At 34.6% G+C, this 144,179-nt stretch overlaps 5 protein-coding genes, 1 long non-coding RNA gene and 3 pseudogenes across 9 annotated transcripts; 3 read left to right on the forward strand and 6 right to left on the reverse strand.

The window, feature by feature from the left end:
• The first annotated feature begins 10,653 nt into the window (after positions 1–10,653).
• LOC146944524 (putative aspartic proteinase GIP2) lies at positions 10,654–12,310 on the forward strand. Its single transcript, XM_085742891.1, has one exon. The coding sequence runs from the start codon at positions 10,725–10,727 to the stop codon at positions 11,565–11,567; it is 843 nt and encodes a 280-aa protein (XP_085599017.1). The 5' UTR covers positions 10,654–10,724; the 3' UTR covers positions 11,568–12,310.
• Positions 12,310–14,412, reverse strand: LOC146944525 (putative aspartic proteinase GIP2 pseudogene; annotated as a pseudogene). The gene has a single exon (XR_015025956.1). The product of XR_015025956.1 is annotated as a putative aspartic proteinase GIP2 pseudogene (transcript).
• A 6,450-nt stretch (positions 14,413–20,862) lies between these two features.
• Positions 20,863–22,372, forward strand: LOC146944526 (putative aspartic proteinase GIP2). The gene has a single exon (XM_085742892.1). It carries the CDS (start codon positions 20,880–20,882, stop codon positions 22,179–22,181), a length of 1,302 nt encoding a protein of 433 aa, XP_085599018.1. The 5' UTR covers positions 20,863–20,879; the 3' UTR covers positions 22,182–22,372.
• Positions 22,373–30,063: 7,691 nt separating this feature from the next.
• LOC146944527 (elongation factor G-2, mitochondrial-like) lies at positions 30,064–74,252 on the reverse strand. Its single transcript, XM_085742893.1, has 13 exons — positions 73,697–74,252; positions 71,019–71,246; positions 65,447–65,559; positions 65,208–65,358; positions 63,878–63,946; positions 63,233–63,328; positions 35,602–35,693; positions 35,449–35,515; positions 34,477–34,506; positions 32,828–32,875; positions 32,278–32,347; positions 31,044–31,132; positions 30,064–30,441 (listed from the first exon to the last, which is right to left on the reverse strand). Exons 1-12 carry the CDS (start codon positions 74,102–74,104, stop codon positions 31,056–31,058), a joined length of 1,449 nt encoding a protein of 482 aa, XP_085599019.1. The 5' UTR covers positions 74,105–74,252; the 3' UTR covers positions 30,064–30,441; positions 31,044–31,055.
• Positions 74,253–81,977: 7,725 nt separating this feature from the next.
• LOC146944528 (putative aspartic proteinase GIP2 pseudogene) lies at positions 81,978–83,542 on the reverse strand (annotated as a pseudogene). Its single transcript, XR_015025958.1, has one exon. The product of XR_015025958.1 is annotated as a putative aspartic proteinase GIP2 pseudogene (transcript).
• Positions 83,543–98,614: 15,072 nt separating this feature from the next.
• On the reverse strand, positions 98,615–106,025 carry LOC146944529 (putative aspartic proteinase GIP2). Its single transcript, XM_085742894.1, has 2 exons — positions 105,433–106,025; positions 98,615–99,954 (listed from the first exon to the last, which is right to left on the reverse strand). The coding sequence occupies exons 1-2, from the start codon at positions 105,582–105,584 to the stop codon at positions 98,826–98,828; spliced, it is 1,281 nt and encodes a 426-aa protein (XP_085599020.1). The 5' UTR covers positions 105,585–106,025; the 3' UTR covers positions 98,615–98,825.
• A 3,103-nt stretch (positions 106,026–109,128) lies between these two features.
• LOC146944530 (putative aspartic proteinase GIP2 pseudogene) lies at positions 109,129–110,599 on the reverse strand (annotated as a pseudogene). Its single transcript, XR_015025959.1, has one exon. The product of XR_015025959.1 is annotated as a putative aspartic proteinase GIP2 pseudogene (transcript).
• A 17,460-nt stretch (positions 110,600–128,059) lies between these two features.
• LOC146944531 (uncharacterized) lies at positions 128,060–130,837 on the forward strand. The gene is made up of 2 exons (XM_085747966.1): positions 128,060–129,475; positions 129,788–130,837. Exons 1-2 carry the CDS (start codon positions 128,060–128,062, stop codon positions 130,835–130,837), a joined length of 2,466 nt encoding a protein of 821 aa, XP_085604092.1.
• A 4,709-nt stretch (positions 130,838–135,546) lies between these two features.
• LOC146944532 (uncharacterized) lies at positions 135,547–136,109 on the reverse strand. Its single transcript, XR_015025961.1, has 2 exons — positions 135,752–136,109; positions 135,547–135,659 (listed from the first exon to the last, which is right to left on the reverse strand). It is a non-coding gene; the product is annotated as an uncharacterized LOC146944532 (long non-coding RNA).
• Positions 136,110–144,179: the final 8,070 nt, after the last annotated feature.

Below are 144,179 nucleotides of genomic sequence, written 5' to 3' on the forward strand. Positions count from 1 at the left end.
GTCACACCAAATTTTTCCTAAAAATAAACTTACATGTGAAAGATGTCTACAAGATAACAGTAGAATTGCAAGTTTAAAAAAATTGGTCAAACCATTTGTGATTATATATACTTGGTGTTGTTATACATGCTTTTGCATCGACACCTACATGTGTTCACATGATGGGTCACTTTTCATTGTAATCTATTACCCGATGCAATGAAGTTTCGTTAGGTTGGATCAACAAATCATTACATATAACTTTTTTTAAAAAAATATTTAAATATATAATTAAATGACATTCTATATTATAAAAACTTCAAGACTTAGACTAGATTCTATTGTTTAAAATTTGAACACTTGAATACAATTGAAACACTTTGAATCTCTATGACATGAACCGAGTATTAATAGTGTGAACACTAGGTTAGTTCTTAGAGGAAACACGTTGTATAAGTCAAGTACAATGTTAAATGAGCAAGGGTCGATACATCGCCGCCTGGATGCGGTAAAAAATAAGCAAGAGTCTCAACATCTTTGTGAATGAGTGTGAGTAAATAAGTTAGTTCACGAGGTATGACCCATTTTAGAACATGGAATAAAAGCACCCTTGAAAATATGTGGAAATAGTTGACTCTATGGCTAGGAGGAAGGTTAATTTTATGTGCCAACAAGAAACTAAGTGGGTGGGTGAAAAGGCGAAAGAATTAGATAGTTCAAGATTTAAGCATTGATACACTGAAAAAGTTGGATCAAGAAATGGTGTAGGCATTATTGTGAATAAATAAGGGAAAAAGGATATTATGGATGTAAAGAGGATAGGAGACCCACAAATTTGTAGCTGAATTAGACATCTTTAATTATTATTTTTTGAAAGGAAATAAGACAACTTTAATGTTATTAGTGTTTATGCATCTTAGGTATGGTTCAAAGAATGTTTTAAAGTAAAATTTTGAAAGGATTTGAAAGGCTTAATTCAAGATATACCACAAGAAGAAAATATTTTTCTAGGAGGGGGTCTAAATGGGCATGTTAGGAGTGTTTGATAAGTTTTGAAGGTGTGAATTAGGGTATAGCCTCGGGGAGATAAATGCACAGGGTAAATTTATCCCAGATTTTTTGTTGTCTTATAATCTTACTTTAGGAAAACAAAAGGGAGTCTTATTACATACAAGAGTGAGATGTCATGTTTTCAGAGAGATGTATTTCTTATTAGTAATTATGACAATAAGATTTGATGAACTTAAGGTTTTACCTGGAGAGAGTTTGACTATCCAACATATAGTATTGGTTATAGATGCAAGGGTTAAGAGAAGAGAGAAGAGGAGATGCCACAGTTGGGATACAAGGATCAAATGGTGGCATTTAAAGGATGAAAAACAAAGTGTTTTCCAACAAAAGATTTTAAAGGAAGGTTGCGTCAAGCTACATAGAAGCGAAAATGATAAGTGGAACAAGATGACATATGAGATTAGAAAAGTAGCAAAAAAGACAATAGAAAAACTAATAGGTTTTGGACCTATCTAGGAGTAAAGAATCATGGTGGCACTAACATTTTTAAATTAAAATGAGAATCAAAAGGGATGTTTTAAAGTGTGGTATAGGTGTACACGTACAAATATTTAGGAAAATTATAAGAGAGCTAAGAAAGGGGCAAAGAAGGCATTAAACGCAACAAGAACACAAGCTTTTGATGGGTTATACCAATCCTTACACACCAATGAGGGAGAAAAGTTTATATATATTCTTGCTAAAGGACAAGAAAGAAAGAAAAAATAGATATTAGAGAGGCAGATATAAACTATAACTACTATCATCGTATTATAGAACACGAGGTAAAAGAAGTGTTGAAACGGATGAGACAATAAGATAGTTGAGCTTGAAAATAAATCTATTGAAGTGCAAAAAAGTTGTGGAGAAATTTCATCCTCAAACCTGAACCCGTCCCCAACCTAAACATTTTCCCAAACCCGAACCTACTACTAGAAATTCATATCCACCATTTTTTATTAATCTAATCCATTTGAGGTAGGAAAACACACAACACCATATTTTATATCAAACGAACCTCTTCACAAAGTAATTAGTCAATTTTAAATTAGGGTAATGATTACAGTGATTAAAAGTTCAAAAATATCTCAAAAGTAGAGATAATATTTAGAGATTTGCATGTTACATATTAATATATTTCTACATTCGGTATAGGTTCGAAATGGGTATCTATATCTTTAAATACTTGCCAATCATAATAGGAACATATGCTACTATAGATCTTATAAAAAAATCCATTTTCAAAAGATGAATTTGACAATAGTAAATATTTTTTTTTTAAATGTCAATGTAATATATTCTTGGGGCAAATATCATCATGTTGGAGAGATCAAAACAATTGCCCTTTTTTTAATGACAAATGTTAGTAATTAGTTGTTAAATTAATATTACTCCTTCGTTTGAGTTTGACCCAGTACCTCTAACTCCTTAATCCTTAACTCAAATCATTTGAACTACTCAACCCCAAAAACAATTTATTAGTTAGGATAAAAATACCAATTTAAAATAAAATATAGTTGTAAACTATATATATACTTTATATTTGTAAAAGAAAATATTCCCACAAAAAAAAATTGTAAAAGAAAAGATCTTGATACAACTATATAATATTATATTTTTTTACAAAAACTATTAATATTAAGTTATATTTTTTGTCAAAAAAACTATATAATTTATTTAAAGTTACTTTAAATTTATATTGATTTATATATCAAATAACTTAAATACTCACAAACTTTATGTAAATTAATTTTCAATTTTAAATAATATTTTATTAAACATTAACGTTAATTCCTTGAGTAAAAAAATATAAAAAAGTATGTTAATTTCCCGTGCTTAGCACGAGTATTCCGATTTGAATGATAATCTTGGTGACCCGTTATTTTTCCAAGAAAGGGGAATACTCGCACCAACGTTTGATTCAGTTGAGCATGTTAATGAATATATGATGTCACTGATTCCAGGTGAAGAGAAAGAGTATTTAAGCTCTGATTTTGTTTGTCGATCGGGTGAAAATTCTGATGTCCAAAGCGAGTGGTTAACAACGGAATTTCTTAATGGTATCAAGAGCTCTGGAGAGAAACATCGATCAGGCCAATGGATTGTGTAATGGTGCGAGGCTGACAGTTACACATTTAGGGAAGAGCACGATAACTGCTACCCTAATTACAGGAAAAGGGACGATACTAGGGTATTCATTCCCATGATGAATCTTATTCCGAGTGATCCAGGACTACCCTTCGAATTCAGGCGCATGCAATTTCCATTAACGCTTTGTTTTGCAATGACAATAAATAAAAGTCAGGGTCAATCTTTATCTTGGGTGGGAGTTTATCTTCTTAAGTTCGTGTTCACGCATGGACCACTCTATGCCGCTGTCTCTCGAGTTACTTCTAGAAAAGGTTTGAAGCTGCTCATCTTGGATGAAGATAATAATGTTTGCAAGGAGACCACAAATGTTGTGTATCGTTAAGTTTTTCAAAAAGTATGATCATTGGTTATGTTTTAGAATTGTTGTTGCTATAATTTAGAAAACTAAAGTTGCGTATTGTTTGGAAGTTGTTTTTTTTTTTTTTAAATTTCTTTGTAAGGCGTACTGGTCATTACAGGCCATGCAATTTCTATATAAGCAGATCCTCCTGCCATTGACTTTTAATTGATGCACTTTTCAGGTATAACAATACATGGAACTTTTTTTTATATCGTTGTTACCCTAAAATACAATATTTACATTAGACCATTGGTTTTGTAAAAAATAAAAACAAATAACAATCGGCGTTTCTGTAGCCCAAACTATATTTATACACACCCGTAAAAAATTTAACGTTTGCATTCACAGACTAGGTGTATACATCTGACACTAGGCATGGCAATGGGGGGGGACGGTTTTTACCTTCCCCGTCCCCATACCCAATTCTCATATACTTACCTGTTATTCTACCCATACCCAACGGGGATGAGAAATTGAATCTCATCCCCGTCCCCGACGAGTTCGGGTATCCCCGCCCCATCCCTGTCCCCGCATTGAATAATTTTTTTAAATAAAAAAGAGAAGTTTTTTTGCATCCCTAAGAGAAATGTTGTAATACATTATCGAACAACATGCTCACATTAACATTTGTTAGATGAAATGATTTAGTTGATCCTTTAAATATCAATTGTAGTTTTTATTAACATGACAATTATCAAACAAAATAACATGGCATATCAACATAAAGTAATTTTTTACATTTGGGACGGGTATGGGTTTGGGTTTGGGGTGGGTACCTATATACCCGTTACCCGTCCCATACCCGTGTTTTGAAATCGGGAAAAACCCATACCCATATTCAAACCCAGTAAAAACGGGGAAGACCCGTCAAATTGAGTTTGGTTCGGGCGGGTAACCGCGGGTATGGATTTTCTTGCCATGCCTATCTGACACTGACTATTATATAAAAAAAATACAAATTTTGTAGTTTTTATGATTAATAAAATACATTATGTCAACAAATAATAATATATAGTACGTCGGCATATTTTTGCAAAAATATTACATATGTTAAGTTTAACAATGAGTACATCTTATACTACAAATAATTAGTATAAATATAAATCCAAATACTTTAATCGTTATGTGCAATGTTTAGATATTTCAAAATATATACAAAATTAACAAAATTAAGATGATATTTTTTTACATATCAAATTTAAATTATAACCACACTTATAACTTTAAGATAACATAATATAAAATCTATACATTTGATTAAAAAAGTTTTTTATTTCCCGTGCTTGGCACGGGTCACTATACTAGTTTTACCATATAATTAAGAGATTTTTTTGTTTGTTTGAGGGAACCAATTTAAGAGACTTGTTAGTATTGTGTAAGTTCAAAAAATTGAATGCGGAAGTATGGAATAGAACACATATTAGTAATGTTTATTTTTAAATAGCCAATAATTATAAAAAAAATTAAATTTTTTTTTTCGATTCTTGCATATCACTTCTCATAATTTTACCATATTTGGTTGTGATAGGATTGAGAATCCAACTGAGTTTCTTATTTTTTCTCCATTCGTATCCGATTAGTCTGTTTCCTTTACTTTGTGGTTAGTTTCTTTATTATCTTATCTACAAGAGTCCTTGAACTGATCAAATTGTTGCCGCAATTTTAGCTTAATCCAGTTATGAAATCTCTATATAAATAAAGGACTCGAGTTACTTCAAAAGACACACAAAAAAGTTCTATTGAATTACCAAGAACTCTTTCTCTCTTCTCCCTCTTTATGCTCGATGCATTTTTGAACAAATTCTCCCCTCTTATTTTCTGTCCTTTATAAATTAGGAGTGTTCTTAATACCATAGTACCTTTTGAGGTATATCGTCCCTTCATAATTAAGAATGGTCATAAGAGCATAGTCGCTTTGATAATTTGTGTTACTTCAAAATAAAGAGTATTTTCAAGATCAATAGTCCCTTTTGAGGAATAATGTCATTTTGAAGTTAATAATAATCGTAAGAGTATAGTCCCTTTAGATATTTTCTACCCTTGGAGATGTTAAAGGTTATATTGGTGGTAACACCATATTTGAGTGGTCGAAAATCACAATACCATATTTGGAGAAGTTAGAGGTTAGAAAGATGGTAGCACCATATTTGAGTAGTCACAATATCATAGAAGAGTGGTCATAGTACCTCATTTAAGTGGTTTCAATATTAAATTTAAGTGGTTTTAGTACCATATTGGAGGAGTAATTCTAGAGCGGACCCAACAATTTTGTAAGACTTTGAGACAGTTGTAGTTGGACTATTTTATTCTAGAGGCGATGTGGTAGATATATATAGTCTGTTTGCATAATCTTTAGGCAATACCATGACACGTTTTTAAGAGATCAACTAGTTGTGACTCAACCCAATAATAATTTCGGTGGCTGGAAAAATATTTTTCAAAATAGACTTAGAAATCCAAGTATAACAACTTGGAAATATAAAAACCCATAAGGATAAAAGACTATAGAAATACATCTTTAGTTACTGAATCTGCATTCATTGCTGAGATTATTTCTGCATTAACTGCTATTGAGATTACGGTTGGAAACTGATTCCAAGCTAACTAGGTTGGCTTTCAAAAATGATGCTTTGATTCCTTGGACTTTAAGAAACAGATGGATGAACATTCAAGAAAGGATCAAAGACACGAACTTCATGGTTACTCACATTAGGTAGGGTAATACTTGTGCAGATATGGTTTATCCAACTTAGGTCTTAATGTTTCAAGTTTTGTTTGGTGGCAGAATGCACCTAAAAATATTAGAAGAGATGTAAATACAAATATGTTGGATATGCCCAATTTATGGTTTGTTACCTTCTCAAAATGTTAGGGTTATATCCCACTTTTCTCTTTTGTATGTCTTTCTTTGGTTTTAATGATATTGGGTAGTGTGCTTTGCATTACTCTTACTTAAAAATAGAAAAAGAGTAGAAGTTAGTTTTATTAATTTTTTGTGAAAAAAATTAATCCATCCCTCCTTAAATATAATTAAGGTCGTCTTAAAAAAAAGGCAAAAAATTAAATCGGAGGTCCTTTATCTTATTTAATTGTAACATATAGGTCTTCATTCATTTTTCTATTTAGTGTTTTTTAGGGAACCTTTTTCTTCTATTTAGTTATTTATGTATCGATATACCTTCAATTATTTTCCATTCTTTATCTCTCAAAAAAAATAATTTATTTTCCATTCTTTTTGGTATAGCCTTCGTCATGCATCAAAATATGTTTGCCGCCAGCAGTATAATGTCACGGTGTTACGTCTTCTTTGACGTCATTAATATATGCATAAAAAACACCACAAATAAAAAATATATGCATAAAAAAAGGCATTTCCTTCGATAAAGACAGACAGCTATGAAAAATGATGCACATGTTAAAGACATAACAAAATATAATTTAAAGTGGAATAAAAAAAATTAAGGCTTAAATGCACTTTTGACCCCCTATGTTTCAAATAGTTGCGATTTTAGCCCCCTAAGAAAAAAAATGGATATTTTGACCCCCTATGTTTTGACCCTCTTTTGATTTGCTGATTTTGACCAGTCAACGCCCTTGTGTCAAGTCCCTTTGCTGAGGTGGCATACATGTGTGTAATTATTATTTAAAAATTAAAGGAAAATTATTTTTGCAATTTAAAAAAATAAAAAAAGGATGGAATAAAACCCTCTGCATCATTCAAATCACCATTCAAAGCACCATTCAAATCACCTTCTTCAATAAAACCATGCATCAACGTGGTGAAAGTTTTCTCATCAGGCTTCAATTCGTGATTTGCCATTTCCTCAAGCATCAAAATTGCAGGCCTTAATTGATGTGCTTTACACAAAGCCTTGATCAAAACATTAAAAGTTGAAACATCAAGAACAACACCCTCATTAACCATCTTCGAATGAAGCATTTCAACTAGTTTAAGTTTATTATCCTCAACCAAAGCATTGAGGGCAATATTGTAAAAATGGGTATCTAGTATAATCCCTAATTCATTTTCCAATATCTTAAGCAATTTTTCAATTTCATGGAAATTGGTAAAACTTTGGATAAGGGTAACGAAAGTGGTGGCGTTTGGGACGGAACCAGAGGATTTGAGTTGTTTGAGAAGGGTTGTGATGGAATCGAAGGAAGAGGATTGGGTGAGTTGAAGAAGGGTTTCATTGGGAGGGAGAGGGTGGTGTGTTGTGGAAGAAGGGGTGGTGCAAAGAGTAGGGAATTTGAAGGTTGAATAGGAAGAGAAAGATAAGGGGGGTGTTGGTGTTGAATGGAGGTGTGGGTTTAAGGTGCGAGGAAAAGGGTGAGGGAGAGAGTGAAGTGGAGAGAGTAGTGTCATTGAGACAATATTACAAACATCAAACATGCGTGAGGAGAAGGCTGGATAGTAATTTGCTGGTGAAGTTGGAGGCAGGGAGACTGTGGCAGTGGTGCGGCTTGAGGATGAGGCAGGGAATATATTCCATCCTTTTTTTATTTTTTTAATTGCAAAAATAATTTTCTTTTAATTTTTAAATAATAATTACACACATGTATGCCACCTCAGCAAAGTGACTTGACACATGGGCGTTGACTGGTCAAAATCAGCAAATCAAAAGAGGGCCAAAACATAGGGGGTCAAAATATCCATTTTTTTCTTAGGGGGCTAAAATCGCAACTATTTGAAACATAGGGGGCCAAAAGTGCATTTAAGCCAAAAATTAAAGCAAGAATGCCCAATAAATAACATATCATTAGGCTGTTTTCCAACAAAAAGAAAATATATAGTACAAGACCAGTGTCTATTATTGTGTTTTTTTTTTTTTTAAATAATCCATATTGAAAACTTTAATTCCAAACTAGCCTACATAAAATAAAGAGAAATGATATTTGTACGTCCATTTTGTGACAACTTTTGGACAAACCTTTATCTCTCATACTCACATGATGTTCTTTTCCTCTCTCCCTTTTTCTCTCTCCATTGTTTTTGACCAATAAGAAGTGAGAAAAACAAGGTTGTCATCAAAGTTGTCTTCAAATGGATGCACATATATCACTGCTCTAAAATAAAATTGCCAAAATACTCTACTTTTCGGTTTGCATATTGGACCTTGCAAGTTAGGGTACCTCGCAAGCCAAATAATGCATATGCTTTCTACTATTCAACTGAGTGTCCTTTCGCATGTTTTAGATTTAATTTGGTATAAGGAGCTCCTTTTAAGATATCTTTATTTGTTTGGCGTTTTTTACGTAATCGGCTTCTTATCAAGGATAGCCTGTTTAGACGAGGTATCATCAATCATGATCGCAGTTTTGTGTAAGTGGTTGTAGTGCCTTTGAATCGGCAAATCATTTGTTTTTTTAATGTAATGTTTTTAGTGCTATTTGGCACCTTATACGTTGTTGGATTGGGATATTTTTTCTGTCAACCCTTTATGTATTTCAGACCATTTTGTTTTGTTTGGTCATTTAGCATACATTTCTAAAGTTCAATGATCTATCTCGCACGTCATTTGGTTCTTTTGTGTTTTTGTAATTTGGAAAGAGAGTAACAACAAAATTTTCAATTCAGCAGCTCTTGGGCAAAATTAAGTTACTCTCTTATTGGTGGCAAAATATGCTAATATTGTTTTTGGGTATCATAGCCGATGACTTGCCCCTTTCTCTTGTTTGGACATTGTTTAATTGCTCTCTGTTAGTTTTCTCTCTTATCATTTTTTACTTGTTCCTTTTATAAACTCTGATGTTCTTCTCTAATATATCTTGTGCTACATAGAGTGTTTTCTTGTTGGTAACATATTCCATTCTGATTCGCTAAAAAAACATTTTTTTAGTTAAAAATTGAAAGTCGGAAAATGAGCTCTACGTGAGATTGAAAGGGTATCTACTCTTATGGATATAGAGGCTCTGAGAGTAAAATGTTGCAGAACTGACTTTTTGGAAACAATAAATAAAAAAATGGGGCAACCAATTGACCTTAACGAAAATAAAAAACTAACATTTTATATTGCTCTTGATTTGGCCCAATCTACTCTTACATACGAAGATGCTATATATGGTACAAAGAAAATAAAAAACTAACCTCTCAGCCAAATCTTCTTTAATGAATTTATGCCCTTCTTATGTGTTAATTTTAATAAACAAATGCATAAGTAAAACACTACAACATATATGAGATTTAGTAACACTTGAAAAATGTTAGTAAATACAAAAAACTGTTACTATTTAGATTTAGTAATACTTGAAAAATGTTAGTAAATACAAAAAAAATGTTACTATTTAGATTTAGTAATATTTGATAAATGTTAGGTGAAACCCATATTACTAAATGATTCAAGTAGTAGAAGATTTAAGTTTTTTAAACAAGTGATTAGCATATAGAGAGAATACAAAATAAAAAACGAGTAGCATCAATATATTATGCACCCAGTTGATAAAGCATCCAAGTTTTATAATATTGACCGTAATGATGGTCATTGTATATAATTGTTTTCTTGACAGCATTGTATATACCAAAGATGAGCACATTCCGTGAAGATATAAACAATTACAAACCAAAATTATTTTATTAAAGTAATAATACTATAAGCAACAATTGTCCATTCCAGATCATACCAACTACAAAGAAGATTAAAGAGGAGTATTATATATACCAGTACAAATGTAGTCAATTAAAAAAGATTAAATAATGTATCAGATTATACATTTTCTGGCTTAAATGCTCAATTAGTCCCTTAACTTTCAAGTATCGATTTGGTCTCATAAGTAATAAAAGGTCCATTTAGGTCTCTTAACTTTATTTCAAGTATCGGTTTGGTCCCTTCTGTTAATTTAATGCAAAAAAACGTTAAATTTTGGTCCCTTAACTTATTTAATTAGTATTAGTTTAATCCCTTAGCTTATTTAATTAGTATTAGTTTGGTCCCTAACCTTAATGTTTAATTAGTATTAGTTTGGACCCTAAACTTAACGTTTTTTTGATTTAAATTAACAGAAAAGACCAAACTGATACTTTAAATAAAGTTAAGGGACCTAAACGGACCTTTTATTACTTATGGGACCAAACCGATACTTGAAATCAAGTTAAGGGACCAATTGAGCATTTAAGCCTACTTTTTCTTCACATATTCATTTCTATAAAAAGGAACCCTTCACGTACATTAATCACTCATCCATTAGCCATATCATTGAACTCACAATGGCTTCTTTTGCTACACTTTTCTCCTCCCTAATTCTCACAATAGCACTTCTTTCATTTTCTTGCTCATCACAACAGTTCTTCTCACCAGTTGAAAAAGACCCAGCAACCAATCTATTCTCCACTTTACTTTGGGTAGGAACAGAACCTACACATGAATTCAATTTTGTGATTGATATTGGAGGACCAATCCTATGGTATGACTGCAACAAAACCTACAACTCTTCAACCTACAATCCCATCTCTTGTGAATCCAAAATTTGCACTAATGATGCTGGATGCACTAGCTGCAATGGCCCTTTCAAACCAGGTTGCTCAAACAATACTTGTGGTGCTAATATAATTAATCCATTAGTTGATGCTATTTTTTCAGGTGACACTGGCAGTGATGCTTTGTTCATACCAAAATCTAAAATCAAAGTCTCTGACTTTATCTCTGGTTGCACTGACTCTAATGCATTTGCTGATTCTGCTGATTCTGATTTCCCCCTCAAAAACTTGCCAAAAACTAGTAAAGGTATATTAGGCCTTGCAAGAACACCACTTTCATTACCAAAACAGCTTTCATTAGCTCCTTTTAAACTTCTTAACAAGTTTGCTCTTTGTTTACCATCTTCAAACCAACTTGGTAGTCTTTTCATTGTTGGGGTAGGATCTTCTCTTTCCAGGTTTCAACTCACTACTATTCCTCTTATTATTAACCCCTTTAGCACTGCTCCAATATTTACCGAAGGTGATGCTTCTTATGAATACTTTATTGATGTGAAATCAATTAAAGTTGGTGGCGAAGTTCTGAGCTTCAAGTCTTCCCTTTTGTCCATTGACAATAAGGGAAATGGTTGAACAAAACTTAGCACAATGAAGTCCTTCACTGTGTTGCATAGTTCCATATTGAAACCACTTGTTAGAGATTTTAATAAGAAGGCTTCTGATAAAAAAATTAAGAAAGTGGCATCAGTGGCACCATTTGAAACATGTTTTGATTTGAGCACTATTGGTAGGACTAATACTGGATTGGATGTGCCTACTATTGGTTTGGTTTTGCAAGGGGGTGTAGAGTGGACATTTTTTGGTGGAAATTCAATTAGCTAGCCATATCATAACATTAAGCAGCTCATAATGGCTTCTTTTGCTATCCTTTTCTCCTCCCTCCTCACAAGAGTCCTTTCATTTCCCTGCTCATCATCACAATCAAACACTAGTTCCTTTATCTTACCGGTTGGAAAAGACCCTATAACCAAATCTCTTCTATACTTCACTTGGTATAGGAACACCTCGACATAATTTTGATATATTTATAGACCTTGGAGAAGCAATGTTATGGTATGAATGCAACAATTACTACATTTCTTCAACCTACATTCCTCTCCCTTGTAAGTCCAAATTTTGCACTAGTCAAAGCCAAAGTACATTCAGTGAATGCAATGGCCCTTTGAAAGTACCAGGTTGCTCAAACAACACATGTGGTAGCGTGGTAAGCAATCCATTAAACAATAATCTTTTTCCAGTGAAATCCGCAATGATGTGTTGTTCGTATCAAATTCAAAAGTCATAGGACTATTTTCTGGATGCACTAACTCAGATGAATTTCCTGGTGATTTCCCACTTAAAGGCTTTCCAAAAGCTAAAGGGATGGGCTTTCCAAGAATTCCCTCTATTTGTTGTGTATTTGGCTGATGGGAAACAATTTGAATAACTTAAAATGAATGTATAGAGAGCATCACAGTAAATTGCTCCGTTTAATTATCAAAGGTCGCCAACAACAAGAACCCAATACAATATATATCAATTGGTCAAATACTATAATCAAATAACAGTTCTCATATTTGATCAATTATTAAAAAAAATCTAAACATTGATTAATGTATATTAATTCATATATGATACAAGGAAAGTGAAGATAATATAGAACATCTCAATCCAAATATGTTATCTTGTACCATACATATACCAGCACAGATTTAGAACGTAATGAGCAAACATTAGTTGACATTAATGGAAATGTTCCTACCTTGATTCAGCGCATTCGTGACCTAAAAAACATGAGTTGGCATGTTCATATCAACCATACATGGCGTGTAGGAAACAGATCAGCAGATTGGCTAGCTAATTTTAGTCTATCTTTGGACACCTTTGATTTACATATGATTCCTCCTAGAGAGCTTCAACGTCTCCTTTTTGATGACATTTCTGGCGCTTGCATGCCTCGGAATGTTAGATTAATCACTTAGTTTTCTTTTTCTTGGGCTCTGCCCTCTTTTTTGTACCAAAAAAAAAAAATGAGCCAACAATATTTATGCAACACAAAAAAATAATGAGAAAGAACAATAAAAAAAACTTCCCACGATTAAGTACTAGAGGTAAAGTTGAAGTTTGCACAAGTAGTTTGTCTGGACAATAGGGATGAGCTGAATCCAAGTCTTAAATTATGCAAATCAAATTGCAAAAAATTGTCTTCTAACTGATGCCCACCAATAACAATGGAAGTTGTTACTTCTACACCTCCATCTACAAATGCAAGACAATAAACTCCATAACTCACTTGGACCATAGAATTTGCCCCAAACATCCTCCAAAAAACATCCTTATTTTGAAACACAAAGTCAATTGTTGGCACTGCAGGTCCAACCCTTGTAACACCTAAATCCTGCAAGTTAAAACATAGCTTAAAAGGCTTTACTGGCTTAACTTTTGGAACATCTTCAAATTCTTTTTCAAATGCATCAACAAAAGCATTATATATAGATGTTTCCATGATTGTGTAAGGATTTAATGTGCTGATTTTTGTTCCACCCTCACCTTCATCACGAATGGACAACAATGATGTGTTTAATGAAATATGTTTTTCATTGATTCTAATAGCTTTCACTCCAATGAAATATTCAGCTGCAGGTCTTCCATGGAAAATTGGCCCGGCCGAGTTATCTGGATTTTCGATAAGTGGGGTAAAGATAAGAAATTTGGAAACATCAATCCCAGGAAGGAAAACATAAGGGCCATCACCAAAGAACAAAACACCACTAGATGTTTTTGAAGAACTCAAACATATTGCAAACTTTGTTTGGAAGTTGAAAGCAGAAGCAAAAAGTGAAGGTAATGAAATATTACTCCTTCCAAAACCTGCCATGCCTTTGACTCCACTAGCAAGACCTTTCAAGAGATCTGTTCTACCACATGTGAATAGAAAGTTATTTATAGTAACTAATTTACCAAGATTTGATCCATCAGTTGAATGGATTGCAACAACATCTAATGCAACCTCGCCAATTTGATTGGTGCGAGTAAGAATGTTATTTGGAAACAGATTACATGTGTTCATGTTGCATCCTGGTTCAGATAGAAAGCAGTTTCTACAAGACTTTGATCCGGTTAACGAGCATTGTTTGGTGTTGCAATGAACAGGGTGGTAACTTGATGAGACATAACCCTCATCACAATTTATCCAAAGGAATTGACCACTTAGATCTAAAGTTAGTTTGATAGGAACAAGAGGTGTTCTTTGGTGAATTAGTGTAACATATTGGCTAGTGGCATAGTCTCGAGTCACTGGAAGAACAAGTGCATTGGGTTGAATATGTGTAGAGGCTATTAAGGGAGAAATGAAGGTGAAGAAAGTATAGAAGAGAAGGAAATTAGAAGCAATTCTTGTCATGTCTGAGATTAAGAGGTTTGTTTCTGACTTTCTGTATGAAATGAACAATTCAGGTATAATAATGTCATGAATCAGAGTTCATAATACTTTTTCTAAGGAAAGTTCATAGTACTTTCTATAAATATATTCTATTGCATGATTTCATCAGTTTCAGTACGTTGACCTACAACATGTGAGTTTTCATTTATAAATGTTTTGACCACTGAATCAAAGAGATCCACCAAATGTTATGGTACATTGTCCACACTAAAATCCTTCACAAGTCACTTTCAAAACACAAACTGAAACTTGTGCTAGAAGTTTGGGCTCAGAGAGCCTTATGCTAGAAAAAACGTGCAAATCATATCAAAGAACAAAGCAAACTTCATACACATCAAGCATCGTGTTCAATTTTCTGGTGTTTTTTACATACAAAAAGTAGTGATAATTAACAGCTTCCTGAATTTGGAAAGCAATCAAGACAAGCAACCAACCAACCTAAAGACCGGCTTGGAATTAATGGCGATAATTAAAAAAAAAAAAAAAAGAAGCTATTTTCAGCTCATTTTTATACGCACTCCAAGCTTATAAAAACAACTTATAACATATACAAAAACTATTTAATTTTATCTTTTGTTATACATAAGTGCTTAAAGTGAATTTAGTTTTCATTAGAATTAATATAAGTAAAATTTGATAGAGTAAGAGACCTTTTTAAAATAGGGTTAAATATGTTTTTGGTCCCTATAAAATGGCGACCTTCTAAGTTTAGTCCTTACTTAATTTTAATAGCTTTTTTAATCCCTACAAAAAAAAATTTACTTATAATTTTAGTCCCTGCTAAAATAAATTTTGTTTAATTATCCTTAAACTCTTAAATTTTTTAACGATTCTTTTTATACAAGTTTAGAACACTATGAAAGGTTCATTTACTAAAATCTATAATTTTTTAACATGAAATAAATTAAATATGAATTTTTTAAAACGACAAAAGTTTAAGATATAAGTAACAAAAATATGGACGTAGAAATCAAATTTTTGCGAGATTTTTTTCGGAGGACCTTTTAATAACGTTCTTAACACGCCTGTAAAAAATTGTTGAAAAACTTAAGAGTTTAAGCATAAATTAAACAAATTTGGATTGAGTAAGGACTAATATTGAGTACATAAATTTTTTGTAGGGATTAAAAATGCTATTAAAATTAAGTAAGGACTAAACTTACAAGGTCACAATTTTGTAGGGACCAAAAACATAATTAACCCTTTAAAATATTCATAAGAAAATAGACTTATTCAGTTATTTGAAAGTGTTTTACAATGGCTGAAACTAATTTGATCATCATTTACTCGATTAAAATATACCCTTTTACTCATATCTTTATTTTATGAGTATTGTTTCCTCTCTCTCTCAAATAATTAAGGGGTGTCCCTAATATGGACCCTTTTAAATAGGTCCAACCATGGACCTCTTTCCTACAACCGGTTATACCAGGTCATTTTGTTATCCAGTAATTTTTAAATCTTTTGAAATGAGTTTTTTCGGTAGGCTTTCTTTCCTTTCCCATATGACTCCACCACTACTGCTATATTAAACAAAATTACCAACAATAATAATTTCAATCAAATTCAGTTTTAGCATCTTTTTAGGGTATGCATTTGGAGCAATTGTTGGAGTAAATGGTTTATTAATTTCAGTCATTAATGTAAATATTTCTTTATTAGTCAACAAACTGAAGGTGATTCCTGGGTTTGTGAAAATCAAATATCAGTCAACAGTGTTAGAACTTTTTTTTACTTCAGATTGAATGAAGTCCTGGTTACATGGACACGTTCTAAAGTTAAATTTTCATTCCATGGCTACTTAAAAGTTAAATTCCACTTTCTAAAGGCTAACATTTCCTATTCAAACTTCATTTTTCCTCTTTCGAAACATTCATCACTAGATCTTTTAAGGGTGTGAGTTATTAAATCAAGTTATGGATCAAACCATCTTACCTCCAACAACATGTAATCCTTTTTGAGCTCTCCCTTGTCTTAACAAAATGCAATTCTCTAAGAAAAAAAGTTAGAGAGAGATTCTAAAAAAAACAAGTTAGGGAGAGTGTGAAAGTGACACAAAAAAGCAAAGAAAAAAGATATGAAATGACCTGCTGTATCCTGTTAAACTAAAGAGGAGCATGGTTGGATCTATTTAAAAGGGTCCATATTAGGGGCACCCATAATTAAGGGTAAACTAAAAAATGTAATTTATTTTGTATTTTGTTTATGAAATAAAAAAAATACACTTAACTACTATATTTTTAAAGTGTTTTTTTTTTTTTTTTACAAAGCTAATCAAAACACCAAAGGAAAAGAAAGAAAACAAAAAGCCAACTCTAGGAAAGAAAGTTCCTATGACGTCATTCCTAATCAAATCAAGAATGTCGCGAGGAGGTGATGAATGGATTAAACACTCATCATTAGAAGAAGCTTTTAATTTGGCCATGAAATCTGCGCATATTTCCTTCTCTGAGACAGTGCTGGACAGAGATTTTTATGCTACTAGGGTGAGTGACCAGTACTTCATGATGTATTTGAGCCTCTCAGTATAGTCTCCCTTGGCCCAACTTCTTGTGCAAGATCCTTGCTGCCGCTTAAACTCATTTCGGCACAAAAAATCTGCTGATATACCCCTCAGTAGCTTAAGATATTTTTTTTTCAAAACTATCAACAATGAACTAACGTACGTAGAAGAGCATAACCTAATGCTTTGAACCTGTAACTCTCGAGTTTGGACAAAATAATCAAAGCAAGTAGACACAATAAAATATCATTAGGTTGTTTTCCACCAAAAAGGAAATAGTACAGGCCTGTTGGTATCACACAAAAGTAGAGGACAAATATGATTGTGTGGTGGTAACTGGTAAGTGGAAGATAATTAGGTTCTTTATATTTTGGTTCTAGATAATTAGGTTCTTTAAATTTATGATTATTGGTCGATTCCTACTTGGATTTTTTTTTTTGTGTACAAAAAAGGATAATCAGGTCTTAATTTTTTTTTCTTTATTCAAAAGATAATTTCGTCCATAAACAATAAAATTAATATAGTTTGTTTTTTTTTTAGGTTATTAGAACATATATGAAGGTGATATTTTTTTTTTTGGGTACAAAAAGAGGGACTACGAAGGTGAATTTGAATCAAGATATATAAATAAACCGCATTTAAGGATGGAAAATTAGAACAATCCACTCCATATACATGCCGGCCCCTAGGTGGGTTGGCCCGTAAAATACTTCATCTGTGTTTTGTCCTCAATCGCATGTAACGTCTGAGGTTGACGATGCAAGGAGTGGTCTGGCTCATGACAACTTCTATGCAACCGAATCACATTAGAATGAGAGGGATCATGAGATTGTGCAGGTATGAGAATGCACGGTTGAAGGAAGACTTATAGAATTGTTTGGTACTACCTATACCAACAAGATACGTCTTCTTTTCGATAACACATTAACAGTTAAGCGTGCTTGACTTGGAGTAGTCTTTGGATGACTGACATTTTGGGGAGTTTTTCGAAAAACGTGTGAATGAGGACAAAACACGCTGAAAAGACTCGTGTTGATTTGTGGGGTCAGTCGACAATCCTGAAAACAGACTGAGATGTTACACCGTGCGGTTGAGTCGAAAATAGTCCAATATATCCAAACAAAATACGTTTTCGGATTGAATTGGTTCGATCTTAAACACATCTAATTGACGTTAACTCAATATGAATAAGTTATGAATGTCGTGTTAGTTTATTTCACAATAAAAAAAAACCTAATTGACGATCACACTATATCACACTCAATATATAGTGTCTCTTGTCCCTCTTTTAAAGAGTAAAGTGTTCAAGTTGAAAAAAAAAACCATAAGGAAATATTTGTTCTTCATCTGTCTCTTTCTTTGTGTTTTTTAGTACCACCCACATTGCTGAAGCTAGCAATAATTTTTTTTTGGTGGTGGCCAGGGTTCGAACCCCGAACCTTGCATATTTTATGCATTGTCCATAGCAACTGAGCTAAGCTCACAATGTCAGCTAGCAATAAATTTACAAGAGGGTCAAATACATTGAAGAAAAAAACATTTTAAAAATTGACGTATTAAATAAACTTATAAGCAAAACAAAACACTAGTTTTACTTATATAAATGTAAATCTTTAAAAAAAAAACTTATATAAATGTAAATTAAAACAGCACCGAAAAAAAATGAGAATAACTATTTAAAAAATATTGAGTTCAACGATGCTTCAAAGAGTCGAATTTATCTATGATAGATTTTGTATTAAACACATAAGTAATGTCTTTCCACCACAAAATATTAAGTCATTTGCAAGAAACTTATTGCTAATAAAGTTCTTTTTTGTAGTTGTTGAAGAGTCTCAAAATGTTAAAATAAGACCAAATAAATTTATCAATTATGTAATATTCTTTTAACTTTTATTTTTGACAAAATTCTTTTAAATTTTATGTTTCTATCAATTTCAGACAAATAAATTTATTTGGAGCATCTCAAAAAGTTAGGAAAAAAGATCAAACTAAACTAACTAAGTAGCTGCAGTTAAACAATAAATAGGATTCTACCTCCATAAATAGTACTCAAAATCGAATAAAAACATATTTTGACTTAAACCACCAATATGACTGAAACTTCACCCTTTCACAGAGAGCATGGAGATTAAATATATATTATTCGTGTTACAACATATAAAACATATACTTCCCCTAAAACAAAATTTAAGAACATCGGATACCCATAACTAGGGGTGTTCAAATCCAAACCGATCAAAAATAAAACCGTAACTGATCCAAAAAACCAAGAACCGTAAGAAGAACTGAATACGTTTGGCTGCATTTGCATATTGTTTTGCAAAAATCGCTAGGATCGGATCGAGTTTCATATAACTTTTTCAAAACCAAACCAAACAAAATTGTACTGCAAAAGTAAATTTTATTATTTATTTTTTATTAGTATTATATATTGCATAAATATATTTCTTGTTGTATTTTTATTTTATATATTGTATTAATTTGACCTATATTATCACTAATTCATATGTTTCAAATATAAACGATCATTTTCATTCTATAATATTAATTTTTTAATATATATATATATATATATATATATATATATATATATATATATATATATATATATGCGTTATATTTTACATCGAACCTATTATTTTACTGTATATGTATAATACTAATATTAATAAAAAAATTCATATTGCAATTTGGATGTCAAAAAACCAATCCAAAATAAACTGCATCTATAATTTGGATATAATTTTTATTTTAGATCGGATGATTTTTTACCTCATAATTGATTCAAACCGCATTGGGAACACCCTTGTTCATAGCTACCTCATGCAGGCCCGACCCTGAGGGGGTGCAAACAGCTCAACAGAGCTGGGCCTCCCTCAGCCATGAGCCTAAAAAAAAAAAATTAATACCCACTAGTACTACTGCCCTTCAATTTTTTTTAACACCCCCAGCCATTTTATGTCCCATTGTTTTAGCCTTTTAGGCCTATTAGAATTAGGTCCTCTTGCTTTTGGTGTTAGGTGGGGGTTCCTTATGTATACGGTAGTCATTTTCACCTTTGGGTATACCGCATATATACGACATCTTATATTTATCTTTTAAAAAATATAAATAGAACATTGCTCTTTTAAAAAAAAAAATACGTTTTGATTTTATCACTGACCTCTTGTCATTCCCAGAGCCGAGCCTCCGAATTCTTAGGGACGGCCTAGACCTCATATTCCTATTAGCATCGTCTCCTGAATACCGAAAGGCTACCATCAATAATTCATTCATCCATCTAAATTCCTCACACACAAAAATCATCCATCTAAACATTTCTAATATCTTTCATAAATCAACATATGGTCCATCTTAGATTCATCAAAATTTTATGTTTGTTTTCCATGTTTATAGCATCATTTCTAATATCTTTCATAAATCAACATATGGTCCATCTTAGATTCATCAAAATTTTATGTTTGTTTTCCATGTTTATAGCATGTTTAGGAGAGATGTAGGTAACCTTAGTAAGAAGGTATACACGTGGCAACTCAACTCCAATTGAGAAAAAATCAAAGAAAAGCAAAGATAAGATAAGCACGTTTGCATCACAGAGTGTGATCGAGTCAGCAAACCAAAACTACACACTAAACAACAAACAAAAAACAACTTATAATTATTCACATTTCCTCAAACCCTTATCCATTCCCAACCCATAATAGCTTATTTCAACTAAACCGCGGCGAACCACAGCCGACACCTTCCTTCTTCAACTTCCATTCTCATTTTCCAACCAACAAAACCAAAAAAATGAGAAATGATATTTTGACAACCACTTTTTGACAACTTTTGGACAACTTTCTCTCTCATACTCACATGATGTTGTTATTCTCTCTCTTCCTTTTTCTCTCTCCATTGTTTTTGACCAATAAGAAGTGAGAAAAACAAGGTTGTCAACAAAGTTGTCATCAAATGGATGTCAAAATATCATTACTCCAAAAAAATTTCCACTCTCTTTCCTTCTTCTTCAATGGCTTCTTTTCCTTTCTCTATTTTCCTTCCCCTCTTATTCTCTCTTCTCACCATAGTTTCTTCCTCTTCAAATTCCAATTTTCTTCTTCCAATCACAAAAGACAAGACAACACATCAATATATAACAACTTTTTCTATTGGCACCCGCTTTGTTCAAACAAACCTTGTTGTTGACCTTAGTGGTTCACACTTTTGGGTTGATTGTTCTTCAACAAAAACCTCATCATCTTTGACTACAATCCCTCACCGTTCTGTTCAATGTCTCACTGCAAAAAGTCACACACAAACATGGCTTTCAAGCCTTGAAAATCAAAATCCTATAGATCAAGATAGCCCATGTGAAATTGTTGCTAAAAACACCATCACAGGTAAAGTAGCAAGTGAGGGAAAGCTTGTTGAAGATGTTTTAGCAATGAAAAATTCAATTTTTGAACCAGCCCATGAATTTTCCTTCACTTGTTCAAATACCCTTTTGTTGAATGGGTTATCTAATGATGCTAAAGGCATTGTTGGGTTTGGTAGATCTAGAACTTCTTTTTCATCACAGTTTTTCAATTCAATTGATTCAGAAAGAAAAATCACTTTTTGTTTATCTTCTTCATCTGGGTTTGTTTCACTTGGAAGAAGAAACAAGGTTTCTGAATCTGAAATTTTCAGATCTCTAACATTCACACCACTTATCACCAACCAAAACATGGAATATTTTATCAACGTTAATTCTATCAAAATTGGTGGCAAAAAAGTTTCTTTTAACACCCCATCTTTGTCTCAAGAAGGTAATAGTGGAACTTTGTTAAGTTCTATTGTGCCTTACACAACCATGCAAAGTTCAATCTATGATAATTTCAAAAGTGCTTTTTTGAAAGCTGCTTTATCTATGAACATCTCTAGAGTAGATTCTGTGACACCCTTTGAGATTTGTTTTGGTTCTAATGGAATTGGTGAGTCAAAAACTGGGCCTAATGTGCCAGTTATTGATTTTGTTCTGCAAAGTGAGATGGTGAAATGGAGAATTCATGGAAGAAATTCAATGGTTAGAGTAAGTGATGATGTTATGTGTTTGGGAATTTTGGATGGTGGTGATGAACAAAAGAATCCTATTGTGATTGGAGGGTATCAATTGGAAGATGTTTTGGTTCAATTTGATTTTGATAGTTCTATGGTTGGATTTAGTTCTTCACTTTTGATTAGGGATACCAGTTGTTCTAATTTTAGATTTGGTTCCATGGATGTACAATCTAGTTGATGATAATCACTATGGTAATTACTATGGTTGTAACTTATAATAGAGGAGGCATAACACACAGTTTTTTGTTAGGTTATGGTGGTGAATTGTGAGAAATTTTTGTGAGTTTTGTAATCACCTTTTTTCTTTGGTCATTTGGTGTATGTAATGTATATGGTGATGAATAACATTTTTGGTTTAGTGCTTTTTGATATTGCAATGGACTTCTATCTATTTCGTTTTCTAAAATAAAAATGAAATAAAATAAAATTCAACTCAGATAAAGTAAAATCGAGTTACCTTATTTCATATGGGTGGATTGATGTTGATAACATCTTATTATTTTTAGGTCAAATAATAATAATAACATCAATCACCAAAATAGTAATACAAATAGTAATATTGATTGAATTTCCTTAAAACAATAATATGGATTGAATTGATAAGAAATGTGGTAACCAAAAAAACTGATAAGAAATGTTTCTCATTCTTTACCCCCAAGGTCCCATCAACAAAATAATATAGATTGTATTGATAAGAAATGCATCTGAAAGGGAATATTGGTTATGTGAAAAGCATATTTTATTTATCAATGTGTGAAAAGCATATACCACAGAATATCTTGTTTGTATTCCTTCGTGTCCTGTCCGTGTCTCGCAGTTCGCACAGCAGTAGACAAAGAAAAAATATTGCACATGAACAGTTTTCTACAAAATATGACTCATAAAGATAATACCTTCTTTTTTTTTTGTGGTCCACAAAATACTGCTATACTGTGGGTCCACAAAATACTGCTATTATTCAAAATACTGCTATACTGTGGGTGAGGTGGGACATAATTTTAATAAGGTTCCTGTCCTAAGTCCCCTATTATTCAAATTCAAAGGAGTTTAACTAAATACGATTTTTTGTGTTAAAAAATAAAAAAAATTTGTCAAAAAGAATTAAACATTAAAAAAAAAAATGTCAGGCTTGGCTTATTAACAATGTCAAAACATAAAATATCAATGAAACATTTCTTAAAATAATATAACTATGAAACATTAGCATTTTTCTCCATAAAATCTCATTTACTATGTATTACTCTTATTTTTCAATTCTTTTAATTTTTATTTTCCATTCTAACAATGAAGGATAATTTTATAAACCAACTCGTAATTTCTCTTTGCATAAAAAATGAACAATATTTTTAATTTGCATAAAAAATTTCAAAGGTGTTTATAATTTGGGAAGAAGGGAGTAATTGATCTTTGCATTGATGCATAATCATCTTTGAACTTTGGACTGGTATAGAGGACCACACCACATAGACTTTACTATACATTGACTATTCATCACGTCCAGCTCAACTTGAGTGTTCGGGTCACGAGAGTTCCACCTTCAACGTGATTAGCTTAGCATGATCATTCAAGTTGAGCTCTACCCTTCAATATGCCTAACTCAGCTCCACCCATCATCATGCCCAACTCAGCTATACTCTTCAGCATGCCCAACTCAGATCGACCCTTCAGCATGTCCAGCTCAGCTCTACCCTTCAACATACCCAACTCAGCTCAACCTTTCAACATGCCTAGCTCAACTCAACTCTTCAGCATGCTCAGCTCAACTCGACCCTTCAGCATGCCCAGTTCAGCTCGACCCTTCAGCATGCTCAGTTCAGCTTGACCCTTCAACATGTCAAGCTCAACTTGACCCTTCAACATGCCTAGCCCAACTCTACTCTTCAGGTTAACTAGAGCTCCACTTCTTCCTCACGTTATTGTCCAAGTGAAAGTTGTGGTCCTCATAAGAAGTGTTTGACGGTGTGCCATGCGCCCTGCACGGACAAGTGACGTAAGCTTCACGTACTCCAGCTCCACGTGTCATGTATGGAGGAGATGCACAAAGAAGGAGTAGTTGATTTTGTTAATGGGTCTGTACATTCAAAGAGAGGCCTATTAGGTCAAGAAAGTGATGACTATAAAAGATGGCACTTAGAAAGCAAGAGGGATCCATTCATTTCTAGCCTAAAACATTGTATTCTTTACCTTATTCATTTTAGAGTATTCTTGGAGCTTCTCCTAGGAAGCTCCACTGAGTTGCTCATCTATTGTAATTTGTAACACCCCATTTTCCCAATTTAAAATTTTCATAAATAAAATCAGAGTTTTTCATCATAAAACGGAATGTCACATTTCTTAAAAATCATAAATGGAATAAATAATAATTTATCCTTCAAAACGTTCAACAACATAATATTTAAAACTTCGCAGCGGAATAGTTTGACAACTTAAATAATCTTTGGCACAAGGGCCTCAATACAAAATCTCATAAAACTTAGTTCAACATCAATTCTTGAAAGATTCATAAAGTAATACGTAAGGAACAAAAAGTAAAGACATAATCCCATCCCGTTACGTATCAGAGCACCTAAGACACACACACTTGTGAGGAGTCCACTCACGACCGCAACTAATCTTGGTTACCTGCAAGTTACCCATACGAAGAGCAACATTTTCAAGCAGAAGGGGTGAGATTTCACAAAACAATAATATTAGGCATATAATTCAACAATTATATCTAACATCTTAAACTTCATTAACTAGCATCATTAATCTTCCTACATTAGACATAAACTTCATCATACATCATCAAAAATACAATCATAAACATCATCATATATCTTCATAAATATAATCATAAGACATCATCTTATAGCATCATAAGTACAAACATAAACGTCATCATATATCATTATAAATATATTCATAAAAGCATCATCACATATCATCAAATACTAATCGCAAACAATCATCACATATCATCAAATAATAAACATAACATCGTCACATATCATCAACTAATAATCATAACATCGCCACATATCATCATCTAATAGACATAGACATCATATCATAAATCATATAGCATTATATCATAAATCATATAGCATCAACATAACATCATCATCATAAACCACTTCATAATCAATCATCATAAACAACTTCATAACCATTCATCATAAACAACTTCATAATCATTCATCATAAACATCTTCATAATCATTCATCTATAGTCACTTCGTTAAAACATCACAACTTAACATCTTGACTCGACAATGCATCTAAACTCGACTATGCAACTCTTAACGTCTTAAACCATCTCGAATCATCATGAAATGCAAATGCATGTGGTACCATTCTAGGGCATCAACCCTCATCGTCATGGGTTGAGCAAAAGCTCATAGGGCATAAGCCCTCATCATCGTGGGTTGAGCAAAAGCTCCAGGGCATGAGCCCTCATCTATAAATGAGTATGCATGGACTCGACATCTTACGTCTTAGAAACTTCATGAACATCTATGACATCTTAACAACTTGACGACTTCATAACGACTCGACGACTTAACAACTTCATATCATCTTAACGTCTTAACATCTTAACATCTTAGCATCTTAAAACATCATATATAATTCACATTAATACTCATATAACAATATCACTTTGATAATATTAACAGCAACATGACAGCACACAATTAATTCATCATATATCATCGTATTCAAGTATCAACAATTCAACATGCATCTTTGTAAGAACATAAATAATCATGCACAACATATTTTCATGTCAAACCAAGGCTACTGGAAAGATATCACAATTATCAACAACTTTCATGTTTACAACAAATATCAATTCAAAACAGAAACATATGAACAAAACGCAAAAACATGAAACAGAGAATGCTGTCACCGTACAATTTTGCTAAGACCTCCTTGGAGTATTTTCATCATAACTCAAAAACTAAAAATCATATTCACGTCAAACCAAAGCCATTGGAAAGCTATCAAAATTACCTAAAACTTTCATGTTTACGCCTAAGACCAATTATGTACTGATCAATACCAGTTTTCATTTTAAATTCGGAAAAGTTGTGCTGAAAGTCCATAAAAATTCACTGTGACCTACGTGCAGTAATTTGACCATAACTTAAGTTTTATAAATCCTTTTGAAGTCAAACCAACGACATTAGAAAGGTAACATCCATACCTACAACTTTCGTGTTTACACCTAATGCCAATTCAAAACTGAAATGTGTGAAAAAGATGCAAAAACATGAAACAGAGAATGCTGTCAGAGATAGCTCTCGGGAAAACTCCATTTTTCATCCCAAAATCCCAATTTTGAATCCCCTAAGCCCAAATTTGGTCCCAAAGTTTGTTTAAACGTTTCTAAACATGAAAAGACACCCAAATCCATATAAAACTTGAACTAAAACACCCTTTCAACAAAAATCACCATTTGACCCATTTTTCATGAAAACCTTAAAAAACAACATAAATTCACTTCAAATTCTATGATTATGATTACCCATTGCATCAATCATTAACAAAAACATATCATAACAATAACAGCAACAAGCAGTCATGAATTCATCAACAACAACATTATATTTCATCAATTTTGAGTGAAACCTAATTTCTCTAATCATCAAAATCAAACAACAACAACCATTAATTCTCAATTCTTCACTTAAACCCTAATTCTCGATCTCTCAAAAACTCTTCCTACAAGTCGTTAAATCTAATCGTTAGAATCATACACATAATAAGATTGAATGCTAGTCTCACCCTTACCTTAGAATTATCGATGCAGCCTCTTCTGTCTTCTCTTTGTCTTCTCTTCTCTTCTATTCTCTTCTCTCTAAACCTTGTTTTTTCCAAAAACTGATCGTACGTTATATGTCTTTCTAAACCTAACTTCTCTTATTTATAACCCCTCATCTAATTTCTCTTACACCTCAAAATTACTCTTTTCCTCATAATCTTATTTATTTCTAAATTAAATATATATCTCTCCCACTTAATAATATTAATGCACCAAATAACACATAATAGCATAGTTCATCAAAATATATATGTATATAATATTTTAACACCAAATAACAAATATACCTCTTCACTGAATAACAAATATATTTCTACACCAGATAACATATATATTTCCACACAAAATAACAAATATATTTCTACACTAAATAACATATATATTTCTACACAAAATAACAAATATATTTCTACACCAAATAACATATATATTTCTACACAAAATAACCCCACAATTTAATATTTATTTTATTTTCGAATCTTATTTTATTAAACAATAAAATAAGTCACAATGTCTCATAAATTTCTCTAAAATCATATAAATCACATAAATCTTATAAATCACACTAATCATATAAATATATTCTAAAACTCATTAAAATAATTAAATAATCGAAACGGGCGTTACATAATTCATGTTTACATACGTGAACAATCTTATAATTTTATTCCACTTACGCTTTGGGTCACGATATTGTCCCACTTGTACTCAATCTTATTATGTTTTGGGTTACGACATGACTTTGTTAGAGATGTCTTTTTTGATATATTCTGGCAAGCGGAAGTATCTATGAAGAAGGAGACGCCATTTAACTTCTTGTCTGATCCACTATATGGAAAATTGACACTTAGACCAGCATATATTACGGTGTACAAGTGAGTAGGAGGAAAACATACATCTGTGAACTTGACCACTTTGAGGTGATTAGGAACCAAGGCTTTTATGGTGGGTCATGCATCCCTCAAAGTCGCGTCAAACAAAGTGGCCAATCATGAGAAAACGTGTTTTAACAATCAACATATTTTCTTACAATTTGCGTTAGACACTTTTGGTTTTCTATCACCAGAGGTTGTTGACATTCTACATAGAGCTCAAAAGATCTTGCTTAGCAATGTAATGTCTCATAGGTTTTTGATTGATGTGGTTTTGACATCCAAAAAGACTTAGCGGCGCAGCTTCTTGTCAGCTTGCTTTCCATTTTTGGTTAATGAAGAAGCAACGGTTGTTGGCGTGTTGTCAAAGTTAGAGAATATTTTCATGACGAAAACTCTAACAAATCGAATTTACTTGAAGTTCAAATTGTATACATGCAAAATTTTGGAAGTCACCTCAATACATGAATATGTCAATAAGTTTGATAGGATAATATCAAGCTTAAAGGATATAAATATGAAGATTGAGGAGAAGACCAAACACTCAATAGCCATTTTGCATGTATACAATTTGGATCTCAAGTAGATTCGATTTGTTAGAGTTTTCGTCATGAAACTATTCTCCTTCTTTGAGAACACGCCAACAACTGTTGCTTCTTCGTTAACCAAAAATGCAATTATGGCTGACCGTGCTTCAAGATCTAGCTCTTTCCAATCCTCATCCTTCACATCCTCGGGTTTTGGTTCTTTCCCTACCAAGAATACTTAATGTAACTTTTCTGAAATAAGCAAATTTTTCATTTGCATCCTCCAATAGGGAAAATATATACTAACAACTATATATTGCATATGCTTTTGGGATAAAACAGATAATCACTAATGAAGAAAACTTTTTGTGTTCTTATAATTTTCTATGTTACACTGTATTACAATTTCTACATTACGCTATTACTTTTATAATACACTGTATGCTAATTTAATGAATCGTAAATATTACCCTAGCCAAAAAAACAATGATTCACATTGTTTCTGAAAGCTACGCCGTTCATTCTTGCATTTTCACCTCATTGAATTCCCTTATTCTCCTCCTTACTTTTCTCTTCTCCACATAAGGAGGAGTTTATTGCGTTTGAATTTCATATTGATGATGCAACTATTGTCTTGGTTTACCTTTCTTGCTACTTCATACATTTATTAGAGATACATACACTAAACCGTAAACAACTCAATTCACGTCAACCTCTAAATTCGAAGAACAAATACGAGTTTATATAAACTGATCAATTTACATAAGTCATGTAAACTAAGTTTGCGGTTTGTACGAATCTAAGAAATAATTTGAGACAGAAAAGAAATAATATTATAATTTGAGACATAGGAAAGAAATAATATTATATGCATCACTTTTGAATAATATTATTTGGAGTTATTTGAGCCTGTGACTGAACAATTTAACAAGTTGAATTCTTGAGGTAACAAGTATATATGTTAGTCTTAGTGGTCGGAGTGTTTTGCTATATTAGATTTTGAATTTGATTCCTATGTGCATCCAAAGGGAGTTATTATGGGGAGGTGGCCGTAAAATTTGTTGGATGAAATGAGTATAATTAGTTTTCCAACCTAGAGAGAACTGGGGTCTTGGAGTGAGAAATGTGAGTTTGGTTAATTTCATTCAGTTGTTTTGGCAAAATAGACATGGAGGTTAATTTAAAATGAGAGGTCACTTTAGAAGGAAGTGCTAGTTTGAAAATATGGCAACTAGGTTTTGAACGTTGATTTGGAAAGTGTTCCTTGGACTCGTTATTCTTCAAGGCGGTGGAAAGATATTTTCTTGATAGAGGCATCAGGAGGGAACAATTGGTTCAATGTGGAAGTTGTTCATGTTGTGGAAAACGGAAGCTCGACGTGTTTTTGGAAGGATGTTTGGCTGTTAAATTTGCCTCTTTACAAATGATGAGGAGTGATATTTTGACAACCAAAATCAAACAACTTTAATGACAACCTTTTTTTCTCTCTTCTTATTGGACAATAACAATAGAGAGAGAAAAAAGAAGAGAGAGAATAAAAGTATAATGTGAGGATGAGAGAGAAAGTTGTCACAAAAGTTGTTTAAAAGTGGTTGTTCAAATATCATTTCTCTAATAAATATTGTAATTTAATTTTATATGTTTGAAACATTATGAATTATTTTACAAATCCTCCTTAACAGGGAGGAAATTAATGAAACATTGGTGCGTTTTGTGTGGTTAAGTCAAAAAATGGTTCGAAAATATCCGAATCAAACGCAGTCTTTTGCGGTTTCGATTTAGGTTGGTTCGATTTACTGTTTGTCCTATTGAGTTGGTTTGGTTTTGAAGCAATAGAGAAAACATATATAGATATCATTTGGAAAGATTATTATGTGTGTCCTTCTATACTAGTCCTTATATTTATACAAAAGAATACTATACTTGCCCTTCTATGGTCCTTCAAAACAAACCCTTCTATGAAATTAATTCGTGATAATTTTTTTCTTTGAATAAAAATGCAAAGTTTATTAATAATCTCTTAAGCATAAAATATGCATAGGCTGAAAGAAGTGTTACAGATGAAAAGCCAACACTATGGTCAAACGACAAAATTGGAGACAACCCTTCCAAAGAAATCAGAAGGCTGCAGAAGGTCAATGAAAGAGCAGCCAAATGCTTCATATCTATCGTCAAGACAAAACCTGATTATGCCGCAATGTTCTTAGCGAGTGTCGTCATAAAATTCCTATGTTCCTGCAGTTATTTAAGAACCAATGGACTAAGTTCATGATAGGAACATCAAATTTGACACAAATGAGAAACTTAAAGAGAATGAAAGAAAAACTACTCAAATCTTTGGAGTTCAATTAACCAATACACAAAACACGACAATTATATGAGAAAAAAACTACTGTCCGGTTCAATTATGGTTCAGTTTTGTTAAAAGAACAATAGAATTTATTTTATTTTGTTTTTAAATTTGTTGAAGATAAGTAAGGCTACTTTGGTAAAAAAGAAGTAAGGATAAAATCACTAATTGCATTTTCTTTAGTTCTTGGAATTACTTTTAAATGATATTTTGTGAAATTGCGACAAAACTGTGAATAGTGATATAGTGTAACATAATACTTTTTTTTTTTGAAGGAGTGTAACATAATACATATAAGTTTCCAAAAAAAATTGTATTCAATATCTTAAAAACTATTTAAGTAAAGAAGTTTGACAAAAAAGTTTAAACTTTTTATGATAAAGCACTGAACCACAACTGAACCGTGTAGACAACCAATTACATGATATATTTTTCGGCTAAAGCCAAGTAAAGGGAGTTAAAGTGTCACATAAAAGCAAATACTCACTTCTTCTTAGAATTATTTTGTGACAGGAGCAGGAAGATTCGCAGGAGTAGGCATTAAATATCTAACTGATCCATCAGTAATAGTCTCTCCTGATTAAATAATGAACACAGCAAAAAAAGACCGTCAAAATAACACATTTCTACCCTATCGGCGAACACAAATAGCACAAAAGAAAGACTGCATATGATTTGTTGGATGTTTGGTTGGTGCGGGAAAGTAGTACGGGTGATGTGGAGGACAGAGTTTTTGAGGTGTTGAGAAAAGTCAGGCTCCTTTAAAGGTCTTTGCTTTTTTTTGAAAACTTCTTTTAAATCATATTCCGACTTGTTGGAACTTAACGGCATGTCTTGTTACATCTCAAGAGGATTCGAGAAATTGTGTTCATTCTCATGGGTGGGAGGAAACGTCCAATCATCTTTTCCTTCATTGTCCTACTGCTTTTAGGGTGCAGTCTATGGTCTTTAGTTGGATTGGCGTCGGTAATATTACCCCACCGAACTTATTTGTGCAGTTGGAGTGTGTTATCGAGGTGGCGAGAAACAAGAGATTAAAAAAGGGATATTGGTTAATTTGCCACTCTATCATTTGGGTGCTTTGGAAAGCAGGAAATGAGAAGATTTTTAAACGTGTTTCTAGAGATTACGGGGAAATTATGGATCAGATTAAAGTGATGTTGTGGAAATGGAGTCTTAGCCGGCTAAAGGGATATCTTTGGTTATTTTACGAATGGGGTTGGTATCCCGGAGATTACTTAAATAGACAGAGGTGATGTGTTTAATAGTAGAGGAAGTGCCGCTTTCACTCCGTGTGTTCGGGCTGCATAAGGCGTGGTTTTTTGGTCTGATAGGTTATGCTACACCGGTGCTGCTTTTCTATTTGGTGTTGATGTTGTGCGGTGGTTGATTGGCAGTGAGGGGCCCCTCTCGTTTAGGAGGCCGATTTCACAGGGGTGGTACGTTTCAGTGTAGGATATCATTTTGATTTTGATTGTTGGCTCTAGGCTTTTCGAGTCCAATAGGCCTCTGGAGTTTCTTATGGGGTGTTTACCTTTTAAGTTTTGTGACTTTTCTGCTATATAGCAATATCCATGTATCTATTTTCTCCTCTCCGGTAACTTCTTGGGATTGATATTGGGGTTTATCAATAAATTTGGCAGTTTTTGAAAGAGAAGAAAAAAGAGCAATGTAGAATTCAAGAAAGGAAGCATAAGCTTGACAGAAGAAAAAAGAGGAACCTGATGCATAACCATCATAATCATCATAAAATACAGCAACTATTTGACCAGCATGAGCCTCTTGAATTTCCTACAAATTTGACACAAGATATTGAGATTTGGAATGATGTATGTATAAATTTAATGGTACAATTGAAAAAAGATAATTAATCTCACCTTAAAGTTGAAAGTAGCAATCATTTTAAGACAAATCATTTTTGCAAATAGGTCAATTACTATGGGATAGAGGGAGTACAAAAGTTGATTTGTTGTCTCTGAAAGCATATTTACTAAAATTAAGTTTAAGTTATATATTTCATTCCATTAAAGTCGTAACAAATATTGTTTTTTCTTTCAATGAAACCATCTCCACGTACTATTCACATAGAGCGAAAGATGGAATAGAAAATTGTGTTATAATAACTGTATTTTGTTTTACTTTAAATAAATACCAATGAACTAAGAAAACGCATCTCAGAATCTACAAGCATAAATTTCAACAGTATATGTCACAAGTTCCATTTCCTTTAAAGAACGTTTGGCTTCATGAGCAACAAGTAAAGGCACTTACAGATTCATAATACAGCCAAACTTCACGATTTTCGTAATTCAATGAATCCTGAAATTGCAATTGCAAACATGGAATAGGAAATTAATGATGCATTACAGGACATTCACAACAAAAACAAAAGAAATTAAGGTAGAAGAGATTGCATAAGATATATCAAGAGATGTAATGAGAACAATATTTGTCTAGTAAGACATGTCCACATACTATAAACGCTAATCAATAGAGACTACTCAACGCACCCCCTCAAGATGAAACATATGATATTCAAAGCATGTTATATATATATATATATATATATATATATATATATATATATATATATATATATATATATATATATATATATATATATATATATATATATATATATATATTCAATTTGAGGTCTCCAATTTTTTGAAGATATATCGACTAACTGGTTATTTAGGCTTGGTGAAGAGGTTTTAATGATTCAAGAAAATATCTTATCTTGATAAAGTGGAAATAAATTTCTCTGTTTTTAATCCTCTCTGATAAAGTGGCAATTACCAATGTCGACTGAATTTCAACTCTTGTAACAAGTGCATCAACCTTTGTGCTTGACCTTTCAACAACAGTTTGCTTTTTACTTCTCCATGAATTTAGGTTTTTTCCAATAGAAACACGATAACCTAAAGTAGAGCTTCTACTATTCACCTCACCCGCTAAATATGAATTTGAGTATCGAACAATATTGGCACAACCTCTATCCTAATAAACAAGTCTTTTCCCAGATGATTCTTTAATATACCTCAAGATGCAAACAACAACATTCCAATGGCTATCACTAGGTGAGTTTAGACATTGTCTCACAACACGTAAAAAGCATTGCAAACAACAACATTCTTGTCATAGTGAGTGAACTCATATTCCCAGCTAACCTCTTGTATTTGCCTGAGTCAAGATATGGAACCCCTTGATTGTATAGAAGCTTCACATTGGATTATATAGGATTATCAACTGGTTTACAATCAAGCGTTGTTATTTACTTGATATAGCTCGAAGTTTATTTACCAATTCATGTACACATTTTAAATTTTGAGGCGATGTTATTCTCACTGCCTGCAATTTGGTAAACTGCATTCTATCCTCAGTATTGGATAATGAGATACCACGTTCACTCTTGTTTTCTTTTGTACATTGTCTCTCTTCACGCGTTCGACTCTAAATGTTTTGTTCATGATCTCTCTTCTTGTCGTGATTAACTGTCAGCATGAGTTTTTTTTTTTTTTTTGAAGAAGCTAAATAGCCCACCTAAATTGGCACTGGAGAAAATCGACTGTCAGCATGAGTTTTTAAATGTGTTTTTTAGGCTATTCTAGCGTCCAAAAGAGTTATCAATGTTATTCTCTATCCACACGTCTCTTTTAAGTTTAATTAAGGAGAAAATGTTGCTTTGTTTAAGGATACATCCCTCTTACTGTAACAATTTTACACCGTAGTGGATGTTCAATTTTTTGCAAATATTGCTCCTTAAATATTATTGTTCCCTGCATCAAAGAGGTCCAACATCTAGCTAGAATTTAAAACGAGACGACAGATATAAAAATTATACCATAGTTCTCAAAACTCGAAAAGCATTCAATTTATTGGAAAGTTCCACTAATCATGGTGAAAGTTTAAAAACTAACCTTACCATCAGGTAAAAACAAACTACGAACCTGCATTTCAATAAGACAGGCTTCAGCCACAAAATCACCGAAGTCTCAAAATGTAATGAACGAAATTAAGCACATACATGAAAATGATCTTGTGAGTGCATACCAATGCATAATGTTTTCAATCATGTTCCATGCATCATTAAGCTGATACAGGTTGTAGTCTTTGTTCTAACAATATTCTTAGAAAAAAGTACAAAATGAAACAAGACCAAAATATGCAGGAAGCAAACAATATGAAGCACATGCATGAATGAGATTGTCCAACATGTATCAGTGTCTGAGACAACACGAGTGTCTAAAAACTCTGACAAACGTTCCAAATATAATTTTTTTTGCTTGGACGCATCTGAGAGAGTTAAAGATGTGTCAAGTTAATGATGGCAAATGACATTGATTACATCATTTGTTTTGTTTTTCGGTAGTAGATGGATTAACAAAGGTGAAAGACTATTATAATATTTTGTTTGAATTTTTTTTTTTTTTTGTAATGAAACAAATTGCTCAAGGTAGATATGCAAATATATATTTTGATTATCAATTTAAATATTTTATAAATAATATTCATATTGTACTTAATTATTATATATATCCACACACATATACACACACATCAATGTTGGTGTGTTTGTGTCATATTAGGTGTCCGTGTCACAGATCATGCTTTATAGGAAAACATTAAGTATTGTTGAATAGACACCTTTTTCTTTGGAATATGTTTTTGGAAAGGAAAAAAAATGTTGATACTGCTAGTAGGAAACAGGAAGCAAGAATTTGAATGCATAGACTAGTAAGAATTTGATAATCTGAGGGTACATATGCAAGATCGCATAATTTTGTGTAATTATAAAATTCAGTTACAACAGCAATAACTGTTGATTTAAAGTTTTTAAAAAAAAATCATGAATGCAATCAAACAATAAAAATGAGGAGCCTTAAACTTACCTTGTTCTTCTTGCCAGTGCTAACATTTAAAATAAGATCACCCTTCCGAAGGACACCCTCGTAGATTCTTCACCCCAAAAAAAATATCAATGTAAATAAAAAACAAAACAAACAGTTGAAATATGATTTAACCACATTTAAAGGTTCTTCTACCTTAGAAATGTATATCCAAATTCAAACATTTCGCCCTGCGGTTTGAAAGCCAATGCCACAAGTGGTCCGTTAGGGCCTCCAGACAACTCAACCTATATAGACAAGTATACAATGTTAATATGCTTTTTTTTTGAAGGAAATGATAATATGCTTTTGTGAGTAGAATAAAAAATAGCAGAACATGTTAAACTCAGAGAAATTAGGGTCAAAACTATGATCCCTTTTGCTGGAATGTTTTCATTTAAATAGTGCTGATACAATATGTAACTGTTATCTACAGCTAGGCTATTTAATAAATACATAATTACACAATTATGACTGTACAATATGTTGGTTTGACTTGCAATCAAGTCTGTACACATCTGCTGGTTTAATGACCAACAGATCAGCACCAAATCAGCACTAATGAATAATTTTGCTTTCAATTCTATTGACATCCCCCCTCAAATTGATGCTGGTAAGTCTACAAGCATCAATTTGCTGATTAAGAAATTATGACGCTGACGTGTCATGGATTTTGTGAGTATGTCAGCAAGTTGAACTGATGTAGACACGTGAGGCAGAGTGATAATTTTGCGGTCATAGGCCTCCCTGATTGAATGACAATCAACCTCTATGTGCTTCGTTCGCTCATGGTATACAGGATTTGCAGCAATCTGTATGGCACTTGTATTATCAGCATGCAGTGGAGTTGGATGTGGTTGTGAATAACCAAGTTCTGAAAGAAGTCCTCGCAACCAAATAATCTCAGAGCACGCTGCAGACATGGAGCGGTATTCTGCTTCAGTTGAAGATTTAGAGACTGATTCTTGTTTCTTGCATTTCCATGAGATAAGAGCATCTCCTAAAAACATACACCATCCAGTCGTAGACTTCCTTGTGTCTGGACATCCAGCCCAATCAGCATCGCTGTATGCTTGAAGTTGTATTGCGGCACCTGTCGGAAAGAAAAGACCCCGCTTGGAAGTGGCTAGCAAGTATCTAATGATTCGTTGCACTGCAGAAAGATGCAAGTGTCTCGGATTTTGCATGAATTTACTGACTGTGTGGACAGCAAAAGAGATATCGGGTCTAGTGATGGTTAGGTAGATGAGACTTCCAACCAATTTTCGATAAAAAGTTGGGTCTTGCAGGAGTTCACCCTCATCTCGTCGTAGCTTTACATTAACCTCCATGGGAGTGTCAACTGGAGCTGCATTGGTGAGACCAGCCATGTGAATAAGATCCTGAGTATATTTGTGCTGAGTGACAAAGATGCCTTTATGTTGGAATTGCACTTCTAATCCCAAGAAATAAGTGAGTTGTCCAAGATCTTTCATGTGGAAAGTTGTATGCAACAATTGTTTGATTGTTGTAACAGCCTCTTGATCTGAGCCGGTAATGACAATGTCGTCCACATAAACAAGAAGTATCACAATTCCTTTTGAGGTTCTTTGTAGAAAGAGAGATGGATCATAGCTGCTTTGGAGAAAGGAAAAACCAAGCAGTGTTGTTCTAAACTTTTCAAACCACACTCTAGGTGCCTGTTTTAATCCATACAAAGAACGCTTTAGTTTGCAAACAGTATTAGGTAATGAGGGCATACCAGTTGGAAGTTTGATGTAAACTTCTTCTTTGAGGTCACCATGGAGAAAGGCATTTTTCACATCTAGCTGGTGAATTTGCCAAGATTCAGATGCAGCAATAGCAAGAATAGTTCTGACAGTAGTCATTTTGGCCACAGGTGCAAAGGTCTCCTCATAGTCCAGACCAAATTCTTGCTTATTCCCAAGAACAACCAATCTAGCCTTGTAGCGCTCTATTGATCCATCTGAACGAATCTTTATATTGAACACAAATTTACTACCAAGAGGCTTAACAGATGGAGGACATGGCACAACGTCCCATGTCTGATTTTCCTCTAGTGCCAGAAGTTCAGCTTCTATAGCTTCCTGCCAACATTTATTCTCCATAGCCTGTTTATATGAAGAAGGAATAGGAGCATGTCGCGTCATTTTTCGGTCGGTCAAGGGCCATTTGATTGGCGTTTGACCCGCTTTTGATTTCACGACTAAACATTTAATTCTTTTCAAAAGAAAGTGGAAAAAGGTTCAAATACCACATTTTTAGGGATTAAGGGTTCGGGGGTTGGTTATATTTAGGGAAGGTGTTAAGCACCCTAAATATTCGTAGTACTCTACGAGAACCTCTTGATTTTATTTAAGTTTTGTGCTATAAACTTGCTTGCTTTAAAAAATGGAATTTGAAATGATAAAAGAAAAGAGAGACCTAATTATCTATATTTTATTGATTTGGAAGGACGCATGTCCCTTGCCTACGTACCCGTGAAGGATCAAAACCTCGTAGTTCGGGGTAGAAATTGACGTTTGATTGGTTGAGTGTTTTTTAATAGTTTTTGAAAAAAGGTTTTAAAATGAAAAGCCAAATGGCAAGTTGGAATTTGTTTGTATTTTTGTATATTGAAAGAAAGATGACTCAAAGTAGAATTAAATTGATTGATGATTTGATTAAGAAAATAAAATGAAAAGACGATCGCTTGATTTAGGATCAAGGTTTGTTTATAAAAATATTTTTGTGATTTTGATATATTTGAATGTTTTTGTTATTTTGAATAATGATATGCAAATTATATAAGCAGAATGAGAAAAATAATGTTAAGCTGAAATATAAGGTTATTATAACACGGACCAGAGTACTCTGGAGAATGATTATATAAGCAGAAATATTTAACAATTGATTTAGGACCAGAGCACTCTGGATTAATTTAATTAACAAGGACCAGATTGTTCTGGAGAATAATATAATATTAACAGTTAATTTAGGACCAGAGCGTTCTGGAGAATAATATAATATTAATAGTTAATTTAGGACCAGAGCACTCTGGATTGAAGTGTGTATTTAATGGCAAAATTTAAATATGCATATGATAATAGTAGATAATGGAATGTAATGCGAAAATAAACTAAATATGCATGAGAAGAAAAATAAAAGATATTAAACGAATTAAAAATGCATGAGAAGAAAATAAAAGAGATTAGACGAATAAACGAATGCATGAGCAAGAAAAAATAAAACGATAAACGGAATTGAAGTGCATGAACAAGAAAAATAAGACGATAAACAGAATTGAAATGCGACGAATAAAATAAAATGCGATGCAGGGGGTGCAGATAATTGAAAAGGAGTGCAGAATAGAAGAAAACTGAATTGGGCTTGCAAAAAGGGAGAAGGGCGCTGGGCTTGGGTTGGAAAACCCAATGGGTCGGTTTAATGGGTCGGACCATGGGTCGACCCAAAAGGAGCATCTATATAAAGGACATGGGTCATAAAAAAAAATCATTTTTCACTTCTCCTTTCTCTTTCTTCTCTTCTTTACTTACCGTCCTCTCTCTTCTCTCTCTCTTTTTCTTCTTCTTCTCAAATGGAGAAGGTAGCGGTCGGAAAGGATTCCGACGCGGTGGCCGGCGAGTTTTCGCGGCGGCGCCACCGCGTCGGAGTTAAAACTCTTTTTTTTTGAAAAAAGTTTTATACCAACATAACGCCCTCTTCCTCCTCTATTCGTTTTCAAACTTAAAAGTACCAAAATCCACTCTCACAGCCCTAGATCTAGAAGAAAAATTACTACCTTTTTATTTTTGTTTTGAATTGGTTTGATGTGTTGATGTGTGATTATGGATCGGTACGGTTTGAACGTTGTTTGGGACGTTTTTGATGAGTTTGTTTGGGTTTTGTGAATAATGAGCTACGGCTGTTGTTGTTGTGTTGATTGTGAGGGTTTGATTTGGTATTGGTGTTGGTGGATCGAAAATAGGCTTCTGTTATTGCTGTTTTTTTGTTTGTGTTTGTTACTGGAAAACTTCTGTGTTAGCGTGTTCCTTTCTGCAGGTTTATGCGCGAGAAAATGGTGGAATTGTGTCTGTGATTATGTGTTGGCTGAAAAAAAATTGTTGTGATGAATTTGTTTTGTTGTTCTTGCTGGAAAATGGTGCCGAAAAATTCTCCCCCTTTTGCTTGTGATTACAGGTTTATTTATAGAATGGACTTGAGACATGGAGTCTGTGAAGCAGACAGAACCTGCTTTGGCTTGGTTCAACGGGGACAAGACAGGCTGGATTTGGATATTTTCTTTGGACAAAAAATAAATAATAATAATACTATTAATAATAATAATAATAATGATAAAAATAATAAAAAGAACTAAAAGTAATAATAAATAAAAATTGAGCGAAGAGGGCCCGACTCGGAACCAAAATATGAGGTATTTTAAAATACCTCTCTGCCGAATTTTTCGCTGAAAAGTCTAAGACTGATCATGGTTCGAGGACACGTGTCTGTAATATCTTGGGTCAAAAATTGGGGTATGACAGATGCCCCTATTTAAGTTTTCTTCGTCCGGCGATTTGAAGATGAAATATTTGATTTGACGGGCCGAAGAGACTTAAATACCGAAAGTGCACCAATTTTGACCTAAGATGTTACGAATGCAATGCTTATGAATATCATGGTATGTATGTATGCGATGCAATTATGAATGCAACAAAGATGAACATATGCCGACTGAGGGACAAACGGGTAATGATTGTTGGGGAGGAGAGAATGCCAATTACCTTTGAAGTGGTAATAATGAACATTACGAGGAAGGAAACCGTCTATTACTTTTGATGTAGTAAATACGAAGTATGTTACCTTTGAACTGGTAAAAATGGACATGGTAGAATTTGTCAATTACTTTTGAATTAGTAAAGACGTGCAAGAAGTAAACTTGTCAATTACTTTTGAATTAGTAAAGACGTGCAAGAAGTAGATTTGTCAATTACTTTTGAATTAGTAAAGGACAATGTATGTTACTTTTGAAGTAGTAATGACGTGCAAGAAGTAGATTTGTCAATTACTTTTGAATTAGTAAAGGACAATGTCTGTTACTTTTGAATTAGTAAAGACGTGCAAGAAGTAGATTTGTCAATTACTTTTGAATTAGTAAAGGACAATGTCTGTTACTTTTGAATTAGTAAAGACGTGCAAGAAGTAGATTTGTCAATTACTTTTGAATTAGTAAAGGACAATGTCTGTTACTTTTGAATTAGTAAAGACGTGCAAGAAGTAGATTTGTCAATTACTTTTGAATTAGTAAAGGACAATGTCTGTTACTTTTGAATTAGTAAAGACGTGCAAGAAGTAGATTTGTCAATTACTTTTGAATTAGTAAAGGACAATGTCTGTTACTTTTGAATTAGTAAAGACGTGCAAGAAGTAGATTTGTCAATTACTTTTGAATTAGTAAAGGACAATGTCTGTTACTTTTGAATTAGTAAAGACGTGCAAGAAGTAGATTTGTCAATTACTTTTGAATTAGTAAAGGACAATGTCTGTTACTTTTGAATTAGTAAAGACGTGTCTATTACCTTTGAAATGGCAAAGATGAACATAATGAGAAATGAAACCGTCTATTACTTTTGAATTAGTAAAGACGTGTGTGTTTAACAAAAGACACTTGAGATAAGGTTTGAACAATTACTGGGGAGATTTGGATAGACATTGGTAAAGATGAATATTTGGTGGGACCTGCCACTTGAAACAAATTTGATTGGTGACGCTCTTTGAATCAGTCCTATTGGGGATGACACTATTGAAATTGAATTGTGATTCCAAACTGTTCATTAGTTGGAACTGGCCGTTTGAATCATGATGAAAGTAAACCTGATCGGTCCGTTGGTGGATTTGGTGACTTGAAACAAGATAAAAAGGTAAACCCAAGCGTCCGTTGGTGAACTTTGTGATTTGAAACAAAAAGTAAACTCAAGCGTTCGTTGGTGAACTGACAGCTTGACGTGATTGATATGTGAAGTGTTAATCTTTGTTCATTACCATGAGGTGATTTATCTGTGTGTACCGTTCGAGCCTTCCAGCGTCTAAATAAACGGTTATATTCCCCCTATTAACGGTCATGAATAGTGAAAAGTAACCCCTTTTTCTTTCCCCCTAACGGCTACATTCCTCCCTCCTTCTATAAATACTTCACATTCATCTCTTATTTTTTCACAACCTCCATCCTCATTCTTTCTTAAAATGACTATATTCCTTCTCATTGTCATCACTCTCCTTGCATTCGTTCTTCTACTCATCGACATCTTCCATTATGAAGAAATAGATGAAGAAATGGCGTTTCTAAGAGAGATTGAAGTCGCAATAGCGGTATTGCTTGGTTTACCGTTACTGATCCTGGCTTGGACTATGGAGATTTGTTCTCGTAGAAATCGCGGTTAGAATAATAATCTCTGCTATGAAATGTATTTTTTTTTTTTTTTTTTTTTGGTGTGGCTGCTGGAATTTGCGAGAATCCACCCGGCTTGGTAAGAGTTCGCCGGAATCCAACGGGCTCATAACGAGTGACATCTCTGGACCAGACACACTGGGGATGACACTTTTGATGACAAGAAGGTAAATGCAAGATGTTCATTTATAGAAACTTGCGGCTTGACACCATGATAAGTAAAGACCGGACTGAGGAGACACGACCGAAATGAGATTCTAGGTGACTGATGTAGTTATGTATGAATGATGTTGTATACGTGTTATGTATGCATGAATAAATGAAATGTGAAAATATTAATGTATGAATATATGATTGTTATGAATGTAGGAATGTATGCATGTATGAACTGTATATGACAGGTGACTCGGTGAAACGAGACAAGACAAGTAAGATGGGAGGTGGACTGACGACGCAGTACAAACACTCGGCAAACTTCTTTGAAGATGATACTATTGTGAGCAAATAGAGCCGTTGACGGTGTAAAATCTGGCACAAAGTAGCAACTGATGCCTTTTGGGGATAAAGCCCATTGCTGACGAGAAGTCTGGAAGAAGTTGTCATTTGTAGACCAACGCAGAGTGTTCCTTCATTGGCATGCTTCAGCAGTCATGCTTTTTGCTTTGAAAATCCCTAATTTTTGCCTGGATCGCCCTTTCAGGTTTTCAATCCACCGGGATGCTCATTTTTGCCTAAGTCACCTTTTCAGGTTTTCGACTCAGCGAGCTCTTTCTTTTTTTTGATTCTTTTTTTTTCTTTTTTTTTTTTTTGACAGAGGCATCATCCAACATTTGGTCAGACTTGCAGAGTTTAAATGTCCTTGAGATGGATGTTGATGTATGTTTCCTCTACTCATAAGTTCAAAGAAATCGTACAAGTTGCTTATGCATTCCAAAAGACATGAAAAAGTTTAAAAAAAATTTTGCTTTAAGTATTCATATCAAAAAATAGAAGAAAACTTTTGCACACCAAATAAACGAGAATTTCAAATAAATAGGCATAGACTCAAATTAATGTAATGGAGTGGTAGCATGCCAAAGGCGTGGCTCCACAGATTTTTTAAAAAAATTTGGAAAATGGTAATTATAAAGGGAAAGGTACGTTGAACACAATAACCGTTATACTCCCTGACAACTTTGAATTCCACTGTTCCGAGTCATTGATTTGCAGATGCTTCATAGCGGAGACCCTTTTGACAGTTGAAAATGCCCCAGATGAACCATGTCTGATTTGATGCAGTTACCTTGCCATAAATTGGAGGACTTTTTACGACTGAAATGCCCCAAGCTTCGAATTGGATGTTCTTTGATAGCAGGCATGCCCCAAGCGGATTGTTATTGATTGGATGTAGTTACTTTGTCATTTGATCCTTAATTTTTGCATAGATCGCCTTTTTAGGTTTTCAATCTATCAGGATAATCATTTTTGTTTATGTCTCTAATTTTTGCCTGGACCGCCCTTTCAGGTTTTCAATCCACCGAGACGCTCATTTTTGCCTGAGTCGCTTTATCATGTTTGTGACTCATCGAGCTTTCATTTTTTGACAAAGTATTTCTTGACTGCATCGGCGTTCGCAGGACGTGTGTGTTAGTCACTATCCATAGTCACAAGAGTCATTGTACACAAGCCTTCCAAGTTAGGCATCCACTTGCCCCTAGAGTCTGGTTGGAAAGTAGTACACAGTTCCCTTCTTGAAATTCATGGGGACGAACCTTTTTGTTAGAAGCTTGTTTTAAACCTCTTTTGATATAGTTGTATAAGGTTGTCATGCATTTTAAGTTTGATTAAGCTTGGACTGTAGTAGAACTCCTATTGACGGGACTTCAAACCTCCATGGGAGGTACCACCTCCATGTTGCATACTGAGGGAAGGAGGGGGGGTTGCCCCTGTTAAAAGGTGTAATGAAGCACGATACTCATGTAAAGTAATGGTAACATCTCACACTAGTTTTTGTAAGTGAAGGCCATCTTCTGGGCAATCTTCTTTTTTGTTCGTAGTTTCGACGACTAAGATGCCCCAATATGCGAGAGATCTCCTTGAGAGACCCTTCACTTTCCTCTTCTTCATCTTCGGACACAGAGAACTCAAAGTTGGAAGAGAGTACATGGTTATTGTATTCAACGAGTTTATTAATGCATGATTTGATTATTGATTTTGACAAGTATAAGTTATGATTATGCAGATATTTGAAATTTTTTTTTTTTTTTGGTTTTTTTGTATTACCATTTTTCCAGAAAAAGCACAAAATAAAAGCAAGGTCGGGATCGAAGCGACTTTTTATTAATGATGGAAAATACATGAAGCAAAAGCTCTACACAAGCTCGCTTTCGTCTTGGGCGGGACGAAAAGATTTTTTTTTTTTGAAAAAACATAAAGCAACAAACAAACATATTATTTTGAACAAATGAGTAGTGGAAATAAACATCAGCAAAGACCCAATTGCAGCTAAACATTCCATGTACCACCCGAAGCTTATGGACCTCTTGCTGAAGTTGATCCATCTTTTGTGTTTGTACGAGTGTTTGCATATGCGAGCCGAACTCGGATAAAGACATCAGACCACTTTATTGATGGATTGACCGTTTGTAGATAGAAACAAAGTATGAGACACGAACTAGAAACTATGGATGCACATGATGTATGAAATGTTTATGCAAAAATTTTTTTGTTATCGAAGGATTTGTCAAGGTGAATTGTAAACATCGTAGATGAACATAATTTCATTTGAAAATTTGTAAAGATATTTGCAATCGGTTCAATTTTCAAAAGGTAAGAACGAAACCAAGGAAGAAGTTCTTAACAAAAGCCAAAAGCTTAATTAAGATTTTTAAAGTTTGTATTTCTTGGTGTTCCTCTTTTCAAGGTGGAATATCACTGATGTTTACAAAAAATTATCTAAGTCCTCCGATGTTTTGTTGAGAAAAGTTTTTATGAATGAATGCATGTATGCATGATTATGCAACAAGACAGTGAAAACATGGTGAGGTTAGGTCCATAATGTTGGAGTCAAGGGTGACAACGCCATTTGGTAAGGACTATGGTTTTCATTTGCACTTGTATCACGGGTTCTACCAAGGTCCCAAAGTCCAACCACGTCCGAACATTTGTTAGGTGACGAGAGTACTCTTGTTCCAACAATATTCATCGGTTAATCTCGTTTGGGTGTAGTATCGCGTGACGACCAATACGAGAGTACTCTCGACTAGCCACCGCACTACGTCTTAAAAAGCCAAGATGGGTTAAAGGTGACTAATGGTTCTCAACTTCGACGGTCACTTGAAAGTAACATGCCATACGCGAGTACTCACGTTGACAAAAGTATACCTCCAAGATCCCTCCATTGAGTGGGTTATCACAAGTACCAATACCGAAGAGTACTCTTGGCAAGGATACTATGATTATACCCGGTCCTATCTTAATTTCCCTCAAGCCCGGGTGTAGGACTTATCTCACCACTCACGTTAAAAGAAAAGGGAAGAACAAACATACACGTAATTTCCATCTTTTATTTAATTTTTATTTTTTTTTTGCAAGTTTAGCACAAAATTTAAATAATGCCAAGTTAGGCTCAACCCTCTTACTTTTCATCCCCAGTGAAGTCGCCATTTCTGTCGCGCCATTTTTCGGTCGGTCAAGGGCCATTTGATTGGCGTTTGACCCGCTTTTGATTTCACGACTAAACATTTAATTCTTTTCAAAAGAAAGTGGAAAAAGGTTCAAATACCACATTTTTAGGGATTAAGGGTTCGGGGGTTGGTTATATTTAGGGAAGGTGTTAAGCACCCTAAATATTCGTAGTACTCTACGAGAACCTCTTGATTTTATTTAAGTTTTGTGCTATAAACTTGCTTGCTTTAAAAAATGGAATTTGAAATGATAAAAGAAAAGAGAGACCTAATTATCTATATTTTATTGATTTGGAAGGACGCATGTCCCTTGCCTACGTACCCGTGAAGGATCAAAACCTCGTAGTTCGGGGTAGAAATTGACGTTTGATTTGTTTTGTGTTTTTTAATAGTTTTTGAAAGGGGTTTAAAATGCAAAGCCAAGTGGCAAATTGGAATTTGTTTGTGTTTTTTTTATTTAAATGAAAGATGACTCAAAATAGAATTAGAATTGGTTGATGATTTGATTAAGAAAGTAAAAATAAAAAGACGATCGCTTGATTTAGGATCAAGGTTTGTTATGAAAATATTTTTTTGATATATTTGCATGTTTTTGTTATTTTGAATAATGATATGAAAATTATATAAGCAGAATGAGAAAAATAATGTTAAGCTGAAATATAAGGTGATTTTAACACGGACCAGAATACTCTGGAGAACGATTATATAAGCAGAAATATAATATTAACAGTTGATATAGGACCAGAGCACTCTGGAGTAATTTAATTAACAAGGACCAGATTGTTCTGGAGAAATAATTAAACAAAAATATAATATTACCAGTTAATTAGGACCAGAGCACTCTGGACTAATTTAATTAAATAAGGACCAGATTGTTCTGGAGAATAATATAATATTAACAATTAATTTGGGACCAGAGCACTCTGGATTGAGGTGTGTATTTAATGACAAAATTTAAATATGCATATGATAATAGTAGATAATGGAATGCAATGCGAAAATAAAATAAAAATGCATGAGATAATTTATAAGTCCAAAAATTAGATGCAAGCAATAAGATAAAAATGCATGAGAATGAAATTAAAACACTAAAAGAACTTAACATGTATGAAAACGATAAAATGATATGTTGGGGATGCAGGAAGTAAAGATGGGGGTGCAGGAATAGAAAACGAAGAACTGGGCTTCAGAGAGGAAAAGGGCGCTGCTGGGCTTAGGATGAACCGGTTTTGGTTCGGTTCGGTTCAGCAATTGGACCGGTTCAGTCTAATAATATATATAGTTTTGGAATGGTTTTTTTACTCATTTTTTCATTCCTTTCTCTTTCCTCTCTTTCTTTCTCTCGGCTTCCTCTCTTTCTTTTCCTATCTATCTTCTTCTTCTCCAATTTTCCGGTGCGGTGGTTGGCCGGCCAGGGAGGCGGCGCCACCGCGTCGGACACCTAAACCCACCTTTTTATATTATTTTTTTGCTCTTTTTCTTTGTTCTCTTCTCTTCTATGCTATTCTCAACTTAAAATTTTTAAAACACTTACCCACAGACCTAGATCTAAGGGAGAATCAAACTACCTTTTGTTGTGCGTGTGTGTGTAGTTTGGTTAGGAAATGCTTCTGGTTGTATTAGAAACTGATGTTGGTTGGGTTTTGATTAACGTCCCTGTTTGTGTGTTGGGACAGATTCGTTGTGTTGGCTGTTTTTGTTTGCAGGTTCTGTTTGGTGTTTGAGATTGATGAATTGTGGATTGTTGGAAGAATTTTGTGTTTATGCGTGAGTTTTTGTGTGTGGGATCGAGTTTTTCCTCCCCTTTCTTGCTGGTTGTGGATGCTATATTTATAGAGGGATTTGAGACATGTAGTCTGTTAAAGTGGCGACACAAACTGCCTTGCTTGGATGAAGGGGGCAGCACAGGCTGTCGTGAGTTGGCTTGATATTTTTTTTGGACAAAGTTTTGGACTAAAAATAAATAATAAATAATAATAATAATAATAATAATAATAATAATAATAATAATAATAATAATAATAATAATAATAATAATAATAATAATAGTACTAATGGTAAATAAATAAACCAAAAGTAATAATAAATAAAAATTGAGAGAAGAGGGCCCGACTCGGAACCAGATATGAGGTATTTTAAAATACCTCTCTGTCGAAATTTTTTGCTGAAAAATGCGGAGATTGATCGGGTTCAAAAGACACGTGTCGGTGTATGAATGCATGATTTTTGGTCAAAATTTGGGGTATGACAGATGCCCCTATTTAAGTTTCTTCGTCCGGAGACTTGAAGATAGAATCTTTGATTTGACGGGTCGAAGAGACTTAAATATCAAGTACACCAATTTTGACCAGTTGAAATGTTGAGAATGCAATACTTATGAATATAATGATATGAATGCATGCAGATGTAATTATGAACGCAACAACGGCAAACATATGCCGACTGGGGGGACACACTGATAATGATTGCTGGGGAGGAAAGAATGCTAATTACCTTTGAAGTGGTAATAGTGAACATTACGAGAAAAGAAACCGTCTATTACTTTTGATGTAGTAAAGACGAAGTATGTTACCTTTGAACTGGTAAAAATGGACATGGTAGAATTTGTCAATTACTTTTGAATTAGTAAAGACGTGCAAGAAGTAAACTTTGTCAATTACTTTTGAATTAGTAAAGGACGATGTCTGTTACTTTTGAATTAGTAAAGACGTGCAAGAAGTAGATTTGTCAATTACTTTTGAATTAGTAAAGGACAATGTCTGTTACTTTTGAATTAGTAAAGACGTGCAAGAAGTAGATTTGTCAATTACTTTTGAATTAGTAAAGGACAATGTCTGTTACCTTTGAAATGGTAAAGACGAACAAGAAGTAGATTTGTCAATTACTTTTGAATTAGTAAAGGACAATGTCTGTTACTTTTGAATTAGTAAAGACGTGCAAGAAGTAGATTTGTCAATTACTTTTGAATTAGTAAAGGACAATGTCTGTTACTTTTGAATTAGTAAAGACGTGCAAGAAGTAGATTTGTCAATTACTTTTGAATTAGTAAAGGACAATGTCTGTTACTTTTGAATTAGTAAAGACGTGCAAGAAGTAGATTTGTCAATTACTTTTGAATTAGTAAAGGACAATGTCTGTTACTTTTGAATTAGTAAAGACGTGCAAGAAGTAGATTTGTCAATTACTTTTGAATTAGTAAAGGACAATGTCTGTTACCTTTGAAATGGTAAAGACGAACAAGAAATAAATTTGTCAATTACTTTTGAATTAGTAAAGGACAATGTCTGTTACTTTTGAATTAGTAAAGACGTGCAAGAAGTAGATTTGTCAATTACTTTTGAATTAGTAAAGGACAATGTCTGTTACTTTTGAATTAGTAAAGACGTGCAAGAAGTAACAGACATTGTCCTTTACTAATTCAAAAGTAACAGACATTGTCCTTTACTAATTCAAAAGTAATTGACAAATTTATTTCTTGTTCGTCTTTACCATTTCAAAGGTAACAGACATTGTCCTTTACTAATTCAAAAGTAATTGACAAATCTACTTCTTGCACGTCTTTACTAATTCAAAAGTAACAGACATTGTCCTTTACTAATTCAAAAGTAATTGACAAATCTACTTCTTGCACGTCTTTACTAATTCAAAAGTAACAGACATTGTCCTTTACTAATTCAAAAGTAATTGACAAATCTACTTCTTGCACGTCTTTACTAATTCAAAAGTAACAGACATTGTCCTTTACTAATTCAAAAGTAATTGACAAATCTACTTCTTGCACGTCTTTACTAATTCAAAAGTAACAGACATTGTCCTTTACTAATTCAAAAGTAATTGACAAATCTACTTCTTGTTCGTCTTTACCATTTCAAAGGTAACAGACATTGTCCTTTACTAATTCAAAAGTAATTGACAAATCTACTTCTTGCACGTCTTTACTAATTCAAAAGTAACAGACATTGTCCTTTACTAATTCAAAAGTAATTGACAAATCTACTTCTTGCACGTCTTTACTAATTCAAAAGTAACAGACATCGTCCTTTACTAATTCAAAAGTAATTGACAAAGTTTACTTCTTGCACGTCTTTACTAATTCAAAAGTAATTGACAAATTCTACCATGTCCATTTTTACCAGTTCAAAGGTAACATACTTCGTCTTTACTACATCAAAAGTAATAGACGGTTTCTTTTCTCGTAATGTTCACTATTACCACTTCAAAGGTAATTAGCATTCTTTCCTCCCCAGCAATCATTATCAGTGTGTCCCCCCAGTCGGCATATGTTTGCCGTTGTTGCGTTCATAATTACATCTGCATGCATTCATATCATTATATTCATAAGTATTGCATTCTCAACATTTCAACTGGTCAAAATTGGTGTACTTGATATTTAAGTCTCTTCGACCCGTCAAATCAAAGATTCTATCTTCAAGTCTCCGGACGAAGAAACTTAAATAGGGGCATCTGTCATACCCCAAATTTTGACCAAAAATCATGCATTCATACACCGACACGTGTCTTTTGAACCCGATCAATCTCCGCATTTTTCAGCAAAAAATTTCGACAGAGAGGTATTTTAAAATACCTCATATCTGGTTCCGAGTCGGGCCCTCTTCTCTCAATTTTTATTTATTATTACTTTTGGTTTATTTATTTACCATTAGTACTATTATTATTATTATTATTATTATTATTATTATTATTATTATTATTATTATTATTATTATTATTATTATTATTATTATTTATTATTTATTTTTAGTCCAAAACTTTGTCCAAAAAAAATATCAAGCCAACTCACGACAGCCTGTGCTGCCCCCTTCATCCAAGCAAGGCAGTTTGTGTCGCCACTTTAACAGACTACATGTCTCAAATCCCTCTATAAATATAGCATCCACAACCAGCAAGAAAGGGGAGGAAAAACTCGATCCCACACACAAAAACTCACGCATAAACACAAAATTCTTCCAACAATCCACAATTCATCAATCTCAAACACCAAACAGAACCTGCAAACAAAAACAGCCAACACAACGAATCTGTCCCAACACACAAACAGGGACGTTAATCAAAACCCAACCAACATCAGTTTCTAATACAACCAGAAGCATTTCCTAACCAAACTACACACACACGCACAACAAAAGGTAGTTTGATTCTCCCTTAGATCTAGGTCTGTGGGTAAGTGTTTTAAAAATTTTAAGTTGAGAATAGCATAGAAGAGAAGAGAACAAAGAAAAAGAGCAAAAAAATAATATAAAAAGGTGGGTTTAGGTGTCCGACGCGGTGGCGCCGCCTCCCTGGCCGGCCAACCACCGCACCGGAAAATTGGAGAAGAAGAAGATAGATAGGAAAAGAAAGAGAGGAAGCCGAGAGAAAGAAAGAGAGGAAAGAGAAAGGAATGAAAAAATGAGTAAAAAAACCATTCCAAAACTATATATATTATTAGACTGAACCGGTCCAATTGCTGAACCGAACCGAACCAAAACCGGTTCATCCTAAGCCCAGCAGCGCCCTTTTCCTCTCTGAAGCCCAGTTCTTCGTTTTCTATTCCTGCACCCCCATCTTTACTTCCTGCATCCCCAACATATCATTTTATCGTTTTCATACATGTTAAGTTCTTTTAGTGTTTTAATTTCATTCTCATGCATTTTTATCTTATTGCTTGCATCTAATTTTTGGACTTATAAATTATCTCATGCATTTTTATTTTATTTTCGCATTGCATTCCATTATCTACTATTATCATATGCATATTTAAATTTTGTCATTAAATACACACCTCAATCCAGAGTGCTCTGGTCCCAAATTAATTGTTAATATTATATTATTCTCCAGAACAATCTGGTCCTTATTTAATTAAATTAGTCCAGAGTGCTCTGGTCCTAATTAACTGGTAATATTATATTTTTGTTTAATTATTTCTCCAGAACAATCTGGTCCTTGTTAATTAAATTACTCCAGAGTGCTCTGGTCCTATATCAACTGTTAATATTATATTTCTGCTTATATAATCGTTCTCCAGAGTATTCTGGTCCGTGTTAAAATCACCTTATATTTCAGCTTAACATTATTTTTCTCATTCTGCTTATATAATTTTCATATCATTATTCAAAATAACAAAAACATGCAAATATATCAAAAAAATATTTTCATAACAAACCTTGATCCTAAATCAAGCGATCGTCTTTTTATTTTTACTTTCTTAATCAAATCATCAACCAATTCTAATTCTATTTTGAGTCATCTTTCATTTAAATAAAAAAAACACAAACAAATTCCAATTTGCCACTTGGCTTTGCATTTTAAACCCCTTTCAAAAACTATTAAAAAACACAAAACAAATCAAACGTCAATTTCTACCCCGAACTACGAGGTTTTGATCCTTCACGGGTACGTAGGCAGAGGACACTCGTCCTTTCAAATCAATAAAACGTAGATAATTTAGGTCTCTAATTTTCTTTTATCATTGCTAATTCCATTTTTTTTTTTAAAAGCAAGCAAGTTTATAGCATAAAAGTTAAATAAAATCAAGAGGCTCTCGTAGAGTACTACGAATATTTAGGGTGCCTAACACCTTCCCTAAATATAACCGACCCCCGAACCCTTAATCCCTTAAAATGTGGTATTTGAACCTTTTTCCACTTTCTCTTGAAAAGAATTAAATGTTCAGTCGTGAAACCAAAAGTGGGTCGAACGCCAATCAAATGGCCTTTTGACCGACCGAAAAATGACGCGACAGAAATGGCGACTTCACTGGGGATGAATCAAACATTGTCGGGGTAAAGCCCTTTGAACAAACACTGGTAGAAGTCGTCATTTTTGGGATGAAACCCATCCTACAGTCGTCGTTAATCGAGCGAGCATAAAGTGCATTATTCCATTTGGCCCACTTGAAATGTGATGCCTCTGTCTTTTTGTTCATTTTTTTCATTTTTTTTTTTTTTTTTTTTGTATTGTTTTTCTTTTGAATCCCTAATTCTTGCCTGGATCGCCCTTTCAGGTTTTCAATCCACCGGGATGCTCATTTTTGCCTAAGCCGCCTTTTCAGGTTTTCGACTTAGCGAGCTCTTTATTACTATATTTTTTTTTTTGACAGAGGCATCTCACAACTTTTGGTCATACTTGCAGAGTTTAAATGTCCTTGAGACGGATGTTGATGTATGTTTCCTCTACGCATAAGTTCAAAGAAAATGTACATGTTGTTTATGCTTTTCAAAAGATATGAAAAAGGTTTTAAAAATAAAATTTTTGCTTTAAATATTAACATCAAAAATAGAAGAAAATTTTTACGAACCGAATAAACGAGAATTTCAAATAAATAGGCATAGGCTCAAATTAATGTAAAGGAGTGGTAGCATGCCAAAGGCGTGACTCCATGGATTTAGAAAGTTTTGCAAAAATGGTAATTATAAAGGGAAAGATACATTGAACACAATAACCATTATACTCCCTCACAACTTTGAATTTCATTGTACCAAGTCATTGATTCGCAGATGCTTCATATCGGAGATTCTTTTGACAGTTGAAATGCCCCAGATGAATCATAACTGATTTGCTGCAGTTACCTTGATATAGATAGGAGGTCTTTTTATGACTGAAATGCCCCAAGCTTTGAATTGGATGTTCTTTGATAGCAGGTATGCCCCAAGCGGATTGTTACTGGCTGGATGCAGTTACTTTGTCATTTGATCCTTAATTTTTGCATAGATCGCCTTTTTAGGTTTTCAAACTATCAGGATAATCATTTTTTTGTGTCTCTAATTTTTGCCTGGACCGCCCTTTCGAGTTTTCAGTCCACCGAGACGCTCATTTTTGCCTAAGTCGCTTTTTTCAGGTTTGCGACTCATCGAGCTTTCATTTTTTTGACAAAGTGTTTCTTGACCGCATCAGTATTCACATGACATACAAGTTTGCTATCATTCATCGTAATTGGCATCCATTTGCCCCTGGAATCGGGTAATATATTTGTGAGCACAAAACCACTTTCTTGACATTCGCGGGGACACGTTTGATCCTTTTGATATAACTGTCTACGTCGTACGACAGTAACACTTTTTAAATCTTTCATTGGAACTCCCGTTGACGCGACTTTGACCTCCACGATAAGCACTGCCTTTATGTTGTATACTGAGGGATGAAGGGGGATTGCCCCCGTTGAAGTGTGTACTGAAGTACAATACCCGTGCAAGGTAAATCGTGCCGTCTTTGTAATTGAAAGTTCTCTCCAGGACAATCTTTCTTGATATTTGCAGCTTCGACGACCGAAATGCCCCAGTAAGCGAGAAATCCCATTGGAAAATTTCTTCATCATCCTCCTCTTTATCCTTGGATATAAGGAACTCAAAGCCGAGAGAGAGTACACGGTTAAAGTGTTCAACAGGTTTTAAAAATGCATGATTTGATTGTTGATATAACCATTATGATTATGCAGACATGTAGAAATGATTAAAGGAAAATAATATTATTTTTTTTTTTGGGTTTTTTTTTTTTTTGGATTTTTTTTTTTTTTTTTTTGTATTACCATTTTTCCAGAAAAAGTACAAAAATAAAAACAAAGCCGGGATCAAAGCGACTTTTCATTAATGATGAAAATACATAAAGCAAAAAGCCCTAAACAAATTCACTTCCATTTCGGGTGGGACGAAAGGATGATTTTTTTTTTTTGAAGAAAAACATAAAACAACAAGCAAACATTTTAATTGCACAAATGAGTAGTAGAAATCAGCAAAAACTCAATTGCAGTGTATGCATTCCATTAATTTGCACATCCAAATGCAAACTCTTCGAAAGGTATGAGATCGACTTCAATCAACTTTCGGACCTCTTCCTTCAAAGGATAGCACTGCTCAGTGTCGTGACCTAGTCCCCCTTGATGAAAGGCACAACAGAGGTCAGGTCTCCATCGAGCTGGCAATTTCTTCGGTTTTAGAGGAAGTGGCCTTGTCCGAACAAGGTTCCTCTCAAGCAAATACGGAAGCAACTTGGCGTACTTCATAGGGATCGGGTCATACTACGGAGCTTTCTGAGCCTGTTGTCGAGGCTGTTGTTGATGTCGTTTAAACTGGGGTTGATGACCCTGATTTTGAACAGCATTCATGGTGGGCCTAACAACGGCAATAGAGTGAGGAGCCATATGATATGGTTGAAGTAGTACTTTTATATCTGGGTCCTCAAAGGACCATGATTTATCTTTGATCAACTTCTGCACTTCATCCCTCAAAGCATAACACTGCTCCGTGTCATGACCTGGCGCCCCCTGATGGAAAACACATGTGCGGTCAACGCGGTACCACGGTGGTAAGGGATTTGGCACCCGAGGCGGTAGCTTTGTTTGAACAAGTTTCTTCTTAAGCAAGATGGGAAGCAAAGTCGCATACTTGATAGGAATTGGGTCGAATTGCGATGCTCTCTGAGCCTGATTCTGAGAAGTAACCGACTGAGGGGCCGAACTCGGAGGAGTGCGCTGATGCAGAGCCTGTTGTCGAGGCTGTTGTATGCACATTGGTTGATAGGGTGGCTGAAGCCTTTGTTTGACAAACGGTGATTGCTTTGTAGCCATCAATGAAGATACTAGGCTAGTTAATTTCTCCACCTCAACCCGAAGTGTTGTTACCTTTCCACGAAGTTCATGGACTTCTTGCTCCAGCTGACCAAGTTGATGTGTTTGCACGAGCGTTTGCATATGCGAGCCGAATTTGGATGAAGACATCAGACCACTTTTGACCTTTTGGACAAGAAAATTTGGTGAGACTCGAGTTTTGAATTTATGAAATGCAAGATGATGCATGATATGTTTATGCAAAAACAGATATGTTATTTTTTTTGTTTTGTTTATCGAAGGACTTATAACAGCAATTTCCGTAAACATCATGATTCAAAAATTTCATTGAAATAAACACAAGGTAATTTCCTTTTAACAAAACCGAGCCAAGGATAGACTCCACAGTATATAACAGAAAACATAAAAAAAACAAAACAACTGGGAAACTCTTGAGCTCCTGAAGCAGACTACTCTCCAAAGTCTGGGTGTGTCCCTGCGAAGAAATCCATGCATTCTTTCTTGCTGATAAATTGTGCAAGCATCACACTTTGAGCTTGAATCTGAGCGTTTTTCTCGATCAATTGTCGCTCTTTGTTAAGGAGCTCATGCTTGGTCTGTAGTATTTCCACATCTTTATCCCCCACTATGGACATAGCTCCCTCGTACTTCCTCTTCCAAACTACACACACACGGTTTAAATCAGCCACTTTCTTCTGATACTTTTCTTGGGTACAAAGGGGTAGGGGTGAATGTATCGTTGGAGTGGTTGAGGATAGGCACCTCGGTAGAGTGTAGGGCATCCCATTTTGAACGGCTTTGGCAATGACCCATTGAGTGTAGGTTTCATAAGTGAGGTCTGATTTATCCCCCAATTGATTGCTATTTTTCTTATGGATGGTATGCCAAGCTTTCACAAATTGTTCTCTCATACCTTTGATGTCGGCATGCTTGTGATAGAATATGCCTTCGATCGCAATGTTGAGAGGTTTTTCTTTAAGGGGATACCCGAACTGGCGCCTGGCAAGGATAGGGTTATAGCTAATTCCTCCATGAATACCGAGGAGGGGTACATTACTGAATTCCCCACATTTGTCAATGATGGTTCCAGTGTCGTAAGCCGGGTTATACCAAACAACATTATCTGGGGCAAGGGACATGATTTTTTTTGAGTATGGATCTTTGTCTTTAGAGAGGTAGAATTGGGGTAAGTGTAAAACGTACCACTTATATAGTAAAGGTGCACAGCAAAGGATGGTTCCATCACCTTTCTCTGTCCTATGATGGATGGAGTGGTAAGTTTCGGCTGAATATTGTTGGAACAAGAGTACTCTCGACTAGCCACCGCACTACGTCTTAAAAAGCCAAGATGGGTTAAAGGTGACTAATGGTTCTCAACTTCGACGGTCACTTGAAAGTAACATGCCATACGCGAGTACTCACGTTGACAAAAGTATACCTCCAAGATCCCTCCATTGAGTGGGTTATCACAAGTACCAATACCGAAGAGTACTCTTGGCAAGGATACTATGATTATACCCGGTCCTATCTTAATTTCCCTCAAGCCCGGGTGTAGGACTTATCTCACCACTCACGTTAAAAGAAAAGGGAAGAACAAACATACACGTAATTTCCATCTTTTATTTAATTTTTATTTTTTTTTTGCAAGTTTAGCACAAAATTTAAATAATGCCAAGTTAGGCTCAACCCTCTTACTTTTCATCCCCAGTGAAGTCGCCATTTCTGTCGCGTCATTTTTCGGTCGGTCAAGGGCCATTTGATTGGCGTTTGACCCGCTTTTGATTTCACGACTAAACATTTAATTCTTTTCAAAAGAAAGTGGAAAAAGGTTCAAATACCACATTTTTAGGGATTAAGGGTTCGGGGGTTGGTTATATTTAGGGAAGGTGTTAAGCACCCTAAATATTCGTAGTACTCTACGAGAACCTCTTGATTTTATTTAAGTTTTGTGCTATAAACTTGCTTGCTTTAAAAAATGGAATTTGAAATGATAAAAGAAAAGAGAGACCTAATTATCTATATTTTATTGATTTGGAAGGACGCATGTCCCTTGCCTACGTACCCGTGAAGGATCAAAACCTCGTAGTTCGGGGTAGAAATTGACGTTTGATTGGTTGAGTGTTTTTTAATAGTTTTTGAAAAAAGGTTTTAAAATGAAAAGCCAAATGGCAAGTTGGAATTTGTTTGTATTTTTGTATATTGAAAGAAAGATGACTCAAAGTAGAATTAAATTGATTGATGATTTGATTAAGAAAATAAAATGAAAAGACGATCGCTTGATTTAGGATCAAGGTTTGTTTATAAAAATATTTTTGTGATTTTGATATATTTGAATGTTTTTGTTATTTTGAATAATGATATGCAAATTATATAAGCAGAATGAGAAAAATAATGTTAAGCTGAAATATAAGGTTATTATAACACGGACCAGAGTACTCTGGAGAATGATTATATAAGCAGAAATATTTAACAATTGATTTAGGACCAGAGCACTCTGGATTAATTTAATTAACAAGGACCAGATTGTTCTGGAGAATAATATAATATTAACAGTTAATTTAGGACCAGAGCGTTCTGGAGAATAATATAATATTAATAGTTAATTTAGGACCAGAGCACTCTGGATTGAAGTGTGTATTTAATGGCAAAATTTAAATATGCATATGATAATAGTAGATAATGGAATGTAATGCGAAAATAAACTAAATATGCATGAGAAGAAAAATAAAAGATATTAAACGAATTAAAAATGCATGAGAAGAAAATAAAAGAGATTAGACGAATAAACGAATGCATGAGCAAGAAAAAATAAAACGATAAACGGAATTGAAGTGCATGAACAAGAAAAATAAGACGATAAACAGAATTGAAATGCGACGAATAAAATAAAATGCGATGCAGGGGGTGCAGATAATTGAAAAGGAGTGCAGAATAGAAGAAAACTGAATTGGGCTTGCAAAAAGGGAGAAGGGCGCTGGGCTTGGGTTGGAAAACCCAATGGGTCGGTTTAATGGGTCGGACCATGGGTCGACCCAAAAGGAGCATCTATATAAAGGACATGGGTCATAAAAAAAAATCATTTTTCACTTCTCCTTTCTCTTTCTTCTCTTCTTTACTTACCGTCCTCTCTCTTCTCTCTCTCTTTTTCTTCTTCTTCTCAAATGGAGAAGGTAGCGGTCGGAAAGGATTCCGACGCGGTGGCCGGCGAGTTTTCGCGGCGGCGCCACCGCGTCGGAGTTAAAACTCTTTTTTTTGAAAAAAGTTTTATACCAACATAACGCCCTCTTCCTCCTCTATTCGTTTTCAAACTTAAAAGTACCAAAATCCACTCTCACAGCCCTAGATCTAGAAGAAAAATTACTACCTTTTTATTTTTGTTTTGAATTGGTTTGATGTGTTGATGTGTGATTATGGATCGGTACGGTTTGAACGTTGTTTGGGACGTTTTTGATGAGTTTGTTTGGGTTTTGTGAATAATGAGCTACGGCTGTTGTTGTTGTGTTGATTGTGAGGGTTTGATTTGGTATTGGTGTTGGTGGATCGAAAATAGGCTTCTGTTATTGCTGTTTTTTTGTTTGTGTTTGTTACTGGAAAACTTCTGTGTTAGCGTGTTCCTTTCTGCAGGTTTATGCGCGAGAAAATGGTGGAATTGTGTCTGTGATTATGTGTTGGCTGAAAAAAAATTGTTGTGATGAATTTGTTTTGTTATTCTTGCTGGAAAATGGTGCCGAAAAATTCTCCCCCTTTTGCTTGTGATTACAGGTTTATTTATAGAATGGACTTGAGACATGGAGTCTGTGAAGCAGACAGAACCTGCTTTGGCTTGGTTCAACGGGGACAAGACAGGCTGGATTTGGATATTTTCTTTGGACAAAAAATAAATAATAATAATACTATTAATAATAATAATAATAATGATAAAAATAATAAAAAGAACTAAAAGTAATAATAAATAAAAATTGAGCGAAGAGGGCCCGACTCGGAACCAAAATATGAGGTATTTTAAAATACCTCTCTGCCGAATTTTTCGCTGAAAAGTCTAAGACTGATCATGGTTCGAGGACACGTGTCTGTAATATCTTGGGTCAAAAATTGGGGTATGACAGAGCATATGCTAAAGTTGCAGTCAAAGATAAAGGTTTAGAATAACCATACTTCTCTGGGGCTTTACGATCGCGAGTACTACGACGTAAGGGGGCTGGTTCTGGTTGAAATGTCGGATCAGCATCCAGGGATTGATCGGGAGGGAGTGGTGGCACAGTTGGACGTCTTTGATAGACCAAGAGAGGTTGACGCGTTTGTTCACCTTCAGAACTATTAGGAAATAATGGCAAAACAGATTTTCATATAGAAGGATGATTATCTTGGTTAGTAGCAAAAAAATATTCATTTTCTTGAAAGATGACATTTCTTGAAACACGAATCCTATGGAGATTAGGATCATAGCATAAAAAACCTTTTTGATGGGCTGAATAGCCAAGAAAAGCACATTTAACAGATTGAGCTGTGAGTTTGGTGCGTTCGTGTGGCGGAAGATGAACAAAACAAACACAGCCAAAGGTGCGAAGAGTAGAATAGTTTGGTGGCTTACCAAATAACCTCAGGAAGGGAGAATCATTGTTTAAAACATGAGAAGGCAAGCGGTTAATTAGGTGTACAGCAGTGGAGAGTGCTTCACACCAAAACCGAGAGGGTACAAATGAATCTAACATTAAAGTACGGACCACATCAAGAAGATGGCGATTTTTTCTTTCCGCTACCCCGTTTTGTTGGGGAGTGGAAGGACATGACCTTTGAGATAATATGCCATTTTCCTGCAAGAATTCTTGAAATAAATGTGATGTGTATTCCCCCCCATTGTCAGAACGTAAAATTTTAATTTTAGATGAAAACTGAGTCTGAACAAAGGCATGAAAAAATTTAAATGCAGTGAAGGCTTCAGCTTTAGAACGCAAAAAATAGACCCATGTGAAACGACTATAGTCGTCAATAAAAGTTATAAAATATTTGTATTGTGCATGAGATATAACAGGTGCTATTCCCCACAAATCACTATGAATCATATCAAAAGGCTGATTTATATTTGATTGATGAATTGGAAAGGGTAGAATTTTACTTTTACCAAGTTTACAAGAATTGCAATCAAATTGAACAGCACTAAGAGACGGGAAATGTTTATTGCCAAGAACTCCTGACTTTATTAAATCATGAAGTACATTTGAGTTTGGGTGACCAAGACGCTTATGCCATAATTGGAAACTAACAGTTGCGGAATTACAAGAAATAAAAGGCAGTAATGAACACGAAGACAACAATGAATTAAGAGGAAAAAGACGTCCAACTTTAGGCCCCTTCGCAATCATCTTCCCTGATTGTTGATCCTGCACATAACAACCAGAATTTGAGAATTCAACTTTGCAACCATTCTCAACTAATTGGCCAACTGAAATAAGGTTACTGGTTAGACCGGGAGAAACATAAGCATCAGTGAGAGATGGGGAAATATCACCTATTGCTGTGATAGGTAAACTATTTCCATCTGCAGTATGTATTTTCAAATCACCACAATAATTTGTGACATTTTTAAGAGCAGCAGCATTATTGGTCATATGATTAGATGCCCCAGAGTCAAAATACCAAGGAGAACTAGGTGAAAAAGCTTTACCTGAAAGACCTAAAGCAGAAAAGGCTGAAACAATCATTTGTTGAACCATTTCAGGTGTCAACGTTGGCACAGGATTAGGCAAATTTTTATCCACAGAAACAACTGAAGTAGAAGAACCGGCAGAGGCAGTGAAAGCTGTTGCATTTCTCCTTGGTGGCCTGATTGGACATTCTTTAATAATGTGACCTTCTTGTTTGCAGTAGATGCAAACCTTTTTAGGACAATGGGAAGCAAAATGTCCAAGACCTTTGCAGCAGAAACATTGGACATTACTCATGTCACGCCCTCTAGGTTTTCCTTGTGCTGCATACGCCATAGGTTTTCCTTGTGCTGCATACGCCACAGAAAGGGAAGCAGATTTCTGTTGATCCATGGTTGTCTGAGTGAGGAGACGTTGTTCTTCTCGAAGCAATTCATTAAGACATTCATCCAAGGAGGGGACAGTAGCTCTGTTCATGAGATTAGTTCGAATGCCCTCAAAATCAGATCTCAATTTCATAAGAAATTGGTCTCGTTTTGTGGTCTCATGAACTGTTTGGACTGCAGTTTGTCCCTCAGCTGACAAATCTTTATAAACAATACCAGTATATTCAGCCCAAAGATTCATGAAATGAGAATAGAATTCAGAAATTGAAAGACTTTCCTGTTGATAAACTGAAATTTCATGTTCAAGTTGGAACCTGCGAGCACTATTGTTCTGGCTATAAATTTTTTTCAGATATTCCCACATCTTAGCTGTTGTGGCGAAGGGTCTGAGATTGAGGACAATATTAGGATCAACAGATCCTATGATCCACGCCATAACTTGTGCATCTTTGGCCTCCCATTTGGCATATGCATCCTTGTGAGTTGTTTTGTTAGGAGCGGGGTCAGTACCGTCAACATGACCCCAAAGCTCCTTGCCTTTGACAAAGATCTCTAACTGGAATGCCCATGTGGAATAGTTCTTTCCATTTAGGCGAACAAAAAGGACATCAAACTTATCTGTAGACATGGTGCTAGACATGATGCTGGAAAAAAAAAATCACAGCAGGGAAAAAAAACAAACAAGAAACTTGAGAAATTGCTACGAGACTTGGCAAGAGATTGAGGGACTGAGAGAACAAGAAAACTCAGAAAGACACTAAACTGGGAACAAAAAGAAAACACTCTGATGGATCGAAACCTAGATTGATACCATGTTAAACTCAGAGAAATTAGGGTCAAAACTATGATCCCTTTTGCTGGAATGTTTTCATTTAAATAGTGCTGATACAATATGTAACTGTTATCTACAGCTAGGCTATTTAATAAATACATAATTACACAATTATGACTGTACAATATGTTGGTTTGACTTGCAATCAAGTCTGTACACATCTGCTGGTTTAATGACCAACAGATCAGCACCAAATCAGCACTAATGAATAATTTTGCTTTCAATTCTATTGACAGAACATTGTACCAAGAAAAATAGCAGAACAAACGCATTTATCATAATTCGTTTTTGAATGTAGAACTGTGCTGTCTCTTCTACTTAGAACCTCGAGTTTTTCTGAGAGTACAAAACTAAACCATGGGCAACGACTGTGAGAATGTGGAAATCTCAGTTTGAGCAGGAACATTAGTTACAATGAGAAAGTTTAACTCTCGATAAAAGAACGAATCTAGTTCCATATGTTTGGTTCTAGAAGACAGAACTGGATTATGACTTATTAATATAAACATCTAAACATTAATTCTCTGTTTTAATGCTTAGGCTCACACTATTTACCATAGATGTAGTTATCATGTTTGGCTCAACTATAACCTATGCCTGGGGGAGAGTGATTTCTCCGATCCACTATCATTGAGTTTCTTGCAAAGAAATAAAAATGGATTACAAGAAATTAACTTCAACAATCTCTCCAAAAACAACCTAATTTTTACCCATTTCCTAATCTCTTCTCATGAACAAGAGACTCAAATATTCACTCTCCCAAGATGTTTTCAATGTTTCACAACCCAAGAGTCTCACCCAATGGCCTTCAACTCTTAAAATGATGAAAGAATGCTTCTATGAATCTGTGTAGTTTCAACAAGCATATTAATAAGTTGGTTGACTGGTTCTCTTCGGCATCACAATATCCCAGAAACATATTATGACAATTGAAGCTTGTACCTAAAGTATACAAGGACAGTTATTCGCAACAAATTATCGCAACAACCGGTCAGTTTCTCGGTTTTTCGGTAGAGCGGTTTTTATACTTTATTATTATATCGGATGCAAGTTCGGTTCCCGGATTAATCTGTTGAACCAGTCGAGTTTTTTTATTTTATTACCTTGCATAGAACTTATTCTACGCAATTTTCACAATCTTAGTAGTGAATCTTACAATTCAAGATTCAAGAAATTGGCCACCAAATTCAAAACTTAATTTGCAATTTCTGACATCATTTAACAACATACTATTAATCAAAACATGATGAAGTTTATTTGAATCAAATACCTTCTCCCCATTCTTATCTTGGTCGAGAGCATACTTACTAACTTCAACCGGACATGGCAAATAACTAAGTACACCATCTAGTAGTGGTTGTGGTCCCTGTACTCAATAAATTGTAAAAATAAAAGCCCGGTAAATACAGAGTTAAGATCAAGTTTGCATATATTATTTTTCAAGCCAAAATCAGCATATTCAAATTACAGCCATTTCAGATAGAAGTGTAGCTTTTATTTGCAAACTTCTATGACCAATTTGTGAAGGATGGCCATTAGGCTCAGTATAATTAATAATAAAAAGAAGGGCAGTCGATGCGCTAAAGCTCCTGCAGACGCAGAATCCGAAAAAGGGTTCCACCATTTCTTTATTAATTATTGCTTAAGCCTATAAAGTACCTTGTATTAAATAATGGGCTGGGACATAAGACTTGACCAAACCCAAAAAGTTTAGAGTGACTAAACAACTATGATTGGTCATGCGTGCACCACGTAGCCATCATAGTACTAAGAATGCTAACAAGTGAATTCATTTTCTAAAGTGAAGTCTCTCAATTACCCATAATGCACACATTATCTGATAAAGGTAAGGAATGAAGGTCAACACTATATTGAACATAATGCACACATGAATTTAAAGTAATTAAGTGTTTACCCTTTTGAATGCACTGCCCATGAATACTGGTATAAATTTTCGTGCTATGGTGGCCCTCCGGACTGCTTCCTACATACACACAAAAATAACAAGAAAATTGTTAAAAGAAAATAAATTTGGAGAGGGGCAGGGCAACCAATAGAATACAACCAATAGCCATGCTCAGCCAAAAAAAGGTGACAGCTGCTACCTGCTAGAAGGTTAATGGAAAATGCATCTAACTTCATAGATGCATCAACAAGAAGTGGATTTTCCAGAGGATCTAACCCTAAAATGTAGTGTATAAAATGGATTTGAGTCGGGAATTTGTCCTTCAACTTCATCTCAGAACCCGAGGACTAATTATGGGCAACATTAGAGTATATGCATGTTGAATAAAGGAGAAAAGGAGAGACATATTCATAAACCATGTGTTTCAACTACACCAGGGAGGTTTCATTATATACGCCCTAAGGCATTAATTACATAAGAATAGGCTAGAACATAAGAGAATATCATATTCCTATATTTACAAAATATACTATATTATTTAAATATCAACAATCCCCCTCAAGTTGGAGCATATAAATCAAATGCAGCAAGCTTGCTACATGTATAACTGATTCTAGAACCACGTAGAGATTTTGTAAAAACTTGTAATGATGTCACCTGATTCATTTTTTTTCCTCTGAGAGAATGAAAGTCTATCTCAATATGATTGGTCCTCTCGCGAAAAATAGGATTTGAGGAAATACCAAAGCGGCTTGATTATCATAAATTAGTGTCATTGGTCATGCTTGTTCAAATTCAAGCTCTTTGGGTAGTCGTCTCAAGTTCACATGTTACTAATGCCGTGTGGTTCTATACACTTCCTCGGCATTAGATCTCGCAACTACATTTTGTTTCTAACTCTTCTAAGATATCATGTTTCCTCCAACAAGTACACAATAAATCATAAATGGATCACCTATCAGTGGGTGAGCCTATCCAATGTTCAACAATAACCATAGATATTTCCTTTGTGAATTTAAATGACCACCCTAGTACTAGGCTACCTCAATTGCCAAAAAGTAATTAATGAGATTTACCAAGTTCTTTAGTCTGAAACTAATTACAAAGATGCAGTTTTAACTGAAATTACAACGTCTGAATAAACTAATTACAAAGTTTGTGCTTTATTTAACTGATACACAACTACAATGCGTCTTAAGATCCTCAACAATTTCAGAAAATAGACCGATAAAATATTTGTCAGAAATATATAGAACACATAAGACAAATCTTCGCTAAATGTAAATCAAATAATGGTTGACAAAACTCCGAAGAAAAAAAGACTTTGTTACCCACACACCTCAAGTTCCACAGATGATATGGGCATGTCACTGTGAAAAGCCTCAGCAAGTTTATCATCAACCTCTGAGACAGTTTTTATGAGTTCGTGCCTTTTATCTAACACCAAGGCTTCCATTTCTGCTGGAATTTCTTCAACAACAACATTTTCACTGCAATATGCAACAATTGAGTACTTTAAAGAATAATGCCAAGGAGACTTCACGGGAATAACCAATGGAAAAGTTTCAAAAAACATACTCTTGAAAACAGTAGGCTTTTAACTGCACAAGATCCACAAGTCCCTTAAAATCACCTTCCAATCCTATTGGAACTTGGATTGCAGCACTATGGTGCCCAAGCTTAGATCTTGCCTGAAAAATAAAATCGAATGGTCTAAAAATGAAAACAACTCTATTTGAGTTATAAAAATGCACAAGGTTAATAATCATTAAATATTATAGGCGTTTAATAAATATAAATTAAATTAGGATCTATATGTATAAAAAATAGAGACAAACTCAAGAAGTTTTAATAAACAGTTGTTTATTTATTATAAAAAAAAAAAGCAACTTTGAAAGAGCCCTACAATCAAATTTAGTTTTTGACAGGTCCATGCATTCAATTAGGTTTACACCCCTAGTGTTTGTTGGATAATAAACTTGATTTGGTCCATTGGACTAATCAAGTGTTAGGCCCAATTAACTAATAAGTGATGTAGCCCATAGAAAGTTCTAGAGTCATGTAGAACTAGATTGGTAGAAATATCATTAAGTGTAGTTGAGAGAAGAGTGTAGAACTCTCATGAGAGAAGTGTGTAGAACACTCTCTTGAAGTGTGTAGAAAGTTATCCTAGGATGTGTCTAGAACTCTCCCTTGGAGCCTATAAAAAGAGGAGAGCTTGTCATTTGTAAATCAAGCAAGCAAACAAGAATCAAAGTATCCTTTCAAGTAATAGAAATTGTTCCTCTCTCAAATACTCTCCTCCTAAATTCCTCACAAAGTTCTCACTATAATCTTCTCCTATTTTCCAACAAAGTGGTATCAGAGCTTAGGTTCTGAGAATAAATTATTCCATAGTTATGGCGGTCAATGGAGCGGCATCCTTCCAAGTTCCACTTCTCAAAGGGAGTACCTATGATAATTGGTGCATCAAAATGATGGCTCTTCTTGGAGCACATGATGTTTGGGAGGTTGTTGAAAAAGGCTATCAGGAATCACAAGATGAGGATTCTTTAACTAAAGCACAAAGAGACACTTTGAAGGATTCAAGAAAGAGAGACAAAAAAGCTCTCTTCCTCATCTACCAAGCATTGGATGAAGATGAGTTCGAGAAAATCTCAAATGCAACATCCGCTAAGGAGGCATGGGAGAAGCTTAAAACCTCTTGCCAAGGAGAAGACAAGGTAAAGAAGGTACGTCTCCAAACTTTAAGAGGCGAATTTGAATCCTTGCATATGAAAGAGTCAGAGTCTATTTCACAATATTTTTCTAGAGTTATCGTTATATCAAATCAATTAAAAAGAAACGGTGAAAAGTTAGAAGATGTGAGAATTATGGAGAAGATACTTCGATCATTAGACCCCAAATTCGAGCATATTGTTGTGACAATTGAAGAAACCAAAGATTTAGAGACTATGACAATAGAGCAACTTCAAGGATCTTTGCAAGCTTATGAAGAGAAGCACAAGAAGAAGAAAGAGATCACCGAGAAACTCTTCAAGATGCAACTAAAAGAGAAAGATGAAGGTCAACGAAATGAGAGGAGCCAACAAAGTCAAGGTAGAGGCCGAGGACGAGGTCGCGGTCGAGGACAATTTGGACGTGGCTACGGTGCGCGTGGTTCAATTTTTACCGGAAGCAGTTACGAGAAAGGCGAGACCTCAATTAGAGGACGTGGGAGAGGATACCCAAAATCAAGGTATGACAAATCTCAAACTCAATGCTACAATTGTCACAAGTTTGGGCACTACGCTTTAGAGTGTAGATTCTCCAAGAATCTAGTAGAGGAGAAGACCAACTACGTGGAAGAAAAAGATGAGAAATTTGAAACAGTGCTGCTAGCACGTGGAAGTAATGAAGGCATCCATGAAAATTCATGGTGCCTTGACACTGGTGCAAGCAATCATATGTGTGGAAAAAGGAACATGTTCGTGGAGCTTGATGAATCGGTGCATGGAAATGTCTCATTTGGCGATGATTCCAAGATTCCAGTGAAAGGCAAAGGTAATATCTTAATTCGCTTGAAAGATGGAAGACATCAATTTATTTCAAATGTCTACTATGTCCCTAATATGAAGAGCAATATTTTGAGTCTGGGCCAACTGTTAGAAAAGGGTTATGATATTCGCATAAAAGATTCAAGTCTCTCCATCAAAGATGAAAAAAATAATCTCATCACCGAGGTACCAATGTCAAGAAATAGGATGTTCTTCTTGAATATCCAAAATGATGTTGCAAAGTGTCTCAAATCTTGCTACAATGATGCTTCATGGCTTTAGCATCTCCGATTTGGGCACTTAAATTTTGGGAGTTTAAGCTTGATGGCAAAACAAAATATGGTGAGAGGTCTTCCATCTATCAACCATCCAGACCAATTGTGTGAAGGATGTTTACTTGGGAAGCAATTCCGGATGAGTTTTCCAAAGGAGTCAAACTCAAGAGCCAAGAAGCCACTCGAGCTTATACATGCTGACGTATGTGGACCAATCAAGCCATGCTCACTAGGTAAAAACAATTATTTTCTCCTTTTCATTGATGATTTTTCAAGAAAAACATGGGTCTATTTCTTGAAGCAGAAATCAGAAGTCTTCGTAACCTTCAATAAGTTTAAAGCTCTTGTGGAGAAAGAAAGTGGTCGGCATATAAAAGCTATGCGGACTGACCGAGGAGGAGAATTCACTTCTAAAGAGTTTCAAGAGTTTTGTGAAGAGAATGGAATCAGACGTCCATTGACAGTTCCAAGATCCCCCCAACAAAATGGTGTGGCGGAAAGGAAGAATCGGACAATACTTGACATGGCTCGAAGCATGCTCAAAAGTAAGAAACTACCAAAAGAGTTTTGGGCTGAAGCTGTGACATGTGCAGTTTATCTATCTAATCGATCTCTAACAAGGAGTGTGTGGGGAAAGACACCACAAGAAGCATGGAGTGGAAGAAGGCCAGGTATCTCACACTTGAGAGTTTTCGGGAGTGTAGCCCATGTTCACATTCCAGATGAGAAAAGAGTAAAACTTGATGATAAGAGTGAGAAGTTCATCTTTGTCGGTTATGATCAAAGCTCGAAGGGCTACAAGTTATACAATCCAGACAACCACAAGATTGTAATTAGCCGAGATGTGGTCTTTGATGAAGAAGGAGAATGGGACTTTGGAGCACACAAAAAGGAATACAGTTTCTTTCCCGAATTCGAAGAAGAAACGTCTCAAGAAGTTCAACAAGTGCCCCGTTCACCAACATCACCCACTGCTGAAGATACAAGTAGTGAAAGAATTACGGCGCGCACACGGAGTCTTCAAGATCTTTATGATAACACGGAGCCACTATCACAACGAAGGCTTGAAGATCTCTATGAGGAAACAGGAGAGACCGATAACATCACATTATTTTGTCTCTTTGCAGATTGTGAACCCATGAACTTCGAAGAAGCTACACAAGATAAGAAATGGAGAGATGCAATGGATGAAGAAATCAGATCCATAGAGAAGAACAACACATGGGAACTCGTATCCCTACCCAAAGGGCATAAATCCATCGGTGTCAAATGGGTGTACAAAGCAAAGAAGAATTCAAAGGGAGAAATTGAAAGATATAAGGCAAGACTAGTCGCAAAAGGCTACAGTCAAAAGCCGGGAATTGATTATGATGAAGTGTTTGCCCCAGTCGCTCGTCTGGAGACCATAAGACTCATAGTGTCCCTAGCAGCTCAACAGAAGTGGAAAATTCACCAGATGGACGTGAAATCTGCCTTTTTAAATGGAGTTTTAGAGGAGGAAGTGTACATCGAACAACCTTTGGGTTACAAGGTGAAAGGACAAGAAGATAAAGTTCTCAAACTAAATAAAGCACTGTATGGTTTGAAACAAGCCCCAAGAGCATGGTACAGTCAAATTGATAACTATTTCAAAGCAAACAACTTTACAAAGTGCCCACACGAGCATGCCATGTACGTCAAGATCAAGAATGGAGATATCTTGATTGTTTGCATATATGTGGATGACTTGATCCTCACGGGAAACAATCCAAATATGTTTGAAGAATTCAAGAAAGCTATGATCAAGGAATTCGAGATGTCTGATATTGGGCTTATGTCATACTATCTTGGCATAGAGGTAAGGCAGAAAGAGGATGGAATCTTCATTTCCCAACAAAGATATGCAAAGGAGATGCTAAAAAAGTTCAAGATGGATGGTTGTAAACCAATTAGCACACCAGTGGAGTGTGGATTGAAGCTATCAAAGTTTGATGGAGCAAAAAAAGTGGATGCTACCAACTTCAAGAGTTTAGTTGGGAGTTTGAGGTATCTGACATGCACAAGACCTGACATCCTCTATGCTACAGGGATAATCAGTCGACACATGGAGAATCCAACTATTACCCATCTCAAGGCTGCAAAAAGAATTCTTCGCTATATCAAAGGTACAACCGACCTTGGCTTATGGTTCTCATCAGATAAGGACTATAAGTTAGTTGGTTATAGTGACAGTGATTGGGCTGGAGATGGCGATGACCGGAAAAGTACTACCGGATTTGTGTTCTTCATGGGAAACACATCTTTCACTTGGATGTCGAAGAAGCAGCCAATTGTCGCACTTTCGACATGTGAGGCAGAATATGTAGCAGCTACATCATGTGTTTGTCATGCAGTTTGGCTTAGGAATTTATTGAAGGAATTGGGAATGTCACAGAAGGAGCCGACCACGATTTTTGTGGACAACAAGTCGTCCATCGCTCTTGCAAAGAATCCAGTATTCCATGATCGTAGCAAGCATATTGATACTCGCTACCATTACATAAGGGAGTGCATCGAAAGAAAGGATGTACAAGTTGAATATGTGAAGTCTCAAGATCAAGTAGCTGACATCTTCACCAAGCCACTCAAGCATGAAGACTTTATCAAGTTGAGAGGTTTACTAGGGATGACAAATCAAGTTTAAGGGGGGATGTTGGATAATAAACTTGATTTGGTCCATTGGACTAATCAAGTGTTAGGCCCAATTAACTAATAAGTGATGTAGCCCATAGAAAGTTCTAGAGTCATGTAGAACTAGATTGGTAGAAATATCATTAAGTGTAGTTGAGAGAAGAGTGTAGAACTCTCATGAGAGAAGTGTGTAGAACACTCTCTTGAAGTGTGTAGAAAGTTATCCTAGGATGTGTCTAGAACTCTCCCTTGGAGCCTATAAAAAGAGGAGAGCTTGTCATTTGTAAATCAAGCAAGCAAACAAGAATCAAAGTATCCTTTCAAGTAATAGAAATTGTTCCTCTCTCAAATACTCTCCTCCTAAATTCCTCACAAAGTTCTCACTATAATCTTCTCCTATTTTCCAACAGTGTTGTGATGGAAAATGGTGGGATATAGTGGAAGACTATAAATCCCTCGTATAGACACACAATTGCAGCCTATGACGCTGCCATAGCGAGCATCTTTTCACAAATTTCCTATGGTGTTTATCCCAAAATCTGCTACGCCATTCCACTACGGCCTCCATTTGACAACATTGTCTACAACCATGGCTACAACATTCTCTTGTAAACAGAGAAAAATTGCTTAAATGGAAATAAAACTACAAAACCTAGAATCCAATATGACCTCCATTAACCTCAGATTTACCTGATTTAAAACTTCCCACGGGTTCGCTCCTTTCTGATCAAGCTTATCAATAAATACAAGTCTTGGAATTTCATATGCTATCATATGCTCATCCATAGTTTTGGACTCCCTTTCCACCCCAAGAACACTACAAAGAACAAGAACGGCACCATCAAGGACACATAAAGTTCTTTGTAGGTCAACGGTGAAACCACTATTTTCGTGTGTGCATGTATCAATTATGTTAATCTGCAAGGACAAAATTTACAAGATTAACTAGAAAAGTAAATGTAAGAAAAGAAAAAAGAATTACTGAATCTTGAAGAACATATAATTTTACTAACATCACATCAATAATGCAAGCAAGAAAAATATTATTCTTTATCTAACTAGCAAAATTTCTGTTTGACTTCAAGAGACAATTGAATTTGCTTTTAGTGCATATATGCTTTTTCTTTATCAAGACATCATAACAATATATTATATTCCCTTCCAAATTTTAATTGAACGCGTACTAATTCAATCAAACATCCCAAATTTTTTTCTTGTACACTTCAGAAATTCCAAATCCCTTAACTCAAAACAATTTCAATTTAAGCTCAACTGTTATACCTTAGTCTTAAAAGTGTCATCAATAGCAATCAATAGCAGGTTTTAGGAAATAGTGGAACACTGAATTCCGCTATGTGAAATAGCATATAGTGCTGCAGGCAAATAGTTGAAGCCTCATAGCAATTGAAATAAGTCAGCATAAATGAAAAAAGGCATGTTGATATAAACAAAAAAGGGAATGTAGGCAAAGCAAAGCTACTATATAAAAAGATTTATGTATTCTGAATATGAGAGTAATAACCACAAACAATTCAATTTTCCTATTTGAGAGAGTTGAATTTAGATAAATTGTCAGCGTAAAACTTTTTTTGCACTTTCCATCAAATCACAACTACTGGAATAGCGGTTGCTATTTCCCTAATATCGATAGGATAGTGTTGCTTTTTTCATAGTTCGTTAAAATCCTCTATATATATATTTTTTTTAAACGGCAAATATTAATATATTACTTAAACTAGAGCAAAAGATGTACCTAAAATACAAGACGGGAAACAGACACGAGCAAAAGAAAGGTAATCGCAGAGCCTAACAACAAATGAGTTGCTCTAGTAAAACAAATACAAGCACCAAAACAAGAAGAGCACCGCACACCCAAAACACAGCAGACCACACGCCAGTCAAAATCCTCTAAATTGTAGTGTTATAGCAGTGTTATCATCATTATTTGACAACACTGCAAAAAACACCATTCAAGTCACAAGCACCAAGTTTTTTCTCCCGACTCCTATTTAACCTGCATAGAAAAACTAACTATTTCTTGAAAATTCAAAATCCCCTCGCTTTAATTCAATCCAACTTCATAAACACTATTAATTCCTAAGCATGTAAAAATATAAAAAGTTGACTCATGTTAAACATACTTCAAAACTCAATATTCCTTCAAACTACACTTAGTAGAATTCAACTAATGTCATGTGACCTCCAAGTCACATGTTCAAATCCTAAAAACAGTCTCTCTGTTGATAAGGAGTTAGGATGCACATCATCCTTAAAGGGAGTCATTGTGATAGGGATAAGATAAAATGCTTTCTATAGATGAAGCATTTCAAGAAATGATGAAAATAGTTCATTTGACATTTTTATATTTTTTTGAATGCAAGACAATTGTTCGCCTCAAAAGTCCATTTTCCCACTTCGACCTTCCTCCATCCATTTTTTAAGTTTTTTAGCTAAAATAAATTACAAAATATTTTAAGGAATCTCAAATATATACTAAACATTTTTAATGAGAATAATATTTCTAGTAATAGTATTGTATTCCCAATATTTTAATTACCAAAACAAATGCCCCTTAAAGCATCTCCAATAATAATTTTTAAGAAACTCACATTTTGTTTCATATACTACTATCAATTGGTCCCTATAACGCCAAAATCACATTTTTATGCAACCCATCACATTTTTCTTTAACGATAAACAATACTATGCAACCCAAGTGGTCCCCTTTTTTATGTATTGGTTGATGGTGGTGGAAATTTTTTTCTATGCCGTCATATTTTTAATTAAAATATTTCAACAAATTTATGCATCTCACTTTGCCACCGTTCCTCCATTGTAAAAAATAATATAAGAGTGTTTCATCTTGCTGTATGGAACCCTCTAGGACTTCCCGTTCAAGATGCTATGATAGTTTCCAAAAACAACATTCAAAATTCAAACACCTCAAATATTCTTTTTATTGGTTTCTATTTTACATAAACAAAAGACAAGATATCCCAGAAAAGAGTGACAATACATGGTTTTGAGTTGCCTACAAAAATGCATTTCGTTGGTGTCATTGAAAAGGTGTCATTAAAAAAAGATAGCTATACCTATAATTTCAAACAAAATCAAAATAATTTTAATCAAAATCAAAATTTAATAAAAACTATTGTACTAACGCAATAAAAAGAGGAGAAAGACCGGCAAACACAAACTGCTTGAATTAGTAAACAACTGTGATATTGGATAACTCAAATTTTCCAATATTCAATCAACACATCATTTTTTCTCATATTATTTCCTCTCTTCAGATGCATACACTTACTGAGATGTCTAACAAACATATTCCATAAATAAAACATGAAACTCTAATCTATATTAATTACCTGGTAGTCTTTCCATGAGCAGTACGTGAGGACAAACTGTACAAACCCACGGTAAAAATTGGTTACTGGAAAATACTTTAAATATCTTATCTCCTCGTGTATCTCCTTGACCCGACCCGCATATAACAGGAGTCTTGCCTTGAGCGGCATCTCATGAGGGTACATGGGCCATGGTATTGTCTTGAGCGGCATCTCATAAGGGTACTTGAGCCCTGATATCCAGATGTTGCGTATCCGCTCAACTGACTTATTTGAATCATTGGTGCATGCAAGACTGCCCTCAGAGTAGTGACGGAGGTGGAAAGTGGCGGGAAGGAGGTAGGAGAACGGAGAAGGAGCAGCAGTCGAGGAGCATACTGTGTTGTGTTTGAGGAGCCGCAGCACAGAGGATTTCAAGAAACGAGTCATGGTGGTGGTGGAGGAAGATGGTTTTTATTAGGGTTTTTATATAAGGACCTAAAAGCTCTGGCGGAAATCTCGCATGGATTTCAGAGGAATGTACGTTAGGTTATTTTTTTTCGTCCTCTTTTTACAAGTGCGTTTAGGAACCTACGAAAAAAAAAAAAATTCCTATTTCATTTCTTCTCTGTTGGATGCTCTTCTTCAATTCATTCTCACAAGAACGTAAGCGAATGTGCTGTATCTTCCTTTTTTTGTTGTTGTTAACAATGAAAATGAAATTCCACTTTCTTTCCTTTTTTTACTTTCTTAATTGTAGTTGTTTTGTCCCTATTTTCACAACTTCACAAAAATAATCACCAATTTTTAAATCTGACAGTTTTGTTTTCTTCATAAAATATTTAATCTAAAATATGGTGATATGATGTGTTTTAAATAAAATATTTTATTTTTCCTCAAAAAAAAAATATTTTATTTTTTCATCATCAGATCATATTTAATTTAAAATACAGTGATATAATGTGTCTTAAAATATTTTAACATGAATTCAATATGATTTTTTTTATTTTTAATGATAAAAATAACTTAACTTATTTACCAATGGAGTCTAGAGCAAGTGCGGTGTGCAATGTGTGCATGTTACAAATTTTGAAGGTGTTGGTTTCGTTCTTATGTCGATAAACATGATTCATATATCTAACTTTATATGAACAGTTTATTTAACATAATTCATTTCAAAATTTTCTATTTAAAAGTTAGACTGAAATTAAATTTTGACTTTCTATTTTGCTTAATTAATATAATTTATTTAGAACTCACTTGGATTGATCTATTTGTATTGGTGTTGGCGTTGGACTTTGGAGTATGCTCCTTTTAAGGTCTTAGGTTTAATTCCTCTCGATGTCAATTTCAGTGGGCTAGTCCATATACGAAACTTGATATGATTTTAAATGTGTTCCCTGAAAATAGACGGTGAGATTGGTCCCACCAAATTAGTAAGTCCTTGGTCAAAAAAATAGTTTAGATTTAAAAATTGGATTTTTAGTGTAAGATATATTTTGAAATTTATAGCAAAGAATGTAATTTAATTTAAAATGTCATGCATCAATAAAATATAGTGAAGGTACATCCATCCACACACTCGTCTGCTTAGGGGAGAAATATTGAAGGTGACAAACACCAAAAACTTTGTCCATACGAAACAAATATACAAACCACTATCGATCCAAGTGGCCATGTTCCACTAACCACACTCATAATGGTTACATGGATTACTAGAATTCTTTATAAAAAACAATCTACAAAAGGATAATATGACCCTCTCTACTAGTTGTTCTACATCCACTATTTTCCCAAAAAAGAATATCAATTCATTACGAAATTTTCAGATGGACACACAACAGAATGTAAGACTTAGGTCAAACCTAGCCTAATCCCATATAAATTAAAAAACTGTGAAGAGACTATACTTGTATGAGGGGAAAACTAACTCCTAACCTAACAGACTACAAACACTATACACCCTTGGGAAGTGGAGCCATAGATAAAAAAAAGAGATGGCTACCATATTTGATTGGATCTCTATAGAACACACACAAAGTACTACTACCTCCGTTCCTTTTTAAGTGTCACTTTTTAACATTTTACACAAACCAAGACACTCAATAAATGTTACTTTTTCTTATACAATAATCTATACTTTTACTATAATAGCCTTAATCATTTAATATCTTATTTCATATATTTCTCTCTCCACAATAAATAACTAAGGGTAATGTTGGTAAAACAACATTTATTGTTGCATTGAACTTTGAAAGTGACAGTTAAATAGGAACAAAATTTTTCTCCAAAAATGACACTTAAAAAGGAACGGAGGGAGTAATAGGATCAAATGATAACCCTATGCCAAAAGAGATTATGTAGGAACATATCTTAGAATATCCTCCAAGAGAAGCCAATATTTATGGAGGGGTCCCAACTTTTTCAAACCTTAGTTAGAAGTTGGACCTCCTCCTCTATGTCGAAATCAATCAATAGAGTCGTGTACTTAGAACTAAGTCAGTAGATCCAAACATTCAGCACCAACGAAGACTGTAACACCCTGTTTTCCCAACGTAAAAATTTCATAACAATTATCAGAATTTTTCATCACAAAACGGAATGTCACATTTCTTAAAAATCATAAATGGAATAAACTAATATTTATTCTTCAACATTCAATCAACAATTAATTAATACTTTGCAGCGGAATTATTCATTATCTAAAATAGTCTTTGGCACTAAGGCCTCATCATAAAAGTCTCATAAATAGTCTAAAACATACTAATTAGTTCGAATCCAACAACTTCATTATAAATCTCTTAAAACAATACGTAAGGAATAGAAACAATGTCAAAACTCTCATCCCGTTACGTATCAGAGCACCTAAAGACACATTGTGAGGAGTCCACTCACGACCACGCCAAATCTTGATTACCTGCAAGTTACCCATACGAAGAGCAACATTTTCAAGCAAAGGGGTGAGATTTCTCAAACATTAATATTAAGCTCATAAATTATAAATTACATTTAACAACTTAAATATCATTAACATATCTTAAACTTCATTAACTAGCATCATTAATCTCCTACATTAGTCATATACTTCATCTTAATCATAGCATCATATATCATCTTAATCATAGACATAAACATCATCATATAACACCAGTTACTAATCATAAACATCATCATACATCATCAAATAATAATCACAAACATCATCACATATATTAATCACAACATCATATCACATATCGTCAAATATTAATCATAAACATCATAGCATTATCAAACATAGCATTATCATAACAACTTCATAATCAAATTCATGGTCAGCTTCATAATCAATCATCAACATCAACTTCGTATTCAACTTATAAATCAATCTTAACAACTTGACATCTTAACCTCTTAACAACTCGACATCTTAACCTCTTAACAACTCGACTCGACTATGCAACTTCAACTTCTTAAAATCATCTTAAATCATCTTGATATGCAAATGCATGTGGTACCAATCCAGGGCATCAAGCCCTCAACATAATTGAGCGTAAAAAGGCTCCAGGGCATCAAGCCCCCAACAAAAGTGAGCAAAAGCTCTAGGGCATCAAGCCCCCAACCAACATATATGAGCGTAAATAGGCTATTCAGGGCATCAAGCCCCCAACAAAAGTGAGCAAAAGCTCCATCGTCGTGGTTGAGCAAAAGCTCCATCGTCGTGGTTGAGCAAAAGCTCCAGGGCATCAAGCCCCCATCTTTAATGAGTATGCAAATAGACTCAACATCTTACGTCTTAGAAAACTTCATGAATATCTTACAACTCTTGACTTAGACCGACACTTACATCTTAAATAAGACTCAGCAGTATATGCATCATATAAATAATTCATCTCATATCAGCATCATAGTACAACAACATCAAATGATAATCAACAACATCTTAAACATCGCATCATCATAAGCATCATGATTAACACATATAATGCATAAATAACAAGATCACATCTTTATATAACTCATCTTTAAATCACACATCAATTTCACATAATCAAATACTTCACGAATCACAGTTAGTCATATAATTCATCAATTGTCTACACTTGAAAAGAAATAGAACCTAAACCAAATTCTAAATAAGAGAATTACAATTAGAATATCACACATATGATTCTACAATCATTATTTGGGAATAAACGATTACTGCCTAATCAATAAAATTCAAGTAATTAATTCTTGCATTCAAACTAGTTATTTAAATCGAAGACTTTTCAAAGCAATTATCTTTTAATTCAAAATCAATCTAGTAACTAACTTTTGAATCAAACCCATCATAAAATCAAAACCAATAATTGTTACACACGTACATGTTAATGGATAGACAAACAAAGGATACCAAACTATGCATCATCGCAAATATACTAATGCAGAGTATCGTTTAAAACAAATCCTTTCCAAAATCAATTGAATTACTTTCACAGTTAGGTTCGAATAGCGCATACATCTTCTTTTTTTTATCGTATTCAAAATTAACGTGACAAAATTTAAATCAATGATTTATTCAGAATAAATAATCAAACATATAATTACAGCAACAAATTTGAGCATGAATATAACAAGAATTTATTAAAAGAACCCTTCACTACCCACATGAGTACACAACCCTTATGATGAATAAAACTTCCCCTTACAAACTCATCCTAAAGCATGTTAGATGCAATCTAATGATTCACAGACCTAATATTAGTGAAAGATAGTCTCACCCTTACCTTAGATTATTTTTCTGGAATCAAAAGCAGCGTTCTTCGTTCCTAGGGTTCTCTCTCTCTGAGTTCTCCTCTTTCTCCAAAAAGCGGTTTAAGTAAAAACTATTTCTAATCTAAGCTTTCTTATTTATAATACTAATCACTCTTCCTAAATCTATTTAGGCCCAATAACTTATTCTTCTTTCTATTCTAACCTCAAATTCTACTTACACTAATAATTCTCATATTCTAATAAATAATAGAATAATGCCACTTAATAAAATACCAACACCTCACATATTTAAAATAAATCACATAAATAGATTCTAACTTAATAAAAATAATTAAATAAAAGGAGGGTGTTACAAAGACAATCCAACATCTCATGCCTATATGTACTCTCTCTCTCTCAATATATATATATATATATATATATATATATATATATATATATATATATATATATATATATATATATATATAGTGAAAAGAAGTTTTAAATTTTTATCAATACCTTCCTCCAACGATAAAGTTGAAAATAGATTTATACAAAATAGACATTTAAATTTAACACTCTTAGGAGACTTTTAGAGTGACTTTATATTTTAGTCAAAATAAATATACAATTTCTAGCCTCCATCAAAGGAAGTTTCTGGATCTGTCCGTCTTCAATAAAATAAATAGACTATTTCTAGCCTCCAACAACCCACAACAGCAAACGGCGATCATCCAACTGTTTTCTAACAAATTACGGTGGAGATCTGGTGCCTCCGTCAGAGCTCCGACATCGGTGTTGGTCAACTCCAATGGCCACCAGTAGGGTCGTCTCAAGGTATAGGCGGGGGGTTCGGCGGCATAGGGCCCATGTCCATAGGGGGCTCAATTATTATTATTTTTCAATATGTAGAGGTATATATAAAAACACTTGTTTTATAGGCGGTATATATAGCACAAGCCGCATGGAGGAGCCAACTATTTATTAGACTTCAGCCCAGTAGCCCTTTCACCCTTTTTATTTTACAACTCAGCAACATTTCAATTTCAAAGTCCAACACCTTCATTTTCACACCCCCCAACATTGACCAAAATACAAAACTTATAATTATAACGTAAAACGCATAAGTAACACATAAAAAGCAAAATATTTACTCCTTTGCAAAGATTAAATTTGTTTTATTTTGAGGATGCTTTTTTCTGTTTCAAATTGAAGCTGGCCTGAATTTGTATTTGATATGACTGTAATCATGAAAGTTTCATGCATGCGACACTAAATTTGGTCTTGTGTGATTTTTTATAAGTAACGTATCATATTATATTGACAAATGATAAAAGTTTGTTTTCATGTTACTTGGTTTGAGGGAAGTGTATTTTATACTATTATAGATTTTATGGTGATAAATGATTATGAAGCTCTTTGAGAAATTTTAAAGGTAGTTAATCAGTTGATAAATGATTATGTTACTTGGTTTGGTATGTCTACCTATCATTTACTTAGCTTTGTTTGGTTTGGTTCGACCCTTCAATTTTTGTTTGTTTTGTTATTCTTTTTTATTAATAATCTATAGGATCAAGCTTATTGACACAGTGTTTTGGGGTGTCAGCATAGCTTGGTTTCAAAACATCATACTATGGTATTATGGTAACTTGGGGCGGTTGCATAGCTGGGATGTCAACCACCATGATTAATGCATGTCTTATCCATCATTTATCACCAAAAAAATTATGATATAATTATATAAAGGAGACATTTTCTCAAACTTGACCTAAAGCCTATAAAATACTAGAGACGGCGCTGGCCGCCGGTCAACCACCCCAATTAATATATATATATATAGCATGTATCAAGTGAGAGCACTAGTTATTGTGAGAGATGAGAGGAGCAATTAATACCCGTTAGATTAAAATCAACAGCTAAGATTGAGTTAAACTTTTAAAGTTGCGCTGCACAGGAACTCTTTTCCTCAACGCACTCACCTTCTGTCTTTTTCATCTCTAATGTTACAATCAACCTTTGAATTTACATATACAGATTTTTCTTATCCTCACCATTAATATGCAAATTTTTCTTAAAATTATTGAAATATAATCAAAGTTTGAGGCATAAAACCATGAATTGATCTTTATTGAAAAAAAAATTAGAAATGGATTCAGGTATACGGTTCCATGTAAAAAAACAAAACTTTCATCCATGTGGATTCAGATCTACGATTCTATACTTGTTTTCTTTCCATCTCCACCAATGTAACAGATTCCCATGGCTTTGTTGTCGCATTCCGTCTTTTGCCGTCGCCGGTCGTCGTTTGCAAGTTATCACAAAATTAACAGGTCAATTTAATTGGAATTCGCAAATTGGAATATGTAAATCAGAAGTGGAAAGTTGGATTGATTATAATCAATTTAATTTTAAGAAATTAACCATCGATAGTGACAGTGATTTTTCCGACGTTCTATATGCAAAACCAGAGATGTAATTGTGCAGGAAGAATGAATTCAAAGCTTTTATTTATTTGATTGAAGAAATTGTGTGAAAATTTTGGTAGGTTAAATATGTCTATGAATTTTGGAGAAAAATATGTGTGTGAATCTGTGAAAGAAGAGCAAGAAGACGGAGAGGATAATAATCCACAAAAATCACAGAACAGGATGAAGACGGGAAAAGGAATAGACGGAGGTGTCTAAAAACTAAGCTGCTATTATTAAAATTAGATATCACCTTAAAGATTGATCCAAGGGTTATTATTTAACCCTCTCATCTCTCACAATAAAAGTCCTCTCACTTGATATGCCCTCATATATATATATATATATATATGGGGTTTGCTAGAACACACCCACTAGTTTTTATGTGGGAGTGTTTTAGCAAGTAAATAACTAAAAAGTGGTTAAATACACCCTAAGGTGTATGTTGCTATAACACACCTTCTAACAATAACAAGTGGGTGTGTTCTAGCAAATCCTATAGACATTTGCTATAACACACCCACTAGTTTTTATGTGGGAGTGTTTTAGCAAGTAAATAACTAAAAAGTGGTTAATTACACCCTAAGGTGTAGCTTTGCTAAAACACTCCCACATAAAAATTAGTGGATGTGTTCTAGCAAACCCCTATATATATTTAATAATTAAAATTAAATTTTTAAATATAATTATAATCAAACTGATTTGGGCTTTTGGACTAATTATCATTTTTTCCCAAATGGGCTTGATTAAAAATTCTGTGTTTGGCCCAGTCAAGAAAAAATAATTTTATCCATCCAAACTATTAATTTTGTCACCCCTATTAAATATGTATAACTTTATATTTTTTATTTTGAGATTTTTCCAATTTCTTATTTCTTAATTAATTTTTAATATTTATATTTTTTTTTTGTTTTTTACTATTATGATTTTTTATCCATTAGATTTATATTAATATTTGAATTAATCAATTCGATGTTTAAAATAAGTTGGATGGATTGTAACCAATCCATTAAAAAAATTGTTTGGTGGATAGATTTGATTAATTTTGTGGTAGATGGATTAGATGAATATAAATTTGGTGGATCAAATTTACATTCCTAACAATAATTGTATATATTTCCTCACGGTGCAAAACACAATTATCATATCAAGGATTACGTCGTATATGTTGTGTCCAACAAAATGCAGATCGAAACAACAAAGCAAACAAAAGAAAAACGAGAAATCTAAGCTGCAACATACAATCCGAATAATATAAGCTAAATGCTTAATAAACCTATGTCATTGCTTTAAGAGTAGGATTTAGGAACAACTTGCATTATGGACCAAAAGTGAGGAACTGAAGCTCAATTTGGAAGAAGCAAGATCAAACACCAAGAGATTGTCTTCCAATTGATGTCCACCAATAACAATTGAAGTTTTTGTAAATGACATTTTTGGCTCTGTCCCTCCATCAACAAATCCAAGACATGCTACATTTTTCTTTACACTAACCATCAAATTGGCTTCATGAATAGTCCATTGCACCCCACCTTGAAGCACAAGATCAACTCTTGGTACAGAATTTTTAATGCTAGATGAGTCAAAACATGCCTCAAATGGTGCCACTGATTCCACTCTCTTTAGTTTTCTATCTGAAGCCTTTTTGAGGAAATCACGAATAAATGGCTTGTACACAGAAGTTTGCAATTCAGTGAAAGGACTAATTGTACTAATTTTGGTTCCACCGTTTCCCTTTTTGTCAATAGACAACAAAGAAGGCTTTATGTTCAAAACATTGCCATCAATCTTAACCTCTTTCACATCAATAAAATATTCAATTGAAGAAGCACCTTGAACAGAAATAGCACCTGTTGGGACAGGATTAATAATGAGTGGCGTGGTTTGAACAAATTTGGACAATTCGTGAAAAGGGTCTCCAACAACTGATCCAACAAGCAAGTTAGTGAATCCTTGTTTGTTTGAAGAAGGCAAACAAAGAGAGAATTTAGGTGAAAGCTTGTTCTTCAATGCAAGCTGAGTTGGTAATGAAAGGTTTGATCTTGCAAGGCCAAGAATTCCTTTGGTGTTTTTTGGTAAGCCATTGAGTGGTGAATCATCCTCAGCGGTTGATGAAAATCCATCAATGTCAATGCAACTAGAAAGCAAGCCAGAAACTTTTTGTTGAGAAATGAATATGAAATCTTCACCAAGGCCACCGCCAAAAATGAATTTGGCTAATGAGTTTGTTGCAGTAGCAGGACAAGTATTGTTTGTGCAACCTGGTTTGAATGGGCCATTACAACCAATACATGCAACATCTGAACATCTTTCTGAGCCACATGCAATTGGAGTGTAGGATGATGAATTGTAATGAGTGTCACAATCATACCATAAGTTCTCTCCAGCAAGATCAATGGCTAGATTGAAATTTGTTCTAGGAGTTCCTATGCCAACTGATGTGTAGAATAGATTGGTTGATGGGTCTTTCTTGATAGGAAGAATGAAGGATTGTGGTTTTGTAGTAGGAGGATGAGAAGCTGATAAAGAAGAAACTAAGAAAAGGGCTAGTGATATGAGGAAGAAATGGATGATGACAGAAGTAGAAGCCATTGTGAAAAAAAAGGGCTATGATAATGTTTAATATGTGTGCTTAGTTCAAGGATTGAGGTTTGGTTTTATAGATGGATAAGGCGGTGAAGTGGAGCACATTGTTTATGAATGTATCTTGACCACCGTACATTTAATTTGGAATCTTTGTCAAATAGGATGGCTACATGAATATGACTATGAGTACCTGATATGGACTTTAAAATGTAAAGTATATAATAATATATAGTATAGACCTATACCATAATGAAAAGTTGTTAAAAATAAAAAAGCGAAGTCAGATAATTTTCTCTTTTTTTTACTTATACATTTTTCATGATACGTGTGAAATGATCAAATAATTTGGGATAGAGGGAGTATGTTGTTTGAGTTTAAACGTCCACATAACTTGATTGAGACCAATTTTGTTTTTGCCTTTACAACATGTGATATTTCTGTTTGTGTTTGGATTTTTAAACAAACAGAAGAAACTAAAATATAATTGATTTATATATATTATGAGTAAATGTGAGTTTTAATTATCCGTTTTTTCAATATTGATTGATTTTGTATTCTAAAAAAAGTTCATTATATTTTCTGTTGAAGATCGAATTAGAAGGGTCTGAAGCCACGCGGAATGGACCCAGTTTCCTTGTCATGCAATTACTTTCATACGGAAGATGTACAACGCAGCTGTTGCTTTGTTTGGTTGCCATTGTTGACTTGACTTTTACTATATCTTATCTGTCCCTCTAGACTCGACTAAAGAGTCTTCCCAAGTTGATTGAATTGCATAGCACATCGACTGCATACATTGATGCATCATGGTAGCTGGCTGGTATCATAATATATTAAGAAATACAATTAATTTTTTCTTAAAAAAAAATTAGGAATGATTTTATAAAACTGGCTGGTATCATAATGACCATAGAAAGATATTAAAAGAAATAAAAGTAATAAATACATGTCGAAGTCAACAACATTACACATGTTAATGTTGATATCTGCTCCTTTGTGGTCTCTTGGTTAGAGGTATATACCCCAACCTTAAAGTTTTAGGTTCAAGCTTGTTCGGTTGGGTAATGAAATAATGATAAACTTGAGAAGTTAAAAAAAAAAAGAAAAAAAACTTCATATATGTCGATACACAACTTTTACTATTGATATGTTTAAGGGTTACGTTAACTAGTGCCCCTGAAGCACTAGTTAAGGAAGTGAAAATAGAAATTTTTCATTAAAAACATCAACTTTTTTACCTTTATAAGTTGAACATTCTACTTTTCATCACTTTTCCATGCAAAATTTCTATATTAGTTTTCCTTAACTAGTGTCCGGGATACTAGTTAATATTTCCTTATGTTTAATTATTTAAAAAAAATTATAAAATTTTTTATGTTGAAAATATTCATTGAGGTAAATCAAACAACATCTTACATATAACATTTATATTTATAGATTATTTAAAAAAATGTTGTCAAAGCAAGTTTTAGTGAATAATGTACGTTATATAAATACGACATGTATTTAAGAATGAAGGGAATAGAAAAGAGTATGATAAAAAGAGAAACATTAATGATGCATTTGCATTGTAAAGTGGCATAGTATATAAAAAACAAATATTTTTTTTAAGTGGCCTAGTAGAATAAGGAGGGAGTAATTACCAAAATTACTCATATGTTAAATTTTTCATATAAATCTGGCAAGTAGTTTGTTAGTTTGATTATATTGAATTAGTCTCTCAAACTGGTTGGGTGGATTTATTTTCTCTCTTACTATCCGCTTCTTTTTCTTCTTCTTTTATGACTTGGAGGGAAAAAGACCCCATCAGAAATCTATTGTGAAGAAGATCCAAGCATAGTCAACAATTACAGCAGCAGAAATGAAACAAGGAACAACATGAAAATAACTAACTACAATGTTCAAACCGAATTTGGTAAGATCGTCCACCACTTGGCTAGCTTCTCTAAAAACATGAGACACTTTGAACTCCGCAAGAAATTGCAACTATTCTTTAATTTCCCGGACCAATTTGACACTACATGATGATGAGCACAGACTATTAAGAGTAGGTTCACCGCCCTTAGGGAAACAAACTTAATCCATACACGTAGGGGTGGGAATAGCCCAGGTCAGGCCAGGCTTTGATAGGCCTGAGATTGGCCTATAAAATTTTTTGCAAGTCTGAGCCTGGCCTATGGCCTATCATAGGCCTATTTTTTGAGTATTACTTTTCCCACCCTATGTCTTTCCTCGCGCGTCCTATTTTTTTCCAATTTTACCCCTGGTCCGGATTTCGTATTCCGGAATGTATTGTTAGTATTTTTCAGATGATTCAATTTTAAAATCCGGAATAGTATTTTACCAGAACTTTTGCAATTTTAAGCTCTACAATTCGTAAAATAAAATGCGAATAAAATAAAAAACAGAAATAAAAAGACACAAACATAAAAACAACTCATTTTATTAATATATGAACAATACATTACAATAATTTTCAAGCTTCTTAAGCTTATTACATAAGATCCTACATCTATTTCTAATCTCCTAAGAGCCTGATTCTAATCTATTTATTACATACCAGTAGTTTGGCTATTGGAGGAAAACCGGAGGAGGAGGGAAGAGGAGGGCGGGAAGAAGAAACAAATGCCCCTAAGGGAGGTGTGGGGTGCTCAAACTTACGCCCAGACAGGCGAAGCTAAGAACCACACTAACCAATATGACCCTCAGATGAACCGCCCTTCGTTGCAGCGCGGTTCCATCCTCATTGACCGTTCATACAAACCCCGAAAGTTTTCAACGAGGCCCTTATCTATTTTTTTTTTTTTTGAATTGGCAAAAATTTATTAACCAACGAACCCGTGCAAGGCGCACTAATAGGCTCGGGTGGAGAAAAAAATACAAAAGGGGAAATCGGTTGCCGGATAACGTGGCTCGAACAAAAACCCCTTTAAAAACCACCCCTACAAAAGGACAACAATACAAGAGAAATCATGGTTGTAGAAGGAAAATCATGGTTGTAGAAGGAAGAAGAGGAGGAGAGGGTGGGAGAAGATGGTGTGAGAAATGGTGGGGTTTGGAAGGCTATTTATAGGGAGGGGTGGGTGAAAAATGGTTGGGAAGCCATAAATGCAGTCAAAAAACGTGGTAAAACACGTTTTTTTGACTTGACCACCGACAAAAAAGGTGTGGTGCAGACCACCGACCATGACACTGATGCAATCCGGAATATACAATCCGGAATGCACCTTTGGTTTCCGGAATATCCTTTCCGGATTAATGCGATAATGGTGAACGAGGAAAAAGTTGGCACTTCCTGTAGGGCTAAGGACATTCCGGAATGTAAAATCCGGAACGCTTTAGCATTTTATTCTTTTGAAAGAGAGCCATTAATTTGAGTTTGGACGGTTACAACCACTAACATGTTTTCATTGACTGTATTAATGACCTAAGACTTGTTTAAGGCTATAAATAGGCTTCCATCTTCATCAAATACCTCCATTCTTCACTTCACCTCTTTTCTTCAATTTTCTTCAAACGTTTTTAGTTTTTTAGGGGTGTCCGTGGTGTCATGGTCATTGTTGACCATTCCTATGAACCCTGCAATAGCATTTCAGCTTGTGTGGGGTTCATATAACGGTCAACAGAGACCCTTGGCATCAAAGAAAGACACAAAATATTCATATCGATTTTGTTTGGATTTAATTTTTCGGAAATCACTTCACCTCTTTTCTTCAATTTTCTTCAAATGTTTTTAGTTTTTTAGGGGTGTCGGTGGTGTCATGGTCATTGTTGACCGTTCATATGAACCCTGCAATAGCATTTCAGCTTGTGTGGGGTTCATATAACGGTCAACAGAGACCCTTGACATCAAATAAAGACGCAAAAAAGCGCACAACATCTGGTCCGGAATTTATTGTCCGGAAGTAACTAACAATCTGATTCGGAAAACAAAATCCTGACCAGGGGTATTTTTGGAATTTTAACAGGGCGCGCGAGAAGACAATAGGGTGGGAAAAGTAAATCTCCTATTTTTTTGGCCTGACCTGGCCTATTTAAAATCATGGCCTGGCCTAGAAGTCTATTTATAGGCCTACCTCATATTAAAGTCATTAAATATTCAATTTTATCTACTTCTAAATAGGCCAAATTGGCCTTAAAGCCTATTCCATTGTAAGGCTTGTTTATAACTATAAGGGCTTAAAAGCCTACTTCACTATAAAGCCTTAAAGCCTAATTAAAAAGTTCATTATTTAGTTTTTATCTTGATTTTTATGTTTAATATAAATTATATTTTAATATAAATAAAAAATAAATTTTAATAATAAGCATAAATAGGTCAGTCTATCAGACTTCGTAGGCTTTTTTGATAGCTTAAGCCCGACCTATTTACTTAAATAGGCTTTTTCAAAAGTCTAAGCCTAGCCTTTTTTTGTAAACAGGTCAGGCTAGACCAGGTTTAAACAGGCCAGACCGTAGGCCCCTGTAGGCCAGCATGGCCTATTCCCAACCCTACATACACGTTTGTAGCATTGACCAGTAACCATTTCACCCCTAATAATACCCCATAGATAGTTGATGGCCTAAATGTAGCAACGCGACAGCAAAGTATTTTTTTTTATTGTATTCACAAAGACTTGGTTAATGAATTGTTAGCTTATTTGATTATCAAAAGGTGTCGTAGTAATTAGGCGGTTAGTTAGACAGATTCATGGTCATTTTTGCATGTATACTAAATTGTCTTCAAATAGTAAAGTTTATAAAGTTCTTATTCACAGGGATTGTGAAATTTCTACTCAACTACTACGATTACAATTAGGATGTGTAACTTAGGGGTTGCACTTGACAATGGTTGGTTTACTACTAGCGAAGTAAAAATAGATTAAAGAGTGATTAGGTCATGTTTGATTTCCTTCTCTTTTGCTACTTAGTAACCAGAGCCAAAGCTTGTAATTGTTAACTTAATTTCATGATGTTCTAACAAAATAGTTAAGTTCAATGTCTTCGTACTGAACCCACTTCTATGATCACAACCCCCTAATGTCTTAGTCACAACCATGTAATGTCGTAGGTGAGTCTATAACCATTAAAGGTTTGATTGTGCGTTAAAACTCTTGTCACAAAAACGGTAATAGAATATGTCTAAAGATATTATAGATTGAACAGTTAATATTCGATCATGCATGATGAATCATGGTATTGTTTCCGGCCAAATTTGTGTTTGATTTTTTCCCAATTTAATAGGCAACGGGATGGATAAGCTATGAAAGCTATAGCTAAGTCAGATGTTCAAATGTATATAGTTTAGTAACATTTTTTGCATGTTACAAAAAATATAAATTGGTAACATTTTTTGTTGTCACTAACTATGCCTAACTGTACGCTACTACAATTTTGGCCTTTAATAACACAATTTTAATAACGCTTCTAGATAAATGTTACCCAAATATGTCAGTATTTTAGTAACATGAACTTTATATAACATTTGAACAAATGTTGCTAAAGAGGAGAGGTAACATTTATTGTGATTTAGTAGCAATTTTCAAATTCTTACTAAAATCATTAATGTATTGTAGTGGTCAAGGATGAAGGTCAAGGAGCTAAATATCTTATTGCCATTGAAGATTCTCACGCACACATGATATCCTATGACAACAAGGCACCTCACTGAAATGGTGGTTCTCTTGGATTTTTTTATATCTCCTTTTACTTAAATGATATCAGTTATATAATTACTTCTTGGCTTAAATATGTTATTCGTCCCTGCAAATAGGGGTCGCTTAAAATTTCATCCCTGCAATCGCTAATCCTTTTTTTTTTGCCCCTGCAAAGTTTAATCAGTTAAAAATTCGTCCCTTGACCAACTTAATCAAGGCCACGTCATCTGTTTACCCATCCTCTTCTCAGACCAGTGAGAAAAGACAAAAATACCCCTGTCTTCTTCCTCATTTTCCCTTTCTTCTTCTTCCTCCTCTCCTCTCTCTACACTCAAGAACAGAACCACCATTACAATATCTTAACCCTCTTCAATAAATTTCCACTTTCCCCAAACTCATTCATCTTCAACAATGGCGGATTCATCTAATCCATGTCTTCTCAAAACAAGTACCAACATGAAGATGACTCCATATATAAACTTCTGTAAATCGATTGAATCGAACAGTTTCTTCATTGATTTTTCTTGAATTGATTTTAAAGAAAAATCAGAAGCTTCATGGAATTAGCAACAAACAACAAAAAAACCAGAAAATCAGAGGAACATGAACAACACAAGCGCACAACATCGACCACTGTGGCTTGGTTTGAAAAGGAGATCTGAAATCGAAAACGATTGTGGCGGCGGCGGCAAAGGGTGTGAACGTGAGTAACAAATTCAGCACCGTATGAAAGGTCGCCGGCACGGCCGAGAAGAGATTGCGTGCGCGTTGCAAAATAGGGTATGGCTTTCTAGGATTTTGTTTCTTTTATCAAACAAACACTGTTTTTTTTAATCTGGATTGGAAGAGGAGGAAGGAGGTTAGAGGGAGGTTGGTGGTGGTGGTGGTGGTGGTGGAGAGAGAACTGGGAAAACGATTTGGGGAAGACGGCGATGCAAACCTGACGCCGTTCCTTGATGAATTTGTTTGATTTTGGTGTGATTTGTGTTTTTGAACAAATTTGGTTGATTGGAAACAAAACCTGGCGACTGTGGCGGTGAAAGGATGGAGAGGAGAGGTGGAAGGAGGTAGAAGAGGATGTTACCGCCGGCAGGATTGTAATCGGCGGCGAAAAAGAGTGAAGGGAGGAAGAAGAGCTAGCTGACTTATTGAGGGGTAAAATTGTCCCTTCAAGTCATTTTTTTTAATAGAACACAGTTTAACAGTGCCACGTCAGTAATCAGATGACGTGGCAGTGATTAAGTTGGTCAAGGGACGAATTTTTAACTGATTAAACTTTGCAGGGGCAAAAAAAAAGGATTAGCGATTGCAGGGATGAAATTTTAAGCGACCCCTATTTGCAGGGACGAATAACATATTTAAGCCTTACTTCTTACTAGACTTAAAAGCTAGATTTAGAATATACGAGGTTCTTAGAATCTTTCAGTTTGTTATCAAACACATTCATTTTCATGAAATGTATATCATACTGGGTAGTATATGTGATTTAGCTATTTCTTTTTCTTTTTTGGTTGATAGAAAAAATGACAATAGTCATTTGAAACTGACACATATAAGTTGAGTACTGAGCTATATAATAAATGTTTGTATTAGAAACATGGTATTGTAGAACCGTGTACCTAAGCAAATTTAAGTTCATTGACCATATAATTTATGTTTTTTAGAAAGCTCTATCATTCACTATAAATGACAGCTATCCACCATCTGATATGTAAGGAAAAACAAGAAAGAAAACTAGAGAAATCAAGAAGCATTATTCAGCCCCAAATTATTACTGCTTGTTCTTATTTTCTGCATAACATAGCAGCTCAATCCCCTCTAGATTACCACGAACAAATACATAAGGTTTTGTACCAAGAAGAGAGGAGCATGATAAACTAAAGTGAACACGCTGACATTAAAACATCAGCTATATACAATTCATAATGGCGCGGAAGTAAGTGACTAATCTGGCAAAGCAATGCAGTTACGGTAGCTATTTTGGTAACTTGCAGTCCAAGCTATCTATGAGTGGAGAGCTTTCTCCTTACATGAAGGCGTCCGTGAAAGCTGCACATCTCTAGCCTATTGTGCATGAAAAGCACACTGTAATTCAGTTTAGAATATAACACTAGAAATAAAATCAGACATATAAGTGACACCCTCCAACTTTTATTACTCAATTCTTTAACATGCAATTCAATGTATTTATCTTTTGCATTCATGACAGGAAGAGGAGCCCTTGGTTCCACGTCTGCATGTCAAATACATGCCATCCTCAGCCTACGTGACTACATAACGACTACATATGTGTCCTGCACATGTTCAACATGAATCCAAATATGTTTGATTTTACAATTTTATTATTTTTCGGCTGAAAAAATGAGGCACGTCAAAGATAAGGCCATTATAAATTGAAAAATGCTACATCGGATGCAGGATTTAACATTATAAAAAATGCGATAATGCACATTGTGATATTTTGATTGGCTTAACTTTATTTCCAATTCATCCCAGTGACGGATCCAATAATTTTGAATAGTGGGGGCACTTTATATATAAATTTGTAGCACCCGTGAATATATCTTAGCAAAGAAATATCTCAACAGAACACCAAAAGCAATACAAAAAACTTACAATCGGTTCATCATTGACTTGCAAAATTCATAGTTTTTTTTTTTTTTATAAAGCAATAGAGTGCAAAAGCATCAAGTGAAAGTTATTACATCACAACTAGGTTGACACCCCATAACTAACTATTTCATTTACCAAGATTCTAAAAAAAGTATTAACAAAGAAAATAAAAAAGTACAAACTTAGGGGACCATGCCAATATCCAAGACAGCACACAAGGTGTTAAAAACACTACATCTCGTTAAAAACCTTACCAAGAAAAATCTCATGGAATAAAACATTGATGAAGGGAAAAAACCATAGCTTAAAGAAACAATTATGGGTGCGTTTGTTTCAGCTTCAAAAAAAATAGATTTTGGGTTAAAAGAATCTAGAGATTTTTTTTAGAGATTTTTAAAAAAATCTAAAACTATTTTCGTTTGCCTACTACCCATAAAAATCTATTTTTTTAAAAAAATGAGTTTTAACATGTACATGTGTTATCTCCTTGTTGTTGAAAAAAATAGATTTTGAGAAAAGCTAATCCTAATAGCTTTTCATTTTAGGATCAAAATAGATTTTTTTGATAAAATGATTTTTCTAAAAATCCTAAACAAACACTTAAAAATGAAAAAAGTGATTTTTTTAAGGAAAAAAATAGATTTTTTTGGAAAAAAAGCTTAAACAAACGGAGCCTATAATTGATCTAAGGACTGAGGTATACTTGATAATAATCAGTTATAAAACCAGAAGTATAACAAAACCAAAAAATAGAAGAAAAGTCAAGATATGACTAAATATAGAACAAGGAAAATTAAAAGGGTCTGAAAATAGAATTGAGCTGGCCACAAAGGACCGAGCCGCTAAGACTTGGTCATATGCTTATAAACTAATTGTAGGAAGTACTAAGTAGAACGCATATGGCACACATCACCAAATGTAAATCAAATCAAACAGTGAAGATACAAAATTCCGAAGAAAGAAAAAAGAAAGTATTGCCAAACCTCCAAGATCAGCAGATGATATGGGCATGCCACTGCGAAAAGCTTCCGCAAGTTGATCATCAACCTCTGAGACAGTTTCTGAGTTCGCATCTTTTATCTAACACCAAGGCTTCCATATCTGCTGGAACTTCTTCAACAACATTTTTACTGGAATGTGCAACAACTGAGTAATTTAAAGAAGGGTTAATTAAGTTTTTAGTCCCTATAAATATTCACAGTTTTGTTTTTAGTCCCTACAAAATAAAATCACACTTTTTAGTCCATGTGACATTTTTCTTAAGCATTTTAGGGACTAAAAATGCTGATGGAAAAATTTTATAAAGACTAAAAATGTTGTTGGAAAATTTTATAGGGACTAAAAATGTTGATGGAGAATTTTATAGGGACTAAAAAGTGTGATTTTATTTTGTAGGGACTAAAAACAAAATTCTGCATATTTATAGGGACCATTTACTTAATTAACCCTTTAAAGAATAATGTCAGGGAGATTAAATCACGAGAATAATAAAGGGTTAATTATGTTTTTGGTCCCTACAAAATTGCGACCTTGTAAGTTTAGTCTTTACTTAATTTTAATAGCATTTTTAATCCCTACAAAAAATTTCTGCATTCAATATTAGTCCTTACTCAATCCAAATTTGTTTAATTTATGCTTAAACTCTTAAGTTTTTCAACAATTTTTTACAGGCGTGTTAAGAACGTTATTAAAAGGTTCTCCAAAAAAAATATCGCAAAAATTTGATTTCTACCTCCATATTTTTGTTACTTATATCTTAAACTTTTGTCGTTTTAAAAAATTCATATTTAATTTATTTCATGTTAAAAAATTATAGATTTTAATAAATGAACCTTTATAGTGTTCTAAACTTGTATAAAAAGAATCGTTAAAAAATTTAAGAGTTTAAGGATAATTAAACAAAATTTATTTTAGCAGGGACTAAAATTATAAGTAAATTTTTTTTTGTAGGGATTAAAAATGCTATTAAAATAAAGTAAGGACTAAACTTACAAGGTCGCAATTTTGTAGGGACCAAGAACATAATTAACCCAATAATAAATGCATAAGTTTCAGAAACATACTCAAAAAGCCTTTTAGCCTATTAGGCTGGCCTATTTAAGTAAATATGAATAGTATTATTTATTACTCCCTCCGTTTTAAAATGAGTGTCACTTTAGCTAAAAAAATTGTTTTAAAATGAATGTCACTTTACATTTTCAATACAACTTTAATTTTTTTTCTTCCAACTTTACCTTCAATAAATACTCCAACTTTTCTCTCTCACACAATTTTCAATACAACTTTAAGTTTGTCTTATTCTCATAAAGTATGGTTATTTTAGTAAAATTGTTATAACATTTGACTACTTTATTCCATTCCTTAATATGTGTGCAATTGGCTAAAGCGACACTCATTTTGAAACGGATGGAGTATTATATTATATTTTGTACTTTGAATTAAAATAAAAATTTGTAACTTTTTCAGTCATTTAAGCTTATTAGTATACATTAATATTTTTGCATATTTAAATGTATTATTATAAAGTAGAATTGAAATATGATACACTATATAGTCAAATTCCCTAAAAAGTCATGTTGATTATCAAAATAGAGTTTAATCTATTTGATATATTAGATCGTTAGTCTATTTAAACTTAAATTACATTGCTTATTTAAACATGTCCATATGAAATAGGCTTTTAAAAAGGCTAGCAGGCCGTATCAGGCTTTCAAAAGACCAAGCTCAGGCCTAAAAAATAAGCATATGAGAGGCCGCAAGTCAGGCTTAGGCCTTCATAAAATTTGGCAGACCAGGCTCAGACCTTGCAAAGCCTAGCTCGGTCTAGCCTATTCCCACCCCTAATCGTATGTGAGTTTGAAACATATTCTATTTTTTTAAAAGTCTCTTTGAATTTGGCTAATATAGATAATGTATATTTTTTTTCAATTGTTATATACTGTTTTTAGTGTTGATATGCTTTTGAATAAATATTTATTTATTGTAACATATAGTAGCAAATAAGACCCGTGCGTCACATAGGTCGGCGGTCTAGTTATAAAAAAGTTTTAAATGTATTATGTTGGATACAAAATATTTGCTTGAAATTGAGTTCTACTCCCTTCGTTTCAAAATACATGTCTAATTTTTGCAATGTGCATTATTCACTTGACTTACTTTGACCATACTTTTTAACTAATGTATAAATACAAATATTATCATGTAATATGTTGTTTGATTTGTATCGACAAATATTTTCAAAATATTAAATTTTTATAATTTTTTACTTTAGATAATTAAAGATATTAACGGTCAAAATTGTGCATTGGCATATGTGAAGTGGTTGACTTGGACATGTATTTTGAAACGGATGGAGTATTTCTTTAGTTTTATATCAATATATACATATTTATTGAGTCAAACATTGAGTTATAGGAAATATAAATATTGACCCAAGGAAATATAAACATTGAATAAATCTAGGAAATATAAACATTGAAAAGATATATGACAACATTGAGTCAAATCATACCCATTAATAATAAATGTCATTTATTAATTTATGGCTATAAATAAGTTATATGAAAACATTGAATAGATAGCTAGGAAATATAAACATTGAGAAGAGCTATGACGATGAACAAGCTGAAGAAAGGTATCACCATGATGACGATGATTTTAGTGATTATGCTAGTTCTGACTCAAGTGTGTGACGCAACTCAATCTCTGGATATTGGTACTAAAGAAAGCACCGAACAATATTGTCATGAGTGTAAGTTGAAGTGCAAGGACCATTGTGAATTTTTCATTTGCTATAATCATTGTAGATGGAAAAATTGTCCTTGTTGTGTTAACAAGAGCCCTGCTTGCCTATAATAGAGTTTGAGGCTCACAACAATATTAAATAATGATTTGTATGTTATGTGAGACTTCACACAAGAGAATAAACTCAATAATAAGCAAATGAATTTTAACTTATAATGTCCATTTTCCATTTTGTTTATCAATTTCTTTTCATATTTTATTTTCTCTTTTTTTGTTTTTGGAGTAAATTACAATTTCCTCCCTTCTATGAGGGTCTGTTTGGTTTGGGGTAGATGGAGGGGAGGATAGAATAGGTGATAGAATATTTTTAATTATATATGTTTGAATCAATTTTAAGAAGGGGAGAGGAGGCGTAAGAAACTGAGAAATCAGGGTTTTTTTTGCTCTCCTCAAAATTGGGGTTTTTTAAAGGAGAAAGGAGAAGAGATACACTCTTTAGAGTTTTGTTACATTTTTAATATTATCCTTGATTTCGTATGTAAATTCCCAAATTATCCTCTACTTTGCATTTCCGTTGTTGCTCCTATATGAAACATTGATTGCCTCTTTACTATTTAATGTGCAGCTTTTGTAGCTTTCTTACATACTCCCTCCGTTTCAAAATGAGTGTTGCTTTAGCAAAAAAAAATTGTTTCAAAATGAGTGTCGCTTTCAGTTTCCAATGCAATAATAACTTTTTCTTTTCAATTGTACCCTCCAATTAATACTCTGCACACTACTTCCAAAGTATTACTTTTAAAACTAACCAATAGTTAATAAGGATAATTTGGTAAAATAACCATTCTCTTTCTCTTAATCATTGCATTTCTTAATATGTGTGTAAACACCTAAAACGACACTCATTTTAAAACAGAGGGAGTATTATACTTTGCATTTTTATATTTTATATTCACCAACATCTCTTTTTCTTTTCGGTTTATGTGACTCGGCCTTTTGTTTACTCACGTCACCTTTCTTTACTTGCCAATTACATTTTATTCGAATTTAATTTTAATTTTGTTATGTTTATCAATTTTAGTATACTTAGGGTCCGTTTGGTTCAACGGTGGGGAGGGGAGGGGGGGATTTTAAAGAAGGGGAGGGAAAGGAAAGGGAGATACATTTGTTAAATATGTGTTTGGTTCAAAAGAATGAAGGGGGGGGATGAGAGGGATTTTAATTAAATATATGTTTGGTTCACGAAGGGAGGGGAGGGATTTTAACACCAAATTACTTTTTTATCCCTCAAATCTTAAAACAATATCATGATTTTAAAATTATTCACTTCATAAAAAATTAAACATGAAAACTCAATAACCAAAAACTTCATAAATAACTAAACACAAAAGTTGTAACAAAATATGAATAGTCATAAATATTGCTTGTCAAAAAATAAATTCATAAATGTTAGAGCACAATATAAAATTATTTGAATTTTTTTGACTGAGAGTCATTTTTTTATCTTGATAATCCATCTAATATTTACTAAATTAAGTTTTATATAAATATGGATAAACCAAATATATTGAAATAAAAAATTAAGACTAGAACACGTACAATTCAATAAAAAAAATAACAAATAAAAAAATCTCAATAAAATATGAAGAAGAAAAGAATACGTAACAAAAAAATTGAAAAAAAAAATGTTTAGCAAGTTAGCAACAACAAGTGAAAAAAAATTGAAAAAAAAAACAAAGTTTAGCAAGTTAGCAACAAAAAGTCCAGGCAATAAAAGTACGTTGAAACATGAATAAATAAGCCTTAAATTTTTAATGAGGACAACTTTGACATTTTAAAATAAATATGAGGATAATTAGGTCAATATAATTAAAATTGTATTAATTCATCTCTCCTTCCCTCCCCTCCACATCAAAAAACTCCAATTTGAGGGGGAGCAATAAATGCGTTTATGAGAGATTTTGCTCCGCTTATAAAAATTGAACCAAACACAAAGTTTAAAATTATCCCTCCCCTCTCCTCCCCTTCCCTTCGAAAATCCCGAACCAAACAGACCCTTAATAAAACTTTCTAAAGTCATGTTGTTGACCACCCAACTTAAAGAGTTTTTTATTTAGAAAAATAAAATAATATGACTACATGTTTTGCCTCTCTCTTTTCTTTTGGATTAACTTCCCTCTTTCTTGTAAAACAAAAATCTGTCTCCTTTATAAAATAATAATAATAATTAACTAAAAACCCATTTACCCTAGAATCCAATTGCTCATTGATACCCTATCTTGAAACTCGTTTCCTCACAGATTGTGAGTGTGTAACTCATTTCTTACCATTATTTCCTTAAAGATTTTGTACTGTTGTTGTCTAGTATGTACATTCCTTGTGTTGTTGTGCTAGCAGGGTTGGATCTACGAATACATTTCAAGTGTGCTTAAATAAGTAGCAACAGAGATGATGATCGATTTTTAATATTTTATTTTTTAGCGACTGAATTTTCAGTCACTATTTCTGTTGCTAAACGTATTAGACACCATTTCTACTTTAGCGATTGAATTTTCAGTCACTACTTTTGTCGCTAAACAATGTAGTGACCGATTTTCATACCTTAGCGACTGAAAATTTGGTCGCTAAAGAAAAAAATTCTAATTTTTTTTAGAAATTTATGTGTGGCTATTACATGGCCATGAGCTAGATCCGCCCCTGTGTGCTAGATTAGTGTTTTCTTTTTTTTGACCAACCGATTAGTGTTTTCTAATAATGTATTGTCTATGATGCTCAAATAACGAATATTAGTCAATGTACATAAATATTTTTTCTTTTGCTATTTCATGCAACAAATGATGCAAGTGAGCTAGTCAGCTAATGCCTTTAGAACGCCAGACGACCATTTGGTGCTAGTAATGCTGAAATTTTTTTAAAATTATTTTGTTTGGGAGTCTGGATGGAAGGAAGGAGAGAACTTTGAGGGTCGGGAAATAGAGAGATAAATAGATAAACTTTCACTTTTTTTGAAAAAACATCTTTTTTAAATAATGATAATTTGATAATTATGATTGATATATTTATAATTTTAAGAATATTGTAACAACATAAATTGAATTTTAAGAATCCACATAACCCCGAGAAAAAAAAAACCTTCAAAAGCCTCCTCCGATACCATTTTTGAGCTCCCAAAAAACTGATCATATAAAAAAGTCAATAACTAAAGCACAATACAACTATAATTACATCATATAAAAAAAAGGTTACATCACATGTGGTGTCAACTAAATGCAGAACAAAACAACAATATTAGCTTACACAACAAAGCAAACAAAAGCTAAGAAAAGTGATAAACAGAAGCTGCAACCTTCAATGTGGTTAATATAAAATGTAAATGCTTGGTAAACCTATGCCATTATTCAAGAGTAGGAATTAGGAACAACTTGCATTGTGGACCAAAAGTGAGGAACTAAAGCTCAATTTGGAGGAAGTTTGATCAAACACCAAAAGATTGTCTTCCAATTGATGTCCCCCAATAACAATTGAAGCTTTTGTAAACGACATTCTTGGCTCTTTTCCTCCATCAACAAATGCCAAACATGCTACATTTTTCTTCACCATAACCATCAAATTGCTTTCATGAATAGTCCACTGCTCTCCCCCTTGAAGCACAAGATCAACTCTTGGTACAGAATTTTCAAAGCTTGTAGAGTCAAAACATGCCTTAAATGGTGCCACAGATTCCACTCTCTTTAGTCTTCTATCTGAAGCCTTCTTGAGGAAATCACGAATAAATGGCTTATACACAGAATTTTTCAATTCAGTGAAAGGACTCATGGTACTAAGTTTAGTTCCACCATTTCCCTTTTTGTCAATAGACAACAAAGAGGGCTTTAAGTTCAAAACATGTCCATCAATCTTAACCGCTTTCACATCAATAAAATATTCATTTGAAGGAACACCCCGAACAAAGATAGCACCTGTTGAAACAGGATTGACAATGAGTGGTGTGGTTTGAAGAAATTTGGACAATGCATGAAAAGGGTCACGGCCAACTGATCGAACAAACAAGTTAGCGAATCCTTGTTTGTTTGAAGAAGGTAAACAAAGAGAGAATTTGGGTGGAAGCTTGTTTTTCAATGCAAGCTGAGATGGTAATGAAAGGTTTGATCTAGCAAGACCAATAATTCCTTTGCTGTTTTTTGGTAAGCCGTTGAGTGGTGAATCATATGATGAAAATCCATCGGTGTCAATACAACTAGAAAGCAAGCCAGAAAATTTTTGTTGATTAACAAATATGATATCTTCACCAAGGCCACCACTGAAAATGAAATTGGCAAATGGGTTGATTATATAACTAGCGCATGTGTTGTTTGTGCAACCTGGTTTGAAGGGGCCATTGCAACCAATACATGTAATATCTGGACATTTTTTCGAGCCACATTCAATTGGAATGTAGGATGATGAATTGTAGTGAATGTCACAATCATACCAAAGGTTATCTCCAGCAAGATCAATGACTAGGTTGAAATTTTTTCTAGGAGTTCCTATGCCAATTGATTGTGAACATTAAAATATTGGTAAAGCCACTTTTGACTTTTGTTCAAATTGACAACATACTTTCGGTGCCAATATCAAATTGGTTGGCATAATTGTCTGCCATTCCATGAATAAAAAATGTTTGAGGCATGTATTTTGCAGGCTATAAATAGACGTCCCTTGCAACAAGCAGATGCATCCCAACAACAATTAGTAACAACACAAACAATAAACATAGTTTGTGAGAGAAAAAAATATAGAGAGAAAAATTAGTTTCTTCTGTGAGGTTTCTCCTAGTTTGTGTTAGTTAGTATTCTCCTATTTATAAGAGAGAGTGTTAATTGTACTCTTCTTGTATTTAGAGAGAGGTCCTGTAATTTCTTCCACTTAGTGAAAGTTCTCTACTCTTGCCCCGTGGTTTTTTCCCCTTATTTGTTGAGGGGTTTCCACGTAAAATATTGTGTGTTCAGTTCCTCTTTTCTCATCTCTTATTTTAGCTGCGTGATAATATTTTTGTTACTCTGGTACACAACAGTGGTAGTTTCTTCTCTGATACCAAAAATTAGTTTCTTCTGTGAGGTTTCTCCTAGTTTGTGTTAGTTAGTATTCTCCTATTTATAAGAGAGAGTGTTAATTGTACTCTTCTTGTATTTAGAGAGAGGTCCTGTAATTTCTTCCACTTAGTGAAAGTTCTCTACTCTTGCCCCGTGGTTTTTTCCCCTTATTTGTTGAGGGGTTTCCACGTAAAATATTGTGTGTTCAGTTCCTCTTTTCTCATCTCTTATTTTAGCTGCGTGATAATATTTTTGTTACTCTGGTACACAACAGTGGTAGCAGAGCAGCTGGTTCGTAGCTGTTATTCCGCTCTGATAAACTAGTGGTGTGATAAGAAAAATCTTAGTATGCTCTGTGGTTGCGGTGTAAACTGATCTTCCACATCAGAAAAGAATTCTTATTATTCCGGTCTAGTTTGAAGAAAAAAAAATGTTTGGTGTAAAAACCATGGCAGCAAAATTTGAGATAGAGAAGTTCAACGGGAGAAATTTTTCCCTGTGGAAATTGAAGATAAGGGCAATTTTAAGAAAAGATAATTGCCTAAACGCAATAGATGACAGACCTGCAGATATCACTGACGAAAAGTGGAAAGAAATGGATGATAATGCCGTTGCCAATTTGCACCTTGCAATGGCAGACTCGGTATTGTCAAGTATTGCTGAAAAGAAGACAGCAAAGGAGATTTGGGATACTCTAATAAAATTGTACGAGGTCAAATCACTCCACAACAGAATATTCTTAAAGAGAAGGCTCTACACTCTTCGAATGGGTGAATCCACATCAGTAACGGATCACATCAACACCCTGAATACGCTATTTTCTCAAATCACGGCTTCTGATTTCAGAATAGCGGAAAATGAGCGTGCTGAACTTCTACTTCAGAGTCTACCAGATTCGTATGATCAACTCATCATCAATATTACAAATAATAACATAGCTGACACTCTTCACTTTGATGATGTCGCCGGTGCAATCCTTGAAGAAGAATCCAGGCGCAAGAACAAGGAAGAAAGGTTAGAGAGTTCAAAGCAAGCAGAGGCTTTGACGATGACGAGAGGCAGATCAACAGAACGTGGCCCCAGTGGGAGTCAAAATCATGGTAGGTCAAAATCTCGAAGTAAGAAGAATATCAAATGCTACGGTTGTGGCATGAGAGGGCACGTAAAGAAGGAGTGTTGGAATATCAAGAAGAATGGAGAGAAGAATTCTGAAGCTTCAACATCTCAAGGATGTGTTGCAAGTACCTCAGATGACGGGGAAATCCTGTATAGCGAAGCAGCAACCAGTTCTAAAGGCGGAAGACGACTCAACGATGTCTGGATCATGGACTCAGGTGCAACATGGCACATGACTCCACACCGAGATTGGTTTTACTCTTATGAGCCTATCTCGGAAGGATCAGTGTACATGGGGAATGACCATGCCTTAGAAATTGCTGGAGTCGGTACTATCAGATTAAAGATGCATGATGGTACTGTTCGAAAAATACAAGGAGTGCGTCATGTAAAGGGGTTGAAGAAGAATTTATTGTCTGTTGGACAATTGGATGATCTCGGGTGTAAGATCCACACTGAAAGTGGAATCTTGAAAGTAGTGAAAGGCAATCTTGTGGTGATGAAAGCAGAAAAGATCACAAGTAATCTATACATGCTTCTAGGAGATACATTGCAAGAGGCAGATGCATCAGTTGCAGCGGCAAGCCAAGAAGAAGCAACAATGATGTGGCATCAAAGACTAGGCCATATGTCAGAACGTGGCTTGAAAGTCCTTGCGGAACGTAATCTCCTTCACGGGCTCAAGACACTAAATTTACCATTCTGTGAGCACTGTGTGATAAGCAAGCAGCATAGATTGAAGTTTGCTAGAGTAACTACTAGAAGCAAACACATACTAGACTTGATACATTCTGATGTGTGGGAGTCACCGAAATTATCTCTGGGAGGAGCAAGATACTTCGTATCATTCATTGATGACTATTCCAGAAGATTATGGGTGTACCCGATCAAGAAGAAGTCTGATGTGTTTCCAGTATTCAAAGCATTCAAAGCACAAATAGAGCTTGAAACTGGGAAGAAGATTAAGTGCTTAAGGACAGATAATGGAGGAGAATATGTAGATGGCGAGTTTCTAACATTTTGTAAACAAGAGGGTATTGTAAGGCAATTCACTGTTGCACATACACCTCAGCAGAATGGTGTGGCAGAGCGGATGAATAGAACTCTCCTAGAAAGAACAAGAGCTATGCTGAAAACAGCGGGAATGGACAAGTCGTTCTGGGCAGAAGCAGTGAAAACCGCCTGTTATGTAATAAATCGATCACCATCAACGACGATTGATTTGAAGACACCGATGGAGATGTGGAAAGGAAAGCCAGCAGATTATTCTTCTCTACATGTGTTTGGTTGTCCTGTGTACGTAATGTACAACTCCCAAGAAAGAACGAAGTTGGACCCAAAGTCCAGGAAATGTATCTTCTTGGGTTATGCTGACAATGTTAAGGGGTATCGCCTGTGGGATCCCACTGCCCGCAAGGTTGTTGTTAGCAGAGATGTAGTCTTTGCAGAAAATGAAATGCAAAGTGAGCAGAAAAATGACAGCACTTCTAAAGAGACTGTTATAGTGCAGTTGGAAGAAAAATCCCAAGAAAGTGATTCTTCTGAAGCTGAACCGGTGCACGAAGAACAAGAACCAGATGAGGTCAATAATGGTGTTCGTCGATCAACGCGTCAGACGCAGAAACCAGTTTGGCAATCAGACTATGTTATGACAAGCCATGATGCATATTGTCTTATAACTGAAGAAGGTGAACCTTCAACTTTTCAAGAGGCGTTGAAGGGTTCAGATGCTTCTCAATGGATGACAGCAATGCATGAAGAAATGGAGGCCTTACATAGGAACAAGACATGGGAACTTGTTGAACTTCCAAAGGGTCGGAAAGCCATTGGAAACAAATGGGTATACAAGATCAAACGTGATGGCAATGATCAAGTGGAACGGTATCGTGCAAGACTGGTGGTAAAAGGATATGCTCAGAAAGAAAGTATTGACTTCAATGAGATATTTTCTCCGGTTGTCAGACTTACTACTATCAGAGTAGTGTTGGCAATGTGTGCTGCATTGGATTTACATCTTGAACAGCTAGATGTAAAGACTGCTTTTCTTCATGGAGAACTTGAAGAAGAAATTTATATGCTCCAACCGGAAGGATTTAAGGAACAAGGAAAAGAAAACTTGGTTTGCAGGTTGACCAAATCTCTGTACGGTCTAAAGCAGGCGCCCAGATGTTGGTACAAGAGATTTGATTCTTTCATAATTAGCCTCGATTACAATAGGCTGAGTTCAGACCATTGTACGTACTACAAAAGGTTTGAGGATAATGATTATATCATTTTGCTGTTGTATGTGGATGACATGTTGGTGGTAGGCCCCAACAAAGATCAAGTCCAGGAATTGAAGGCACAGTTGGCTAGGGAGTTCGATATGAAAGACTTGGGACCAGCAAACAAGATTTTAGGGATGCAAATTCACCGAGACAGAAAAGACAGGAAGATTTGGCTTTCTCAAAAGAATTATCTAAGGAAAGTCTTGCGTCGTTTCAACATGCAAGACTGTAAGCCAATCTCTACCCCACTTCCTGTGAATTTTAAATTATCCTCAGGTATGAGCCCTAGCAATGAAGCGGAGAGGATGGAAATGTCTCGAGTACCGTATGCATCGGCGGTGGGAAGCCTTATGTATGCCATGATATGTACAAGACCAGACATTGCACAAGCAGTGGGAGTGGTTAGTCGGTTTATGGCGGATCCGGGTAAAGAGCATTGGAATGTTGTTAAGAGAATCATGAGGTACATTAAGGGAACCTCAGGTGTTGCAATATGTTTTGGAGGATTACAGTTAACTGTCAGGGGTTATGTTGATTCAGATTTTGCAGGTGATCTTGATAAAAGAAAATCTACTACTGGTTATGTGTTCACGCTTGCTGGAGGAGCAGTCAGTTGGTTGTCCAAGTTACAAACTGTTGTAGCTCTGTCAACGACAGAAGCTGAGTACATGGCAGCTACCCAGGCGTGTAAGGAAGCTATTTGGATGCAAAGGTTAATGGAGGAACTCGGGCACAAGCAGGAACAAATTACTGTGTATTGTGACAGTTAGAGTGCCTTGCACATTGCAAGGAATCCAGCTTTTCATTCAAGGACGAAACACATAGGCGTTCAATATCATTTTGTTCGAGAAGTAGTGGAGGAAGGGAGTGTGGATATGCAAAAGATTCACACCAATGATAACCTAGCAGATGTAATGACAAAGCCGATCAACGCTGATAAGTTTGTATGGTGTCGATCCTCATATGGCCTATTGGAAACGTAGCAACTGAAGTTAGCAAGGTAGAGAGGTTTCGAGAGCTCACAAAAGTGACTTTAAGTGGGAGATTGTGAACATTAAAATATTGGTAAAGCCACTTTTGACTTTTGTTCAAATTGACAACATACTTTCGGTGCCAATATCAAATTGGTTGGCATAATTGTCTGCCATTCCATGAATAAAAAATGTTTGAGGCATGTATTTTGCAGGCTATAAATAGACGTCCCTTGCAACAAGCAGATGCATCCCAACAACAATTAGTAACAACACAAACAATAAACATAGTTCGTGAGAGAAAAAAATATAGAGAGAAAAATTAGTTTCTTCTGTGAGGTTTCTCCTAGTTTGTGTTAGTTAGTATTCTCCTATTTATAAGAGAGAGTGTTAATTGTACTCTTCTTGTATTTAGAGAGAGGTCCTGTAATTTCTTCCACTTAGTGAAAGTTCTCTACTCTTGCCCTGTGGTTTTTTCCCCTTATTTGTTGAGGGGTTTCCACGTAAAATATTGTGTGTTCAGTTCCTCTTTTCTCATCTCTTATTTTAGCTGCGTGATAATATTTTTGTTACTCTGGTACACAACATTGATGAGTAGAATAGATTGGTTGATGGGTCCTTCTTTATGGGAAGGATGAAGGGGTGTGGTTTTTTATTGAGAGTTTGAGATGCTGATAAGCAAGAAAGTGAGAAAAGCAATAGTGAGAGGAGGAAGAAATGAATGAGGAAAAAAGAAGAAGCCATTGTGAATGAAGAGATGTGGGAAATAGTATTGTTGGTGTGCTTAGTTCAAGGAGTTGAGGTTTGCTTTTATAGGTAAAATAAAATAAGGTGATGGAGCATATTATTTAGGACTCTATTTGACCACTGTAAAATAAGATATTCAAAACAATACGGCAGCAACATATCTAATGCACATCAACCCAATCAAAAAGATACCACCTTTGATATTTTAAATCTCACTTGACAAACGCCAGTACTACTTCCATTGATGATGATATCCACTTATGCTATAATTATATCAATCCCTTTAACTCACATAAAAACTTCACCTACTTAGCAGACCACATTAGGAAATTTTATTCATTACTCCAATGATTATGATTATACCCTCACCTCTAAATTTTGTGTGAACTGCCTATCATACTTTTATCTATAAACTAAAATAAAATTCTTCACTTTTTCATTTTTATTTTTACAGTATTTCAGAGAATAAAGGAGAGTAACTTTTCCAATACAGTCTGGTTGCTTATCACCCAGTCTTGGTTTTTTATAGGCGAGTAGGGGTGTAACAGTTCGGTTTGGATTGATTTTTAGTCAAAAAAATGTATGAACCGAACAAATGTTCATCGATTTAGTTTTCACAGTTTTTTAAAAAAAGAACCAAACCAAACTAATCGATTTGGTTGATCAGTTTATTTGAAAATACCATTAAAAAAAATCATATTCTCACAAATTTGTATTTCATGCATTCAACATACTCAAATACTTCATAGAACTTTGTATTCCATATTTTGTTCTCCATGTTCTCTGTTTTTTAAACAACTTTGTATAACTAATATTAAAAAACTAACCAAGGGGCGATTGAGGCTAAGGTTTTTTTTTTTAGTAGAAATGAAAAAGTTTAAGTGATAGGATGAAATGATGATGGAAGAAAGTGAATGGATTAAGGAGTATTTTATGTTGGGCTTTAACTTTTGGGTTAATCATAAGTGTATAAAGAGGAGTAACATTTGTAAAATGGGGTTTAGGGTTAGCATCAGTTCAGTTCATCGGTTCTTTGAATCTCAAAATAAAAAATCAAGAACTGAACCAGACAAGGTCGAATAATTTTTTGATTTGGTTCGGTTTGAATGTTCGGTTTGTCCGAACCACTTACACACCACCACGAGGGACAATATAAAAGTAGCAACACGCAAAAACAGTTTCTTATTAAAAAAAAAAAAATCCTGTATGATTTTCAGAAAAACTATATTAAATTTTTCAAGAAAGTAATTTATTTGTTTTGAGGGGAAAAGTTCAAATAAAAAATCTTGAATTTAGTTTTACGGTAATTTATTCAAAACGAATTTTCTTTTAAGAAAATGTCATTTGGGAGTGAAATATTGTTGGATTAATTCAAAATAGTTGAAAGAGGTAAAATTAATAGTTTTAACTCAATTAAATATAAAACCTTTTGAAAAAAAATATAAATCCTTTTGTTATAAAACCTTTTGTGCACTTCCGTTTCAACTCTCTTGTAAGTCTTCTTTCAAAAAAAAAAAAAAACTTTTTACAAAAAATAATTATTTTTAGTCCTTCAAAGTAGTTCCTATAAAATGCAAATAAGGATTAAATCTGAATAAAACTTTGCAGAGACTAAATTATAAAGACTAAACTTAAAAACTTATAATTTTATAGGGACTAAAAACATATTTAACCTATAAGATAAAAATATAAATGCAGAAGTGTATAGTAAAATTTTGCCACATGCCAACTCTCAATTCAATATTCCTTAATTATTTATACCTGATCAGATTCGAATTAGATCATGAGTCTGAAAATGGAACGTTGTCTTTGTCATACAGCTGGTTACGAGTTGCTTCATACGGAATGAAATGTACGATACATCTATTGCTCAAATTTTCCATTGTAGTTGACTTACGGTTCATACATCATCCAATATTCCACGCATGCACGTACCTAATTTATCTGCATGCACTTATCTAACTTATATATTTCCGTAAAAAAAAAAAAAAAAAATTGTCCCCGGATTGTAAATTAAGATTTTCTAGGTGAGTAATATAAAGGACAAATTTTTGTTTAAAAAAAAAAAGGACAAATTTTACAATTTGTGGCAGAACACATTTTTTCACAATTTTTTAGAAAGTAAAAATACTAAGTATCCTCAATTCAATTTTGTCTCACTGCAACTTTTGTTATACACAATTGATGAAATTAAATGAACTTCCAAACAAATTTGTGTTTGATTTTTTTCCCGCTTTTATAACCAACGGGATGGATAAGCTATGAAAGTTATAGATAATTCAGTATTTCAAATGTATATAGTTTAGTAACATTTTCTATTTGTTGCCAATTGTATAAATTGCTAACATTTGTTTATGTTACTAATCATGCCTAACTGTTACAAAATATATAAATTGGTAACATTTAATAAATGTTACTAACCATACCCAAAAATATAACTACAGTCATTTAACAACGTAAACTTTATTTAAGATATGAATAAATGTTGCTAAAAGACTTATTTTCATATTATAATGTGATGGGTTCTTTGAATCTCTTATTTTCTTTTGTTATATTCATCAAACTCGTTCAATTTCATTTGGGTAGAATTTGATGACATATATGCATTAGTTATTTCTACCAAGAGGATATTAATTAAAAGTTTTATTATTGGTTGAGAGGATGCAACTATTTTTTATTTCCTGAAACCATGACTTGTAATTAAATTTAGTAGTAGTATTCGTGTATAAAATCATTGGAATTCTTTCACAATTATCTTCTTATGTTGGACAGATAAAATCTAGAGCGACATTCTTTTTGAAATAATATTTTTTAGGGTTAATTATGTTTCTAGTCCCTATAAAATAGCAACCTTGTAAGTTTAGTCTCTACTTAATTTTAATAGCATTTTTAGTCCCTATAAAAAAAAATTACTTATAATTTTAGTCCCTGCTAAAACAAAGTTTGATTAATTATCCTTAAACTCTTAAATTTTTGAACGATTTTTTTGAGACAAGATTAGAACACTATGAAAGGTTCGTTTACTAAAATTTAGAATTTTCTGACATGAAATGAATTAAATATGAATTTTTTAAAACGACAAAAGTTAAAGATAAAAAGTAATAAAATCTGGATGTAGAAATCAAATTTTGCAATAATTTTTTGCGGACGAACTTTTAGTAATGTTCTAAACATGTCTGCAAAAAATTGTTCAAAAATTTAAGAGTTTAAGCATAAATTAAACAAATTTGGATTGAGTAGGGACTAATACTCAGTGCAGAAAAACAAAATTAGGGACTAAAAATGCTATTAAAATTAAGTAGGGACTAAACTTACAAGGTCGCTATTTTATAGGGACTAGAAACATAATTAACCCTATTTTTTAGAACAAATGTGACTTTTTATTTTTGAAGAAACAACAAATGTGACTTTTATTACCTTTTATGGAGCAGAGGATGTATTTTAGCAAGAGATTATAACAATAATATTAATTTTTTATTGAGGTAACAAAGTAAATTTAATTAAAAAACAATCACAAATTTACATGGGCACGTTGTAACAATTTTTATAAAAATTTATTTATTTCTTATTATCATATTCTTTTTAACATAAATAATCACTCAGAAAGTTGATTATTTTTCCCAGTGGGTATACATACTAATACAATATAATGCTAAATAAACATATGCCATTAATTCAAGAGTAGAATTTAGGAACAACTTGCATTGTGAATCAAAAGTGAGGAACTGAAGCTCAATTTGGAAGAAGCCAAATCAAACACCAAAAGATTGTCCTCCAATTGATGTCCACCAATAACAATTGATGCTTTTGTAAATGACATTCTTGGCTCTGTCCCTCCATCAACAATTCCAAGACATGCTACATTTTTCTTTACACTAACCATCAAATTGGCTTCATGAATAGTCCATTGCACTCCACCTTGAAGAACAAGGTCAACTCTTGGCACAGAATTTTTAATGCTAGATGAGTCAAAACATGCTTCAAATGGTGCCACTGATTGCACTCTCTTTAGTTTTCTATCTGAAGCCTTCTTGAGGAAATCACGAATAAATGGTTTGTACACAGAACTTTGCAATTCAGTGAAAGGAATTATGGTACTAATTTTGGTGCCACCATTTCCTTTTTTGTCTATAGACAACAAAGAAGGCTTTAAGTTCAAAACATTTCCATCAACCTTCACCTCTTTGACATCAATAAAATATTCAACTGAAGGAACACCTTGAACAGAAACTGCACCGGTTGAAACGGGATTGACAATGAGTGGTGTAGTTTGAACAAATTTGGAGAATTCCTTGGAAGGGTCACCACCAATTGATCCAACAAGCAAGTTAGTGAATCCTTGTTTGTTTGAAGAAGGTAAACAAAGAGAGAATTTGGGTGGAAGCTTGTTTTTCAATGCAAGTTGTGTTGGTAGTGAAAGGTTTGATCTTGAAAGACCGATAATTCCTTTTGTGTTTTTCGGTAAGCCATTGAGTGGTGAATCCTCTCCAGTGAATGATGGAAGTCTATCAATGTCAAGGCAACTTGAGAGCAAGCCGGAAACTTTTTGTTGCGAAATGAAAATGAAATCTTCACCAAGGCCACCACCAAAAATGAATTTGGCTAATGAGTTTGTTGCAGTTGCTGGACATGTATTGTTTGTGCAACCTGGTTTGAATGGACCATTACAACCAATACATGCAACATCTGAACATCTTTCTGAGCCACATGCAATTGGAACGTAGGATGATGAATTGTAATGAGTGTCACAATCATACCATAAGTTCTCTCCAGCAAGATCAATGGCTAGATTGAAATTTGTTCTAGGAGTTCCTATGCCAACTGATGTGTAGAATAGATTGGTTGATGGGTCTTTTTTGATAGGAAGAATGAAGGATTGTGGTTTTGTATTGGGAGGTTGAGATGTTGATAAGCATGAAAGTGAGAAAAGGGATAGTGAGAGGAGGAAGAAATGGATGATAACTGAAGAAGAAACCATTGTGAATGAAGATAGATATAGGATTTGAGGCTTGCTTTTATAGATTAAATAGCAGGATAAGGTGGTGAAATGGAGCATATTGTTTATGACTCTTATGTCGAATTTGACCACCGTACATTTTACTATGTGCTTTGTCAAATAGGATGGCTAAATGGCTATATGTTATTGACTTTAAAAACTAAAATATATAGTGTGAGTAGAACCTATGATATAATGAAATGTTCCTTTTTTTGAGGGAATGATATAATGAAATGTTGTTATTTCTTTTAGAAAAAAATGCAATGCCCTGTAAATTTAACTCTCTTTTTTGTTGGAAATAAAGTTTTATTAACTTTTCTTTTTTGAAAAAGGTAAATTTATTTACTAAAAGGTATGTGATGTTTGAACATGTCTTTAATTGGTAAATGGTGTTGGAGGTTGAAGGAGAGAGGGAGTCTATAGCTTAGAGTTTTTGCTATAGAGAGGAGGGTGGCGCTATTAGAGATGGGGGATGAGTCGCTTCTTTTTTAATTGCACATAAAATAAGCAAGAGGTAGTGATTCGAACCCACATGAAATCATAGATACGTGTTCGATCTTTTAAGATTATAGAGACACTCGATGATAGAACAAATGAAAGACGAACTATTTTTATTACCTTCTAGAGTTTTAAGTTAGATTTTCATTTTAATATTACGAGGAGATAAAGTTTAAATAGTTAAATTGTTAAGGGGATATATAGTTCGTTGGACTTAATAGAATTATTCAACCTATCAAAGTCCATCTAGAAAGAGAGTTCATTCAAATAATTCATCAATAACTAATACTATACTTCCTAACAATTTATCATAATTTTAACAAATAATTGATTATGGCAATCAAAACTTAATTAAATAATTAATCTAACATAAATTATTGTAATTGAGACGGACACGACTTAAAATGCATCAGCTATCATCAACTTGTGACATTTATGTATGTGTTGAATTCGTGTAGTATAATCATTTATTATTAGCAAATGCGACTGTTATTTATCCATTTCATTAATTTTGTATTCTCATCAATTTCACTAACTTTATGTTGAATCGAATTAGAACGCGGTTCTTGTCACATTCATACGGATTGATGTCTAAATACCTTATGGATATGTACAACACAGCTGTTTCTTTGTTTAGTTGCCCATTGTTGACTTTCCATGAGACCCTTGTTTGAAATGCATAATAGATCAAATGCATATATTGATGCACTAAACTATATATTATCTCTAGTCGTTTTTATAAGAAACAATCGTTCATTTAAAAATTTATTGAATTAATGATGTATCTAATTTCTTTTATAGATTAGACATCTTAATTATTCAATAAATTTAAAAAGTGAATAACTTATTATAAAAAAAGACTAGAGGTATATAATTTATCTACAATTTAATAAGTTAATTTTGAGTTCAAAAAGAAATAAATAAAATATATGTGTATATATAAATCATCGAATTCAAATAGAGTGATTGAAATGGAGCAAGATCTCATGTTTTATATGTTGAGTGTGACTTAAAATATGTGATTCCATTGTTCTACTATCAAAGGTATGTATAGTAACCAAAGCTTAATGTTGAAGCGATAATGAATAAATTAGTATTTAAATTAAATGGAGTAGAAGTAAGAGAGATGGATGGAATTGGACTTAAGAAAGTGAGAAATTAAACAAGAATTCATGTGTCGTGCATATTGTACGATAAAAGTTATTGTGTCATAAAGCATTTTCCGTATATATAAATCATCGAATTCAAATAGAGTGATTGAAATGGAGCAAGATCTCATGTTTTATATGTTGAGTGTGACTTAAAATTTCATCATGTGCAAAACAAAGATTTTAGAAAAAGTTGTTTTTGATGGCCTCTGCCTCATGCATGAGGAGCACAACAGCGCGAGACGCGCACATAAGAGGATTTCGACAGCTGTTTCCACTGCCTCTTGAGTTGCACGCATGGAGCCACGTGTGCGGAACACGTCCACGACTTGTTATGTAAAATATGTATTTTGCATCGGTTCATAGCAGAAACACACGAATCTTGAAGAACCAAAAGATGAGACTCTTGGAAAAAGGTTAATGCCTCTTAGCGCGCATTTTTGGGATCAAGTTTTGTAGTTTCTCATATACTCCCTCCGTTTCAAAATACATGTCCAAGTCAACCACTTCACATATGCCAATGCACAATTTTGACCGTTAATATCTTTAATAATCTAAAGTAAAAAATTATAAAAATTTAATATTTTAAAAATATTTGTCGAGATAAATCAAACAACATCTTACATGCTAATATTTGTATTTATACATTAGGTAAAAAATATGGTCAAAGTAAGTCAAGTGAATAGTGTACATTACAAAAATTGGACATGTATTTTGAAACGGAAGGAGTATATACTATCATAATTGCAATATAATTATGTGGTTGTTCACTCATTATTTAATTAGTTTTATCTTGTTATGACCCTTTCATATACTCAATTTACATTTTAGTGTTGTTCTGATTTATGATTTTTGTCAATCAATTTATTAAAAATTGAAAGAATCAACTTGAGAATATACTACCTTACCCTTCAATAAAAAATAGACCAGCTTAAGTTGCGTAAAGAGAAGTGGGAACAGAAAGTGGTCAAACAGATTGAAGAAATATAAATTTACCACTTATTTTTCAGTCACACCTCCTTGAATTGTGGCAAATAGTGCATTGTGATTGGCTGCTCTTTATTCTTGAAGAATTATTGATGTTATTTTTCTAGAGATATAGCATTGATCAACGATATTATAGGCAGCCAACTTGCTATTTCTATTTGCCGCTCACTCCTAAGCTCACTCGATATTTTCACAATTTTTCTACCATCTATGTAAGAGAGGTTGTCCATAGCATTCCTCTTCTCCCTAAACTCTATCTCTTTCTATGATGCTACATTTTGATGTGATGTGTTATTTGCGTGTGTGAGCACGCTCTCTTGTCAAGCTCGCTTCCTCGAACGTTCTCTTCGTCGCTAACTTCCACGGTATCTTTCTACCATATCTGTGTTTACCTATTGATCTTTTGCTTTAATTGAATGTGTACTTTAATTTTAATAAATTTAATTTCCATTTGGTACATTTCTATTTCAAGAGTCAATTTGTTTTTTTTTCTTACTTTTCATTTTGAGGTATTGCATTGTTTTCCTGTATCGGTGTTCTTAGAAGTACTTCAAATGCTTTCATCTCCATTTTAGTCCAATTTTTTCAAGGAAATAAAATTATAAGGGGTAACTATAGCAAGCATTTCAATTCATGATTAACTTGTGCGACTACAAAGGCTACGCACACGAGCCATGTAACTTTGCAATAGACCAGTGACGATAGGTTGGGTCCAGTTCAAATAGTGGCAACGCAGTTGAGGGCTATCTTATTCTCATTATTACTAGTAGTGTTTTAGTACGGGAATATTGGCATAGTATTGTGTCAATAGAATTCTGCTCTTTACCCAAACTCTTTTGCTAATTTCCAAAGTAAATGATCTTTTTACTCTTACGCAACTTAACATGCGCTGGTGCAAAATGGTACGTGACTTAACGCAAGTAGCGTGACTTAACTTACGCTAGTTCACCAAAACATACAATGAGTAGCGTGAGTTAAGTCACGCTAATTTTAACACTAGCGTGAGTTAACTCACGCTGGTGCTGGTGCTATGCACGCTGCAGACCAGACTGGCAGTGAACATTCATTCCCTGTTTAGTGAACATGCAATTATTCAATAATAATTTTGGTACAACCATTCATTGATTCAACCAGAACGAATAATTTAGAGAACGTTTGAAAATCACCTGGAAATCAACAAATTTCAGAACCAAAGTTAGAATTTAATTTTATGGTCACGTCTTTCCGCTTTTTTTATTGTGCTAACGTTTGAAAATTATTGACGGTTTTTTTATGAAATTTTGATTTGGATTAAAACAAAAAATATAAATGTTTGTTGTTTTCAAGTTATAACAAACAAACATTATTTATTGCAATGACACCAACAATATAACAAAAAAATTATAATCTAAATTCTTTTTTTAATGACACCAACAACGATCTTTATTATAGAAAAATTTGTTTAAGGGTATAATTGGGATAATGAAAAAGTAAGTATAAATATATTTATCTAGTTTGTTACACTTTTTAAATGATAAGTGAAAAAACAGACATATATATATATATATATATATATATATATATATATATATATATATTCATATCATGTTTGCTACATTTGTTTTAATATTTAAATTTATTCTTATCTATTTGTTACATGTGTTATTTATATTGAAAATTGAGGGTATTTTTGAAAAGAAAAGTCCAACCAAAAAATGTTGAAAGGGGTAATTTTCTTTATATATAGTATAGATATAGTATAGATGCACACTTGGAACCCATGTTAACATATCCAACAGTCTTTTCATACATTGTTATAACAATGCATTGTTCAAACCCCATTTTTGGTTCAACATGTACTTTATTTAGCGAAAATCGTTGTATGCTAGATTAAGACTGTCTAAAGTTTTTTTTAAAATTGAGGACAATCGAAATATAAAGGAAAGGTTGTGTGATCCTTTACCTCTAATTGGAAATGGGGGGTTTTCTTTTCTTGGCGTTCATTCTAGCTTGGTTCGAGATTGGCAAAGACCGGTGAAGATCGAAGTGTTGATTACTAAATGTTGCATTTACTCAAAAACAACTACTTGGTGAATTCAAGGTTTATCTTGTATGATCAAGATTTAGTTTGTTGAAGGTCAAATCAAGCAATTGAAGCTCAAGGATTGAAGAGGTGAATTGCTTCAACTAAGGCGATTAGGGATTTAATTGTTACCTTTCATCAAACACTTTGCATTTAATAATTTGAAGAAACTCCAATGTCTTCGATATTATAAGTGGATTATCCCACTAGCAAGGGCATAGTGGATGAACCACCATAAATCTTTGTGTTCATCTTCTTAACCCTTAACTCCCTTGGAATTTGAGTGTGCTAGTTTTGAAAGAATATCAATCCTCATATTATGTTAGCAATGTGGAGATGCAGGAAAACAAAAGAATCATCACAAAACCTATTTGGACCAAAGATTATATTCTCAAGTAAATAGGGCGGTGTAGCTAGTTAATTACAACTTAGTTTTATTTACATTGTAAGGCCCATGGCCCAGTCTGTACTAAGGCTAGTGGCCTAAACCTACCTATATAAGGTGGTGTGCTATCACTGTTGAGGATATATGAAAATTGCCGTTTTATTATCTTTGTTTTTCTTCTTTGTTTATTCATTAGCATAGCTAGAATATTGTTTGATTTCCCTACGTAAATCCATCATTGGTGCTTTCATTGCTGCACTCAATGCCTCCTAAACCCACAAACCCAACCTCCAAAGATCTTGAAGATGCCATTCAAAACACCCATTAGATCTTCGAGCAAGCACTGAACTCCACCCATTCCCATTTCACCGAACAACTGGGTTTAATCAATACCAAGCTGGATAATCAGCAGAGCCTTCTGGATTCACGTGATATGAACTTCCAGAGGATGCTTGATCAACGCCATGAAACTCTTATGGCGATGCTTACCTCAGCTCTACACACTCGGCCGCCGCCCTCCGATCCACCACCACCACTGTCCTCAGGTAACACTTCTACGAATCCCACAAATCCACTTATCCTTTCACCGTTTCTAGCATCTACACCGTTACACTCCCACCCCATCATTCCTTTCTCTATACCACCCTCCCCAACATCAACACAAACCCTAAACCCAACTTTCCCCACCACAATCACAAACCCCACCGTTACTTCTGAAACTTCATCCATACTGGCTCCTTTTCCTACCTCTCAACCCTACACCCCTTCTCCAATCATACACACTTCTCCTCTCCAACACACACCACTATACACACCAACAACACACTTCACAAACCCTATACCATTTGGTGTTTTCCAGCAACAACCGCAACCCTTTCCACAAGTGACACCAAACCCTTATACCTCACCAACACCACACCATCTCTTTTCCCAACCCATTCGCACCCCCAAAATTGAATTAGCCCCTTTTGATGGCACCAGACCACTTGAATGGTTGTTCCAAGCGGAACAATTCTTTTCCTTTTACAACATTCCAAGTGAAAACCGTTTGTCCCTAGCCTCCTTTTACATGAAGGGAGATGCCCTTAGTTGGTTTAAATGGATGCACCAAAACAACCAACTCTTCGATTGGACCTCTTTTGCCAAAGCACTTGAACTTCGATTCGGCCCATCCACTTATGAAAACCACCAAGCTCAACTCTTCAAGCTGCGCCAATATGGTTCGGTGACTGAGTATCAAACTCAATTCGAAAAATTGGGAAATAGAGTTATTGGGTTACCACCAGAAGCCCTACTCAATTGCTTTGTTTCTGGTCTTATCCCCGAAATACGTCACGAACTGGCTGTTCAACGCCCTTACACCATAACTCAAGCAATTGGCTTAGCCAAACTCATTGAGGCTAAGCTCAAAGATACCAAAGCCCGACCCTCACACCCTTATACACAACAGACCACAACACCAACTCCTGCCCCTATTCCTGCTACCAGATTGCCTACTACTGGGCCAACAACCACCAGGCCCAACGCTGCAGCCCAACCTACTCAACAGGCACCGCAACAAAGCCACAAACTCCCAATCCGAAGGTTGTCAGCAGCTCAGATGCAAGAGAGAAGAGGACAGGGCCTTTGTTATAATTGCGATGAGAAATACATCACGGGTCATCGTTGTGCAACCGGTAAATATCTTTTACTCATCATTGAACCAGAAGAGGAACTCACAGATATTCTGGAGAGTGTGGAGCCAGAGGAGGAAACAACTGATATATATTTTCACCTATCCTTGCAAGCTTTAACCGGCCAACCTTCACCCAAAACACTCAAATTCAAGGGAACCATTTTCGGCCTCGCTGTATTCGTTCTAATCGACACGGGCAGTACACATAACATACTGCAGCCCCGCATAGCTCAGCACCTTCAACTTCCCCAGGACTTGATTCCAAGATTTTCCGTTATGGTGGGAAACGGATCCCGCATCCACTGTTCAGGCCTGTGTCCGAATGTGCCCATATCTCTCCAACGAAACCTTTTCCACGTTCCCTTCTATTTGATACCTATTGAGGGAGCAGATGTAGTACTGGGTATGGAGTGGCTTACTACACTGGGCCCAATTCTGGCTGACTTCTCCATTCCATCAATATCATTTTCACACAACAACACCACCATTACACTACAAGGAGATTTGTCTACCCAACCCTTACTTTCCACCTTCCACCACATCCGACACTTACTCCACACCAACTCTGTCGCTGCAATGCATCTTCTCATATATCAGCCCATCCAAGACAATGAGACCGCTCCTCTGCCCTTACCGCAGCTACCGGACACCATACCCCCAGCCATACAAACAATAATCCACCAATTTCCCACTGTTTTCCACACCCCACATGGCCTCCCTCCTCCAAGACACCACGACCACAGCATACCCCTTCACCCTAACACCCCACCCATCAATGTCAAACCCTACCGTTACCCTCACTCCCAAAAGGAAGCTATGTCCACAATCATACATGATATGCTTCAAGAGGGCATAATTACACCTAGCAACAGTCCTTACTCCTCACCCGTTCTCTAAGTCCGAAAAAAAGATGGGACTTGGAGATTTTGCGTGGACTATAGAGCCCTAAATGCAGTGACAGTGCGTGATCGTTTCCCTATACCCACCATTGAAGAACTATTGGACGAATTGGGGGCAGCAACAGTTTTCACCAAAATGGATTTACGTTCGGGTTATCATCAAATTCGAGTTGTGCCTAATGATACTCATAAAACGGCTTTTCGCACTTTTGACGGACATTACGAGTTTTTGGTTATGCCTTTTGGCTTAACTAACGCTCCTTCCACTTTTCAATCCGCTATGAATGACTTATTCCGTCCTTATTTGCGTAAATTTGTTTTAGTTTTTTTTGATGACATTCTCATATTTAGTAAATCTCATTCTGACCATGTTCAGCACCTTAAGATAGTCTTACAACTGTTACATGACAATAAATTTTTTGCAAAGCTATCTAAGTGTGTTTTTGCAGTGCCTCAAGTAGATTATCTTGGTCATGTGATCTCAGCAGAAGGCGTGCAACCTGATCCCGACAAAATCACGGCAATTCTCAACTGGCCGGAGCCAAAGTCCCTCACAGCACTACGCGGTTTCCTCGGTCTCACAGGGTTCTACCGGCGTTTTGTACGCAATTATGCCACCATCGCTTCTCCACTCACGGATCTATTAAAAGTTACAAAGTTTACATGGAATTTACAAGCAAAAGAAGCATTTACAACTCTAAAAACAACAATGACTTCTACGCCAGTTTTGGTTCTGCCAGATTTCACCAAGCCTTTTATGCTGGAAACAGATGCATCCGCCGTCGTTATAGGGGCCGTCCTCTCCCAAGATGGACATCCTTTAGCATTCTTCAGCCGAAAGATGTGTAACAGGTTGCAGCAATCTTCCGTGTATGTCCGCGAGCTCTTTGCCATCACCGAGGCCGTCAAGAAATGGCGTCAGTACCTGATAGGGAGGCATTTTCACATCTTTACTGATCAGAAAAGTCTCAAGGAACTGCTCATTCAAACCATTCAAACGCCCGAACAACAAAAATGGGCAGTAAAGTTGCAAGGTTTTAGCTTTGGCATACACTACAAACCAGGCAAGACTAACCTTGTAGCGGATGCTCTCAGCAGAAAGTATGGAGAGGACTCCAACTCTTTACTTTTGGCCATCACATCATCTGTTCCTCACCTTTTACAGGAGCTGCGCAGATATTACCTAACAAATCAACAGGGCAAACAGTTATGTGCTGAAGTCTTACAACCAGACTATTCAATTCCTCATTACTCATTCAAAGAAGGGCTGTTGTTTTTCAAGGAGAGAATTTACATTCCAGATTTACCAGGTTGGAGACAATCATTGCTGGCAGAATTCCACGAGACCCCTACAGCAGGACACTCTGGAGCAAAACCAACATTTTATCGGCTAGCAGCATCATTCCTCTGGCCAGGCGCTCTCAAAGCGGTCAAAGACTGGGTTCAACACTGCTCCGTCTGCCAGTGATAATAAATTAGCAAGTGTACTAATCAATATCGAAGTAATAAATAATTCGTATCCTCAGGGACTGTTTGATTTCCACTAAACAAAACGTCTTCGTTAAGATGTGATTAAATAAGGGGGTTGCCCTAGGCAGTTGGATTTTAAGTGCAATTGTAAGTTAAAAACGAAAGAAATAAAGTTGGTTTTTGGAATGTTTAAAGAGATGATTAGGTCAATCGATTCATCTATACATCACCCATTAAGTAACCTGTAATCTTAATTCACGAATTTCACAAAGTCAACGACAAATTAACAATTTAACTTAGGTCAATCCCTTGATCCTAAGTCCTCTTATCTAATTATAATTCCCTAATCCCTTAGGTGAACCTATAATCATCAAAGGCTAATCGGTTCGCTAATTCAATAATCACTATCTAACAACGTTCTATCCCTAGATTGTCCGTTAGAAAGAACAGCATAAATATTTCAGAGATCTACGCTAGTGTCAGTAGTCATATAATCCCTTAGATCAATTATATTGTGTCAGAATCATAAAAGCAATGAGAACAAAATATGCTGAATAAACTAGATTGAAATTCGTAAACGTAAGAGTTTCAGGTTACATCAAATGAGCTAGTACAGAATCATCTCCTAACCTAATCACAATAGATCTAGCTACTCATGGCTAAAGCACAAGTAACTAATGATAAAGAAGAGTTCATTACATTCAATTGATGACTGACTATGAGTTTTGATGGTCTCCCACCGTTGGCTCAATGCTTCAGACTCAAAATCAAGCTTTCTCCGTAAAAATTCCGAACCCCTGGCCTAGAAAACATTCTGGTATTTATAGGAAAAAATTAGATCACGGCCAAATCGTACTACGATGCATAGGATCGTAGTACGATGCCTTCATTAAATTCTGACGCTCCTCCAAATCGTAGTACGATGCTTGCAGATCGTACTACGATATTTCCAGTGGCCAAGGCTCTTCAAGGCAACTCCACATCGTAATACGATATTGGATATCGTAGTACGATGCTTTCTGTACTCATGCAATTGAATTTCACTACCTTCTAGCTCATAACCCATGCAATTACCACCTGAACTTGACTAAAAAAATACAAATAAATCAAAGCAAAAGTGATATATGACCTAGTGTCATCAGCCAGCATAACAAATATTTACCAACAAAGAAACAAGGAATGTTACAACCCCTAGAAACACCAGCACAAGTGTGGGAGGATTTAACCATGGACTTTATAACTCACTTACCAAATTCTTTTGGCCATACGGCTGTATGGGTTATCTGCGACAGGTTGTCCAAGTTTGTCCACTTCATAGCCTTGCCTACCAGATTCACTGCAAGAGACTTGGCCCTCAGATTTTCCACAGAGATTTGCCGCCTCCATGGAATACCCAACTCTATTGTATCAGACCGAGACCCCCTTTTTCTAAGTAACTTCTGGAGAGAGCTGTTTCGTGTGCAGGGCACAACTTTGAAGTTCAGCTCAGCTTACCATCCAGAGACGGACGGACAAACCGAGGTTGTAAATAGGAGCCTAGAGACATATCTTAGATGTTTTGCCAGCGATCACCCATGCCAATGGTACAAATCCCTTCACTTAGCAGAATATTGGTATAACACCTCTTCCATTCCGCTATTCAGATGACTCCGTTTCAAGCTTTATACGGACGTTCCCCACCAACCATTCTCAACTATGTCAAAGGGTGCACAACCATCACAGATCTGAACAACTCCCTGGAAACCAGACAACAAATATTAAACACTCTCAAAGAAAATCTGAAAAGGAGCAGAGAAAAGATGCAAACCCAAGCCAATAAAAAACGCAGAGACTATACCTTTGCACCAGGTGATCTGGTCCTCCTCAGACTCCAGCCGTACCGGCAGCAAACAGTATACCGGCGTGTCTCGCCCAAGCTTGCAAAACGTTTTTACGGACCATTTACGATCATCCGTCGTATTGGTACTGTAGCGTATGAGCTGGATCTGCCTCCCACTTCAAGGATACACCCAGTAATACATGTCTCTCAACTCAGGCCATACCATGGTCAGAACCCAGCATCTCATTTTACACCTATACCAGCGGAGCTTGAACAAAACACTATCATTGACCTCCCTGAAAGGACCAGCGCAGAAGATCACCCAGCTGTTCATGAAGGTAACCAAGAGGAACAGCAAGAGGAACAGAGAACAAAGAAAGATATCGTCTCCAAAGGAAGTATGGTAAAGAAAGCAACAGAAGATGAAGTGAAAGGAAGGACATCAGAGAAGAACGAGACCACCTCATCAACTTCACAAGACTCCTTAAATGATTCTTTAGTGGGTAATGACAAAGTAATAGCTGTGACTTCTGCTTTACCCAACCTCAAGGTCAATTCTGGGCTGTCCGATTCCCTTTCCAACTACCAAGACAACAACTCACCCTTGGATGCTCCTGCCAAGCCTGCCAGCACAACCTCGGGACTAACCACACACAATCCCAACGGCTCTCTTTCTACTAAGGCTCCTGGACCATTGGATACACCTAACCTTATAACTAATGCGATGGATATCAATCCCCTACAGGTCCATCAGAATAACGGTGTTCACCACCGCACCCAAGTTCAAAACCCAAACCTTGAGGTCAAGGTTTCTTCCGAACAGGATAGCAATGTTAGCAATGTGGAGATGCAGGAAAACAAAAGAATCATCACAAAACCTATTTGGACCAAAGATTATATTCTCAAGTAAATAGGGCGGTGTAGCTAGTTAATTACAACTTAGTTTTATTTACATTGTAAGGCCCATGGCCCAGTCTGTACTAAGGCTAGTGGCCTAAACCTACCTATATAAGGTGGTGTGCTATCACTGTTGAGGATATATGAAAATTGCCGTTTTATTATCTTTGTTTTTCTTCTTTGTTTATTCATTAGCATAGCTAGAATATTGTTTGATTTCCCTACGTAAATCCATCATATTATGTTTCATGGCAATATATTCTATTTCTATATGAATGAAATTAGTTATGATACCTTTCACCAGGACTAAGTAATGTTTCATTGATCTCTGGCTTTAAACTTCATGTTAATTTGTCATACACCAACAACAATGAGTTTGATTTCTATATAATGTCATTGCCCTGTATTTATATTTGAACTCTAAGGTCAGCGAAACAATCACCATAGTATTGCCGGCTGAGGTGGTAAAAGAAAACTTTAGGATGCTAAGACCACTAGAATTAGACCTCGTTTTCCAAGAAGATTACTAATTCAATGCATTTAACATTAAAAAATACATCAATAAGTATTATCCATTTAGAGAAGGTTTCTCGCATACGTGGGGTCAATAAATATAATCCACCTCATGTACACCAGAAACGTCATCTAGTGGATAATACTTGTTGAGGAATCCTCTGATGTTAAATACATTGAAGCGAAATCTACCATGAAAACGAGGATGGACTAGTGATCTAAGTATACATAATTTTTTCTTCTACAACCTCTGATAACCAGTAAGAATACGAAAATTGTCTCTTCAACCTCATAGTGGTCATAAAAATGGGGGTACAAGTAGTTATATTGAAATATGATTCTTAGTTGGAGGATTCATAAAGTATTTCATTGTTTAAAGTCAGGGATCCAACCATCCAGTAGCACTTAGCCTTAATTAAAGACATCATGACAAAATTCATAAACGAATAAATAGAACATGTCCTCTATAACAGAACATGAGTCGATGTTCTGCCAAAACCGGTGAGCTAAAAGTTCAAGTGAGGCAGCAAGACCCTAGAGTCTCCAAGATTTCTCATGCTCCATGATTGAGGGACAATATTGTCGAAGAGGGTTTTCAAATCCATTACTCAAATTCTTCAATAATGAAGGAGGTAGATATGCCATTGATGGGATCCACGAATGCACAACTGAAAAACACTTGGAGGTAAAGATTTAGCAAAGAAGATCATAGGACTGTCTGCTTAAGCATATGGACAAATGTGACTAATTTATAAGCATAGAAACATGCACCTGGCACCACCAGTAGAATTGAACACCCTATCGTTCAACTTCATGTTAATTTTTCTTAGACTGCATCACTGATCTAAGATCTTTGGCCTTAGTGGTTGTTGAAGGATTGAATATGATAGAACTTAAACAACAACACCTTAGAGGAGGTAGTGTACATGCAAACACTCTGACAATCAAGTAAGAAAGCGCCCCGAATTTGTGGTTTTTAGGTTAAGTATGCAACTAAATGGATGGCATGAGTTAGCTTTTATAGTAGAATAATTAGGGTTTTAAGACCTACACAATTGCGCGAACGGATGTATCACTGGACGGTGGTAGACATGCTATCATATGATTCATGTTGAACAATCTTTTTGTGTGTGACGACCCTACATGACTGCTCCTCTATGATAGTTCCATGATATAGTCTGTGATGGAGCTAGTGACTATGGGTGATCTCGGCTCATTGATGGATTGTGTCTTAACCAAGTTTGAAACAACACATATCATTGTTATCTAATTTTGACATATGGTCGACACAAATAAAGTGTATTTGTTTGCTTTCTATCCATGAGTTAGAGAGACCTTTGTTCGAGTCCTCCATTGTAAAAAGATTAGCACTCCATCTATTTAACAATGAATGCCATATGTATTTTTAAATGTAACATTAACTATTCTTATTATTATTATTAATTTTTAATTATACTCTCTAATTAATATCGTGTGCATTACTCCTATATCACTATTTCATTGTACATTTATGATAGTGAAAAATACACTAATAGCAATTCATTATATATTTTGTCAAAAAAAAAAAAGCAATTCATTATATATATTAATGTGTAACAACATTTATTTGGAAATAGAGGGAGTGATTGATAAATCTTATTTGTTCTTGGTGAAGGACTTTCGAGGAAATGGATTCTCTCCATCCGAATTTTCTCTCTTTTTCTCAATCACAGCATCTCAACCATCAAACTCAAGTTTCTTTTTCTTAATAATTTTATCTTCTTCTTTTCGTTCTCATAATTGATGGTTTTTGAGATGTTAAATTAGAGAATTTTTTTTAGAGAAGTTCCACTTTGGGTATGTTATGAGACACAATCGATGCATGTGTTGCATAAATGAGACACAAACACATGTAATGTGAATGTGATCACATTTATTGGCTTGTTTCTCTTCTTCACTACCCTTATTTCGTTTTAGAATCCTAATTGCCATGGTAGCCATAGAAATCTTACACAAGACCAATTGACACTGCTGTGCTTTTGGAAATTGATACACGTCTATGATGCTCAAACCTCAAGATCTTAAACCCTTGAGAATCTAATTCTCAGAAGTAAAACGGGTGACAAATAACCGCTAAATGTAAATCAAATCAAATACTAATTAACATGCTGCAAAGGAAAAAGACATTGTTACCCAATTCATGACAATAAAAGGCTTCAACAAGTTTATCGTCAACAATTGACCTAGTTTCTGAGTTCAAGTGATCTTCTTTTTAACACCAAGGCTTCCATATGTTCGGAACTTCTTCAGCGAAATTTTTGGTTCACTACAATAAGCAACAATTAAGTTATTTGAAGAATAATGCCAAGTAGACTAAATCATGGGAATAACCGATTCGGAAGTTTCAGATATAGATCCATTTAAATCAAGTTTGTTCTATACTAAAAGCAAGGGTGCTTTGAATTAAAGTAACTCACTTCAATTAAACTTGAAACTCAAATACAATATATATCTTAACCTTATAGTTTTTCCAAGAGCTGAAAGGTGCGGCTGAGTGGATAGCATCCTCCAAACTGATAAAGTCAATCACCATTCTTCTTAGTTCTTATGACTTCACCGGTCTAGTAGATCCCACCTGCATAGAAGATCATCTCCAACGAAGTATGAAGGAGCTTACTGTTCGGTCATGAGGGGAGCAAAAAGAATCACCCACATTAAATCAGAAGCAATTACATAAGTGAGTTATACTTCAATATCCACTTTTTAAAGTAAGTGAGACTTCTAAGAAATATGGATGATCTCAAAGCACCCCTCATAACCCAACCAAGACTTACATTGTATAATTTTGGGAATGGAACTCCTTTGGTTTAGAAAAGTGGGGGAATGAAATGTAGCTTTATGGGTGTGGACAGTGGAAATTGGTCTATTTATATGATTGAAATCAAGGGTGGAGTGGGAGAGGAAACATTGAAGAAACAGTTGATTTGTGAAAGAAATTCAACATTTAGTTTGTAGTGCATACACGTGCTCATTGAGTAGCAAAGCTGTGATAAATTTGCAGATTGCCAATTTTTGCAATAAGCAAACTGTGCCATTAAAGGTAGTTTGGTGTCAAACCAAACTTTAAATATATTTCAACTGTAATTGCAGCTTGTACCTCTATCATTTCCAATCATTGTATGAAAGAAATGAACAGCAAAATGTTAAAGAAAGTAATCTTGTTTGAAGCTGAAAATACGTAGCATGTGGACTGTACTTTGTCCTTGCCCATTCCTCCATTATATGAAGATATGTTTTGAATTTTTATATTTGATTTTCATAAGCCATATTAAAGATGTTATAAAAAAAATAAGCTGCAAATTGTCAACAAAAAAAGAAGTTGAAATATTATAAGTTGTTTTTATAAATTCTCTTAAACAGTCTCACAAATATTTTCATCAATTGATAAACTCAAATAAGTCAATCTATAAATAGAGAGCATAAACTTCTCCCATTAATCTTTTTAATATTTCTATCTCATTTTTCGCTTTTTTTTAAGGATATCCCATTTTTCGCTTATCTTGTTTTCATTTTACTTTATGGAAAATGCTAGTATTAGCGAAACTGTGTTCGGGAATGAATTCGCGAGTGACTTGGCAACTTTACATCCTTTGGATTTTACAATTATTTGAGACACCGCTTTATCAAAAAAAAAAAAATCAAAGCAAGACCCCTATGATTTGTGGAAAGGAACAAGTTTAATTGGTTGAATGTTGTGTCGGGACGCTTTCGTGAGTTTTTTCCTCGGGAGATATAGCAACACTTTTACTTTATACCCGACAGCCAACCTAGATATGGGGATTAATTTGATCTTTTACCAATCATTTTTACTATTGGTCAATTCCACCTAACAAAAAAAAATATTAGTTAAAATCATCAATGTACTTTGAAATTGTACATTGAAACTTTGAAATTGTTGAATCTGCTTGATGAAACAAACAAATCAGTTACAATGGTAGAATCGGATTAAATCATAATGGTAGTGAACTCTTGAGTCATTGTTCAACAAAGCCATCGATGCAATTCCAATAAAGCATGAGAATCCAAGCAGCAACTAGACTCCATTGTTGACTTTGATAATGTTGATGACAAGAGGAACTTAAGCTACATCTTGCAAGGGTACATGCAAAAAAGAATCAACAAAACAGTGGATTTCTCTAAGACATTTCCAATGATCCTCTTGTTATAATTAAATACTAAATCATTCCTAATATAAACCAACATGTTATCATAAACATAGCCCCTTTAGAAGAGGTTGCATGCATTGTAAACACTTTGCAAGTTCAACTACCGAATGTCAGCAGAAAAACGAAGAGCATCCCAAATAGAAGTGAAGTAAGTACATTTATGTATAGGTGTTAAAAAATAAACATTCATTTATGCACCCCCTACTTTTAGGTCAACCTGCATAGGTCTTTAGAAAATGAAAGGATTTCCTATGAATTAAATTTGGAGTATTACTTTTCCCACCCTATGGCCTTCTCGCACGCCCTATTTTTTTTTACCAAAATACCCTTTATCCGGAAAATATATTCCGGACAATATTCGGAGTGTATAATCCGTACCGTTTGAAAATCACCCTGTCTCGTGAGGACTTGCGAAACTTGGGGTTGGTCAGTTGAAATACAATCCGGATAACATAATCCGGACATAAGAGCTGTATTCCGGAGAAGATATTCCGCACGCCCTGTATTCAAAACGAGCGGGAAAAAGTAGACGTCATTTTCCGGAATATGTAATCCGGATAGCTAGGTTATATATAGTTCTCCAGAACCTAGCTGAAGCAGACCACCTTTATCAAAAACACTCCCTACACCTCTAAAAAACACTCCATTTGGGCGAAATCTTGGTTTGGAGCAGCAATCTGGCCATCAAAGGGTGTTAACATCATCATTTTCGTCTGAATGCAAAGGTAATGTGTATATAAACCTTTCCCTAGTTGATTTTTAGGCGATTAAGATTTGATCACATTGTATGATCTTCACTGTACTTATCCGAAATACGTAATCCGGACTGTGTTCATGCATTCCGGATAACATTTTCCGGACACCAGCAGTAGAGAAGCTGTGTTCATTTTCTGACTCTGTTTTGCACTGTTTTTAGTTATGGTTGTTCCTGTTGATCCCCTGAATGATGATGGACCTCAGAATGAACCTCCTGTTGTGGAAGAGCTTCTTTTACTTGAATATGCGCATGATTCCGGAGATGCCAAATCCGAGAATCCCCCACCACCACCCCCGAAAGTAGTGGATGCTCCTCCTCATATTCCTCCTGTTGTACCACCTCTAGGTGTTGCTGTTTGTATTGACCAGCGCGAACATTTTACCACCAAACACAAGTTTGCAACACGGAATGATTTGTTGGAGTGGGTTCGGGAGAAAGCTAGGAAGCTTGGGTTTTCCACTGTTATTGGTAAATCCGATAACGGTGGCAACGGAAGAAATGCATTTGTTACTTTGATATGTGAAAGGGGAGGTTCATACACTGAGTACAAGAGAAAGAGTCGGCGTGAGATAGCTGGTTCGGTTAAATGTGAATGTCCATTTAGGCTGAGAGGTTACTTGTTGACTGGTGCTTTTGCCTATATGCTGCCTGAGAGGCAAGACAATGTTTATTGGGCTCTTGAGAGGTGTCGTGAGATGTTGCACTCCAAAGATCTCTATCCCAAAGTAGTTGTCACTGATCGGGACAATGCTTTGATCAATGCCGTGGAAAAGGTTTTCCCTAAAGCTACTACTCTGTTGTGCTCATATCACATTGGACAAAATGTGAGAGCAAAGTGTAAAGTGGATTGCAAAGTGACGGATCTCAAAGGCAAGAATGGGCAACCGATTAAGCCTGGTTTGGTTGTGAAGACTGTGATGGCTGCATGGATGGTTATTGTGGACTCCGACACGGAGGAAGCATATATTGATAATTGGACCCGGTTCAAAGTTGTATGCGCAAAATTTCCCAAGTTTTTGGATTATGTTGAAAAGACAATTTTGGATCCGGTTAAGGATAAGTTTGTGAGGTTTTGGGTTGACAAACACCTTCATATGGGGAATACTACAACAAACAGAGCTGAATCTGCACACGCTCGGTTGAAAAAGTATTTGAGTAGTATTATGGGTGATTTGAGCACAAATTGGAAATCCGTTCATGCCATGCTAGAGCTGCAACATACCGCAATACATGCTTCGTTTCAGACGAGCATTATCATGCTTGAACATCGGTTCAAAGACAAGGTGTTGTGGTCTAGGTTGATCCGGAACATTTCAAGGGAAGCTTTGCATCATCTCGTAGTGGAGTACAATAAAGCACTTGAAATTGGTACGGATAAATCAAGATGTGGTTGTTTGAGTTTGATCACATACGGGTTACCGTGTGCATGTATGCTAGCTTTGAAGATCAAGAACGGCACCGCCATTTGTTTGGAAGAAATTCACACCCATTGGAAGAGGTTGGGGTTCGAGTACGAGGTTGACCCGAAGCTTAAAAAAGAAGACATCTCTCTATTGCCAGAATGGGATATTCTCCAGGTATTTTTTTCAAAACTGTCTCTGTTTATGTTCTGCCCAGGATTTCTGTTTCTGTATTATGTACTGGTGCAATCCGGATTATATAATCCGGACATAACAGTTGTATTCCGGAATATGTAATCCGGATAAGTAGCATTTACGCCCCATGCAAGTGCATTTAAGGCTCATGCAAAGGGTGTATCGAGAAGTTCCGGATTATACAATCCGGATTAGCTTGGCTATTTCGGATTGTATAATCCGAAAGTCACTAGTAGTAACAGAATGGCATGTTTCTGACTGGTTTTCCTCTGACTGTTTTGTTACACATTGTAGGCGCGGTTCAAGGACGCCGATTACAACATGAAAGTGCATTTGAAAGAACAATTCCGGCAATTTGTTTTACCGGAAACCACCTCTATGCGTCCACCGCCAAATAAGGTCACCACCAAAGGAGCTCCAAAGAAAGATAAGCAAAGCATTCGATCGACAAGGTGGTCCCCTTCCCTATGGGAGATTGTTGACTCCCAAGAGCAAGAAACACAGGGTTCACAGACACGGTCAACAGGGACAAGTAGAAAGAGAGCACGGAAAAGCAACATGTCTCCTACTCCTCCTAAGCCAATTCCAAAAAATCCCAAGAAGCCAACACCCGTTGAGGTCCACATACCAAACAAAGACCAAATCCCAATTTGGATGCATGACTTTATTGAAAAGGTTACGGATGTACCCGGTGATGGCCATTGTGGGTTCCGAGCAGTTGCGGTCCTACGTAACTTGACTGTTGATGATCACGTAATAGTCCGGTACAACCTTTACAAAGAGCTTATCGGTGTAGAAAATGACCGATATCGGAGGATGATTAATGATGATAGGCGGTATAAAGAGGTCTTGGACGCTCTATCCTACTTCGGTATTGGCAATGCACCACCGGATAAATGGATGACAATGCCGGATATGGGGTTCCTTATCGCACAGAAATTCAACCAAACTGTTATAGTGTTGTCTATTGGGAAATCAGAAACCTTTTTCCCTCTATGTGGTCCACCGCCGCCTCCAACTATCGATCCGTTGATATGTCTAGCATATGTGAATGACAACCATTTTATGGCCTTGAAATTGAAGGATGGTTGTCCGATTCCTCCCACTTCCGCTCTATGGAGACAATACCATCGAGAGGATGCAGACACATGGCCTGATAGATATGTCAGCCGGATGGCAGATTATAATGAGCTAAGTCGGGCGGCGGGTGTTGAGGTCATAGAAGATGATGAAGAGTTGTACGTTGTTGAAAATCTTGATCCCGATGAGAGGGTTGGTGCTGGTCCTGCTCCTGGTGTGAAGGTTGAAGTGGATGATAGTCCCATTGATCTTTCGGCGCCATAGATTAGATATATATCATTAGTTTAGTTGAAATGTATATCATTAGGTGAAATGTGTAATGATATAAATTCAACTTTTTTTGGTATAATGATATATATATAATCATTTTTTGATATAATATTTAAGTTAATTGTCTTTTATACAAACATATATAATGATTTATTGAAGAAAAAAATGATAAAAACCACAATGACATGAAAATCTGTTTCAGTTCTGTTTCAGTTCTGTGCACTGCTTCATTCCGGATTATATAATCCGGAAATCCCCGAGGGTAATTTTGGAAAAAAATAGGGCGCGCTAGGAAAGACATAGGGTGGGAAAAGTAATACTCTTAAATTTGGACCTTACACTTGATAAATGGTTGGGCTTGAAGTACAACTCGTTTCTACTATTCAAACCTAAGTTTTCAGAAGAACAAAATTAGTAATGTTTTGTAATGTTACGCTTGATTATTCTCAAATACATAAAGAATATGGATGCATGAGTATGTGTAGTGAATAAATTTTTAATATTCTGTAGATAATTTTATATTTGAGTTCTATAAACCCATTAAAAAAAATTGGAATAACACTTAATTTGTTATGACTCGAGTCATTCATCTTACATTTAATGTGTGTAAGTTTCACCGTCAAATTTGTTTAATGAATAATTGAAGCACTAAAATAATAAAAACCATTTTAATTTTCGACAATATACAGGATATTTTTGTTGTGTAGCTAGTGTGAGTTAGAAGTACCATATCAGTAAGAAAAATGAAAGTTGAGCATTTTATAAGTGAGAGGACTCATAAACCCATTGACTTGTTTTGCTCATGCATAATATGAGTGGTCTCTCAAGCTCCCTCCATGACTTAACAGTGGTATCAGAGTCGAGGTTGACCAAGGATGTTCAAGCGGAGGGTTCTGTTGATTGTGGCAACGGCGATACGTAAGTGTATGCGGATGAAAGAGCTTCCGTTTGAGGGGCGAGCATGATAAGTTGATGGACTCACACTTGAAGTGGAGATTGTTGTGTAGCAAGTATGAGTTATAAGTCTCACATCAGTTAGATAAGTGGAGGTTGAACACTTCATAACTGAGATGACCTATAAATATATTGTCTTAAGATTTTGGGTAAAAGTATTGTATTTCTCTCATTTATGTGGTTGTTCTTGTCTAACATGGACGAGTCTCTCGAACTTTCCTCGTGACCCAACAAATTTAAACCCTTACAAATTAGAAGGAATGTAAACCTACGTTAACTAATCAAATATAAGTTTAACAAAAATTTACAAACCACCACAAAATGGTTTAAAATCCTGCAAAATAGATCTATAGTTTTTAATTTTAAAAGTCATTTGATCCCACTCCAACCCACGATAAGCTCCGCCTCTGCTTGAGAAAGAAAATACACATGAGTTACGTAATCTGACAAAGCTGAGACCGAGTAACTCTTTCTTTTTGAGATAATGAAGATTAAAATTTTAAATATACGTATGAAAGAGACGTGCAGAGATAAGGATAAAAAGAGAAGATTGAAACTTTAATAAAAAAATAATATAAAATATGAATATTAAAAGTCATAGTTAGTAAACTAGAGATTCCCCCATTCCATGTTGTTGAATATTCTTTCATTCTGCTCAATAAATATATCCCAAGGTGTGGGACTATGTGTGTCATTTACACAATATCAGTATCGATCGATAAATATAGTTATAAACAAGGTTGTTGCACATGTAAGCAAAAGAATACCATGGATGCCTAACTATCTATGAACATGAATCGTTTTTGTCTACCCTTAAAAAATTGAACTAAAATATCTTATTATTAGTATCAAACTTTAAGTTGTCTAATGTGTGAACAATCATGGAAATCAAATTCTTTTTTTTTTCTTTGATAGGATGGAAATCAAAATTGTAAGGATTGAGTGATTTGGTATTTTAATCTTTTTCACTAAAGTATTTGAATTTATGAAACAAAGATTTAGTCCTTTAAATTGAAGAACGTTAATATATTTAGTCTCAAATATCTATTTGTAAAACATCTACATACTTCCTCTAATCCTCTCTTGCATGTATAAATAAAATATTAAAGTTTTAAAATTATGGTGCTTAATTTGAAAAATAACTAACTTATTTGATTTTTTTTATTCATGAGAATAGATTGCTGTATATTTTGCAATTTTAACGAACTAATTAAATCATCCCAATTTTGTTGCCTAAAAAGTTATCCAAGAATTATAATTTCAATGACTAATAACTCTTTTCAAAAGAAAAATATATTCTCAACCACTGACCCTCTTCATAAAACAAAAAAACTAATGGTAGATGTAATTCACAAGCATGATTGTGATTTACGTTACTATTATTGTTGACATTTGCCCATAGAAAAACAAAAGTCCATCCACGGTTTTGGATTTTGAAAAGGAAAAGACTAGCGTGACACCTTCAATTTATTTGGTTAAGTTTTGTTTGAGAGTTTGAAGGGGTATCCAAGGGATGATTTTAGAGGATGAGAAATATATAGAAAAAATTGAGAATTTTTTCATATTTTTTATAAGAGAAATTTTTTAGAGAATAATAAATTAATGTTTATGATTAATGTATTTTTTATTTTAAGAATACTATAAAAACATAGATTGAATTTAAAAAATTCATATAAACCCTCAAAAAATCTCACCCAATATAATTATTGACTTCCCTCAAATGAGGGAGATTTTGTATTTTAAAAAATTAACCCTCAAAGTTTCTCCTAAAAATGTCTTATATTTCTTCCACTTACTCGTTTCTTTTTTCCAAAACCATACCCTCCCCCTCAAACTCTCAAACATAGACTTAGGATTTATTTTGTGAATGACCAATGCTAACAACATAGTTTTTAACACATATTTTACATCACACTCTTTTTGATTGGTTGAAATTCACATAAAACTCATCAAATCATATAGGTCCCACATAAATTTGATGAGACATGTTGTTAACATTACTTTGATTCGAACTCACTTGGATTGCCTTGAGACTAGTGCTGTAAAAATGGGTTACCCGACCCGTTTAGGGCCGGCCCTAACAGGCTTCAGGATTTATCGGGTTGGGCCGAAAAAACCCGGTTGAAATACGGGCTTGAAAAATACTACCCGAGCTCGGCCCTACATGGGCTACGGGCTAAACGGGTCGGCCGGTGTTAAAAAATACATTTTATTTAAAAAAATAAAAAAGTACTATAAAATACTCCTATAAAATTTCTTATAAATAATATTTTTAATATGTTTAAATAATGCCTAGCACAAAAAAAATTGTAAACATTTTCGTACAAACGTCGTAAACTAAAACGGCGAGGAAAACAATTTTAAATAAATTAAGTATGTTATGGTTATAAATATTTATATATTCGATCTTTAAAATTATAAATAACGAAACGAGTAAATATAATTTTATATTACTTTTATATTTGTGTGTTAATTCATTGAATTTTTTACTTTAATAATCAACTAAGTAAAAAATTATTTAAAAAATATATATAATATATAGGATTTTCTGTTATGCTGGCTTATGAGCTACCCGCGACCCGTGCGGGCTAACCCTAACGGGTACCGGACTTTTTAGGATCTGGCTAAAAAAACCCTATAAAAATTCGGGCTCAATATTTAAGGTCCAAGCCCTACAATTAATCGGGATAAACGGGCCAGCCCATACGCGCTGGTTCGTTTTGACAGCTCTACTTGAGACCTTGAAATGTGCTCCTCATAAATATCTTAGGTTTGATTCTCCCCTATGTTAATTTGAATGAGTTAGTTTAACTTCTTAAAATAAAACATTACTTTGATGAGATGCATTAGTGTTGTTTTGATTTTTGAAGTGTGGCGTGTTAATCAGTACAATTATCATTGAATTCCTTATAACATAAGAACAATCAAGATTAATAAATTCTCTCAAAAAAATCAAGATTAATAAATCAAATGCAGAAAATAGGAACCATCATTCGATTTACAACTATTGCTACAATGTTGTGAATGAACACATTGCCTTTGATTCTTCCAAATACTTGCTCTCTTCTAGAAAGCAAGTTTAGAGAGAAAACACTATTTACATGCTTGATTCTACCATAAAAAATTAAAAACCACTACTACATAAAATGGTCAATATTCAAGACCATTATGCCTTAGGCATTTCTTCCCTTGATTCATAGAATCTAAATATTGTCCTAAATGAGTCATCCAATAAACATTCTTTGAGTAACAAGCATTTGATTAGAGAAAGTTGAGGATTGTAATTGATAGTTTTCTTTTCTCTGAGTCTATTGGAGAAATTTTTCATTGTACAAACTTGTACAACTCGAGTTGGTCTCAAGGGGTGCGTGATGGGTTTGGCTAGCCACAAATAAATAAATTATATATAAAAAAACTAAGTTATATATAAAAAAAAAAATTATATATAAAAAATTCAATAATTAAAAATATTTCATACCATTGTGCATTTAATTTTTCACGAAATCAATAATGACAATATATTACTCCTCTGAGTATTCCTCCACTATAATTTTTTTAAGTAAAAAAGAAGATTAAATTAAACAAAATGAAAGAGATACATACACTGAGGGGCAATAGACATGACCCAGGTAAAACTTAAACATGGATACATCATTATAAATCAAACCTTAGTGATCAGCCCTAATCTATCATAATAAAAAATTTGGGGTTTAAAATTCAGCGAATAGATCGACCGCCAACACGATATCAAAATACAAGTGCCAACAGCTCCGTGAACAAATTAGCAAGCATAAAGCTCTTAACATGAAGTATCAGTGTGTATGCAGACAAGACGACTTGAAATCTGCAAATCTTAACAAATCTGAAAACATCAGAGAGTCGGAAAGTCAGGCTACCAAACACAACCGGTTTCAAACAGACAAGTAAGAACTTAGATCGAGGGATGAGTCCTACGTTAAAAATCAGACCCATTCGGGTTAACAGAACTAGACCCTTTCAGGTTTTTGAGACACAAGCACGCTGCCACTGCAAAATGAGTACAAGTCTAATAAATCAATCTCGTATCGAACAACAAACGCAAAACATAAAGAACAACACACAAACAAAAACACCTCGGTGACGGAGCTCCGGTCAACAAACACCCAACGGTGCCAGAACACCAAAAAGTGTTGAGCTAATTCAAAAATACCTAAATAGCTCCATATCTAAGCAAAACCCCGAATCAAACCAATCAGCAAGAGCCACACAAAAGTGAAAAGGCAAAAAATTCAACCACTTGCATTATATTCACTCGAAATCCTTTGGATCGAAACCGGATCGGAATTGAACAACCATGAACTACCCACCAGGCCCCTTGCAAAGTCGGTGGCTCAAAGAAACAATGATGATAGAAGGTTAAACACAAACGAACAGCGACCACCGGTAGGAGAGCGAACGGAATCTAACGAAAAGTGTAACACCCCTATTTTTATCTCACTTTATAGGGAGCGTCACATATAAAATTAAGCGCAAAATGTAAGTAAATATAATCCGGCCGCGTCAAAATAATAATATTCATTTTATTCTTGTCTCAACTATTATATATATTTTTTTTCTTTATTTCTCAACATTTTCTTTTTCTTCCGTATTTTTCTTTCTCAAAATAATAACATTTTTTTTTCTTTTTCTGTATGTTTCTCCCATAGGTTCTGTATGTTTCCGGATGTATTTCCGGAAGATGTTCCAGGTTTACCCCCAGTTAGAGACATCGAATTTTCGATCGATCTAGTACCTGGATCAAGTCCAATTTCAATCGCACCATATAGGATGTCACCCAATGAGTTAGCAGAACTAAAAACTCAGATTGAGGACTTATCAACAAAACAATTCATTAGACCAAGTGTTTCACCTTGGGGAGCACCAGTGTTGTTGGTGAAAAAGAAAGATGGAAGCTCGAGACTTTGTGTGGATTATCGACAACTCAACAAAGTGACGATCAAGAACAAGTATCCATTACCTCGCATAGACGACTTGATGGATCAACTCCAAGGAGCTTCTATTTTCTCAAAGATTGACTTAAGGACAGGTTATCACCAAATTAGGGTAAAGACAGAGGATGTGTCCAAAACTGCGTTTAGAACTCGATATGGACATTATGAGTATCTTGTAATCCAGTTTGGAGTGACAAATGCTCCTGCAATTTTCATGGATTACATGAATCGAATCTTTAACCCTTTTCTCGATAAGTTTGTAGTTGTATTTATTGACGATATTCTTATCTATTCTAAAAACAAGGAAGAACATAAGGATCACTTGCATGAAGTTTTGAAGATTCTCCGTGAAAAGAAGTTATACGCAAAGTTGTCAAAGTGTGAGTTCTGGCTTGAAGAAGTAAAATTCTTAGTTCACGTCATCAAAAAAGATGGTATAGCCGTAGACCCAGCGAAAGTAGAGACGGTACTCTCGTGGGAACAACCAAAGTCAGTGACGGAGATCAGAAGTTTTGTTGGATTGGCTGGATACTATCGAAGATTCATTGAAGGATTTGCAAAGATAGTAGCTCCATTAACACAACTTACAAGGAAGGACCAAGCATTCATCTGGACTAAAAAGTGTGAAGAAAGTTTCCAAACATTGAAGGAGAAATTAACAACGTCACCAGTATTGATCCTACCGCAACCAGACGAGCCTTATGAAGTCTATTGTGATGCTTCACATCAAGGATTAGGTTGCGTTCTCATGCAACATAGAAAGGCAGTAGCATATGCATCAAGGCAGCTTAAGACCCACGAAAAGAATTACCCTACGCATGATCTGGAGTTAGCTGCAGTTGTGTTTGCGTTGAAAATCTGGAGGCATCATTTGTATGGAGCGAAGTTTGCAGTTTTTAGCGACCACAAAAGTTTAAAGTACTTGTTTGATCAAAAGGAACTCAACATGAGGCAAAGACGATGGATTGAATTTCTCAAAGATTACGACTTTACCCTGCTATACCATCCTGGAAAGGCAAATGTTGTAGCTGATGCGCTGAGTCGTAAGACAATTCACATGTCTGCAATGATGGTCAAAGAGTTAGAGCTGATAGAAAAATATCGAGATCTAATAATTCATTTGGGAATGGTAAAGATATCAAATGGATTGATGGATACAATAAAAGAGCAACAAGCAACAGATGACCAACTTCAGGAGAAGATAAGATTGATTGAACAAGGAACAAATTCGGAATTTGGTTTGGAAACAGACGGAATTTTACGCTGTAATGGGAGGGTTTGCATCCCAAATAACCAGGAGACAAGAAAAATGATTTTGGACGAAGCACATAAAAGCAACCTAAGTATTCATCCAGGAACAACCAAAATGTATCAAGATTTAAAACAAAAATTTTGGTGGCCAGGAATGAAGAAGCAAGTTGCTGAGTATGTTTCCTGGTGCCTGACATGTCAAAAAGCAAAGGTAGAACATCAAAGACCTGCTGGAATGCTCCAATCTTTAGACATACCTGAATGGAAGTGGGAAAGCATTTCAATGGATTTCATCGTAGGATTGCCAAAAACCAGGAATGATTTTGATTCAATATGGGCCATTGTCGATCGATTGACAAAGTCAGCTCATTTCTTACCTGTTAACACTAACTACAATGTAGAAAAGCTGACTCAGATTTATATTAAGGAAATCATTAGACTGCACGGCGTACCCTCAAGTATCGTCTCAGATAGGGATCCGAAATTCACATCTCATTTCTGGAGGAGTTTACAAAAATCTTTAGGAACCAGATTAAGATTAAGTTCTGCGTATCATCCACAAACCGATGGACAAACAGAGAGGACGATTCAATCCCTAGAAGATTTACTAAGAGCTTGTGTCTTAGATAACCGGGGAAGTTGGGATAATTTGTTACCATTAATTGAGTTTACCTACAACAACAGTTTTCATTCAAGCATAGGAATGGCACCCTATGAAGCTCTGTATGGAAGGAAATGTCAAACACCGTTGTGCTGGTATCAAGATGGAGAGAGCAGCATTTTAGGACCAGAGATTGTACAAGAAACGACCGAAAAAGTCAAACAGATCCGTGAAAAGATGCGTACCACGCAAAGCAGACAGAAGAGTTACTCAGACAAACGAAGAAGACCTCTTGAATTTGAGGAAGGTGATCACGTATTTTTGAGAGTCGCCTCAACGACTGGGGTAGGTATTGGAGCTGCTTTCGATGGAAACGATATAACAACAACTTTCGAAGAAACCGAAGGTAAGGGGAATTACTACTAATAAGTTTTAAAGATTTTGCATAAGTTATGTGCTTAAGTGATTATGTGTGAGTAAATAACTCTACTTGTGAGAGTTAATTTCTCGATGATGTGATAATTTCTAGCGATCAAGTATATGTCAAAGGACATCGACTTATATGTGTTTTAGTTAATATAACTAGGAGTTTTTGAAAATATAATATATAAGTAGAAGAAAAAAATTTTGTAAATGATGAATGGATTAGATAGTTCTATTGTGTTTATTTGGTATTACTCTTGTGTAAGTAAATGAGTATATAAACTTTCAATAAGTATTAAGTAATTTTGATGAGTGAAATTAGTTGGAAATATATGAAAGGTGTCGATTATGATTCGATGCGATAACTTATAACGTTGACCGTGAGTAAAAACTTCTCTTAGAAAGAAACAATCTGAGAGAGATAATTGTATCTCACATTATAAATTTTATGGTATCAACTTAATAAGACTTTACTCATAGGTATGTTGTAAAGAAAAAGAAACTTAAAAATGCCAAACAATGATCACTAGCTTAAGCACATAGACATAGTATATATATATTAGATATTGTACGGGTAAGTGATTAAAAACAAAGGCATGTGTGATGTTTAACTAAGTAACATGAATTATTCCTTGCTGGAATTTCGATGCTATATATATATATATATATATGAAAAAGAATATATGTTGGTTATTATTTGTTGAATCATTATGTACTGGTTTGAATTACATCACTGTACTAATTGAATAAATTTATGAAGTGGCTAATCAATTTTATAAACATAAATGGTTAATTGTTTGACATTGTTGAGTTGAGTATGAGTGTTTTGTCTCGTCTAGAAATTAGGGACAGTTAAGGAGCTATAACAGGTCCCTATACATTCAAGTGTAGATGGGAATGTGAATAGTTATGGTTTGGTTACTTTGAGGACCTATCGAGGGCACTTGTGTTTCGAACGCCTATCAATACTTGGGGATTGCTTCCCGGCTGAAGGTACTCGTACTACCAGACACGGTGAGCCTGACAAAACTAGACTATTTATGATAAGGTAGTGCGATCGGACTAGAATGATTAGAGTTTAAGCATATCTTGCTCAAAATACTAATAATCATGTTATAGTTGCCGAAACGGCCTTATGCTCATTAGAGTGGAACCTCCATGGAGTAGTAAATTGTGAAAAGTAAATAAATTAGAGTCAAGAGAAAAGTCAAAAGAGTTCATGCATGTGTCATGTTCTTTGGTTTCTTCAAAAGTTGTTGTTATATCGTTTCCGTCGTAAGCAGCTCCAATATCACCTAGAATACTCATCCAAAATAACTATCTATTAGACTATAGTTATCATCAAGGTTATACTGTCTTAGGCTTTTCATACTACATAAGACTAAAATAAAAATCCAGTTTTAATTTTATTCATTTCTAACCAACAAAAGAATCCAGCTTTTTCTCCATACTTTCTTTTCTTAATTCTTTTTCTGAAAGTGCTAAAGACATAATACGCCAATATTGTTTTCTACAACTTTGTTATGATAAAAATTCATAACATCCAAATTTAAGTTTTCATTCTAAAAATAATAGTGTCTTTAATTTCTAACTTTTAACACAAATAGTGCAGTCAAATCATAACTATCATATGTTGTATACTATTTCATAGTATTTCTTTATTTCGATTCAGACCCACGAGCTCACAGTTTCTCTATTTATTTCTATAAAGGTCAAATTAGTACTTAGGTTTACAATTCATTCTAATTACAAAATTGTTTACCGAGAATAGTAAACAAACCCAAAACTTAAAATTAATAAACTAGTCAATCATATTTCTTTTTCTTTGAAAAGGACATAGTTACAATGAAAAGTTTAATTGTTTTGTTTGAAAGTGAAGGTGTGGTGGGACATAGATCTGATTTGTTGTGTTTAGAATAACTATAGAGAAAGACTATACTGAAAAGGAAAGGAAGAGAGGGAGAGAAGACTAACCTGTTTTTCTTAGAGAGAAGAGCGTTTTTGTGGTGTGTGTTTATGTTTAGCCAATACCCTTATTTATAGGAAGATGAGTGTGTACACTTGCTGGAAAACTCTTATAGTTCCTATCTTCCTTCTTCAATTATCCAATTCATTTTTAATTTTTTTTTTATTATTAGAAACAAAGTAACGTGGGGAGAAAGACAACACTTTCTCTTTTTTTTTTAATTTTTTTTTATTAGAAAAAAATTGTTAAGTAACGTGGGGAAAAGTATAACTTTTCTTTTTTATAACAACAAAAATTACTAACTCCACCCCCCCCCCCTTTACTTTTAATTCTTCTATTATTATTATTATTATTATTATTATTATTATTATTATTATTATTATTATTATTATTATTATTATTATTATTATTATTATTATTATTATTATTATTCTATTATTTATTTATTTTAAAACAAATTTGAATATAATCTTAAATTTTTTGCATGTTACATTACTACCCCACTAAATAAAATTTCGTCCTCGAAATTTGTATACCTTCAAATAATTCTGGATATTGAAATTTCATCTTCTCTTCTAGTTCCCACGTGGTGTCTCCCGTCGTTTGATCCCATACGACTTTAACCAAAGGAATTTGTTTACCTCTAAGTTGTTTAATTCTCTTGTCATCAATCCTTACGGGAATGTGAATAGTTATGGTTTGGTTACTTTGAGGACCTATCGAGGGCACTTGTGTTTCGAACGCCTATCAATAGTTGGGGATTGCTTCCCGGCTGAAGGTACTCGTACTACCAGACACGGTGAGCCTGACAAAACTAGACTATTTATGATAAGGTAGTGCGATCGGACTAGAATGATTAGAGTTTAAGCATATCTTGCTAAAAATACTAATAATCATGTTATAGTTGCCGAAACGGCCTTATGCTCATTAGAGTGGAACCTCCATGGAGTAGTAAATTGTGAAAAGGAAATAAATTAGAGTCAAGAGAAAAGTCAAAAGAGTTCATGCATGTGTCATGTTAAATGTCAAACTATTAATTCTAATTTGATTTTTTTTTAAAGATAGTTTTTTTTTATGCTTTGTAATTGTTGTTGGACAGTGAATGAAAAGGAAAATATTATATCTATGTAATTATCATATTCTCTTGTTGTATATATATTATTTTCTTTTTCCTTATGTAATAAATCACGTGGAAAACTTGTGTACGAGTAATTCACCCTTCTTTGTTTGTTTTTGTATCTTGTTGTTTTTTTTGGGTATGTTCGGACGTTTTTGTAGATGATGCCAGGGAGACATTTAGCTCACTCGGGGATCCGCAGGATCGAGTTCCTTGAGGATCCGAGGCACGATGTTTGGGAAATAAATCTGGCCACCCAAACATTGATCTTTACCGGACTTGTTCGCACTACCACAGGATTCGGTGGCCAGCCTACTCCGACTATTGTTACTCATGAGACCACAGAGATGATTCTACCATTGCAGAGGTTGTACCTAGCTCTCCATGACATGGGTGTTGTCCCACCTGTAGGACCAGACCCACAGGAGCCTATAGTTCCATTTTGGGATGGGTGACCTACCGGGAGGTTTCCCGGTAAGCGTGCGAGTGAGGACAAAACACGCTGAAAAGACTCGTGTTGGTTTGTGGGGTTAGTCGGCAATCCTAAAAGCAGTCTGGGATGTTACAAAATGCTAATGGCCATGTTTAGATGTGACTGCTAGTGTGTGGCAAAGAGTTTAAGAGTGCTAATTAGTTTGTTATGTACTTAATGTCTCTTAAAACTCTATTATTTTGGATAGTAGTCAGCCTTGGTAACATAGTAGGACTGATGTAGTTTGACTAATGCATTATGACTCTTCTTCGAAAGTTGTTGTTATATCGTTTCCGTCGAAAGCAGCTCCAATATCACCTAGAATACTCATCCAAAATAACTATCTATTAGGAACCAGAGGAGGACCCAGAGGAGTACCTTGAGGAGGGAGAGTTCATTGGGGGAGACCCTAATGGCCATGTTTAGATGTGACTGCTAGTGTGTGGGAAAGAGTTTAAGAGTGCTAATTAGTTTGTTATGTACATCTATTAGACTATAGTTATCATCAAGGTTATATTGTCTTAGGCTTTTCATACTACATAAGACTAAAATAAAAACCCAGTTTTAATTTTATTCATTTCTAACCAACAAAAGAATCCAGCTTTTTCTCCATACTCTCTTTTCTTAATTCTTTTTCTGAAAGTGCTAAAGACATAATACGCCAATATTGTTTTCTACAACTTTGTTATGAGAAAAATTCATAAAATCCAAATTTAAGTTTTCATTCTAAAAATAATAGTGTCTTTAATTTCTAACTTTTAACACAAATAGTGCAGTCAAATCATAACTATCATATGTTGTATAAAGGTCAAATTAGTACTTAGGTTTACAATTCATTCTAATTACAAAATTGTTTACCGAGAATAGTAAACTAACCCAAAACTTAAAATTAATAAACTAGTCAATCAGATTTCTTTTTCTTTGAAAAGGACATAGTTACAATGAAAAGTTTAATTGTTTTGTTTGAAAGTGAAGGTGTGGTGGGACATAGATCTGATTTGTTGTGTTTAGAATAACTATAGAGAAAGACTATACTGAAAAGGAAAGGAAGAGAGGGAGAGAAGACTAACCTAGTTTTCTTAGAGAGAAGAGAGTTTTTGTGGTGTGTGTTTATGTTTAGCCAATACCCTTATTTATAGGAAGATGAGTGTGTACACTTGCTGGAAAACTCTTACAGTTCCTATCTTCTTTCTTCAATTATCCAATTCATTTTTAATTTTTTTATTTTATTATTAGAAACAAAGTAACGTGGGGAGAAAGACAACACTTTCTCTTTTTTTTTTTATTAGAAAAAAATTGTTAAGTAACGTGGGGAAAAGTACAACTTTTTTTTTTATAACAACAAAAATTACTAACTCCACCCCCCCCCCCCTTACTTTTAATTCTTCTATTATTATTATTATTATTATTATTATTATTATTATTATTATTATTATTATTATTATTATTATTCTATTATTTATTTATTTTAAAACAAATTTGAATATAATCTTAAAATTTTTGGATGTTACATTACTACGCCACTAAATAAAATTTCGTCCTCGAAATTTGTATACCTTCAAATAATTCTGGATATTGAAAT

This window comes from Medicago sativa, chromosome 2, assembly GCF_051527215.1.
Source record: "Medicago sativa cultivar Bolivia chromosome 2, Bolivia_mono, whole genome shotgun sequence".
In the NCBI taxonomy this organism is placed as follows: Eukaryota; Viridiplantae; Streptophyta; class Magnoliopsida; order Fabales; family Fabaceae; genus Medicago; species Medicago sativa.

Bases quoted from the DNA above. Each gene is read 5' to 3' on its own strand.
- LOC146944527 (XM_085742893.1), bottom strand. From the start codon at position 74,104: ATGACTCGTTTCTTGAAATCCTCTGTGCTGCGGCTCCTCAAACACAAC. The intron at 32,876-34,476 runs GTTAGTTTTTAA...TTGCAATTTCAG, and splicing joins TGTTTTTACCTGATGGTAAG to GATTCATTGAATTACGAAAA. The intron at 32,348-32,827 runs GTAAGTGCCTTT...TCAAATTTGTAG, and splicing joins TTTGGCTGTATTATGAATCT to GAAATTCAAGAGGCTCATGC.
- LOC146944524 (XM_085742891.1), top strand. From the start codon at position 10,725: ATGGCTTCTTTTGCTACACTTTTCTCCTCCCTAATTCTCACAATAGCA.
- LOC146944531 (XM_085747966.1), top strand. From the start codon at position 128,060: ATGGTTGTTCCTGTTGATCCCCTGAATGATGATGGACCTCAGAATGAA. The intron at 129,476-129,787 runs GTATTTTTTTCA...TACACATTGTAG, and splicing joins CAGAATGGGATATTCTCCAG to GCGCGGTTCAAGGACGCCGA.
- LOC146944526 (XM_085742892.1), top strand. From the start codon at position 20,880: ATGTCAAAATATCATTACTCCAAAAAAATTTCCACTCTCTTTCCTTCT.
- LOC146944529 (XM_085742894.1), bottom strand. From the start codon at position 105,584: ATGGCTTCTTCTTTTTTCCTCATTCATTTCTTCCTCCTCTCACTATTG. The intron at 99,955-105,432 runs ATCAATGTTGTG...TTAATGTTCACA, and splicing joins TCAACCAATCTATTCTACTC to ATCAATTGGCATAGGAACTC.